General features: G+C 41.4%; 3 protein-coding genes across 3 annotated transcripts; 2 read left to right on the top strand and 1 right to left on the bottom strand.

Annotated features, from left to right (window-relative positions):
• Positions 1–292: 292 nt before the first annotated feature.
• Positions 293–61,277, top strand: LOC139464423 (uncharacterized). Its single transcript, XM_071245956.1, has 5 exons — positions 293–423; positions 43,314–43,381; positions 57,875–57,966; positions 59,511–59,663; positions 60,564–61,277. Exons 1-5 carry the CDS (start codon positions 367–369, stop codon positions 60,623–60,625), a joined length of 432 nt encoding a protein of 143 aa, XP_071102057.1. The 5' UTR covers positions 293–366; the 3' UTR covers positions 60,626–61,277.
• Positions 61,278–68,018: 6,741 nt separating this feature from the next.
• Positions 68,019–82,873, bottom strand: LOC139464424 (E3 ubiquitin-protein ligase E3D-like). The gene is made up of 8 exons (XM_071245957.1): positions 82,743–82,873; positions 80,476–80,781; positions 78,846–79,126; positions 77,330–77,438; positions 73,517–73,643; positions 71,937–72,070; positions 71,282–71,447; positions 68,019–69,015 (listed from the first exon to the last, which is right to left on the bottom strand). Exons 1-8 carry the CDS (start codon positions 82,871–82,873, stop codon positions 68,959–68,961), a joined length of 1,311 nt encoding a protein of 436 aa, XP_071102058.1. The 3' UTR covers positions 68,019–68,958.
• Positions 82,874–87,713: 4,840 nt separating this feature from the next.
• LOC139464427 (homologous-pairing protein 2 homolog) lies at positions 87,714–99,956 on the top strand. The gene is made up of 9 exons (XM_071245959.1): positions 87,714–87,777; positions 89,802–89,896; positions 90,211–90,300; positions 94,124–94,235; positions 94,944–95,014; positions 96,909–96,983; positions 97,359–97,412; positions 98,203–98,262; positions 99,662–99,956. The coding sequence occupies exons 1-9, from the start codon at positions 87,753–87,755 to the stop codon at positions 99,716–99,718; spliced, it is 639 nt and encodes a 212-aa protein (XP_071102060.1). The 5' UTR covers positions 87,714–87,752; the 3' UTR covers positions 99,719–99,956.
• Positions 99,957–112,898: the final 12,942 nt, after the last annotated feature.

The raw sequence follows: 112,898 nt of genomic DNA on the forward strand, positions 1-112,898 counted from the left end.
CTATTATTTTCCCGTGTTATGGATGCCGTTACAATCGTGCCACGACACGAAGTCCCTCGCAATGGGGCCTTTGTCACGTCTAGTAATCCCCGAGGAGTTGACGCCAATACCAAACATCAGTTACCCCCCTTGGCACATTTCCTTTATCAATAGTTTATATCGATATTACCTAGACATGGAATATTGAACACGTTACATGACCTATAGCAGTTATGTCCCCTTGACATTACGTTATTGTAGTTTGTGTAACGCGAGTGGTTCAAGCCTTTTCGGTAGGCTGTGCAGTGCTGGCACGATGTAGTGTTGTAAATGGCGTCTATCAGAGCCCTGGGTGTTTAAGCTCATGGAAAACCGCAAAATGGAATTATGGCGACAAGACTCAGTTATTTTCTTCAAATTTTAGTTCTTTGGGATTTTACACAGGTAAGTGTTTTACTGTTTCCTCGGCAACCAGCGTAGCCTGTCCCTCACAGCTGAAAGGGAACAGCTCTCCTTGTACAAGGCTGAGGCACTACAATACCTTTAGCATGCGGTCTGTTTAACAACCCAACTAACACCGTCAAGGCTATCTCGGCTATATAGTAACTGTCACTGTCTGGATTTAATTATATATACATTATTCGAAATAAATATGTTTTAGAGACATACAATGTAAACGATTAGATATTAATTCGCTGTATATATATGCATAGTTCTCGTGGCTCCCTTGCTAACGAGCCCGCATCAGTCATGATATTCAAATTGTAAAATTATCACTTATTTTTTTCTTTTCAAAATGCATACCTGTTTATGATAATGACAGGTCTTTAAAGTATGAATGAAAGCTGAAAGGCCATTGTATCAAATTCCCTTTTTTAAACGTTCGCCGACGTGATTAAATTGTATGGGGAATTATTATCGTTCGTGTAGATCTGTCTTTAGATGGATCAAAGTACCGACAAAAACTGACAACTGAATGTTTTTTTTTCTTTTTCCTTCCTCGCATATCTGTTTCGACTGATACCATTTAAGAAATTACCCATATTTGTTTTATCAAGAAATACGACATCCATTCATTCATTCTTACGAACGTCGGTATATATAAGTGCAATAATATATAACGCGACGTTATTCCCCATCCCACCTGACCCTACCTTTCTCCCGATACATATTTGTAGTTTTTTGCAAGAGAGATGCTATTATTCGGGGACTGTTTCTGTATTTATTCAATAGAATCTCTTTTCAATAAATCAGAAAACGGAACAAAACAGTTACGCAATCATGTCGATTTCAATCTATTTTTATGGACGGGCGAAAAAATATTAGAATAAGGGATTTTATCGCTGTGTCATGTATAAAATAAATTGTTTCTTAGTCCCTTCTCTCGACAATAGCGTACACGTGTTATGCGTGTTACGCGCCTTTGGGTTATGCTGAAAAGGACACAAAATGTGAATATTTCGCGAGAAAAACGTTTAATTTTCACACCAACATTGTCGCTGATATTTTTGTTATTTTCGGCGAGTGCGCCTGTGCTCCACAATGCGCTTTTCAGAGTTGCGTCCCTTAGCTGTACAAGGCTCCGCTGAACATGGGTTCGAATCATGATTCTTCCTGGTTATAATCCTTAGTCTGTTAGTACCGTACCGAAGGAGTTAAAGGACGTCTACGACATATGGAATAACCCTACGTTAAGCCGTGGAACTACTAAAGTGACGCTTAAATCGCCGCTCTATACCAAATGCTACACGAGGAGACGTGGGACACTGGTGGCCCAGCTGTCTAAGGCGCAGCGATTCGCAGTGCAGAGTTGCGTTCTTTGGGCTCGCCAGAAACCTATGATTGTGGGTTCGAATCCCGGTTCGCCCCGATTATGTTTCTAGGTTTGTCAGCACCATACACGTGCTCGTGGGTTTCACCGAAGTGGTATACGTCTGAGGCCTGCTTCACTTCGGGCTTTTCTCCCACTTTGAGCTGACACGTTGTGATATAACTGTAATACTGCTAAAAGCGGCGTTAAACCCAACTCACTCACCAGGAAACGTGTAACAGGTTGGCAAGTACGACAATCAGGGCGTTTAGTTACCCGTGAAAACCGTTTGAGTCAAATACTACACTGTCGGGGAAAAGAAAGTATACCCCTGAATTTGGATTTGACTAAAAAATACAAACGTTATCAGAATGTTACAAGCTGAAAACAGTCACTGAAACATTGCAAACTTAAGGTCCAGATTTGTTTTGTTTTGTTTGTTTGTTTGTGGTTTAACGCCGCACTCAGTAATATTCCAGTTGTATGACGGCGGTCTGTAAATAATCGAGTCTAGATCACATAATCCAGTGATTGACATCATGAGCATCGATCCACGCAATTGGAAAACGATGACTTGCATCAACAAACTCGGCGAGTCTGACCGCCTGATTCCGTTTGTCGCCTCTTATGACAAGTATAGTCGCCTTTTACGGCAAACATGGGTTGCTGAAGACCTATTCTACCCCGGATCTTCACGGGTCTAAGGTCCAGAAGACAACTATGATATCTCGTATCAAATACATCACCATCGAATAACCATTTCTTGTTTGTTTCATTACAAGTGATTACTTTCCTCTGCCCGGCAACTGATTTCCGCAAACATCCATCTCGACAGCACTCATAAAAATGACAAAGAATTCCCTGCTTAATGTCCGAAAACCAGTTTCAAAATCACGCTTGAATATTTGAAACCGTATACATGACTTAAAAGTCAAATATATGCGTCAAAGACGTGTTATATCGAGGTCTTGTGTTAATGCTGTAGCCTACAGGGACGTATATTGATGTTAAGTTGACACTGGTAGTTGTGAGGGGAATGTTAGTAGGATGCGCCATCGCGTCTATGACAACCCTTCCTGGTCGATATGTGTCCCGTCAACACTTACTAGCGCCTTTAAACATGCCTCTTTAAAACCCTTTGTTCCATTGATCGATTCTGCACTCCTCTGAACTAGTGTTCTCTTTGACGTCTTTAAAAACAAGGAGTTAGTCTCAATTTGAAATAAACTGGCTGGCTAAAAAAGTATACACATATGTGATGGTGGCTAAAACTGAAACTGAAACAAACAAGATATGGTAATTCGATGGTGATGTATTTAAAACGAGTATAGTTGTTTTTGGACCTTAAGTTTGTAGTGTTTCGACGACAGTTTTCAGCCAGTCACGTTTGTGTATTTTTGGTCAAATTCAAAAGGAATTTTCTTTTGCCCGTCCGCGTATTTAAAATTGACACAAAGTATTTATCGAGTTCATTTGCTGAATACAATTTCATACGTTAATTCTCTCTTCTTAAAATGTCCAGCTTTGTTTGAATAATTCAATGATATAAATATCGATATTTTGATTATGCTATTAAGACAACTTGGCTATCTTTGATTTGGAAGAGCTATCAGATTATTAGTTTGGCCAAATGTCGAGATTCTGATTAATAATTTATTTTTCTGAAACTTTATATACTCAATATAATTAACAACGCTATTACTTTCTTGTGTCGGAAGAATCTTTATTAGCACCATATTGTTAATTTTATTTTCGGCCCACAAGCTACAGTCAAACTGATAACTCGATATATATCGGTGGAAAGACGTTGAGATATGAAATGGCAAAAGCAGCGTTCAGTCCAATTCATTTACTGTAAGAGAGGTACACCGTCCTCTTAATGTCCACCACAGGGAGGTATACCGTTCTCTTGATCTCCACCACAGGGAGGTATACCGTCCTCTTGATGTCCACCACAGGGAGGTACACCGTCCTCTTGATCTCCCAACAGAGGGAGGTATACCGTCCTCTTGATGTCCACCACAGGGAGGTATACCGTCCTCTTGATCTCCCAACACAGGGAGGTACACCGTCCTCTTAATGTCCACCACAGGGAGGTATACCGTCCTCTTAATGTCCACCACAGGGAGGTATACCGTCCTCTTAATGTCCACCACATGGAGGTATACCGTCCTCTTGATGTCCACCACAGGGAGGTATACCGTTCTCTTGATGTCCACCACAGGGAGGTACGCCGTCCTCTTGATCTCCACCACAGGGAGGTATACCGTCCTCTTGATCTCCACCACAGGGAGGTATACCGTTCTCTTGATCTCCACCACAGGGAGGTATACCGTCCTCTTGACCTCCCACCACAGGGAGGTATAACGTCCTCTTGATCTCCACCACAGGGAGGTATACCGTCCTCTTGATCTCCACCACAGGGAGGAATACCGTTCTCTTGATCTCCACCACAAGGAGGTATACCGTTCTCTTGACCTCCCACCACAGGGAGGTATACCGTCCTCTTGACCTCCACCACAGGGAGGAATACCGTCCTCTTGATCTCCACCACAGGGAGGAATACCGTTCTCTTGATCTCCACCGCAGGGAGGTATACCGTCCTCTTGACCTCCCACCACAGGGAGGTATACCGTCCTCTTGATCTCCACCACAGGGAGGAATACCGTTCTCTTGATCTCCACCACAGGGAGGTATACCGTCCTCTTGACCTCCCACCACAGGGAGGTATACCGTCCTCTTGATCTCCACCACAGGGAGGTATACCGTCCTCTTGATGTCCACCACAGGGAGGTATACCGTCCTCTTGATCTCCACCACAGGGAGGTATACCGTTCTCTTGATCTCCACCGCAGGGAGGTATACCGTCTTCTTGACCTCCCACCACAGGGAGGTATACCATTTTCTTGACCTCCCACCACAGGGAGGTATACCGTTCTCTTGACCTCCCACCACAGGGAGGTATACCGTCCTCTTGACCTCCCACCGCAGGGAGGTATACCGTCCTATTGACCTCCCACCACAGGGAGGTATACTGTTCTCTTGATCTCCACCACAGGGAGGTATACCGACCTCTTGATGTCCACCACAGGGAGGTATACCGACCGTCCTCTTGATCTCCACCACAGGGAGGTATACCGTTCTCTTGATCTCCACCACAGGGAAGTATACCGTTCTCTTGATCTCCACCACAGGGAGGTATACCGTTCTCTTGACCTCCACCACAGGGAGGTATACCGTTCTCTTGATCTCCACCACAGGGAGGTATACCGTCCTCTTGATGTCAACCACAGGGAGGTATACCGTCCTCTTGACCTCCCACCACAGGGACGTATACCGTTCTCTTGATGTCAACCACAGGGAGGTATACCGTTCTCTTGTTCTCCACCACAGGGAGGTACACCGTCCTCTTGATCTCCACCACAGGGAGATATACCGTCCTCTTGATGTCCACCACAGGGAGGTATACCGTTCTCTTGATGTCAACCACAGGGAGGTATACCGTTCTCTTGATGTCAACCACAGGGAGGTATACCGTCCTCACAGGAGGGAGTGGTGGGGTAGCATATCGCTTGTCACGCCGAAGTCTCGGGTTCGTTCCCAATGGGCAAAGTGTGAAGTACATTTCCGGTGTCCACCGTCGTGATATTGCTGGAATATTGCTAAAACGGCGTAAAACTATATTCACTCCCTTCTACAGGAGCGGCGTGACATGCGCCGAGAGCAGTTGTGGCAAGTTGAACTGTTTGAACCCGTGGTAACTGGGACATGCAGCCATAGGGTCTTCAAATAACATTGCCTATTGTGTGGAAACTATTTAATCATAATTTGTATAAGAGCATTCTGTCACTAGGTTTATAGTTTTTCATAACACATTTGACATACGACATTTTTCAAAGTGATTTTCATCTTTGTTGAAGCCTGATTTCCTGTAATGATAACAGTTAATGGTTTTCTCAGAGCCAACCTTACCCCTGCTGCGTCATATCCGGCATTCAGCTCGGTGACGTGCATGTGGTGTTTTACAATTAACACGGCCTTTCAATTTGCAAACGACAAAATCTTATGAAAAATTATAGACGAAAAACTATTATTTCAGCTCCATGACACCACTGACCTCCGACAAAAGTTGTAACCTTGACCTTGATTTCTCTTCAAATGACATATGTGTTAATAAATAGAATATCAAACTCGTTTCAATATGATATCAAATTTGTGTCATTCTTGAAATAAGTTTCAGAAATTATGTCCCGATTGAAATCAGTTTCAGTCTGCCCTCGGTAATCCTCGGTAATCAATCTGAACATAAACTTGACATTAAATTGAAGCTCGTGTAATATATATTTCAGTTATATCCCTGAGAGTCAGCTTAATGTGGAACGAAAGCCTGAGCCGTACACAAAAATATTAAATTCAAAAGCAAGAGTATGCTAAGACAAAATTGTTATGGATGAGCAGCTTCTTTATTACGATTGGGCGACGTTTAAGAAGTTGCTCATCCATAACAATTTTGTCTTAGTTACCATTCCAACTTCTAAATGCCACTCAAAGAAGTTAAGAATATGCTGTTGCCAGACTGGGGATCATTATGTGGGGAAAATTTGGGATTCACACCCACGATCAGCGAATCATGTTAATGACAGGTTTCTTTCATCAACAAAATAACCATCGCATGCTAACTTTCGACTCATACCTACGTAGCGTTGTTCCAAGGGTGTATATGTTCCGTTACTTATTTCGATCAGTATATCAGTGTATCGAAAATCGCAAACACCTGATTTCATCACAATTTGGAAGTGATTCAAATGTTCATGATACAGTCGGAATCGTACAATCGACTCCGCTTTCGGCAGAGATTTCTTATGAAAATGGAAACGGTTTTGTCGCCAATATTTGTGACCCACTTTACAAACTCATGGAAAGCGTAATGACCTGGTTTCTTGGTTAATCCTCCCCCACAGGGAGGCATGTACACAGACATATAGGTCAGGCGTCAAATGACCAGCGTTAAGGGGATAACAGACGCACTTGTCGTGGTAGGTAGTGTTGAAACCATTCGTCACCACTCGCCCCTTTCCGTAACCTGCAAGACGTTGTCCCGGAATAACACGAGTTGGACGCATGTGTTGAAACCTCAAATGATATGGCAGATATCTGTACTGTCCGAGATTTGTTACGAGTTTTATGATACCCCTGTCTTACCGCCGTTGTTATGTTCATCACCAAGGGACCGTCTAAAGGTTAGACCCGTTATAGAACCGTGCTATAGCAAACGTCCAAATCATGTTTCGTCACGGAGTCAGTTGATACTATAAAGTTGAAATAATTTGGTTATCGCTCCACTGCTCTTTTGTATTAATGTTTGATACTTAAACCCTCAGTTACAATACCAGAAGACCATAGTTACAATACCAGAAGACCATAGTTACAATACCAGAAGACCATAGTTACAATACCAGAAGACCCTAATTACAATACCAGAAGACCATAGTTACAATACCAGAAGACCATAAAGACACACACAGAAAGAATGCTCAATATTGACTTCAACCGCACTTGCTAATCACAGGGACACAAATTTATAAGAGGCACAGCAATTTGCTGTGAAGAGTTGCGTCCCCTTGTTGTGACAGGATCCGATGATCCTGGATTTAAATTTGAAATTCGACCTGATTTTGATCCCAGGTATCTCAGTATGAATATCTGTCATCTAGATATTGAGCAAAGTTGTCTACTTCTGTAGCATTTATCAATTTGGGAGTTAAATCAAACTCATTCACTCACGCTCCGTGAGGATTCCAAGTCCCCGGCAAAGCATGCTTGTTGTGAGAGGCGACCAAATGGATCGGTGACTTGATTGAGTGCATGCCGATATCCCAATTGCATGTATCGATGCTCATGATGTCAATCACTGGATTGTGTGGTCCAGAATTTATTTTTACAGGCCGCCGTCATATAGCTACAATATTACAGAGTGCGGCGTTAAACAACAAACAGACAAGCCAACATAAGTCTTTGATAACAAACAAACATTCATGTTGTAATGCACGCATTCTTCGGCAGTGATCTTCTCACATGTAGGACATCGAGTGCAACATCACAGAATTCTCCAAGGGCTTGCTTCTTTGTACGGCGACTGAGTAACTTCTGTTCTTCATAAATATTTCACTGCATGTATGATTGGACTCACAGACCAGGAAACTACCGCAGAGCTCCAGACAACTACACAACGAGCACGGCATAAGGCCCGATTCACCCACTGACTCTCGGGTCACGATTATTCAAAGGTTTCCTTTTAGCGTTGCCCAAGGCTCGGAATGACGTGGTCATTTGAAGGGGGCGTAGATTTCCTTTTTAATGCACAGATAGTGCATATTAGTATCTCGAAATAAATATGTAGGACGTCATTCTCCGGATATTTACAATATTTAGTGAAATACCTGGAGGAGGTTTCGTGTTGTAGAAAGCCTGTCAAACAGATGATGAGAAACAGCATAAAATGTTATTAAAACCGCAATGTGATACTCTGTCTAGTAATGCCATTACAGCAATATTAGATTAGCCTTGAAAGGCTGAGCTGTTAACGAAAAGGGGCGCCTATGCTTGTTGTAAGAGGCGACAAACGGGATTGGGTGGTCATGCTTGCTGACTTGGTTGATGCATGTCATCGTATCCCAATTGCGTGGATCGATGCTCATGATGTCAATCACAGGATCTTATGGTACAGAATCGATTATTTACAGACCGCCGTCATATAGCTGGAATATTGCTGAGTGCGGCATTAAACAACCAACTACCAAATGTTAACGAAAAGCCCGACCATGTTGTAAAAGATTTGCTACATGAATAAAGGGGAGGGGAAATAGGCTTTAACGTAGCGTCCAAGATTATTGCCCTTATATAGGGACGTGCATGCACTTGAGCGTGTGGTTTTTTTTTGTGTGTGTGGCTGCTTATACTAGTTCGGACTATGGCCGATTTTGTAGTATATATTAACATGAATACCCCACTCATACGCAGTATACTGACTCCGAGCCGACCAGTCCTTGATTTAGCCCCTTCATGCCGACCTTCAAGGCAAGGTAACAACAAATACCATCTTTTAACGTCTTTTGGTATGACGCGGCCGGGGATCGAACCCTTGACCTTCCTCTGTCCGGGCGGACGTCCTACCACTAGACCACTGAGGCGGTCGCCCTCGGTGGGTACATATAGTGTCCTGTTAAAGGAAGTCATCGAACGATACCGCAAGGCTGGAAGACCTAAAGTATCATGTGACCTAAATACGTCACGGCGGAATTTTCTCTCTACACCAGACACCAGGGTTATATCTACCAGTTTGAACTTATGTGAAGAAGAAAACAGGATATAATGTCTGCATCCGGGGGTTATAAAGCAGCAATTGGAATGAACGGTCGATGACATCCTTTAATGCCCAAATGATGCTTTGAATGAAAGCCGCCAACTGTTCTGTATATAAAATGAAGAAGTTGCGCATTTTAAGGATTTTCAAGTAAATTTCAGCAGTATTTTTTTTGTCTGATCCATTTAGACGCCTCACACTGGTAATATCTTGGAGCCGAGTCTAATCTCCACGGCGACCACTGGACATCGGAGGCGGTCACAATATCAATGAATTGAAGCTGTGCGTGTAAAATGCGCCTTGAGATAAACACGGCTGTATTGGTCACCTTGTGAAGTGGCATTGAGTGAATCCTTACAAACGACACACTCGTCAAAACGGGCGGGCGTTAATGTAAACACTATTAACTCTAAGTATCGATGTTCAGCTATGCTTCCACGCTGTGTCAATCCACCCTTTGAATAGTGCTACTAAAATATACATATGTACATCCGAAGACGGCGCTGACAACATTAATGCCTTTGAGAATATCTGTTGTACGTAATTACGTGTATGAATGGTGTTTCTTTGTCTTGTAGTCGTTTGGTCGAAAGTGCTGTAGGGTTTCCGTCCATCCTTGCGTATATAGGTTTGCCTAACGCGATGCTTCCACATATATGACACACGTCCGCGTATTAATATACCCAAAAATTGACAATTTATTAAGTGCGGTGGTTTTTATGAAACAAAAAAGAGTTTGTGATATTTTAATTTATTTATGACGTCAATATTATTATTTTCGTATTGAACATAACTCCAGAATGTAAGGTCTCTGTTAGCTTAATTTCTTAATCCGATGTTTTTATTTTCGTTGTTTATATTTATCATTTTAATTAAGCTTTTATCCATGTCATAAGACCGCCTCCGTGGTCTTGTGGTAGAGCGTCCGCCCGGAAAGCGGAAGGTCCGGAGTTCGATCCCCGGCCGCGTCATACAAAAAGACGTAAAAAGATGGTCTTGTTGTTACCCGTCTGGCGCTCGACATTAAGGGGCTAAAACAAGGACTGGTCGGCTCGGAAACAGTATACTGTGCCTTAGTTGGGTATTCATTTTAACCATGGTATCTCAGTGGGCCAGCACTATGAAACTGACATTAGTCAGGACTAATACAAGCAGCCACACACACACACGTTCATGCACGTCGCTATTTAAGTGCAATATTCTTGAACACGACGTTAAACCCCATTTCACCTCAATGTGTTTATTTATATTATTTGTCACGGGATATGAATATGTATTTATCAACTGCTCTTACTCATATCCACTTGTTAACCTTCTATATTCTCGATCGCCACTCACTTCGGGTTAAACGTATTTATACACGTACCAACATACCTATAATAAATGCCCCATCTGCATGACCGAATTCAATAGTATATATAAAACTTTGATTGTGCAAAGTATTACTCCAATCAAAATTGTTTCAGCTTCTTTAGGAAATAATTCAAAAGTTCAATATACGATAAATATATAGGTCCTTAAGTTTGATGACGTATCCCAAAAATAAACGTTCTCTTCGAGCGGATCTTTCCGAGCAATAATTCATATAGCCGCTAAACACGAACTAGTTTTGACTGATTTTCACTTTAATTGTTTTTCATACTTTCAATGATATGCCGTTCGTTTTCAGAGTAAAAATATGACAGGTTGATGTGATATTTATCTACCGCCTTGAACTGTAAATCCTCAATGTAACTTTTCTACGGAAGCCTTTTAGGGTCATTTGCTTTTTTATTTTGTTTTTAAATTTGAAAAAAACAAACCGACCAATCAAAGCGTCGCTTACCAGATCATGAAAGTAGCAGTCGGAATGAGTTTTCTAATGATGCAACCTCGAAAACGTTAACACGGGGTATTCCGAACGATTCTGTCAGAATCATCGTCTATCTCTCGCTTCCATGGGATAAACATTTGAACGAAGGAAGCGTTGCACAGTACGTTGGAAGCACTGCCATACAATCTCAACCATATATTAGACATCCCGGAATGTTCGTTTGTTCAGTTTTCAAAATTTTAATCGAGAACTGTGTCAACATATTTTTCAAACGTAGTCTGAAATGGAAGTCGCCAGGTTGAAACGAGTGCCGTAAAGCTCGAGAAAGCTGCTTTCTAACTGGCTGATGTCGACTTGTTGTTAGTCGTTTCAGTGGTCGGTCAAAGTTCGCGAAAGGTCGTCCTAACGTGACCCGTAATAGGATGTCCTCAGATCTTTATTTAGCGGTAGCGAGAACTAAGATCTGATTTAAATGAGATTGAGAATGACCAGGTGTTGAAAGTACGTGGTGCGCATGCGTTGCGTGTAGTCGATGTTTATCAATGTTCCATGTCTGTATATACGCTCCCGTGTTATCACGCCTGCTAACAATACAACAATACAGTAAGTCAGCTCAGTAAAGAGGGTTATCACATATCACTGATCGGACCTCGTACGAATCACATATCACTGATCGGACCTCGTACCAACGTCGCCATTGTGTTGTCTGAGATGCCAGGCGATAGCTGGGAATACTGCTGCATGCTCACGTCATGAAAATGTAGGCAAAGAGTCATGAATCCATAGAAAAGTTAACTCCACCTTAAGAGGTAGCTGTTCCTCTCGGGTAATTTACAATATCGGCAGGGTAAATATAGTTTTTACCGATATACACAGTTGAGTGCCATTCGTGCGTTACGGAACTAAGACATTATAAGTACTACGCTGTGAGAGCCTCTAAACCCCCATTATTGAAATATTTATAATTGAATGACATTTTGGGAAGAGTTATTAATTAACTGATTTGTTTGCAATGAACATATCAACAAAACATCGTGCAATGATTCTAGTGAGGGAGTATGGTTTAACGCCGCTTTTAGCAATATTCCAGCAATATCACGGCGGGGGACACCAGAAATGGGCATCACACATTGTACCCATGTCGGGAATCGAACCCAGGTCCTCGGCGTGACGAGCGAATGCTTGAACCACAAGGCTACCCGACCGCCCCTTTAACGATTCTAACCATGGATCAGAACATCTGTTGTTTTTAGATTTTGTCCGTTATATTGCACATATTTTTTAATAGAGGGTAGCCTAGTAGTTAAAGCGTTCGCTCGTCACGCTGAAGAGTCGGGTTCGATTTCCCACGTTGGTACAATGTGTGAAGCCCATTTCTGGTGTCCCCCGTCGTGATATTGCTGGAATATTGCTAAAAGCGGCGTAAAACCATACTCGCTTACTCTTTTAGAGAAATGTTTGTTTCTCCATTTCGTTAGTTACAGTTTGATTTTTACTAAATAACTAACACGTCTTCGTTGACACGGACCCCTATTCGTAGCTTCACCATACGGAGATTATGTTATTCTCTAGGGATGCAGGTATGATGCTTCATCTTTTTGATGTGAGAGACAGAATCTCAACCTTATATAATCTTAGGAATCTTTATTTAGCCGACGCCCATGTTGGGCAATCCCTTTTATTTACGTCAGGGTTACACATGCCATATTTCTTGAGTTCTTTTCTGACAGATAAGAAAGTGAAAGATTAAACATATGAGGCCGAGGGCACTTATTTTTTGGATTCTGTATTTAAATAATTTAGAAAACAAACTATTTAAGGCATCTGCTTAAATTCACTGCCGACGGGTGTGATTAACATGAGGCATGAATGTTTGGTTGGGCTGTGTATATGATGTACTTCATCAAATAAATAAAGAAGGGAATATGCTTGGCGATTTTCGTCGTCTTTGTATGTTTGGGGACAACAAAATGATGTTAGGTGGTATGTTTGGTCGTGAGATGGACGAGGATGAATATATATTATTTATTTTATTGTTGCCTAAAAACCTCTTTAAAGTAAGCCTTCAGACACTTTGCTTCTACCTGAAAGTGAAAGTCGTTTCGTTGAGGCTTCAGTATTGTAGGCCATATCTAACATCTTAGTCCTGAACACAGATCTTCTAATGATAGGCCCCAGGCATTAATGATATACCGTCACGCGAAGTACAGCTGGCCAGTTGGAAGAACCATGTCTGTCTTTTAACACCTCGTATTGACATCCCGAGAAATGCCGAATGTTTGGCAGGTGTTATGTACGCCATAGTGATGCCAAAAGCGACAGGGGAATTGACAAGGTGAGATTTCCCAGACGGGAATTACTTGAGGGTTTGTCAGTGATGTAGCGATAGGCCACTTGTCCTGTTTTATTGGGTGTTGTTTGGTAGCTGCCTTCGTAGAAAATACGTTAATACCGATCCACCATCTTGAAACAGTCGTTAGGATCAGTTCAAACGGGGACTTGTCAATGTCATTTAACAGCCGAGGCACTCGTTCCGCAATACGGGCCCGTTCCATAAATACAATGTCTTCAGATTCAAAATTATGCATTAAAAGGTTAATATTTGTTTTCCTTCATGTTTATCCAAACGATCGACAGTCTAACGTGTTATCGATGTCACTTGCCATTGATATACTGCCATCCAGTCATGGACAATTGCAATTTAATGCACTGTTCGAGCAATCAATACTAGCTAAAATTATGCTGGACAGATCGACTGTTAGGCTAACACAGACGTGTATCTATACTCATCTAGATATAAATGCCTCTATAATACGGGGTTCGGGTGGCCCAGTCGTCTGAGGTACACTTCGCGGTGCAGAGTTGCGTCCCTTGGGCACGCCAGAAACCTATGACTGCAGGTTCGAATCCCATTTCCCTCCGATTATGTTTCTAGGTTTGTCAGCACCATACATGTGCTCCTTCGTTTCAGGAAAGCGGTAACCGTCTGAGACCTTCATCACGTTAAACTCACACGCCCTGATGTAATATAACTGGAATACTGTTCAAAGCAACGTTGAAGACCGCTCACTCACTCACCCACTCACTGATTCATTTTAATTTTCACGATTACCAGAATACAGCCGCTATAAAGACTCTGAAACGCAAAATATTCTAAGAGCATATACGTCATACATAATAAAAATAATGTGCAATTTACTCTCTGAAATAAGCCATATAGCGTTCCAATAGCGTTTTGCCTTTGGCAGGCACGTGACACATCCTTGCTATCACATTTCCACTTGAGACCTATGCCATACTTTTATTGGAGTTGGGAGGTTTTATATTAAATGCACGTTCTGTTGGGCACGTACACATATGTCTTGTGGCTTTCGATAGAAGAATGTAGTTGCATGTATTTCACACGTACGAGGTGACATTTGGTATGCATGCCCTCAGTGGAGGTGAGGTGAAATAGGGTTTACGTCTCGCACAAGATGTGTAATACACCTGCTTGTACAAGTCCGGATTAATGCTGATTTTATAGTGCTAGCCCACTGAGATACCATGGCGCAGTTTAACATGAATACCCCACTCAGACACAGTGTACTGACTCCGAGCCGACCAGTCCTTGCTTTACCCCCTTCATGCCGAGCGCCAGGCACGGTAACAACAAGTACCATCTTTGAACGAATTTTGGTATGACGCGGCCGGGATCGAACCCTGGACCTTCCGCTCTCCGGGCGGACGCTCTACCATTAGACCACGGAGGCGGTCGCCCTCAATTGATACATGTAGTGTCATGTTAAAGGAAGTCATCGAACGATACCGTAAGGCTGGAAGTCATAAAGTGACATGTGACTTAATACGTCACGGTGGAGTTCTGTTTCTGCACACGACACCAGCGTTATATCTACCAGTTAGAAATTATGTAAAAGAAGAAAACATAACGATAATGTGTATCCGGGGGTTATGAAGCAGCAATAGGAATGAACGGTCGATGACATCCATTAATGCCCTTATTTTGTGGATGAAAGCCCCCATCTGCCCTGTATATAAAATTAAGGAGTTGCGCCTTTTAAGGATTTCAAATAAATCTCAGCTGTCGTCTGATCCATTTAGATGCCTAAGACTGGTAATATCTTGGAGCCGAGTCTAATCTCCGCGTGAGGCTCATTAAAAAGAAATAGTAAAGTCTTTACTAAATGTGTTTGTTTATTACGGCTAATGTTACTGTCGATAGTCTAAAGTGGTATGGTGTTAACTATTGTTATTCCATCTAGTCATCGGGTCAAGGACAATTGCTTGCCTCGGTAGTTCAATATGTCCTATACAGTATGCACATAGGCACGAGCAGGACACCCAGTCAAGCTTCAAGTAAACATTGTGTTGTATGTGTAGCTATCAATAATCAACGTCTTCGTGTGTGTGAATACTCATTCTACCATGACTCGAAAACACCTGGTTGTGGTTGATGAACCACACATTTCCAACCACCCATGTTTCAAACACTCCGGAAGTGAAATGAAATGCGTTTTAACGCTGCTCGTGCTAGTCCTGACTAATGTCGGCTTTCAAAAGGTTTTATGGTAGACATGTGGAGGACATTTCCAAATTGGACACATCAGTGACAAAAATGATGTCCGATGCAATTCCCCACTTTGACTTGTACCATATGTTCTCGTGGGTTTTTAGGTGAATAATTGACTTGCCCTTGCATGTATTTATGACGGTAGCCACCGGTGTGGCAGGATACGTTCACTTTTTCATGGTCAGTATCCTACAATAGACTTCTGATTATAAATATGGGAAGGGTTTTGTCGCTTTTATTATAATGCTACCCTACAGAGATACTATACTGCAGTATAACAAGGATACCCGACTCAGGCAGTATATTGACTCCAAGCCGACCAGCGAGCGCCAGGCAGGGTAACAACAAGTACCATCGTTTAACTTCTTTTCGTATTGGGCGGAGAGTTTAATCAGTATTGAAGGCCTCGTGGCCAAGAGTACAATTTCTTTCATATAACATGAGTACGATAGTGGCATGTGGATGTATTACGTAATTTCTAAATATGAAAGTGTATATCTCTAAATAAAACTATATCTTTAATACAGATTAACACTTCTGCTTAATGGTACACTGGCAAATTTCTCTTTAGATAAAGAGCAAAACCTATTACATTAACATTTTTTTTAGACATCAAGGAGGCAAATTTCTGTCTTGATGGACAATGATGAAAATAACAAGGAATTAAACTATCTCTGCTTTTCTCGTAATATGGGCAAACTAGTGCAAAATGATATTCATCTTCTAATTCTAATAAATCACAAATATGACGGAAAATTAATTCAGGTTGTATTAACTGTTTGCTAAAGCGCTGTTTTTGTACTTTTAAACCATGTGCTAAACATCAAAATTTCGCCAAAATTCGTACAAGATCCTTATCAAAGCATGAAGTTATATAGAGTTCAGTTTCCAATAGTGATTTATAGTTACAGGCCGGCAAAGCCACATTTCGAAAATAGATAGCCCAAATTGATGTGGCTCTCGCGGCAATGGTTATGGTTGCGTGATTGTATAATGTGGCTCTCGCGGCTATGCTGTCAAAACATGCTTTGTGATTCTAACAGGTTACCGTATATAACGTTTATCTTGTTGTGCCACCCTTCCAGGGTATTGTTGGTACGGTTGCCTTGGTTTTCTATACCTCCTCTACTAGCAAAATCGCATAGGTACTGAAACATGTTGACATAACACTCTTTTGTTCGATTGGACAACAAACAGTAAACTAATGGAAACATATGGCCAAACACCTCAGCATGTAAACAATAAATCTGATCAAACAACTTGGGACAGGCATAAAATATACCATCACAAAATACAATGTCTGCAGTACACAAATGTTCAATGTTCTTGTCTGTCGGGAAGATGAGGATGTCGTCACTAACACGGTGTAGGATCGAACTGGTCGCCTCCCTCGGTCTGGGAGTATTAAATTAGGAGTATAATTAAAATGTGGGACAATCATATACAGGTATCGGTAATCGGATTATTTAATTACCCGCTAGAATAGGTGAAATGCACTCAGCTGAAAATATGGCTCTACCGGCAATAGCCTTTTCTGAAATGTGGCTCTCCCGGCTAGACACCGATTTATATGACGCATAAAGGTTCAAGAACACAGAATTGTTAATCTTTTGACTCCAGCTTTGTACAACAATGTCAAAACATCTTCTCATGAATAATTCCATAACACAATGTATATGCCCACAGTCCTGCGATATCCACGCATAACCAAAACCAGATTCAAACAAAAGCATTCTCACATGAGATGCCCAATTAACACTACCATTATCAGCTTGTGCTTTCAGCATTTTATAACAAGCATGTGGAAGTCGAATTGAATTCATGCGTATCAATCTACACCAATATCTTATACATCGGCTGAATATATAACACTTTGATGATAACGGCCATCTTCACCAAGAACCGCATTAGTTGATGGTTTCCTACTGATTGACAAATATCTCTTAAAAAAGAACTTTGGATTTTTTCTATACTTTCTCTAAATGTAAATCCCCAAATTTCACTTCCATCACAAGCAATCGGAGCTATTTTACTATCGAATATAGAAACTTAAAAATAGGAAAACATGCTTTCTTGGCCCGTGTGGCTAGAGTTTCACAGGCCTTAGACCATAGACGACGTGATGAAAAGACAATGACCAAGTAATTATAATATGTTACTATTTCTGTATTTTTATAGTACCATTTTTCAACTCGTTTAATAACACCACCATTTCTGAATACAATTATATTTGATTTATCCATATTGACTACCAGAACCCAAGTATCACAAAAAGATTCCAATTTATCTAATTTTCTGTGTAACTCAATTACAGAGTGCGCTACTAAGACAATGTCATCCGCAAACAGCAACAATTTGATTTCATCAATAAACCCATTCACAAAAATTCCCTTTGTTACACTATTATCTAAATCATATGCAAGTTGGTTTATAAAGAATATAAATAACAGAGGGCTTAACATACAGCCCTGTCGGACTCCACTGGAGGTCTGAAATGCGTCAGTTCTAAAATGTCCAGTACGAACAAAAGCAAAAATCTTTTCATACATATTCTTTAACACTTTAAACATTTTGCCGTGTGTGCCTTTCTTTAAAAGCAGATATAATAACTTAGTTCTATCAACGGAATCAAACGCTTTCCGGAAATAAAAAATGCGGCATAAAAACGATGCTTTGGTTTTCGAAGATATCTTTGCGCTAAAGACTATAGAACAAAGATATTGTCGCTAGTCGAATGATCGTGTCTGAAACCAGCTTGGGCTTCTGTTAAAACTTCATTTACTTGCCGTACTCTACGTTCAATAATGGAGGTAAACAATTGCCCCATTACATTTAGCAGTGAAATGCCCCTGTAATTATTAGGAGCAGACGTGTCTCCCTTCTTGAAGAGCGGCAATATTATTCCAATATTCCATGAATTGGGGAAAATTCCAGTAACCAAAATAGAATTAAACAAAAGATGTATATATGGAACAAAGTGCAAAGCATTCTTATAAAACTCCGGTGGCAAACCATCTAACTCTGGAGTTTTCCCCGGTTTTAATGATTTAATGGCCCATCTTACTTCATCTTCATTTTGCAGCCGTAAAATATGTCGGCGTCTATTCCATGTGCGCACCAATACTCTGAAATAAAGTACACAGTTTGTCAGCAGCCTCGTTTACATTTACGTGAACGCAATCAAGAACGCTGTCAATGATTACTTTTGCTGGGGGAGGAGAGATGCTGTCTATATAGGACTTGTATCCATCCTCGGATCACACATGTCTGGGAAGTTTCATTGTAATTAGTGTTTCCTGGTCACTCGGTGACGGCGGCTGACTAATAGAATGTAACAATTGACAGGAATGGGCAGGTGGTCAGACTCCGTTCTGCCGTGTACATATAAATCTTTGATAGCATTAAAACTGTTTGAAGATGCAAGATAATAATCTATCAAACGAGTCCCATTTTGGCCTATGTACGTAAAACAGCCTTCCAAGTCACCTGGTTTCCGTCCATTCACAACATGAATTCCCCACTGTTTACATATATTTAATAATGACAAACCAAACTTATTTGTTTTGTCATCTTTGGATTGTCTTCCTTCACAGAACACATCTGTTTCATACATCTCTCCTAGATCCAGCAATTCAACATCACTTTCATTCTCTAAAATGAAATCATCCTGGGATGCAGTTCGTGCATTAAGGTCCCCCTATAGAACCATATCAATGTCTGTGCCATACTCAGACTTGTGGTGCTTGTACTAGTACTAGTCCGGACCTGATGCCGAGCGCCAGAAAGGGTAACAACAAGTACGTCTTTTGGTATGACGCGGCCGGGGATCGAACTCCGTACCTTCCGCTCTCCGGGCATAGGTCTTGCGCACTTACAGAGCGACTCCCCCCTGAAAAACGACCAAAGTGCTTAACCCGTTTTGCTGGACAAGCATAACATGTATAGTCTTTAAATAAATATCTTACTTTTTCAGTATCGTGTTGCATTGTTTCAACAAGAAAGAAAATATCTGAGAGTGGGGGAAAGATAAGCTTAAATTAGAATCTAACTTCCCTTTAAGGATATAGTCATGTTGGTCACTGCCGAGTCCCTAGCTGTCATACTGCCCGTCACGTGGTGACGTTGACCGGGTGGCCCGCTCCGCCGTGTGATCCCCTCCGCCTGTGGGAGGATATCCCGGAACACTACGCCTGTTTCCCACCTGCTCCAAATTGACTCCATCCTCCGCTAAAACATAAGCTTCGTCGGAAATAACAAATTTATCGTATGACAAATACGCCTTCTTTCCTTCTGATCTTGCATCCTTGAGAAACGGGACAAGACCTTTCCTGACATTCCTTACTCTCCCTGTAAAGTCATTCGTCACATGAATAGCCTTTTCTCCCTTCAACTTTGACCTTGCAGCATCAAGAACACATGACGTGTCCTTAAAAGAGTGAGTGAGTGAGTATGGTTTTACGCCGCTTTTAGCAATATTCCAGCAATATCACGGCGGGGAACACCAGAAATGGGCTTCACACTTTTTACCCATGTCGGGAATCGAACCCGGGTCGTCGGCTTGACGAGCGAACGCTTCAACCACTAGGCTACCCGACCGCCCCTCTCCTTAAAAGAAGTGAACTTTACTATCAGGGGTTTTGATGCAGTTTTACTTCTCAAACGGTGTGCTCTTTCTATGGGATACTTGTCACAGTCTTGCAATCCTAGCCTATCTCGCATCAAGTCCCTCACTCATTTCTCAGAGTCCTCCCACGTTTGACCCGTTGCCCCGTCCAGACCATGAAATAGCAGATTATTTCTCCTGCTCTGAACTTCTACTTCTAACTTAAGTTCTAGATAATCTACTTTATCTTTAAGTTTCTTATTTTCTTCTCGTATCAGCTTCTGTTCATTCTTTATGTCTTGCGAGAAATTATCAAATTTTTGGATTAAAGATTTCATTTCACTCCTTATAATTCTGAACATACCGGCAACGTCGTGACCAACTCGTGTTATTCCGGGACAAGCCGAATAGCAATCTTCTTGCAGAATGCGGAAAGGGGCGAGTGCTGACGAATGGCAACGTCCCTGTCCGAGCACTCCGTCCACATATGGCTCAAGACCCGGGTTCGATTCCCGACATGGGTACAACGTGTGAAGCCCATTTCTGGTGTCCCCCGCCGTGATATTGCTGGAATATTGCTAAAAGCGGCGTAAAACCATACTCACTCACTATTACAATGTTCAAAGTATGTGTGGCAATAATATTTTGACTAAGAGAGTGTATTTTAATATTTGAACGATCATGGAGAAAAGGTAGCTTGAAATGTGACGCTTCACTATCTCCCACTGTCTCGTCGTTATGAGTGAGTGAGTGAGTATAGTTTTACGCCGCTTTTAGCAATATTCCAGCAATATCACGGCGGGGGACACCAGAAATGGGCTTCACACATTGCACCCAGGTCGGGAATCGAACCCGGGTCTTCGGCGTGACGAACCACTTGGCTACCCGACCGCCCCTCTCTTCGTTATGCTTGTCGACACGTTAAGTACCCATGCCTATATTGTCCGTCTGTCTACTTAATGGGTCATCTTTTAGGGCAAGTGATCATTTGCTCGATAACGGTGTTAGTAGGTGCGCCGATGTAGATACTGACTAATTATTATTATTATTTACAGATTAAAATAAAAATGCAGCAAAGAGGGTTTGATGATCCAGGACACAGTTTATATTATTTTTTTAAAAAGAATTATTATATCATATTATAAATAATAATAATAATAATAATAATAATAATAATAATATTATTATTATTATTATTATTATTATTATCATTATTTAGCACATTGAGAGTACTGATGATTGTCTCATACTCAAATGAAAGGAAAGTTGCAGTAGCCATTTCACGAGACCGACTAGGTGACAAAAAGCACGATTATATGACAAGGTACGCCCATCTTGCAATCAACCTGAATCCATTGCTCACTTATTACTGAAATTTCAAGACCACGCCCCAGCCCGGGCTCAATATGGTCTTCTGTTATTCTCTACCTGGGCTGCTCGATTACCAATCAAAGGAAACAGGTGGCTTCTTACCTGAACATCCGTCTGGGAATGTTTCTAACAAACGGCTGTCTGACAAATGGGATGTAAGTGACTATGCTTGTCGACTAATATAAGAGGCGACTAACGGGCTCGGGTTGTCAGGCTGACTGACTTGGTTGATGTATGTCATCGTATCCCACTTGCGTAGATCGATGTTCATGATGTCAGTCACTGGATTGTCTGCTCCAGTCTGTGACCACCGTCACATAAGTCGAATATTGTTGAGTGCGGCGTTAAACATGACAAAAGAAACAAATGATGCATCAACCATGTGCGAAATGTTCAAATATTTTTTAAACCATTGGTGAATTCAAAGAAAAACTCATCGCTGTCCAGGTTGTGCTTGTCATATTCAACACATCTACAAAGAGATATTTTGTGTTCGTTGTTTATCGCCGTACTCAGTTAAATTCGGGTCCTGTAAATAATCGAGTATGGACAAGATAAAGCAGTGACTGATATTACGAGCAACGATCCACCCCGTCGGGATACGATGCTACCCAATGAACCAAGTAACATAAGCTGTTCCACCCGACCCTTCATTACGACAGGGGGCACGAGTGGCCAAGTCGTCTAAGGCATCTCTTGGGCACGCCAAAAACCTTTGATTGTGGGTTCGAATCCCGGTTCGCCCCGATTATGTTTTTAGGTTTGTCAGCACCATACCCGTGGTACCGAAGTGGTAAACGTCTAAGACCTGCATCCCATCGGGCTTTCCTCCAACATTAAGCTGACACGCCACGATATAACTGGAATACTGTTAAAAGCGGCGTTAAACCCAACTCACTCACTCACTCATTACGACAGATATATGGGTAGGTGGTGGCCTAAGTTATCCCAGAATCTACTCTGGGTCACGTGCTTATTGGACACGTCTAACCTAGAAAACGTTATATTTAATCATACATGCTTACATTTACATTTCGCATTATATTAAGTGATAAATCACAGCGTAAAAATAAATGCTGCTTTAAATAATAAATTGTAAACAATTACAGCAAGCGTGTTTCTTTGCACTTGATAAGTATTGATTGACCTAGAATTAAAAGTATTGAATATTATTTCTAATATTTATTTCCGAAACAGCGACTACCACGAATCTATGTATGGTGTGGGGCAAAGGGGTAGCCTAATGGTTAATGCGTTCGCTCGTCACGCCGAAGACCCGGGTTCCATTCCCAACATAGGTATAATGTGTGAAGCCTATTTCTGGTGTCCCCCGCCGTGATATTGCTGAAATATTGTTAAAAGCGGCGTAAAACCTCACTCACTCACGCACTCACCCACTCACCCATGGTCGCACACACTCACGCACTCTGTATGGTGTAGCCATGGCAGTTCTAGACCCGTGAAGATCCGGGTTGAAATAGGTCGTAAAAGGCGACTAACGGGATCGGGTGGTAAGGCTCGCTGACTTGGTTGATGCATGTCATCGTATCCCAATTGCGTGGATCGATGCTCATGATGTCAATCACTGGATTGTCAGACCGCTGTCATATAGCTGGAGTGCAGCGTTAAACAAAAAAGAAACAAACAAATCTATGTCACCATGTTATACTCCAGCAGAGATTAAAGAATTCAAACCTGCGTCAGTTCTCGGCAATAACCCATCGCCTCGCACCAGGGACTACGAAGTCTGTAGCTGGAGAATGACGTGGCTACTGTAGATTGCGAAGCTCGTTCTTGTGTCACAATACATTATTAACAGCGAGACCTCGTTAACGTTTTCTAGAAATCAATTATTTTGATTTATCGGCTGAGCTGAGGTTACTTTCATTCCCAAAGACTCCTTACCTGCAATATTATGTGACAAAACCAATCGGCAAAAGTAGCTTAATTTTGTCTAGATTACTAATGCTTTGTGGATACGGCCCAACGATATGACGTTCCATGCATCTGACCCTCCCAGCCTCCTCGGTTGTTTCGTAAGTTAAAAGAATTGTATTTTCTTATTATAAACATGAATTACCAGGGCCGGTCAAAAAGTTCTAAGCCTAACAAAAAACAAAACAAAAAACAATAATTATTGTGAAAGTGTTTTACTTATATTTTTCAACATAATCTCCCTGCTTTTCAATACACTTCTCATATCGATTGTGAAGATTTTCAATTTCACGTCAGGAAGAAGTTTTCTGAAGACACACAGAAAAACCCATTCATCGTAGCTTGAGGTCTTCGTCCAAGCGCTTTCACGAAGGTGTTCTTTCAGTTTAGGAAACAGGTGGAAATCACCTGGTGCCTTAAACAAAGCTGCCCAACGGAATAGCTAGGGCACCTATCCCCATACACTTGTGACATGCGGTCATGAATTTCTTGGGGAGTACTTTTCTCATAAACTTGATGACTGCTCGTTCTTTTCCATTTCTGTGTCTATTTGGACCCCCATCACATTCAACTGGCTGTCACTAATATACAAACGGCCACAGCAGACCAAATACACTTAAAATGAACTACTCAAGCAATGTACTACATTGACGTGTTGACTTTGTTATGGCCCATAGCTGAAAATTAGTCAGACTTGGAACTTTTTGACCAGCCCTCGAATATATGTACTTGCGTTATTCGAACGAAACATAGATATTCTCTGAGGCCAAAGAGCAGGAAAGCACATAACAACTAAAGTAACTAACGTGATATAATCCTTGTATTCCATCCATGTTCCTTGTATTCAATCAGTTTAACGCCTATCATTATCTACATAGTTGAGCAGATAATAGGTGTATGTGTTTAAATGATCCAAGCACAGATGTGTGTTTTGGCGGTCCTTTGGGCTGACCTTGAAAAAATATATGTAAGCCACCGAAAATCCAAGATGGCCGTCAGTTTTCATTTCAAAAGTTCCTATTTTGCCTGTGACGTAATAGTTATGCAGACACGTAAAATGTCAATACATAGATAACCCGTATCCCGGGGAATATAGATCACTCGAACATATGACAAGCATTGAAAGCGGTGAGGTGAGCACCCATAAAGAAAACTAAGCAAGCCTTGCAAAGCCTTTCGTTTTACGCTGCACGTCGCCATTATGACGTCATATCGCTCATTGTGCCGCAAATGATTTGACGTCGCAGTCGTATATAGATCAGCGTCAAATTCCAAGCTCTCTTTTGTCCCAAAAACTTAAAATACATTCTCTTTGTAGATTTCTATCGTGTTTTCTGCACGAAATGTATTGCCACACGTCCTTTGATTATTGTAGTTACTGTAACTTTGCTTTTTGTAACCTATAATTGCAGATATATTTATTTAACAACGACTGAAAAAAAGAACTATTCTAAGGATATGAGCTTAGGCGGTGATACGGCCGTCAAATCGGCTGTTTCATTCAGAGGAAGTTTGTTGTGATTTGACGCCAGAAAGTTATGATTGTGGGTTCGAACCCGGTTCACCCCGATTATGTTTCTAGGTTTAACATCACCATGCCCGTGCTCATGGGTTTCACCGAAGTGGTAAACGTCCGAGACCTGCATCACTTCGGGCTTTCCTCCATCGATCCCACATTATGCTGACTCGCCGCGATATAACTGTAATACTGTTATAAGCGGCGTTAAACCTCACTCACTCACTCCTAAAGACGACATGTGTATGAATATCCTATTCAATAATCAATGTGAAATGTGAGTGTGTGCGTTAACCAATTTTAAAATCGAATATTGAGACCAATTCGTTTAATTACCACATTGATTTTTAATATTAGCATTAATGTGACGAACATGCTGATTTGGCATTTGGGTATTTATGCTCGCATTCTTATTGGCCAATAACGTGGCCTCAAGGCAATGCTGGAATGAACTCTGAAACACAATTTCGCTGGTTTGGAAAATCATGGGTGGTCATTCAAATGTGATAAACTATAAATACTATACTGCCTTATATGAGATAGCTACGCGATAAATCGCACAGAACAATGAAGAACGAATTGTGGTTTATTTCACGATAAAAGATGGTTCTATCATGACGTCATTTCTTGATGACGTATTGGACGACGTTAATTTGGAGAGGGAAGTGTCTTGTGGGTAGTTCACAATGGATGTAGCTGGGCAGCGCAGAGAAACGCGATGGCCGAACGATCGCATCAAAAAGGAGAGATATGACAATCGTCATTGGGAGAAAAGGTACAGGTAACAGACGTGACGATTGTGAGAATATGCGGGAAATACCCACCTGTGCATGAAATGGACTTGTCCGGCATTGCCGAGGTCGGATTCTTTTGAGGGGGTCATCATTGTTAAAATACGGATAAATAGTTTTAAAGCTTCCTTAAAGATGTTGAACACAATGTTGATATCTCATATAAGAAATAAACGACATGTGGGAGTTGTTTATCGTACAATATAATACTGCAGGGTGAATAAACCACTCGGGGCGCAATAAATAAGTAATGGAATGGCATTACCTGTTTGTAACTGGTATTTAATTCATCACTGTCTTTGTAATGGAACAGGTATATTGTTACTATCAACCTCACATGCATATTGACGGGTGTGTGCGTGCGTGCGTGCGTGCGTGCGTGCGCGTGTGTGTGTGTGTGTGTGTGTGTGTGTGTGTGTGTGTGTGTGTGTGTGTGTGTGTGTGAGCGTGTTTGTTTGTCCTTTCGATTGGTCTATTTAACAATTTGGTCTCTTGGTCTGACATGACGTTGTCAACCGCCTCCGTGGCCTAGTGTTAGAGCGCCACGCGGAAGGCCGCGTCATACCAAAAGACGTTAAAAGATGGTACTTGTTGTTACCATGTCTGGCCCTCGGCATTAAGGGGCTAAAACAAGGACTGGTCGGCTCGGAGTCAATATACTGTGTCTGAGTGGGGTATTCATGTTAAACTGTGGCATGGTGACTCAGTGGGCTAGCACTATAAATCGGCATTAGTCCGGACTAGTACAAGCAGCCACACACACACACACTCATGCATGCACGTCGCTATATCAGTGCAATAAGTTTGGACGCGACGTTAAACCCATTATACCTCGGCTACACATGACGTCGTCAATGAGGACTGCACTGTATTGCGGCCACAGCCAAACGGAGCTAGCGCCTACAGACATACTGTTGATATTTGATGTGTGGTATTCTTATCAAGCCACCAAGCTAACGGTAATTTGGGTTGACGTCATACAGGATATATACATGTGTGTGCACGTGCATAAATAGCGAATGTTGTCGGTAATATTCCAGCTTCCCGTCATACAATCCAGTCTCCTCACGCGAGAGGGGGTACACAAAGTACGTGATCAAGACTACCAGTTGTCGGACATTTTTGTGGAATCCTCGTTGGCTAACTCTGGCAGTGTGGGTTCGAATCCCGGACGGGACTCAACCCAAAAGAAGTACGATAATCTATGCTTTACTAAGAAAATGTTATCCCAAATATAACATTTGTTACATATAGAGAAGTATGTTTGTTAAGAAGAGATGTTTCCAATGTGTACCACTTAATGACAAAACTAACGTGACCCCAATGGGATGTCCTCAGATCTTTGTTTAGCGGTAGCGAGAACTGACATCTGAAATTAATGAGATTGCAAAGCTACCCCAACGCCAATTCAAGAAGAATCTCCACATCAAATGTACCTAATACATAGGACATCAGGGGTTCGCGAAATGGGTATTCTAACGGTAGCACACGTGCGTAACCGTCAACAATTGTCCTGAAATTGTTCTCATTGTCTCATTAGAATTACTTTATCGATGCATCTTTGGCCCTTCCGTATAAAGAATATCATTGATAACCCATATAATGATTGACAGGGTGTCACAAAGTTAGGAAGCAGTTCAGACGTCCGGTGGGGATAGTAAAAGGTGTATTACGTCTTACGTACTGAGACCCTCAAACATTAATTTGAAAATGTTCTCGTGGTCAAAGATAATTTCAGAAAGCTACACACTGAAATAGTACCTTTGTATTGCGTACATTTAACATAGTTCAATGGAAGCTGTGGTGCAAAACTAACACATCGAGAAGCTGAAAGATTTTGAACGGATCTAAAAATATGACGATTAGAGCCGTTAATAATTCAGGTCTGGTTTTGTCATATAGAAAAATTGTATAGATCTGTTAACACAGGCACGCACGCACGCACGCACGCACGCACGCACGCAATAAAAGCAACAAAACGCTTTCAATTATCACAAGAAATCTCTCTTCAAAGCAAAGTCCATTGTTCAATTCCGACCACATCCTTTGTATCTGTTCGTGAATAATGACGCGAAAAGGGGAACGTCCCATCGGTGGCACCCATCACAAACACATACAACGGCAAGTCAATTGTTCACCTAAAAATTCGGGAACAAAGTAAAATTGGATTCTCATCCGACATGTAACTCTTGAACTGCTCCGTAAACAAACACGGTAAACATTCGTCACAAACATCTTCCTGGAATCCGTGACAACAACGGTTACCAAGCAAACCAATCAATATATCGAATAAATAAGATAATATAAGGACAAAAGTATATATTTATCATAAATAGTCATTCGTTTAATGGCGGTATTCGGAAATTATAGTAATCCACGGAGCCATCTTATTAATACATGCTTTGCAGTCTGTTTTATTTTCGCAAAAACAGATCTAAATTGATTTATTTTACCATAATCGCGGGAAAACTATAGCTACGGCATATCAAGCATTTATAGCTGACGACTCGTGGTGGCGAGAACACAGGTTTGTTTGTGTGTGTGAACGGCGTGACTGTCATATAATCAATAAAGCCATGTCTACCGACAAGGCTGTTTGTACAGGTCATTGCTGTTGGTGTCCCCTAAGCTAGACGTCATTGCTGGGAGATTACGTTGAAGGAGTATAGAGAACGCCCCAAACCTAAAATAAAGAATACATTTTTAGGGAGAGGGAACAAGTTAAAAAATACAGAGTTCAAATTGCAGAGTTGTCAAAGAATAAGAAACAGTTGGTGACAGAAAAATGAAAATACGGTCAGGTTTACAGAGAAAGAAAGTAAAGGGGGTGAAATGGGGTTTAACGTCGCGTCCAAAAGTATTACACTTATATCACGTGTGTGATGTGTGTTTGTGTGCGCGCGTGGCTGCTTGTGCTGGTCCGAACTAATGCCGGGTTTTATGGTGCCAACCCATTGAGATACCATGCCGCAGTTTGACATGGATACCCCACTCAGACACAGTATTCTTACTCCGATCCGACCAGGCAGGGAAACAACAAGTACCATTTTTTAACGTCTATTGGTATGACGTGGAGGGGATCGAACCCTTGACTTTCTAAATCACGGAGAAGGTTGGTTTTGATGATGATGATGATGATGATGATGATGATGATGATGATTATTTTGATGATGTGCAAGTTGATATAAAGCTAAGGAATATTCTTGTCCAGCCTCTCGTTCACGAGGACGAGGGAGGCACATTGGTCTGAGGCGCCACAACTTGTGTGTAAAAACCATGTAACTGTCGTGTGTCATCTTCCCGAGGCAAGAGAGTTAACTGACTTTAAAACTGCAGTTAACTCCCTTGCCTCGGGAAGAAGTCGTATGTTCGAATTCAACTCAACTTGATCCGGGGTTATAAAAGGTCTTCGAAGGTATTGTAGAATAGGTCTTCAGCAACCCATTCTTGCCGTAAAAGGCGACTATGCTTGTCGTAAAAGGCGACTAACGGGATAGTCTGGTCAGGTTCGCTGACTTGGTTGATGCATGTCATCGTATCCCAATTGCGTAGGTCGATGCTCATGATGTCAACCACTGGGTTGTGTGGTCCAGACTCGATTATTTACAGACCGCCGTCATGTAGCTGGAATATTGCTGAGTGCTTCGTTAAACAACACACAAACAAACAACTTGAGTGATCACCCTAGCACAAGCTAGTGAAAGGTATTTTGTGACAGCGAAAAGCGGCGCCTTACTGGCCCGCGCCACAATCTCAGTGATTACGAGCGCCGCGTGTAGGAGCTTAGAGGAGCTTGTGCTGTATATAGACGTCGGTCAGCTGAGTGCCAGGTTGATACGTTATTGTCGTCAGCCTCAGGACCGTCCGCCTACCCGATCACTTGTGATAACAACCGTAAGGGGCTTATACATGAACGATTAGCGAACTGGGCGTCATGTGAGTCTGAACCAAGTGAAAAATGACAAAATTATTATAGGCTGAGTGTGTTTCATGAAAAAGGTGTCACATGTATGGGGGGCGGGAGAGGGTGATTTGCATTTGGTATATTACAAACAAATATATTTGAGGTGGGTGTGATGTGGTGTGTTTTGAGGGAAATTGACTCCAAATCCTGCACCCGTTGGCTAACAATCAACATACAGATTATTTGCCGAAGCCGAATTCAGAATCATTTGTATTTTTCGCTTATGCCTTTTCAAAGTCTTCATGGGGGCACGGGTGGCCCAGTCGTCTAAGGCGCCGCGATTCGATGTGCAGAGTTGCGTCCCTTGGGCACCCCAGAAACCTATGATTGTGGGTTCGAATCCCGGTTCGCCCCGATTATGTTTCTAGGTTTGTCAGCACCATACCCGTGCTCGTGGGTTTAACCGAAGTGGTAAACGTCTGAGACCTGCATCACTCCGGGCTTTCCTCCCACATTAAGCTGACACGCCGCGATATAACTTGAATACTGTTCAAAGTGGCGTTAAACCCATCTCACTCACTCTTTTTAATTTTTTTCATTTTTTTTTACAAAAATACGCAAAGTGAACACATATTAAAGTCAATGCTTATAAACAACCACGCCAACAATAATTTTACATAAATTATATACTGACTGACACACGAAAACAGGAGACAACATTATGAAATCAGAGACATCATTCCGATAAACCAACACCCGCCCCGCCCGTTCTGTTATGAGCCGATCAGTATGTTTGTATCAAAGCACAAAGCAAGACAATGCTGTGGCATAAAAGCGTGACACAGTCAACTCAAGCCATTGTATACTCACGATCCATTTAGAAACCCAAATGTGTATTCGCTTCATATTGACACTTCTCTTCCAGTAACAACCTTAGGGAATTGGTTTTGCACGCTTGCAATAACCACGAGTTGAGGAGAGAGCTTTTATTTTATGTCAATACAATCAAAACCTTTTAAAAATAATTTACAGATTGAAGCGATTTCACATGTTTTTTGTTTTTAAATTATTATAAACTATCACAAGAAAGAGTCCGGTCTCGATAATGAATACAAAAATTCACTGGGGTATTTTTACAAATTCAAATTATTTCATGTTTCTGTAATGAATACTCTTTCATGAACCGTTCAAATAAGTCACACGTGATGTTTTAAGATCAATGCATCCCAACATCGATGTTGACACTTGTTTCCAAATATAATTTGCATTGAAACTGTGACACAATCCGATCATCGACCACTATATTAGAGCTCGTTATTTGATTAAGTCAGTACAAACTTTGTCGCTAGGTGATGCGGCTTAAAGTATATATTCTACGCTGGCTCTGTTATGTTCGAGCCAAGTGTACATATTGTGTGTTCCGGGGCTAGGACTCGGAACAAAACCATAATAGGAAACAGTTATGTAAACACTGAACTAGAACGTTGGATTTTAATGGAAGCATACACTTGAAACAGTACTTTATTGAATACTTTGTTGTAGTCAAACAGTAGTATTACCAGCATGGTCGATGACGTCGTTAGTAACGTCTCAGAAATATTTTCATTATTTGGATCCTTCTTCTCGCCATCATCATTAGTATTACTATTATCCCCAATTACCAATCCTCCTCCTCCTCCTCCTCCTTCTCTTCTCCTCCTCCTCATTACTAGCATCGGTATAATTTGCGTTCTCCATCGTCACCAGCATTATCTTAAAATTAGCGTCATTACCTTCCCTTATATTCTCCTCAGCAGTTCCGACCCTCTTCCCTATAACCATCAACGATTATCGTCATTGAAGACAGTAATGTTTTATTGATTTCTACTTTATTCATTCAATACGACTTTTGTGTGTAAAATGAAATCCCATTAATATAAACGATGCCATCCCCAGTGAAATCATAAGGATTAGCGAATTCATTGTTTTGGAGAAATGCCCTTGTTTTCTCGCTGAAGTTTGACTAATTGTCTTTCCGTGTACATCACTAATTTAACTGTAACACAGTTTAAGCAAAAAAACCATGATGTGATTAACACGGCGCTAAAATCAATGATGTTGATAAGACAACATTTGTGTTGCAAATGCAGAAACTATTGATAAAAAAACCCAGAAGATCTGTTTTAATCAAGTTCACCCAAATGTTGTACGCCAGACCATTCGTCAGCACTCGCCCCTGTCCGTAATGTGCATGAAGACTCGTTCCCCCTATTGATGAATGTTATATGCGAAAATACGACAAACCAATCAGAATGCGCGTATGATTTCAAGTTCTTTGTCAAAGAATCCGTCATAAATAATTTTTGATTTTACATATGTCTTGCATCTAAAAATATACCCAAGACACAGTTAAATGTGTTTAATCATACTGTATAATTCCGCATGTCCAGTTGTGCTTTAAATTGCATCTTAAATATATATAATATATGGGTAAAGATGTGTGAACGATGACGCAACGAGTTGACAATTGTTTAAGGTATGCCCGTTTGCGCTAAGACGGAGTCCGGTCGCTGAAATGGCCATGAGAGGGGCACGAGTCGCTATTCGGCTTGTCCCAGATTAACACGAGTTGGTCACGAATGCTGGTATTGTGTCACATGATCATCTCCGGGTTCGCTAGATTTGTCGTGCACACCGATTTAGTTCTCCGAATCAAGTGCAGCCATACAAAATGTCTTTCTTTTTAATGCAGCGATATGTGTCATATACAATTTTAAAAATAATAATTCTAGAGCATTACACGGTTTTGGATGAGAATATATTCACAGAAATATTGACAGCTTGACCAAAGCTTATTACACACTCTCTGTTACAATCATTGACGGAAGTATACTTTGTTAACTAAAATTCAGTGAGCTCCTTCTGTATAAATTGGAATCTTGATGGATAGTTATGTTTTCTAAAGTTGTAAATGATTTGTTTTGACAAAATAATGATAAGGATTAAAGGATTGTTATTTTTTTTTATAAATAACCCAAAACATTTCTTTGGATAGTTTTACCGGGTTTTGTGCGATGTGTAAAAACTGGCATTCAAATATATATTCATAAAAATACACTTGAAGTCATATAAAAGTAAATAATGTAAACCAAAAGACAAAAACACAGTTTGAATAAACTAACAATGAACGCCAATCTCATTAAAATCAGATCTTAGTTCTCGCTACCGCTGAACAAAGATCTGAGGACATCCCATTACGGGTCACCTCAGACCGACCTTGCGCGAACTTTGACCGACCAGAAAGCAGCTTTCTCGTGCTTTACGGCACTAATTTCAAATTGGCGACTTCGCTTCGAAACATATTTTGACAAATTCCGTTTAAAAATTTGAAATCTGAACAAAAAACATTCTGGAATGGATAATAGATGGTCTAGATAGTAAGGAATCAGTCGATAAACCCGCAACTATCGTTCGGAATACCCCGTGTCAAAGTTTTCGAGATAGTATTATTAGAAATCACATTCCGACTGTCACTTTCATAATCTGGTAAGCGACGCACTGATTGGTCGGATGAAAGGTCGTTCTGACGTGACCCTAATGGGATGTCCTCAGATCTTTGTTTAGCGGTAGCGAGAACTAAGGTCTGATTTTAAGGCGATTGCAATGGACACCAATGACTTTTCACAAATCAATTTTTACAAATGGAGCATGACAGTACGCAGAACATGACGGTACCTGGGTGCTGATGAGAGTGGATATCGGCGTTAATATAAGAAGTCATCGATATTGAAACCAGCTGCCCCTCACCTGATTTGATTGCACGGGTTCACCCTTAAATCGATATTTCTATTATTTGATAATCCTCAGTGACACCATTGGTAAATATTATTGTCTGAAAATAAAATCTGCAGTGGTGCATTTCTATGATTTAAATTGGAAATTCTGAATTCTAGGTCAGTTGATATTTATCAAATACAAAGATACGCGGCTGTAATTGTTTTACAAATATTATTTGAAGCAGTATTTATTTTTACTCTGTTATTTATCACTTAATAAAGTGTAAGCATGTAAGATTTAATATAACTAATTTAAGATTAGAAGTGTCTTATAGGCACATGGTCCCGAGTAGTATGAGTTAAATTAGGCCTCCACCAACCACAACATGGGGTAAGAGCTGACTAAATGGGTCGGGTTGTCTGGTACTGATTTGAGGATTTACAGGACGTCGTGGTACTGCTGGAATATTGCTAAGTACGGTATTAAAAAACAAATTGAAAACAAAGGTTTCAGCAGAGAAACATTTACGTATTTAACAGAGGCATGACTCTCCCTACACTGCTAAAAATGTGTTTAGATCCGAAACACAACCTAAGCGGTTTTTTTCCCCAAAAACTTTTGACGCGTTAAGAGTCTAAACATGCTTAGGATTGTGTTAAACAGCTAAACGTGTCCAGGGTCTAAATTCCAAACAGATTTAGATTATGGGAATGTTGTGTTACTTTGTTGTTTAGGCTGTGAGAAGAAAGCTCATTCCATGTGTTTAGACCCCAAATGTGTTTAGATAGAGCATATCAAATGTGTATTCCGTTTAGGATTTACACACATTCTTAATCATGTTTAGATCTACACGTCTCGTGTGTGTTTACATTCTTAGTACATGTTTTACAGTTAATTAGCAAACGAAACGGTTAATGTAATTTGATTGACTACTGATCTGTATAACACATCTGACTGCTGTCAGCGGTATAAGAGATACATAGCTGTCACAAATATGTACATAATATCCATGCATTTATGAGTTTTTTGTTTGTTTGTTGTTTAACGCCGCACTCAGCAATGTTCCAGCTATGTGACAGCGGTGTGTAAATAATCGAGTCTGGACCAGACAATCCAGTGATTGACATCATGAGCATCGATCCACGCAATTGGGATACAATGACATGAATCAACCAAGTCAGCGAGCCTGACCACCCGATCCCATAAGTCGCCTCTTGCGACAAGCATAGTCGCCTTTTACGACAAGAATGGGTTGCTGAAGATCTATTCTATCCGGGATCTTCACGGGTCGCAAAGATGAGTCTGTATAATATGCACACATATATAAACTATTGTTTCCATGAGGTAGGAGCTATAAGTAAAATAACGACTTGTATATCAATGGGTTGAGTGGGATTTAGATTAACTCAGTGGTAGAGCGCAATTTTTTTAGAGCTTTCTTAACATTCCACCTTTATTGTGTTCGCCATTGAGTGATTTTCAGCAATAAAATACAACGTCCAAGAGATAAATTACTTTCAATAAATTTATAAGTGTTACCTTTGGAGGATTGATTCTACCAGATAACCATAATGTTGATGAATATCTATCCGTTTTGAAATTACCTATGTTTGTTTGTTTGTTGTTTAACGCCGCACTCAGCAATATTCCAGCTATACGACGGCGGTCTGTACATAATCGAGTCTGGACCAGACAATTCAGCGATTGACATCCTGGGCATCAATCCACGACATTGGGATATGATAACATGCATCAACGAAGTCAGCGAGCCTGACCACCCGATCCCGTTAGTCGCCTCGTACGACAAGCAAAGTCGCCTTTTACGGCAAGAATGGGTTGCTGAAGATCTATTCTACAATACCTTTGAGTGAGGTTGATATTTAATTAAGCAAACGACAAGCAAAGTCGCCTTTTACGGCAAGAATGGGTTGCTGAAGCCCTATTCTACAATACCTTCGAGTGAGGTTGATATTTAATTAAGCAAACGGTCCGCAAGACTAGCCACACAGGAAGAAGAAAATAACTCATTAATACTGCATATACATATATATCTCAGTGATTGACGAGGCTTGAAGGACGCCACGTCCAGTGACTGCTGATATAACGAGGACAGTGTGTCCCAGGTGACCTTCGGGGACAGATATAGCTAATTGTGCATCTTGTGTTCTGTAGTATTAGTAGAAATAACATGTTTCGGCTAACAATATCCACGTAGGCCGGCAGTTAGACTGAATCCCTTCTAATCATCGGATCTTATTTTTCCAAGACGTTAACTCGGCCCTAGTTAGTAACACTAACACACATAATGATGACGTTTATATGCTTAATATTTAGGAGATAAATATTTCCGTACATCCATTAAGTATAACATCACGCACATCTTACAAAACTAAATATTTATCGACATTGTAACATGAACGTTACTTAAAATCGATATTTAGGAGGAACTATTTTTCCCAGCGCATGACGCAGCAAAACTGTCGTTAGTATTACGTCTCCTCGTTCTAACCTTCGGCAACATGCATGATATGGGGTGCCGCGAAACCGATCTCTGGTTTCAAGGCACTCCAATAATGATGGTTCATTTTACGAAAGAGTTGGTCACATTTTTTTGAAACAGGAAACATCATAAATTCATATCCTTATCACAGATACAATTATATCTAATTCACGGAAAAATACTACACTGTAAAATATGTTTAGATCCTAATAACACACCTAAGCACGTTCCTTGTCCCATTATTTTAACGAGTTTAGAGGCCAACACGTGTTTCAAATCTAACCATGTTTAGGTTTTAAATTAATTCGGTTTTGTGTTCAGTTTGTATGCGACAATTACATTTGAAACGATTTAGAATTTATCAGTATGTGTTCTACGATGAACGTTATGATTCTAATAATAAACCCTAATTAATCTGATGATTTGGTTTTTAGTACACTGTAAATAATATGTTTAGGATGTAAACACAGACAAGACATGTTTAGATCGAAACATGATTGGGAATGTGTTTAAATCCTAAACGGAATACATTTGGCGTATATCACGGGCCTACTAGGTCCGTGGTTATATCTGAATGTATTTAGGTCTTAACACCTGAAATGAGCTATAACCTCACAGCTTAAAAACCACCTAAACACAACATCGCCACAATCAAAACATGTTCAGAATTTTAACACGTTGAAACTTGTTTAGATTTCAGACAGGCACGCACGCAACCCTAAATTGATTAAGACCTAAACATGACATCAAAACATTAAGTAGATTTATGCGAAATAATGGGAATATTGTCTTGTACACGGCTGCGACAGTATTTGCAAAGTTTTTCGGAGCCGTTTTGTTATTAACACGAGACTATGATGTCACGTGACCGGATATAACTATGCAAAAGTAGCGTAATACCATCGTGCTTCGCGATGGTAGTTGCGTATCTAATGGCTGTCAGTATTTATGATTCAGCCACTAAGGGGATCGGGTGATCATGCTTCTTGCTTGTGTGCCCCTTAACCCCGATGGAGAAGGATGATGCTCATAATATCAATCACTGGTTCGTCTGCTCCAGACTCGATTATATACATGCGGCTGGAATATTCCAAGAATATTGCTGGAATGTTGGTGACTGCGGCGTAAACAAGAAACAAAACAAGCATGGTTATTGGATTAAACATATAAATTAACGGATTCTAGCAGAGTTATGGACTTCACTTGGACACTAGCCCCTCACATCAACATCAAGGCGTCCGATAGATCCTATGAGACCCGTGAAGATCCGGGGTAGAATAGATCTTCAGCAACCCATGCTTGCCGTAAAAGGCGACTATGCTTGTCGTAAAAGGCGACTAACGGGATCGAGTGGTCAGTCTCGCTGACTTGGTTAATACATGTCTTCGATCCCAATTGCGTAGATCGATGATCATGATGTCAATCACTGGATTGTCTGGTCCAGACTCGATTTTTTTACAGACCGCCGTCATATAGCTGGAATATTGCTGAGTGCGGCGTTAAACAACAAACAAACAAACAAACAAAACAAACGATAGATCCTATGTAGTATCTGATATTTTACCAGTAAGACGACATGTTAATTTATGCCCTTTTCCCTGTTGAAAGTCTTGGTTACAGGTTACCTTCTAGTCTGTGGGGTAATACTGGCTGCTTATTAGAGAAGGGTTTGCTTGTTATTAGGTAAAGTATTGCTGGTTACTATAGAAGGTTTTTTTCTTGGTCTGCAGAACAGCCGCCCATTAAAATCAGAACTGTAAAGAATATATCGGTAATAAAAACCAACCAGACCAAATATGATCGATATGGGAAGTGGCGTATCCCATACTTCATACTCGGATCTAGTGTGTGCGTGCGTGCGTGCGTGCGTGCGTGCGTGCGTGCGTGTGTGCATGCTTGCGTGTGTGCATGTCTGTGTGTGTGTTCATCAAAGTATCACAACTACCAGACTATATAATATTTTTCCAACCATCGACATATTTTACGTTAAGTGCACCTCACAATTTTTATAATACAATATGTATCCTCTCTTGTGTTCATAGGCACATGTTGCAAGGGGTTGGGTGCACAACCTTTTGGATAAGATGTTATGTTTATTAGGCGATAACATGATTATTAGTTTGCTTTGAAAAAATGATGGTGCACTCCCCACCCACACCCCTCTTCCTTCACACTACCATTCCCACCTACCCCCCCCCCCCCCCCCCCCCCCCCCCTTTCTGCACCCCCGGATGAAGCAATCCTATTCCACAACCGCTTCTGCTATATATACATCTGTATAATGCAAGTAACGCCATTGTTACAAATCATGGCTTTACCTGGCATAACAGGGACCAGTTGATTAACGCTTGGCAGGGGTAGACCGTTGATTAATGCCTCGGATTTCACATTGAAGAATCGATTATGACACAATTTGCTGAATAAACTCCGTTACTCCCATGCATTATTTCTATGGCGAGTGAACGTCACGCGATGCCAGCTCAAGCAAATCTACCGGTGGAAATTGCAATCTAATTTATTTAAACGTTTACAGATGTAGTTCCATTCTGTTATGATAATAAATAATACAAATATTAATAGCTTTTTAAACGCTTTTTGGTAAACATGTGAAGGACATTTCAAAATTTGACGCACCAGTGTCAAAAATGATGTCCGATGCAATTCCTTCGTTTGTTTTGCAACATACGATACGTGTTTTTTGTGAACAGTTGATTTGCCTTTGCATGTGTTTGTGACGGGTGTCACCGATGGTGCAGGATACCCTCACTTTTTCGCGAACACCTGGTATCATCACTATTTGATAGTGATTCACAAACACGTGCTCATGATACAGTCGGAATCGTACAATGGACTCTGCTTCTTGCAGATATTTCTTATGATAATGGAAGGATTTTGTCGCTTTTATCTACATACTTATAACCCCTTGATTAGGGTGGACTCTAATTATATTCTCAGCTCCACAAAAGTACACAACCCAAACTTTAAGGCGTTAGAAGGTTTTGACATCACATTAACATCTCAGCCACCCCCGGCACCATGATTGTGGGTTCGAATCCAAGATCCGTCCTGATTATAACCCCATGCTTGTCAGCATCAACCTTTTGTCCGTGTGTTGATTGTGCGGAACGTGACTTCTGGCAAACATAAAGAACATGACTCATTACTTCAAGAAAAGCGTCATCAATGGTCAAAGGAGATACAATGATACCTAGTGCGTAGGTTTGCTGTGCCGATGGTCGTTAGTTCGAATCCAAGAGGGGGCACGGGTGGCCCAGTCGCCGCGATTCGATGTGCAGAGTTGCGTCCCTTGGGCACGCCAGAAACCTATGATTGTGGGTTCGAATCCCGGTTCGCCCCGATTATGTTTCTAGGTTTGTCAGCACCATACCCGTGCTCGTGGGTTTCACCGAAGAAGTAAACGTCTGAGACCTGCATCACTCCGGGCTTTCCTCCCACATTAAGCTGACACGACGTGATATAACTGGAATACTGTTAAAAGCGGCGTTAAACCCAACTCACTCACCCACTCGAATCAAAGAACCGTCTTGAATATGATCCTGCCAGCTCCAAATGCGTGCTCGTGGGTAAAAAAGAAATGGTGTGTTGGGCTTTTCCTTTCCATTCAACTGACACACCGTCGTATTCCTGAAATACTTTAAGAGCGGCGTTAGCCAGTGAGTAAGTGAGTTGGGTTTAACGCCAATTTCCAGTTATTTCAGTAATATCACGACGTGTCAGCTTGATGTGGGAGGAAAGCGCGATTAATGCAAGTCTCAGACTTTTACCACTTTGGTGAAACCCACGAGTACGGATGCTGACAAACCTAGAAAACATTATCGGGACGAACCGGGATTCGAACACACGACCAAAAGTTTCGCCTTGTGCTTGTTGGTACTGTATTGACACAGGCTTACATTAAACCACAGCATGGCATGGATATTCGCGCCAGCAACAAAGCGTTGATATATAGCCCCACATATACCCAAGGTCGTACACTAGTTTGGTTGACTTTGTTATCTGATTATGTTTGTAGCAACAATAGGATTGTCGGTGCGTGAAGGCCTATTGTTGTTTGTTTGCTGTTTAACGCCGCACTCACCAATGTTCCACCTATGTGACGGAGGTCTGTAAATAATCGATTCTGGACCAGACAATCCAGTGATTGACATCATGAGCATCGATCCACGCCATTGGGATCGATGACATGTATCAACCAAGTCAGCGAGCCTGAGCATCCGACCCCGTTCGTCGCCTCTTACGACAAGCATAGTCGCCTTTACGGCAAGCATAGGTTGCTGAAGACCTATTCTACTCCGGATCTTCGCGTGTAGGAAGGTCTATTGACCTATTGTACATCGATGTATGTGAGGCTCTCGATGCAAGACCCACACCAACAAACCACCTCGACCCCGAACCCTTTATCACAAATGTAATCAGCCGTAAGGAACGATTCAGCAAAGCTAAAATGTCCAAACAAAAGATTTATATACCTTTTACCGACCATGTGTGTTGGGTGAGTGAGTTGGGTCTAACGTCTCTTTGAGCAATATTCAAGTTATATCACGCCGTGTCAGTTTACTGTGTCAGTAAATCCCCAGCTGATGCAGGTCTCAGACGTTAACCAGTTTGGTGAAACCCACGAGCTTGGTGCAGACAAACCAACAAATATTCGAACCTAGATTATATGTTTCTGGCACGCTAAAGGGATGCAACTCTGTGAGAATTGCGTCGCCTTGTGCGACTGGGCCACCCGTGCCCTTATAAGGGCTATTATACCTGAAACAAACCTGTTTCTGTGTTTGCCTGAGATATATTTGCCGTCAGTATTCTTAGAGTGCAGTGTCGGGTAGCCTAGTGGTTAAAGCGTTCGCTCGTCACGCCGAAGACCCGGGTTCGATTCCCGACATGGGTACAATGTGTGAAGCCAATTTCTGGTGTCCCCCGCCGTGATGTTGTTGGAATATCGCTAAAAGCGGCGTAAAATCAAACTCACTCCCTCACTTCGAGAGCAGTCAGGGAATAGTGCCATCTCATTGTCTATCACAAAACAGCCAAGTCCAATTTCACATAGAAATGCGAGATGATGGTTACGATACAGTGTTCAAACAAAAGTCGGACGAATGTCTGTAACGACACACCCTATTGATTATATGGTGTCTATTCAGCCTTCGGAAACGTCATTCCGTTTCTGAAACTGACACGCCATGATTATATAACTATACAGGTGAACCCATCTCTCATGTCCAGTGGTCGCAGTATACATGATCTTCCTCGCTTCATCAAACATACGGTCTTACAAAAATGTATCCAGATTAGTGTTGTGGAAAAAGGAACGATCGGAAGCGAATTGTTGTATCAGTTATTACTAGACGTGCTGGTGTTGTCAAAAGGTGCAAAATGAATTACCTCCTTAGACCCGGTTTGCAACCTGAATCATCACATCGACTTGACGTGTAACCTAAATTGATATATAGATTCCGTGTGCAACTTAATACCCCATAGAAATGGTGTACAACTAGAATAGCCCGATATGGGGTTGGCGTGCTCCGTGCCAAATCAACTTTCCTATATAGACTCGGTGTGCAGCCTACATTCCTATTAGTTTAGTTTAAACATATTTTATTCTCATGAAAAGGATTGGGCACAAGTTATCACAACTTAGAACGCCCTCTCCCATAGATTTACATGTATGCTTATTTACAGTTAATAAATCAAATGACAGAAAGGAAAGAAAATAGATAAAGAAACGTATATACATTCACACTGCTCACTCAAACCTTTTTTGTTTTCTTTATATATGTATGTACATGTTTTCGTTTACATGATTAGGTAAAATTGCATTTCCAACTAGCATCAGGTCAATATTTACATCACAGGTATCTTTCATAATTAACAACAGTGAGTGCATCAATTCGTTTCTAGCTGATTTAAACAAAGGACATTCCTATGTAGACACGGTGTTTAACCAACATTCCTATATAGATTCGGTGTGCAACCTACATTCCTATATATACTGTGTGGATCCTGCATTCCTATATAGATTCGGTGTGCAACCTACATGCCTATATATACTGTGTGGATCCTGCATTCCTATATAGATTCGGTGTGCAACCTACATGCCTATATATACTGTGTGGAACCTACATTCCTATATATACTGTGTGGATCCTGCATTCCTATATAGACTCGGTGTGCAACCAACATTCCTATATAGACTGTGTGGATCCTGCATTCCTATATAGACTCGGTGTGCAACCTACATTCCTATATAGACTGTGTGGATCCTGCATTCCTATATAGACTAGGTGTGCAACCTGCATTCCTATGTAGACACGGTGTTCAACCAACATTCCTATATATACTGTGTGGATCCTGCATTCCTATATAGACTCGGTGTGCAACCTACATTCCTATATAGACTGTGTGGAACCTGCATTCCTATATAGACTCGGTGTGCAACCTACATGGACATATAGACTCGGTGCGCAACCTAATTCCTATATTGACTCGGTGTTTGCACATGGTTTGCAATTTGAATAATTTATATGGACTCGGTGTGCAACTCAAATCCTCCCGTGTGTCCTGGTGTGCAACTAGAATATTGGATTGGCCTGCATTACTATGAATATATGCACTGGACGGATGATCTGAATCTCCCCAATAGATTTGGTTTGCAACATAAATAGACCATATAAACTCCGAGTGCAACCTGAATTGTCATATAAACCTAGCGTGCAAATTGAATCACCATAGTGGCTTGGTGTTCTATCCGAAACACCACAAAACTTGGCGTGCAACCTGTTCGTGTTATTTTAGATCGATAAGCTTAGAAATGTTAAAATGTCATAAGTTAGTCGTAATGCGGTAGAATATACATATTATATGAAGATGAATTATATAATAATTAAATTACGAAAGAGAAACGAAATGGATACGTTCAATCCGAAAAAAAATACGAAAATATCGCCACGGTGCATTTGTGTCGTTTGTCCGCGTAACAAAATATTCCAAAACATGGCATTAAAAGTATTCTTTCTATATGGATCAGGCACCACTTCACCTGCACATCTTGACTGACATTTGACCATTAATAATTGTTTGTTTGTTGTTTAACGTCGCACTCAACAATATTCCAGCCATATAGAGCACTTATATCTGTAATAAATCGAGTCTTGACCAGACAATCCAGTGATTGACATCATGAGCATCGGTCCACGCAATTTGGATACGATGACATGCATCAACCAAGTCAGCGAGCCTGATCACCCGATCCCATTTGTCGCCTCTTACGACAAGCATAGGTTGTTGAAGATCAATTCTAACCCGGATCTTCACGTGTAGCTTATAAATGAATGTTATTTACGATGTGTTTGTCCAATGAGTGTTTTCTTCTGTATTGCAGTGTGATGGACAGTGTTCCGACACCGAGGACGGTGGCGAGAACTGCTGGTACGCTCTGTGGTACTTATGGTGAGTTGACTACGTCAGACTTCTAGATCACGTGCACTTGTAAACCACACTGACACCGCGTGAGGAAAACACGTGAAACTTCAGTTTTCATGTTGAAAAACTAAAAATGACAGCCTCCGTAACATTTTGTGAAAAGACTACGTTCTATATCTAGTAGCTATTGAAACTAAATTGAAACACAAGTCATTCTGTTGTTTAAACACACATCATTCTGTTGTTTAAACGCTCCATTATTTTTCTGGAATGGAGAGTTTCTTTGTCAACCATACATTATCTTGCAACAACATTTCAATTAATTTACACTTCAAACAGACGGAACTGTATATATATATATAACTATATATATATATATTGACAAGGAAATGGTTTTGAATTTTGTCGAAAACATGCGTCGCCAGCGGGGTTCAAGCCAGCATGCTTTGATTTGAGAACGTAAAACTGTCGACCACGGCTACGGCGACTCAAGACATTACGGGGTGAAATAAACTATCAACTATTTTCAAATAGTTGAATGGTCCTAAAGGCTAAATGAATATGAATATGATGTTGTTACAGCTGGTCACCCATAACAATGTTCATATTTAAAGCAATTAGATAAACCTTTGACAAGAAAACTGCAGGTAAACATATATATATCCTTGTTCAGGGCTCTATATTTCATATATTCCCCGCCTGTATGTATGTATGTTCAACGTGCAAGTGATTTATACAATACAAGTTTAGGGCCCCATGAAATTACAAAGAGCCGTGTCCCTCGTGCATCACGCGGGGCGGTCGGGTAGCCTAGTGGTTAAAGCGTTCGCTCGTCAGGCCGAAGACCCGGGTTCGATTCCCGACATGGGTACAATGTGTGAAGCCCATTTCTGGTGTCCCCCGCCGTGATATTGCTGGAATATTGCCATAAGCGGCGTAAAACCATACTCACTCACTCACTCACTCGAGCATCACGCAAGGGCGACTCAGCGCAGTATACATACGGTCTACAAAGAGTTCTGGTATATTTTCCAATATTTTCCACATGAGTATGTTTTGTCACAGTGTACAATTAGGAATGTGTTTTTAGTAGGGGAAAAGCCTCGTAACTCTGCATTCCATGAAATAATGGGCCTCCCAATTGCGGGGCATCTGCGCCATTATTGTTAAGGAATGGACAGTTACTCGGACATTCCCCTCGACGTGAGACTTGGGCCATCTTCCTTGACAGTCATGAAAAAACGATGTTACCAATGATATATAGATCAAGGGGGACGTAATTTGAACAACAAAAAGAACGTCAGTACATGATGACGTAACCTAAAAAGTGGATGAATTACAGTCGGTCCCTTTGACCTCTTAGGAAATTTGGATTGATTTGGGTGTGATTTGCTTTAGGGTTAAGATGTTCTTGAAAATTCTGAGTGGTGATTTGCACACAGAGTGAGTGAGCTGGGTTTAACGCAGCTTTTAACAGTATTTTAGTCATATCACGGCGTGTCAGCTTAATGTTGGAGGGAAGCCCGAAGTGACGCAGGTCTCAGACGCTTACCACTTCGGTGAAACCCACGAGCACGGGTATGGTGCTGACAAACCTAGAAACTTAATCGGGGCGAACCGGGATTCGAACCCACAATCACAGGTTTCTGGCGTGCCTAAGGGACGCAACTCTGCACAGCGAATCGCGGCGCCTTAGACGAGTGGGCCACCCGTGCCCCTCCACACAGATGGTGATGTAACTAATCGGGGAACAAGTCGAACATAAAACGGTGAAAAGTGAGGGAATGAATAATATTTCAAGTCGACGGACCCCCCTTTTGAAAACCAAATGTTGCAGGCAGTAAAACTGACCGAGGGAGGATTTTGATATTTTGCACCCTTCCCTTTTAAAAATGCTGTATCCGCTATTGCAAGAGTAGCCTAGTGGTTAAAGCGTTCGCACGCCGTGATATTGCTGGAATATTGCTAAAAGCGGCGTAAAACCATACTCACTCTTGCCCATTGCAAAAAACATAATCGGGCTGAACCGGGATTCGAACCCAAGGTTTCTGGTGTGCCCAAGGGACGCGACCCTGCGAAGCTGATTGTGGCGCCTAAGACGACAGGCCACCGGTGCACACCTTCACTGGGCAATGGCAGAATTGTTACATTTGTATCCAAGGGTTACCATGGTGGCACGTGGTCCTGTGCACAACGCAAAGGTCGCAAATCAGGTGAAGTTTAGCAACGTCGGTCGCGGAGAGTCCTTAGATGGGCGACCGCATTTTGGCAGCTTGGCTCCTGAGAGTTTCTAGGGCTTCGGTCCTGCCCCACACTGAAGCACATGTAGAACATTTGCTATCTCCTTGGGCAAGTGACTTTGTTCGAAATGTGCTTCTGTTCACCCAGCAGTGAATGGGTACCCGGTAGGATGAGCTATCAATCTGGTTGTCAACCTTCTAAGCGCCTAATAGGCAGCTTAAGCTGATACTCCCCAGGGAGCTGAAAATGATTGATGAGTGCTCACTGATCCATGGCCAGTGACCGGGATTATAATAGCGCTTTTGGCATGCCCCTGTCTGGTGTGGAAATATGCTCAATATAAATGGTCTATAATAATTATTTGGTAATCAGTGTCGACAGAACACCTCGTTTCACATGACCAGTGCTAATGTCTCCCCAAAGTAATCATCTAAAAAACAAATTACCGGGTCCAATCTAGGAAATGGTATAATAGTAATCCTTCGGGGCTACTTACTTACTTACTTATATTGGAGATTTAACGTGCGCTTTCCGACTGGAAGAGTATGTCGCACACGGGAGTCGGGGCTGACCTGGACGCCCATTTATAGGACGTAGTCAACTGTGACCTCGTACTCACTTATGTGTTAAATAAACATTACTGGATCAACAGGGCGAGTAGAAGATCACAAGCAACAGACCGTCCCTTGGGCTGATCCCAGCATTGACTCTGGTGGTATGTGCAATGACTCATTCCTGCTATATAAATCCTGCCTAGATAACATACTGTGACAGGATGTGCAGTTACCGAGTCCTGCCTAAATGACATACTCTGACAGGATGTGCTGTGACTGAGTCCTGTCTATATAACGTACTCTGGCAGGATGTGCAGTGACTGAATCCTGTCTAGATAACATACTGTGACAGGATGTGCAGTGACTGAGTCCTGCCTATATAACATACTGTGACAGGATGTGCAGTGACTGAGTCCTGTCTATATAACATACTGTGACAGGATGTGCAGTGACTGAGTCCTGCCTATATAACATACTGTGACAGGATGTGCAGTGACTGAGTCCTGCCTATATAACATACTGTGACAGGATGTGCAGTGACTGAGTCCGGCCTATATAACATACTCTGACAGGATGTACAGTGACTGTGTCCCGTGTATATAACATACTCTGACAGGATGTACAGTGACTGTGTCCTGCCTATATAACATACTCTGACAGGATGTGCAGTGACTGTGTCCTGCCTATATAACATACTCTGACAGGATGTACAGTGACTGTGTCCCGTGTATATAACATACTCTGACAGGATGTACAGTGACTGAGTCCTGCCTATATAACATACTCTGACAGGATGTACAGTGACTGAGTCCTGCCTATATAACATACTCTGACAGGATGTACAGTGACTGAGTCCTGCCTATATAACATACTCTGACAGGATGTACAGTGACTGAGTCCCGTGTATATAACATACTCTGGCAGGATGTACAGTGACTGAGTCCTGCCTATATAACATACTCTGACAGGATGTACAGTGACTGAGTCCTGCCTATATAACATACTCTGACAGGATGTACAGTGACTGAGTCCTGCCTATATAACATACTCTGACAGGATGTACAGTGACTGAGTCCCGTGTATATAACATACTCTGGCAGGATGTACAGTGACTGAGTCCTGCCTATATAACATACTCTGACAGGATGTGCAGTGACTGAGTCCTACCTATATAACATACTCTGACAGGATGTACAGTGACTGAGTCCTGCCTATATAACATACTCTGACAGGATGTGCAGTGACTGAGTCCTGCCTATATAACATACTCTGACAGGATGTACAGTGACTGAGTCCTGCCTATATAACATACTCTGACAGGATGTACAGTGACTGAGTCCTGCCTATATAACATACTCTGACAGGATGTACAGTGACTGAGTCCTGCCTATATAACATACTCTGACAGGATGTACAGTGACTGTGTCCCGTGTATATAACATACTCTGACAGGATGTACAGTGACTGAGTCCTGCCTATATAACATACTCTGACAGGATGTACAGTGACTGAGTCCTGCCTATATAACATACTCTGACAGGATGTACAGTGACTGAGTCCCGTGTATATAACATACTCTGACAGGATGTACAGTGACTGAGTCCTGTCTATATAACATACTCTGACAGGATGTGCAGTGACTGAGTCCTGCCTATATAATATACTCTGACAGGATGTACAGTGACTGAGTCCTGTCTATATAACATACTCTGACAGGATGTACAGTGACTGAGTCCTGCCTATATAATATACTCTGACAGGATGTACAGTGACTGAGTCCTGCCTATATAACATACTCTGACAGGATGTACAGTGACTGTGTCCCGTGTATATAACATACTCTGACAGGATGTACAGTGACTGAGTCCTGCCTATATAACATACTCTGACAGGATGTACAGTGACTGTGTCCTGTCTATATAACATACTCTGACAGGATGTACAGTGACTGAGTCCTGCCTATATAACATACTCTGACAGGATGTACAGTGACTGAGTCCTGCCTATATAACATACTCTGACAGGATGTGCAGTGACTGAGTCCTGCCTATATAACATACTCTGACAGGATGTACAGTGACTGAATCCTGCCTATATAACATACTCTGACAGGATGTACAGTGACTGAATCCTGCCCATATAACATACTCCGGCAGGATGTGCAGTGGAAATCATCATTCGCTGGGATCAGTCAGTTTATCCGTTCGTAATCCACTAACTTAAACGATTATCACTCGAAATTAACTGACATCAGAGCGAACAGAAACGGGCTTGAGTGCTGACGGCGACTGCCGATTGTCGTTACTTATTATATTGGCGATACAAGGGAGAGCTCCATGTGTCATCGAACTCCGATTGCTTCAATACAATTCTGTAATATCGCCAACAAAATTAAAACTATATAACTATTCACTGATACTGTCAGCTATAAATTCCTATATAATTCGCTATACTATTAATTCCTCTCAGCAATGATTTATTGCAGTATTGTACAAGCACAGGAATAATTCAGGAAATAGTCTCTAAGTCTGACATTCCGTAATGTTTAACACCGACATAGATTCCCAGAATTCTTTGATGCAATCTGCACACGCCCTCTATTCAGAGACTGCACGCTATGTTTTATATGCACTGCGTGGGGTAACATTGTGCCAGCGTGCCATGTCCCCTGCCAACGAAAGGTTATTTAATCAATGTTTATTTATATATTTATTTATTAGTTATTGGCTACATAAAAAGGAACAATACGAGTCTTGCTGAAGGGCAGTTCGCAGAATCTGGGTCAGGAGTTAGGGGGTCGGGTTAACGTATACAAACAGAGAGTAAATATGTTTGTTGCTTTTCATAGCGGGCACAGATTAGGTTACGTCCCTTAGGCGTTTCTATATAGGACTCTTTGGCCGTAGGTTCGAATCCCAGATGCGCGCTAAATATGATCCATGGATCTTCAACGCCATACCTGGACCCACTTACACAAAGTGATCATAGCGCTAAGATGATCGTAACTCTCATACTTTAACATAGGCTTACACTAGTCTTATCGCTAAGATCGCTTCGTGCATGTGGGCCCTGTGCTTGTTGGTATCCTCAAAATTGTAAATGTCTGAACATGTATCGGGTTTCATTCTGCAGTGTTATTACTGAAATACTGTTCTGTTAAGGGGCAGTCGGGTAGCCTAGTGGTTAAAGTGTTCGCTCGCCACGCCGAAGATCTGGGTTCGATTCCCGACATAGGTACACTGTGTGAAGCCCATTTGATATTGCTGGAATATTGCTAAAAGCGGCGTAAAACCAAACTCACTCACTCACTGTTCTGTTACACTCACTCGCTCTGCTGTTTATAATCGTAAGGAACACACACACACACACACACACACACACACACACACACACACACACACATCCCCTAAGCGTTCGTTGCGTAACGTCTATCCAACTATATAGTCTTATATTGCCACTTGCCACTTGCCAACAACAAACTGTAGCGATATCCCTTGCCCCTAGAGAACGGGTCGGGTCGAAGTGAGATTATCAAGGTCTGAGTGGGGGTTTGTTTCTTCAAGATGTCTTGGAGCTTTACACCAAGACATTCCTTGGCGGTTATTCCATTCCTTACAACTAACTAGGTGTGACTAAGTCAGTTTCATCTCAAACGAAACTTCAAGCGAGCAAGTTTTTCTCGCAGTGCGTCGTCCATGGGAGGATATTCAGCCTGTGTATGCCAACCCCAAGAATCTAGGTCTTCGATGAAGTGTAAATATGTCACTTGGATAAATCAATCAAAGTGTGTGATAAAGTTTGCTACTAAGATATATTCAAGACAGTTCGTGACAGGTACAAGCCAGGAGGCAGCACAAAGGCTAAAGTTACCCTGCTTGTCAGAGCTGCTCACTGACCTGACTAGCGGCCCCCACCATTTACCATACTAGTATTACATAGGCCAAATCCCTCTCAAAGACGCCCAGCAGTAGGCTACAGATCGATATCTGCTGATCGATTATTGAGGATAAATTATCAGTTTCTGGGGTTACGACAGTGGTATAAACAATAGCCATCGATGTGGTTTATGAGGGCATGTGTGTAAAGAAATGTTGCAGGTGCTCGCCAGGCCGCTCGTTATGTAACGGTAAAGTGAGACCCCGTTAATCCAGACGATACAGGGCCACTGTGAAATTGCCCGGATTATGATTATCAATTTCTAGATAAACGAATATACATTTTATATACATATGAACAGCACCGATAGAATGTGCCAGATAGCTAACTATCAATGCTCTATCACGGATGAATTAATATATACAAGCCAAATTTTACTTAGTTTAGCCATGTTACACACATGGTCGTGTGTGCGTACGTCCGTCCAAGCGTGTGTGTGTGTGTGTGTGTAAGTGTGTGTGTCTGTCTGTCTGTGTGTGTCTGTGTGTCTTTGTCTGCTTGGGGTGGGGGTATAAAAAATGCATGTTGCTGAAAAGCAGTCTGCCCCAAGATTCAAATCATGATGGTTGTACGTTAAAATAATGTGATGTGGGACCAAAACAAATTGGTTGGTTCACCCACACACGGAAAGAGTAATATACGTTTTGAAGCACTGACTGAACACATATTCTATCTCAAACCAGGCGCCAGACAAATGGTGTGATCGTAATGCCATTTACAATTTTTTTTAATTTGGAGGGATTTCTACAACAACAACAACAACAACAACAACAACAACAATTATAATTATAATACCGAAGGATATGTATAGATAAAAAGAAGCAGTAATGTGATATTAAATGCACCAGATGTATTCTTACTAAGTAAAAGCATATATTAAATGTATTGATACCAGGGATAAAACATATTGTGAATGCATTTATACTTTGTGTGTTTATATGACCAAGACGTATGCATGCCGTCAATGGATGGCATTCTAGGTGCTTTGTCTGAAACAATTACCCCTAATTTATTAACCCAAATCCTGAGGTGATAAAAGAGGCCTAATGAAGATGCGTCATGGAATATAACGTGTAGGCCAGAAAGAACTGGTCTAGTGACACACTTTCTCTGAGGGGATGAGCACCTACTGACTGATGACACCAGACACGTCAGGTCGGTGAGAATCAACAAAGGGTGGTTGAGTAGTGATTACAATTATCACCCGAGGGAGTGTGGGATAGTGGATGCATTAATGTACAACTATACAGCTATTCATCACGTATGTTTAACCGTTGTCGCCGAGTTGCGCGGGGAGTACGCCATAAAAGTTTATCATCAGCTTAATGGATGATTACACTGCCTCATCAACCAATACCATGGGATGTAATTCGACAAGCATCTCTTTCATGTCACAATCACGCACACACGTATGTAGAAACACATGTACACATGCACGCATACATAAACATACAGACACTCACATACACCCACACATAAACAGACGAACACACGTGCATACGTACACATACACCAATACATACACACACGGACACACGTATATACATACACACACACGACACACACACACCTCATACACACATACATACATACATACACACATACGCACACACACACACACACATACACGAACGGCACGCACCGCACGCACCGCACGCTACGCACGCACGTCGCTATATAAGTGCAATAATCAATAATCTTGGACCCACGAAAGCGCCGATAAAGCAGCTAAATTATCTCTCAAAATACCAGAAATAAGCCTAAACCTACCCATCTCAAAATCAGAAATTAAAAGTGTAAACAAACAAAAAAAACCCAAAAAATGGCATAATCAATGTCAAAACTCAAATCAAAAAAGTGCACAGAAAACCACTAGCCAAACCTAAAATCCTACACCCCTCTAAAAAAATTGACATTAATTACAAAACTCCAAACAGGACACACGAACCTAAATAACCACCTAAAACATCTTAAAAGACACACCACAGGCAACTGCCCCCACTGCAAACAACCCGAAACCACAGAACACGCACTCATCCACTGCACCCACTACCAAACACACCGAACCACACTACAAACCACCCTCAATCTAAATAAGGTTCCTACTCTAGATGAAATACTAAACCCTCAAAATAAACTAGAAAACATCAAGGCCCTAGGCGTATTCCTAATCAAAACAGACCTAATTAAGCGCATCTAAAAACTAATTAATCTACCAATCCAAAATCCAATAAATATACAAACACCCACCTCACCCGGCTCCCTTAGTTCCCTCCTCCACCCACCTCGGCATTTATTCCAAATTTAAAAATTTCAAAAAATCAATATAAGCAACCCCTAAAAGCTCCCTCTTGGGTTGCACACACCACTTTCACCCTTCTCGGAATACACTAAATGGTCCGGCCAGGCCCGTGTGCGAAATACGCTGCAGTCGGAAAGCGCACGTTAAATCTTCTATATCAGTCAGTCAGGACCCATTTCACCTCACCTCACCTCACTGCCTGGGAAGGACGGTCTCTGCAAGCCCAAACCCGCATGAGGTAACGGCCATTAAACACTTAATTCTAACAGCAGTCATTATGCCGACAGTAATCAGGCTGAGAGACATAGATAATTGCACGTCAGATGATCAAGGCTAATTGTCATCAAAGTGTTGGACTCAAACCTGGATGTCCTCCACAGTTAATGGCCAAAATGCTGGTTAAAGGGAAGGGTTTTCTTTTTCTGTCTAATATTGCACCTTCATCCCTCAAACTGGCTTCCTTTCACAGGAAATATGCCTAGAAAGTATTATCAGGAATCATGCAGGATTTCGGGATATAGAAGTGACGCATTGATTACTACTGTTGCCCCGGACAACGAGAATAGATCGTGGGATTTTTTTGCCGTACGAAAATAATTTGGTACTGCCCTGTGACAATTTCTCTTTGTCTAAACCTGTTATAATTCATTTCAAAAGGGGAACAGAAGTGCCAAATCAGATTACCTGGAAGGACTCGTCACTAGTCAACATAAATCACTCATCAACTCACAGAGGTTACAAACATCTGTACAGTAAATTACGTTTATGACGAACACGCTTATAACGAACTGACGGATATAACGAACTGTTTTTGGTCCCGTCCATTTGCTGTATATATGCCGTAAATATGCTTAAAACGAACTACGGTTATAACGAACTAAATTTAGTGGTCCCTTTGAGTTCTATATAACCTGGAGACACGGGTGGCCCAGTCGTCTAAGGCGCCGCGATTCGCTGTGCAGAGTTGCGTCCCTTTGGCACGCCAGAAACCTATCATTGTGGGTTCGAATGCCGGTTCGCCCTGATTATGTTTCTAGGTTTGTCAGCACCATACCCGTGCTCGTGGGTTTCACCAAAGTGGTAAACGTCTGAGACCTGCATCATTTCGGGCTTTCCTCCCACATTAAGCTGACACGCCGTGATATAACTGGAATACTGTTAAAAGCGGCGTTAAACCCACCTCACTCACTCACTCTATATAACCTTAGTTTAAAAGGATAGACTTGAAAAAGCAGTACTGAGCGTAATATCATGGAAGGCACCAGCGAATATTGGGTTCACAATCAATGACATTATAATAGATTTGTTTTCATAAATGTAAGTTAATGATTGGAGAAACTATGCCTTTATTGGTTGTGAAAAGTATTCATAAGCAGCGAATAGTTCAGTAGAGTCCCGGGCTTCGAATCTTATTTAGTCACTTTTTTTTAACCAATCAGATTTCAGCGCATACTCCCATTCATTTAACAATGTTAAATAACAACTGCGTGTACATATATTACATGAAAATACATACATACGCTTGTGATACTATAATTTCAGCCATGTCCTGTTGGATATTTTAAGTGTCATCAGGTTAACTGATTATTGTCCGTGCTGGTACTTGCTGGGGACGTTCGTAGACAGGCTAGCGAAGCGCGTTGTTGTAGCGTTCACCCAGTATGACCAACCAATCCTCATTACAATTCAGAGTTTTCTAGTCCGCAAGAACGACGGAGGGTACATTCTTGTACAAGACTTATAAGTTCCGTAACATCCCTGTGTCTAGTCAACCATTGTGACCAACCAATCCTCATTATAATTCAGTGTTTTCTAGTCCGCAAGAACCACGGAGGGTATATTCTTGTACAAGACTTATAAGTGCCGTAACATCCCTGTGTCTAGTCAACCATTGTGACCAACCAATCCTCATTATAATTCAGTGTTTTCTAGTCCGCAAGAACGATGGATGATATATTCGTGTACAAGACTTATAAGTGCCGTAACATCCCTGTGTCTAGTCACCCAGTATGACCAACCAATCCTCATTATAATTCAGAGTTTTCTAGTCCGCAAGAACGACGGAGGGTATATTCGTGTACAAGACTTATAAGTGCCGTAACATCCCTGTGTCTAGTCACCCAGTATGACCAACCAATCCTCATTATAATTCAGTGTTTTCTAGTCCGCAAGAACGATGGACGATATATTCTTGTACAAGACTTATAAGTTCCGTAACATCCCTGTGTCTAGTCAACCATTGTGACCAACCAATCCTCATTATAATTCAGTGTTTTCTAGTCCGCAAGAACGACGGAGGGTATATTCGTGTACAAGACTTATAAGTGCCGTAACATCCCTGTGTCTAGTCAACCATTGTGACCAACCAATCCTCATTATAATTCAGAGTATTCTAGTCCACAAGAACCACGGAGGGTATATTCGTGCACAAGACTTATAAATGCCGTAACATCCCTGTGTCTAGTCAACCATTGTGACCAACCAATCCTCATTAAAATTCAGTGTTTTCTAGTCCGCAAGAACGACGGAGGGTATATTCGTGTACAAGACTTATAAGTGCCGTAACATCCCTGTGTCTAGTCAACCATTGTGACCAACCAATCCTCATTATAATTCAGTGTTTTCTAGTCCGCAAGAACGACAGAGGGTATATTCGTGCACAAGACTTATAAGTGCCGTAACATCCCTGTGTCTAGTCACCCAGTATGACCAACCAATCCTCATTACAATTCAGAGTTTTCTAGTCCACAAGAACCACGGAGGGTATATTCGTGCACAAGACTTATAAATGCCGTAACATCCCTGTGTCTAGTCAACCATTGTGACCAACCAATCCTCATTAAAATTCAGTGTTTTCTAGTCCGCAAGAACGACGGAGGGTATATTCGTGTACAAGACTTATAAGTGCCGTAACATCCCTGTGTCTAGTCAACCATTGTGACCAACCAATCCTCATTATAATTCAGTGTTTTCTAGTCCGCAAGAACGACAGAGGGTATATTCGTGCACAAGACTTATAAGTGCCGTAACATCCCTGTGTCTAGTCAACCATTGTGACCAACCAATCCTCATTACAATTCAGAGTTTTCTAGTCCGCAAGAACGACGGAGGGTATATTCGTGTACAAGACTTATAAGTGCCGTAACATCCCTGTGTCTAGTCAACCATTGTGACCAACCAATCCTCATTATAATTCAGAGTATTCTAGTCCACAAGAACCACGGAGGGTATATTCGTGCACAAGACTTATAAATGCCGTAACATCCCTGTGTCTAGTCAACCATTGTGACCAACCAATCCTCATTAAAATTCAGTGTTTTCTAGTCCGCAAGAACGACGGAGGGTATATTCGTGTACAAGACTTATAAGTGCCGTAACATCCCTGTGTCTAGTCAACCATTGTGACCAACCAATCCTCATTATAATTCAGTGTTTTCTAGTCCGCAAGAACGACAGAGGGTATATTCGTGCACAAGACTTATAAGTGCCGTAACATCCCTGTGTCTAGTCACCCAGTATGACCAACCAATCCTCATTACAATTCAGAGTTTTCTAGTCCACAAGAACCACGGAGGGTATATTCGTGCACAAGACTTATAAATGCCGTAACATCCCTGTGTCTAGTCAACCATTGTGACCAACCAATCCTCATTAAAATTCAGTGTTTTCTAGTCCGCAAGAACGACGGAGGGTATATTCGTGTACAAGACTTATAAGTGCCGTAACATCCCTGTGTCTAGTCAACCATTGTGACCAACCAATCCTCATTATAATTCAGTGTTTTCTAGTCCGCAAGAACGACAGAGGGTATATTCGTGCACAAGACTTATAAGTGCCGTAACATCCCTGTGTCTAGTCAACCATTGTGACCAACCAATCCTCATTACAATTCAGAGTTTTCTAGTCCGCAAGAACGATGGATGATATATTCGTGCACAAGACTTATAAATGCCGTAACATCCCTGTGTGTAGTCAACCATTGTGACCAACCAATCCTCATTTTAATTCGTGTTGGTCTGGGCCGGATTTCCCCCAGGAACGATGGCGGAAGGTATATAGCTTTACACAAGGTAATGTGTTTCATCCGATTGGCGTCTCTTGTCCAACATAACTAGATTTGAAATGAGTCGTTTAAGTATTAATACTGATACTACTTCCCCCATGACAAAGCAGTACCCATCCACACCCATATAGTCAAGGGATGGTACTTGACACAATACACTGGTTGAAACCCGGATATAATTGCATGTATCGACTGCCCAGTAGCTCACTGACACTATAATCGTCCCCATTCGCGGAGGTTGTTTGGCTGCTCGTTGCGAAGCCAATCCTTCAGTCCATGCTCTATCGCCTCGCACTCAAAAGTTGACAATGTTAAGTGAATACTACTTGTTTACAAACGTGAAACGTTTTCGTGTGATCCCCACACTAAGTAGGTAAGCTCATTTCATGAATTGATCGACCATGACTACTGTCGATTTTTCATGGTTTTGATGTATTGTATTACTGTGTGAACGGGTACATCAGCCATAGATTCAAACACGCCATCTACAGGACTATTTGCTAAGCGACTATATTCAATAGAGGCCTGGAAAGTTCGTGAAAACATTCATTTACCCGTGGAAACCAAGAAAAAATAAATTGCATACATTATTTGATAAGTGTGTACATGAAGGATATAGTTCAGAGCAGGATATTATGATTTAAAGATCTATAAAGGTATATTTAAAAAGTCTTACAATATCTGTACATCTTGTAACCTTTATGTTGTAGAATCTTTTATGCTTGTGTGTAAACTCTATCGTCAATTAAGAAACAAGTATATTCCAAAGAAGTTTATAACTTACTCAAAAATTAATTTGTTTTGCATACACATGTCAACCTCAAATATTACTTTATTACAAAATATTGCATTGTACATACATCATGCATTGTTAGTTAGAAGAAAAACCCAAACCTTGTAAATACGTTGAACTATGGCCTTTCAGTTTGCAATGAATAAAACAATTTGGATGAAGGACGTAGAAAGTTTAAGTTTGACCCTCTAAGGGACAAGAATATTGTGGTGATGAATTAGATATACACGAATCCTACCCTCAATCATCCATGTTTATAAATAATGAAATTTTGAAAAGATGACCGCAAAATGCACATGACATTAGTGTTTAACAACATCTAACAGTTCGATTGGATACTTAAGTTGTCGTAAAAAAAAGAATGGATGCATTGGAACTTTAAGTCGCCGCAATTTATTCTGCCATGATTCTCTGGTCATGAGTTGATATCCAAGATTCGCCTCCGCATGACATGTCAATAGCATACCTGTACTTACGGGTCCCTCCGTAGAGGTCAGCGTCTACCCAAGTTACGTTGGCCCTTACGCCCACATTAAACAGATACACCGTGTTAGAAAATGTCGTTAATCCAAACTCACGCACGCACGCACTCACGCACTCACTCACTCACTCACTTTCTCACTCGTTTCAGGTTCATCCTGGTCTTGTTCTTCATCGGAGTCAGCGTGTTGGTGATGTTTTACTGTAAAGTGCGGGCCAAGAACAGAGTCACGTCTATGAGCGGTACGTATAGTGACACTACAAAGTACCGACTCCACCAAACCACATTGTCATTTAGTGACACTCCCGTGGAGACTCCGGGTTAGAATTGGTCCCCAGCAACCTTTGCTGGCTAATTTATAAGAGTAGAACTATTGGGCCGAGTAGCCAGGCTCGGTGACTTGGCATGTCTACCTATCCCGACGGCCTGAATATTGCTATAGAATAGAATAGGTCCTCAGCAACCCATGCTTGCCGTAAAAGGCGACTATGCTTGTCGTAAGAGGCGACGAACGGGGTCGGGTGGTCAGGCTCGCTGACTTGGTTGATGCATGTCATCGTATCCCAATTGCGTGGATCGATGTTAATGATGTCAATTACTGGACTGTCCCGTTCAGACTCGATTATTTATAGATCATCGTCATATAGCTGGAATATTGCCGGATACGACGTTACACAACAAACAAACACAATATTAATCACGTGATTGTTTGGTCTTGACTATGATCATTTACAGACTGCCGTCATATAGCTTGAATATTGCTGAACAACAAACAAATAAATGAATATTTAGTGATACTTCACTGTATAGAGTATCGGCTTCAAAGCTTCAGGGTTGGTCATGCCACTCATCGGCTACGTTTACGCGATGATGATGACACTGATGATAAGAACACCAATAATAACTATTAGTGAATGAGTGAGTGAGTTGGGTTTAACGCCGCTTTTAACAGTATTCCAGTTATATCACGGCGTGTCAGCTTAATGTGTTAGGAAAGCCCGAAGCACGGGTATGGTGCTGACAAACCTAGGAACATAATCGGGGCGAACCGGGATTCGAACCCACGATCATAGGTTTCTGGCGTGCCCAAGGGACGCAACTCTGCACAGCGAATCGCGGCGCCTTAGACGACTTGGCCACCCGTGCCTCCAAAAATAACTATTATGATGGTGATGATAACTTAAAGGACATGGTAGCCTTCTGGTTAAGAGTTCACTCGAAGACCCAGATTCGACTCTCCACATGGGAACAGTGTGTGAAGCCCATTTCTTCTGAAGGGCGATATTGCTGGAATATTGCTCAAAAGGGCGTAAAACCCAACTCATTCACTCACTCAGTTACATGATTGCATTGATTTGGGTTATGATAATGATAAGAATAACAACGCCGATGTAGATGAGGATAATGAGAAATATAACAATAACGATAACAACGATAATATTGCATGGAGTGAGTGAGTGAATTAGTATGGTTTTACGCCGCTCTGAGCAATTTTCCAGCCATACCGCGCTACACTGGAAATGGGCTTCACATATTGTACAAATGTGGAGAGACGGCAGGTCATCGTACACGATGTCGTTGAATGTTATTTACACGTTTACAGTCGCAGGGTTCTTTGGACTAGATTTGTTGTTTACAGCCGGCCTGGTACAGTTTGGCTTATGCTGACTGCGGCGTCAAACAAAATACAATCACTAACTCCATTGCATTTCGATCATAAGTACAGATGCGTTTGATCGCGATCTGAACTACCGGCCTCAATTTACAACGTGTTTTACATTCACAGGCGGAAGACGTAATAACGCCATGGTGGTACCCGTCCAGCCTCCGCCCTACAGCCTCAACGACCCCGGGTGTCCCCCTCCGTCCTACCATACTGCCATGGCAACGCAGTCATTACCCCCGGGATATGTAGGAGAGCCACCCAGAAATCAAACACGTATGTATATCTTGATCTTCTAACAGTAAAGTGACTGTGGCCGTCAGTAATTGTGTTCAGGCCGGGGTTGATCCACAATATCGTATGACGGAATTACGACGTAATTCCAATGCTTAGGCCCACTTAAAATGTTAGGTGAGGTGAAGTGACGTGCCTGTAAAAAGTCCAGTATCCAGCCTTGCCGAACTAGGATGCAATCATGGGCTCGATCGTAGCGCCACCAGTGGCTATTGAGAGTAATGGCCCTTCTATGCCCCTCCTATTGACCAATCAGATTCGACCTCTCATATCACCTGCAATTGCTTCAAACAACATGGCGGCGACCAGTCAAGACAATCTGATCGTTAATCATGATCTATATTGTAATAAAACGGACCTTGCCTCGCGAAGTGCATCAAATCACGTAAACACCTGGATTAAAAACATGAAAAGATTTACAAATTATCTGTCGACGCCCAGTTGTCTCTACACATCCTTTGCAAATCCTTCAGTAGACCGAAATCTCCACGTTGAAATCCATGTTGTTTACGAACCGGATGTCTAGTTCGTTTCGCGAGTTTGGATTATGCATAGACTCGTTTGTCCAGCCAAAGTATAACTGCAGCTTAGTTCGGCAAGGGTGGAAAGTGGACTTTTTTAGTCAGTTAACTCCCTAGCCTTCGGGGTGAGTGAGTGAGTGAGTATGGTTTTACGCCGCTTTTAGCAATATTCCAACAATATCACGGCGGGGGACACCAGAAATGAGCTTCACACATTGTACCCATGTCGGGAATCGAACCCGGGTCTTCGGCGTGACGAGCGAACGCTTCCCTTGCCTTTGGAAGAGGCCATTGTATGGCTGTTCTGTTGCTGACTGCAGCGTAAACACAACAATAATTCACTCATTCTGTTTTGTTACAGGTCCCCCGTCCTCCATGTCTATACTCTCCAACCCGCCCCCCTACTCACCTCCACGGAGATGACTGGTGGGAACCAGCTTTAACAGACCAACCAACAAAAGTATTACCTTCAACAATCGTCCTGGCTGGCCCTGTGTAAACCGGTACCATGTCCTAGTTGCGCAACTTTGTGTAGCGTAAGCTGGCCCCCGTCTCTCATATCACAATATAAGTTGACGACGCGTATACGGAGCCGGGAACCAGCTTATGTGTAGTGTTGCTTGCGTAGCGCAACTAGGGCATTGTACCAGTCTACCGTCAGATGGCGCCTCCACAGAGGCCTCACACTGACTAGTGTTGAGTATTTGTAAATAAACTGTTCACATGAGCTTGAAGAACTGATGAAGTGGGCTCGAACAATTTGTAATACGAGTGTTACCGGCACTAAACACAAATATGTGAATGTAACTGTGAACATTTAACTGTGATCATGTATATAAATATAGGAATGTTTATTAACGAACTTTCAGAATTCAGAGTTGAGTCTTACCCAACCTAAAATATATTTTTAAATTGTTATCTGAGCACCATATAATAACAAGAGATATGAACTGAAGCTCACCTTTTAAAAAGGTTTGATAAAAATGTTTTATTATTTTTTTAATATAACATTAATTTGGTTGAACAGTTTGCAAATTAATGAATAGATATTTTTCATGAGGTGTAAATTTTAAAGGCCAGCTATTTGATAGGGGGGGGGGGGGCTGGGATTTTGTATGGAGACTACATATTTTTTCAGCTAGTGCTGCAAACCAAAATATATAAAGATAATTAAAACTATAAACTTAAAAATTAAACAATGTATTTTTGTTTTCAGACATATTTTTCAGCAGCCTGAAGCATCATTATTTTTTTCAAACATTTTCTGGAACACTTTATTTATTTCGGTAAAATCACAGACTAAAAAATGGTCGGTCCCTACGTAAATTAGAAGTCTGCAAACAAACTGAACACTACTTACTTGAACACTGAAACACCCGTCCTCATTGTGTGTTGAGTAATGGCGTGTCTACTCTATGCCAAATACTGTCTGCACAAGGAAATACTTAGTGTGATATTTGTCAGCATACCTGTGATAAACGAATACATGAACAGCCGTGTATTATATGTTTTGTAAATAGGTTAAAACATTTTGTTTCTTTTGTTACGAGTGGTGTCTGTTTTTAATGACATATAAGCCTTTGCTAGTTTGTTGACATGCGTGTGTTATTGGGATATCACCTGGCTGGTTCAAGAAATGGTTTAGTTCAGTAAGGTTCATGTACACCTCCTTCTGTTTGGCACCGGGAGCCTATGTGGCCATGTCGTGTACTTCGTGCAGACTTACTTCCCTTGGGCGTGCCAGGAACCTGTCATCGTGGATCCCAGATTTGCCCTCATTGTGTTTCTAGGTTTATCAGCACCATACCCGTGCTCGTAACGGGGTTTCTCTATGTTGGACTGGGTCGCCATGATGATTTACATAGTTCGTTGGCTAGATGTTTCATGCATTTACACTACGCGAAGGAACAGGAGTTCACATGTATTGTTACGCAAATCCGGTCATTGCATGTCTTTCCTACCCTATTTGCGTTAATGTCAATCCGGCTTTTGGTCCTGTGTTAGTTCTTTGGAAACAGCAAACATGACTTTCAAGGAAGAAACGCTACTCATATAGCCCCGAACTGTCCTCTACGCAAAGATAGTATACATGTATGATCGTCCCTTAAAGGTAGCCATCAACCGTTCGTTCAAACCGCTGCTTAATCTAATTAACTAGTCTTACACCTTCATGCTATTTGTTCATTGGTCTTTTCAAAACAGACATCATTAGTAGTTGATATGTGCCGTGTAAAGAAAGGGAATTCCATTGTGACGCATTTAAGTCATGTGTTACTTTTGATCTTCCAGCCTTTGTGTATCGCTCGACGGGTTCCTTTAATTCATTTCAATGAGCATATTCGTTACATTCATGGCCGTCTAGCTTCACGTAAATCGATGTTGACTTATATTGTCGTGCAGCGTGTCCTAAAATGACCACAAACTAACCCAGCCATTGACCGCGCCTAGCGGAATAATGTATGATCTAGACACTAAATAAACCAGCCACTGTGATGTTAGCGGAGTAAGAGGGACGCAGCCATTATACTGAACAGCGTATTTTCTCGTCGACAATCGTGACGTACAGGCGCTTTGTCGCGGATATAACATAGCTACTACCATAGTTTATTAATACTGCTAAAATAAGGTTAACGCTGCTTGAACAGTATTCCAGTTATATCACGGCGTGTCAGCTTAATGTGGGAGGAAAGCCCGAAGTGATGCATGTCTCAGATGTTTACCACTTTGGTGAAACCCACAAGCACGGGTATGGCGCTAGTAATGTGACACAATCTGTTGGTCCTAAACTTTTTTGAGTAGTACATTGTGCATGACTATTTCATATGGCAATGTTTTTTTGTTTTTAAAAAAAATATTGTAAATGCCTGTTGTCACAGTCCATGGATATTAACAACTACTAATATGAGCTATATATTTTAACGTAGTGTAGTCACTGAATCCACACGGGGTTCAAATTTTGTAGGGGGCGGTCGGGTAGCCTAGTGGTTAAAGCGTTCGCTCGTCACGCCGAAGACCCAGGTTCGAATCCCGACATGGGTACAATGTGTGAAGCTCATCTCTGGTGCCCCCCGCCGTGATATTGCTGGAATATTGCTAAAAGCGGCGTAAAACCTCACTCACTCGAATATTGTAACCATACTGATGTCACATCAGTACTGAATTCACGGGGCGGTCGGGTAGCCTAGTGGTTAAAGCGTTCGCTCGTCACGTCGAAGACCCGGGTTCGATTCCCGACATGGGTACAATGGGTGAGCCCATTTCTGGTATCCCCCGTCGTGATATTGCTGGAATATTGCTAAAAGCGGCGTAAAACCATACTCACTCACTCACTGAATTCAAGGCCCCCTGTCGCAAAGCAATCTTAGCACTGTGTCGTTTGTGATTCCGCTCCTGTGACACAGACTTATGATAGTCGTAACACTAAGATGGCTTTGGGCAGTTGTGCCGAAATTGCCGATGTGGCCCAGTGAACACATCCCTCGAATATCCCAATCGTTTTCAGCAGTATATAAATTAGCCCTATTGGAAAAAAGTTCATGCACACTTTAGACTATACTGAGTGCGTTGTGACCGTGACCCATTAAACATGGTGTCAAGTAGCCAAAATATGACATGTAAATATGATTGTAAATAATAACAAAATACTGAACTTGTTTGCTGTGATATTGTTAGTGTGCTTGTTATTTTAACATTTATTATATATTTGTTTATCAGATATTCTCTGGGTTAATCTTCACCCCGGGATATGAATAAAACAAAATGGCATTGTGAAATAGGCAGGTTGAGGCTGGTGTGAAGTGGCAGAAATGTTCAATATCCTTGTCTAATGAAGTCATTTCAGTGATGGGGCGGTCGGGTAGCCTAGTGGTTAAAGCGTTCGCTCGTCACGCCGAAGACCCGGGTTCGACTCCCGACATGGGTACAATGTGTGAAGCCCATTTCTGGTGTCCTTCGCCGTGATATTGCTGGAATATTGCTAAAAGCGGCGTAAAAACCTAATTCACTCACTCATGTCAGTGATGACAAACGAGATCAACAGTTGAACCCTTAATTGCAGGTAAATAAAAACAATGTCTTTCGGATTTTGCCATCTCGTCAAAATATAACCATGAACATGTGTTAAAATTCTTTGAAAAGAAGTTTCTTATTAAGGTTGGCAATTTGTTCAACGTGGTCCGGAACTGTTTCCCTATACAGGTTCTGACGCCACGGTATTCAGGTTCAGGGAAAACAGCCATTGGCCCCGATTCTCAATGTTGGCTTCGCGCCACATTCGTGACCAACTCGTGTTATTCCGGGACCATCCGAATCACGGAAAAGGGCGAGTGCCGACGAATGCTTCGCACCAGTTAACGAAAACTTACGACTATAGTACCCTTTCAGTTTATCAGACTTGCCTATGATTACGTTTACTGTATTGGGAGCTCTTTTGACGTCCCTTTTCGGAATCTGTACTCCTCGGCTTTTGACAGGGATATTATTTATCTTTCCATGATACACAAAATCTATTCTAAAATATGTCGTGTTTTAAATATATCTGACATGTTTCATTATCTCCATCAAACGTTGAGTGGTATATTTTGTTCCTGCTGTTTAGAGTCTGGAAGGTAATTTAACGTACCGACGTTTACTACAATATCTGAAAAACTATCGGACTTACTCCGGTCAAAGTTGGTATGAGATTATTAAACAGTCATACATAACTGGATATTACATTTAAAGACAATCGGTGAATGAATAAAAAATCTGTCTATTTAGCTATCACTATATTTCATCAACAACCAGACCAGTTCGTCACGGGTGGAACGAGCATTCATTGTAACAGCCATCTGCATAATGCTACCCCTGCGTCACAGGGTCATATGACACAGTTGAACCAATAAACTCAACTCGAAAGGTTGCACGGGAATCACGCACGCACGAATACGGTGTTAGCGTTGGGCGTCTCAACGTGCGTGATTCCCGTGCAACCTTTCGAGTTGAGTTTATTGGTTCAACTGTGTACAGTTAAATAGACAGATTTTTTATTCACGCACCGATTGTCTTTAAATGTAATATCCAGTTATGTATGACTGTTTAATAATCTCATAACAACTTTGACTGGAGTAGGTCCGATAGTTTTTCAGATATTGTAGTAAACGTCAGTACCTTAAATTACCTTCCAGAATTATACGTTGTGACACTCCCACTGTTACCACCACTCTGTGATGGTGGTTGTCTAACCCTTGTCGGATCACCTGGTGTGGTGGTGCTCATTCTACTACTGCTGAATCAAATAAAATCCATACAAACAGTCTCTGGCTTCTTCTTGTTTGTCACACACTCGCATACTAATAACCCGTGAAGATCCGGAGTAGAATAGGACTTTAGCAACCCATGTTTGCCGTAAAAGGCGACCATGCTTGTCGTAAGAGGCGACTTACAGGATCGGGTGGTGAGGCTCGCTGACTTGGTTTGATGCATGTTTTGGTTTGGTTTGGTTTGCTGTTTAACGCCGCACTCAGCAATATTCCAGCTATATGACGGCGGTCTGTAAATAATCGAGTCTGGACCAGACAATCCAGTGATTGACAGCATGAGCATCGATCCACGCAATTGGGACCGATGACATGCATCAACCAAGTCAGCGAGACTGACCACCCGATCCAGTAAGTCGCCTTTTACGACAAGCATAGTCGCCTTTTACGGCAAGCATGGGTTGCTGAAGACCTGTTCTACCCCGGATCTTCATTGGTCTTATGCATGTCATCGTATCCTAATTGCCTGGATGGATGCTCATATCAATCACTGGATTGTCTGGTCCAGACTCGATTATTTACAGACGCCGTCTTACTGCTGAGTGCGGCGTTAAACAACAAACTAACAGAACACATAGTAATGGGGTTTTGTTGTTGTGAAACGCGGCACTCTAAAATATATGACACCAGCCTGTGAAGAATCTAGTCAATCTGGTGATTGATATTGCGACCAACGGTTCAAACGATCCATTTGGTTACCTCTTAAGACCAGCATAGTTGTGATTATGATTATGATTGGTTGGTTTGTTGTTTAACGCCGCACTCAGCAATATTCCAGCTATATGACGGTGGTCTGTAAATAATCGAGTTTGGACCAGACAATCCAGTGATTAATATCATGAGCATCAATCCACGCAATTGGGATCGATGACATGCATCAACCAAGTCAGGGAGCCTGACCACCCGATCCCGTTTGTCGCCTTTTACTACAAGCATAGTCGCCTTTTCAGCATGGGTTGCTGAAGATCTATTCTACCCCGGATCTTCATGGATCTATGATTGTGATTGTGATTATGAGTGACCGGACTAGAGGGATGAAATCCACGACCTTTGGTGTGATGCTGACAGACCAAGGATCATAGGAGGAGCAAATTTTGGAACTGAATTTGGATTAACATGGGGTTCAAGATTATTGCATTTGTGTGTACCTGTTTGAACTAGTCCGCACTAATGCTGATTATATAGCACTAGCCTAGTGAGATACCATGCCACAGTTTAACATGGATACCTTACACAGACACAGTGTTCTGACTCCAAGCCGACCAGTCTTGGTTTTATCCCCTTAATGCCAAACACAGGCAAGTTAAAAACAAGTAGCATCTTTGAATGTCTATTGGTATGACGCGACCAGGGATCAAACCCCAACCTTCTGCACTCAGGGCAGATGCACTATCCACTAGACGAAGGAGGAATTCACAGAAACATCAGGCTAAAAGGAGATGCACAGTTGAATGAGGGAGTTGTGTTTAACACCCCTTTGAGCACTATTTCAATGTTCTCTTTGTTCTCACGTTTAGAATACAAGCACTGTAACAATTACAAAAAGGCCATTATTTATTAATTATTAAACTATCATCCTCAGCACCCAAACACCATACATCATTTTTTTTCCCCATGTTACTACGGATAATGGAAATTGCTCTGTGTGTTCCATCGTTGTTTGTTGTGTAACGCAACACTCAGCAATATTCCAGCTATATGACAGCGGTCTGTAAACAATTGAGTCTAGACCAGACAATCCTGTGATTGATATCATGAGCATCGATCCACACAACTGGGATACGATGACATGCATTAACCAAGTCAGCGAGCCTGACCACTCGATCCCATTAGTCACCTCTTACGACAAGCACAGTCACCTTTTACAGCAAGCATGGGTTGCTGAAGACCCAACTTCTAACCCGGATCTTCACGGGTAACTATTTGAGGAAAGCGGATATGGTGCAGGTCCAACATTAAAAACTCACCAGGGCAGGTATGGTGTTGACAAACCAAGATTCATTTTCAGGGCAAATCTAGGATTCGAACCCACGACCATCGGATGCGACTTAGATGACCAGGCCTCTTATGCCCTAAGCCACAGTTAAGTGAGTGAGTGAGTATTGTTTTACGCCGCTTTTAGCAATATTCCAGCAATATCTCGGAAGGGGACACTAGAATGGGCTTCACACATTGTACCCATGTGGGGAATCAAACCCAGACCTTTGGCGTGATGAGCGAACGCTTTAACCACTAGGTAACCCCACCACATGTTGAACTAAAAGTCAATAAATACAGCTCTGTAGTTTATCACTTGACATACATACTATTGTAGAGAAGAATTTAAAAGACGAAGCTGAATGTTGATGCAGCAAAAAATCCATGTTCACTGACCTTCCATCAACTATGATTACTACAGTCCAAATGGGTTTAGAATCAATATTTATAAAAACACACAACAAAAAGAGGCACAAGTGAAATAAAAGTTGCTTTATAAATGCATAAATGATTAACATGTTATGCAAAACAATGCTCTTAAATTTATACAGCAAAATGCCTGACCAGATCTATATACAAATATATACAGAATACTAAACTCGCTCCCGTGTAATACCAATTTTATGAAACAAGTGAATAGTTGTAGTATCTGACGAGCGAAAGCCAGTTTAGTATTTTATTTATGACTTGCCATTTATAACGAATTATACTGTTGAGTATGAATAGGCTGACACCTACACGATCCATGGCATAGTCCAATTGAGTTAAACAGAATAATACTTCAAACGCGTCAAAAGTTGAAACGTATGAACTTAATACCATACAACAGTCTACCTTCAGAATTCACAAAATTATCGTAGGGCTAACTCACATACTTTAACTTAGACCAACGACTGTCGTTGCGCTACAATACGATTCACCTTGTGGAATGGGCCTTGAACCTCAAAGTTTACAATAACGTCACAATACACGATGACGTAATTTGTGGCATTTTGTTGCAAGATCCATCGGAGAAACAATGCCATGTGACGTCAGCCTAGCAACAAGGCTGCTGGGGTCATTGAGTGTGCATAAGCTCCACTCAGTGATCTATCGACTCCACACGCAATGTCGTTGAACAAGCCAAGGGATGTTGAGAGCTTTCAATATTTGTTCGTGAAACATGTTCCGAGAGTACATAAGCAAGCGTTTTGGTATTACACAATGTGTAATACAGCTGTATGTTTATTAAGCGGATGATCTCTTCACGTGCAAGTGATAAATATGTTTATGTTACCTCCAATCTGTGCAACTGCCCATTGTGTGCATTGGACATGCCGTTTGCCCAATGCGTGCAATGGTGAATACAGCTCGCCCAATGCACAGAATGCGCAGTTGCACAGATTGGGTGTAAACAGATTGGTAAACATATACATATATATTTGTGTATAGATCTGGAAAAATTATCAGCACAGGCAGTATGGCACAGGTCAGTGCTGGTCCCTACGTCTTCATGGGTAGTTGTTTTTCTTCTACTCGATCCTTCATAAGGAAACTCACCTGAAAAAAAAGTGACAACGTGAATCACGAAACAATTGGGTGATTTTTATCACAACTGACATTTGTAAGTAAGAACACTCTGTTTTGTGTGTTTTTGGTTGAATGAATGGGAGAATGGGTGGGTTTGAGAGTGGGTGAGTGTGAGAATGGGTGGATGTGAGAGTGGGTGGATGTGAAAGTGGGTGAGAGGATGAGTGTGAGAGTGGGTGGATGTGAAAGTGTTTGAGAGGATGAGTGTGAGAATGGGTGGATGTGAGAGTGGGTGAGTGTGAAAATGGGTGGATGTGAGAGTGTGTGGATGTGAAAGTGGGTGAGAGGATGAGTGTGAGAGTGGGTGGATGTGAAAGTGGGTGAGAGGATGAGTGTGAGAATGGGTGGATGTGAGAGTGGGTGGATGTGATAGTGTGTGGGTGTGAGAGTGGGTGAGAGGATGAGTGGGAGAATGGGTTGATGTGAGAGTGGGTGGATGTGATAGTGTGTGGGTGTGAGAGTGGGTGAGAGGATGAGTGGGAGAATGGGTGGGTGGGTGTGTGAGTGGGTGTGAGAGTGGGTGAGTGGGTGGTTGAGGTAGGGTGAGTGGGTGTGAGAGTGGGTGAGTGGGTGTGAGAGTGGGTGGTTGAGGTAGGGTGAGTGGGTGTGAGAGTGGGTGAGTGGGTGTGAGAGTGGGTGGTTGAGGTAGGGTGAGTGGGTGTGAGAGTGGGTGGTTGAGGTAGGGTGAGTGGGTGTGAGAGTGGGTGGTTGAGGTAGGGTGAGTGGGTGTGAGAGTGGGTGGTTGAGGTAGGGTGAGTGGGTGTGAGAGTGGGTGAGTGGGTGTGAGAGTGGGTGGTTGAGGTAGGGTGAGTGGGTGTGAGAGTGGGTGGTTGAGGTAGGGTGAGAGAGTGGGTGGGTGTGAGAATGTGTGGGTGGGTGTGTGGGTGTGTGAGTGGGTGTGAGAGTGGGTGTGAGAGTGGGTGAGTGGGTGTGAGAGTGGGTGGGTGGGTGTGAGAGTGGGTGTGAGAGTGGGTGTGTGAGTGGGTGGTTGAGGTAGGGTGAGTGGGTGTGAGAGTGGGTGGTTGAGGTAGGGTGAGAGAGTGGGTGTGTGAGTGGGTGTGAGAGTGGGTGGGTGGGTGTGAGAGTGGGTGGGTGGGTGTGAGAGTGGGTGTGTGGGTGTGAGAGTGGGTGGTTGAGGTAGGGTGAGTGGGTGTGAGAGTGGGTGGTTGAGGTAGGGTGAGTGGGTGTGAGAGTGGGTGGTTGAGGTAGGGTGAGTGGGTGTGAGAGTGGGTGAGTGGGTGTGAGAGTGGGTGGTTGAGGTAGGGTGAGTGGGTGTGAGAGTGGGTGGTTGAGGTAGGGTGAGAGAGTGGGTGGGTGTGAGAGTGGGTGGGTGGGTGTGAGAGTGGGTGGGTGTGAGAGTGGGTGGGTGGGTGTGAGAGTGGGTGGTTGAGGTTGGGTGAGAGAGTGAGTGGGTGGGTGAGCAGATTGGAGAACAGGTGGGAGACGGGATGAGTGGATGTGAGAGTGGGTGAGTGAGAGGATGAGTGGGAGAATGGGTGAGTGGGTGTGAGAGTAGGTGGATGGGTGGGAGCATGGGTGTGTGAGGGTGGGTGAGTGAGTGGGTGGATGAGTGGATGTGAGAGTGGGTGAGTGGATGAGAGAGTGGGTGAGTGTGAGAGAATGCATGGGTGAGTGTGAGAATGGGTGGGTGTGAGCGCGGGTTGGTGAGAGTGGGTGGGTGTGAGGGTGAGTGCGTGTGAGCGCGGGTTGGTGAGAGTGGGCTGATGTGAGAGTGGGTGGGTGAGTGCGTGTGAGAGTGGGTTGGTGTGAGAGTGGATGGGTGAGTGCGTGCGAGCGTGGGTTGGTGAAAGTGGGTGGATGCGAGAGTGGGTGTGTGAGTGGGTGGATGTGAGAGTGGGTGGGTGAATGGGTGTGAGAGTGGGTTGGTGAGAGTGGGTGGGTGTGTGCGTGGGTTGGTGAGTGGTGTGAGAGTGGGTGGGTGGGTAGATGTGAGAGTGGGTGGGTGAGTGGGTGTGAGACTTTCAAAGGGATGTAATACATCAGCACAAACAATATCACAACCATTTGTTCACTCAATATTATGTACCATGGACTGAAGATGTGACATTAATGATCTGCATGATGAAAACTGTCTTGTTCAAAAGTCTGTCGGACAAATTGCCAAATCCCTATCTGTGTTTTTCCTTTTGAAAATCTATTTGAGGATGGTAATTTAAGTTTTGAGGTGGTTAGGGTCACAAAGTGAAGTTTCTAGACAGATATAAAACTCCCTTACATGGAAGCCGTTGAGATGTCTGTGTGAGGGGGGCAGGAGGGATGTGTTGCTGACGAGCAGGGACACCAGCTGTAGAATGAGTGGGCGTGGCAGGGTCAGGCCGTGAACAGTGTTATCCTTCTCCCATGTCCGGTACAGGAACGTGTCACAGCGACTTGAAGCTGAACTGAAACAAGGATAGCTTTGTTTGTTTGTTTGTTTAACGCCGCACTCAGCAATATTCCAGCTATATGACGGGAGGTCTGTATAAATAATCGACTCTGGACCAGACAATCCAGTGATTAACATCATGAGCATCGATCCACGCAAGTGGGATCGATGACATGCATCAACCAAGTCAGCGAGCCTGACCATTCGATCCCGTTAGCCGCCTTTTACGGCAAGCATGGGTTGCTGAAGACCTATTCTACCCCGGATCTTCACGGGGCTTGTTTGCTTGTAGTCAGCACAATTACAGCTATAACATGAAAGTCTGTAAATAATCAAGTTTGGACCAGACAAACCAGCGATTCATATTATTGGCAACATTTAAGCACGACAACATGCAATGAACCAACCGATCCATGCAGTCGCTCCTTACCAATAGGTTATTGTCTCAAATGGTATTTTGTCTTTAAATCTCTCATTCATAACAGAATTTAACATAATAATTTACCTGTCCATTTTTCCAACAGTTGACCGATAAAGCACCTTGGCCACCCTGCTGCCAGTGACCTTGACATTGTGTGAGGGTTGGGTCAAGTGACCTTCTCCCATGTAGAGAGTTAGGTCCTGATCGATCAGCCATAACTGCAAACAAACATCTTAAATGTTACGGTGATAACAGATGGCTTTGGCAACAAAAGAAATGGCCATCACTCCAAAATTGTTCCAGTTGTAGTCCAAATAATTATGCTGATTGCTTGTTGCAGCAGTGTTTTGTTCTATGCCTTTTAAATGTTTCAGTGTGAAAGGTGTCTGTCTTGTTCCTGTTGATAGTTTCATAGTTGAGGAGATATAACAGGTGGGAGGACTACTGTAAACAGCTTTATTTCTGCGCCGTTAAAATATTGTGAATACCACACCAAAGACAATACTGCAACGAGATATTTTTGCGAGTTGCCGTGTTGAGATGACCCCTCGATTACCAAACAATAGACAGCTTCTCTCAGAAGCTAGTTAATCTGAGTTGGCCGGAAAGTTGACCGGAAGAGATTGCAAGGGGTAACAGTGACGCTAATTGGTCTGTTTACACTGTCAATTGTTATGTATTGTGTGACCATTCTGCATTCATTTGTGTTTTTAACTTATTGAGTAACTTGTGGTTTTGGTTGATGATTTCAACATTTGATGACGTGTTGCAATGAATAAAGTTTGTATGTATGTATGTATTATTTATACTTATTTTTGCGTTTTTAATTTTTGCGATTGAGTCTCGTTCGCAAAACTTGCAATAATAAAACGGTCGCAAAAAATTCCCTGTTTACAGTATCTAGTTTAAGCTTTTTAAACTAAGTTTTTGGGCAGGAGCATGTTTAGGGGCAGTCAGAGCACAGAGAATGTGAGTGTTGTTGCACATTGCTTTCAGCAATATTCCAACACTATCAGTGCAGGGGACACCACAAATGAAATTCACACACTACTATCTTTAACTGCTTTAACTACTGAGCTATAGTCTGGAAGGTAATTTAAGGTATGGATGCTTACTACAATATCTGAAAAACTATTGGACCTACTCCTGTCAAAGTTGGTATGAGATTCTTAAACAGTCATACATAACTGGACATACATTTAAAGACAATCAGTGAATGAATAAAAAATCTGTCTATTTAGCTATCACTATATTTCATCAACAACCAGACCTGTTCGTCACGGGTGGAACGAGCATTCATTGAAACAGCCATCTGCATAATGCTACCCCTGCGTCACAGGGTCATATGACACAGTTGAACCAATCAACTCAACTCAAAAGGGTGCATGGGAATCACACACGTTGAGACGCCCAACGCTAACACCGTATTCGTGCGTGCGTGATACTGCCCCTAGATCATGCCTGGTTTACCATAATTATGTATTTTGTCTGTTTTTGTTCTTTCACAAGAAAGTGTTTGAAATGTCAGCAAGAATATATTTGTAAAAATATCATTTCATAACATTTAGAAAATGAAATAAACCTTATTGATTGAAGCAGCATCATGATGGTTTAAGAAAAAAGAAAATTTACTTCAGTTTGTGCAAACTAGATGGTGTACATACGAGGACTTTAACAGTGTTCTCCTGTTTCACATGATTCGACTGGAGGAGGAATCGGTAGCTGGTGTATAGGCGACTCTGTTCCAGCATCAACTGACACAGGAACACTTCGACACTAGAGGCACTCCACCTAGAACACAGACACAGGTGAAAGAGGAACACTTCGACGCTAGAGGCACCTCACTTAAAACACAGATGCAGTTGAAAGAGGAACACTTCGACACTAGAGGCACTCCACCTAGAACACAAACACAGGTGAAAGAGAAACACTTCGACACTAGAGGCACTCCACCTAGAACACAAACACAGGTGAAAGAGGAACACTTCGACACAAGAGGCACTCCTCCTTAAACACAAACACAGGTGAAAGAGGAACACTTTGACACTAGAGGCACTTTACCTAAAACACAGAAACAGGTGAAAGAGGAACACTTCGACACAAGAGGCACACCACCTAAAACACAGGCACAGGTGAAAGAGGAACACTTCGACACAAGAGGCACTCCTCCTAAAACACAGGCACAGGTGAAAGAGGAACACTTCGACACAAGAGGCACACCACCTAAATCACAGAAACAGGTGAAAGAAGAACACTTCGACACAAGAGGCACTCCACCTAAAACACAGACACAGGTGAAAGAGGAACACTTTGACACAAGAGGCACTCCACCTAAAACACAGACACAGGTGAAAGAAGAACACTTCGACACAAGAGGCACTCCACCTAAAACACAGAAACAGGTGAAAGAAGAACACTTCGACACAAGAGGCACTCCACCCAAAACACAGACACAGGTGAAAGAGGAACACTTCGACACAAGAGGCACTCCACCTAAAACACAGAAACAGGTGAAAGAGGAACACTTTGACACAAGAGTCACTCCTCCTAAAACACAAACACAGGTGAAAGAGGAACACTTTGACAAAAGAGGCACCTCACTTAAAACACAGACACAGGTGAAAGAGGAACACTTCGACACAAGAGGCACTCCACCTAAAACACAGACACAGGTGAAAGAGGAACACTTCGACACAAGAGGCACACCACCTAAAACACAGACACAGGTGAAAGAGGAACTCATTGACACAAGAGGCACACCACCTAAAACACAGAAACAGGTGAAAGAGGAACACTTCGACACAAGAGGCACCTCACTTAAAACACAGACACAGGTGAAAGAGGAACACTTCTACACAAGAGGCACCTCACTTAAAACACAGACACAGGTGAAAGAGGAACACTTTGACACAAGAGGCACCTCACTTAAAACACAGACACAGGTGAAAGAGGAACACTTCGACACAAGAGGCACTCCTCCTAAAACACAGGCACAGGTGAAAGAGGAACACTTCAACACAAGAGGCACTCCTCCTAAAACACAGGCACAGGTGAAAGAGGAACACTTTGACACAAAAGGCACTCCTCCTAAAACACAGGCACAGGTGAAAGAGGAACACTTCGACACAAGAGGCACTCCACCAGAAACACAGAAACAGGTGAAAGAAGAACACTTCAACACAAGAGACACTCCATCTAAAACACAGGCACAGGTGAAAGAGGAACACTTCGACACAAGAGGCACTCCACCAGAAACACAGGCACAGGTGAAGGAGGAACACTTCAACACAAGAGGCACTCCATCTAAAACACAGACACAGGTGAAAGAGGAACACTTCGACACAAGAGGCACTCCACCTAAAACACAGACACAGGTGAAAGAGGTACACTTCGACGCTAGAGGCACCTCACTTAAACACAGACACAGGTGAAAGAGGAACACTTCGACACAAGAGGCACCTCACTTAAAACACAGACACAGGTGAAAGAGGAACACTTCGACACAAGAGGCACTCCTCCTAAAACACAGGCACAGGTGAAAGAGGAACACTTCAACACAAGAGGCACTCCTCCTAAAACACAGGCACAGGTGAAAGAGGAACACTTCGACACAAAAGGCACTCCTCCTAAAAAACAGGCACAGGTGAAAGAGGAACACTTCAACACAAGAGGCACTCCATCTAAAACACAGGCACAGGTGAAAGAGGAACACTTCGACACAAGAGGCACCTCACTTAAAACACAAACACAGGTGAAAGAGGAACACTTTGACACTAGAGGAACCTTACTTAAAACACAGACACAGGTGAAACAGGAAAACTTTGACACTAGAGGCACCTCACTTAAAACACAGACGAAGGTGAAACAGGAACACTTTGACACAAGAGGCACTCCACCTAATACACAAACAGGTGAAAGAGGAACACTTCGACACAAGAGGCACTCCACCAGAAACACAGGCACAGGTGAAGGAGGAACACTTCAACACAAGAGGCACTCCATCTAAAACACAGACACAGGTGAAAGAGGAACACTTCGACACAAGAGGCACTCCACCTAAAACACAGACACAGGTGAAAGAGGAACACTTCGACGCTAGAGGCACCTCACTTAAACACAGACACAGGTGAAAGAGGAACACTTCGACACAAGAGGCACCTCACTTAAAACACAGACACAGGTGAAAGAGGAACACTTCGACACAAGAGGCACTCCTCCTAAAACACAGGCACAGGTGAAAGAGGAACACTTCGACACAAAAGGCACTCCTCCTAAAAAACAGGCACAGGTGAAAGAGGAACACTTCAACACAAGAGGCACTCCATCTAAAACACAGGCACAGGTGAAAGAGGAACACTTCGACACAAGAGGCACCTCACTTAAAACACAAACACAGGTGAAAGAGGAACACTTTGACACTAGAGGAACCTTACTTAAAACACAGACACAGGTGAAACAGGAAAACTTTGACACTAGAGGCACCTCACTTAAAACACAGACGAAGGTGAAACAGGAACACTTTGACACAAGAGGCACTCCACCTAATACACAAACAGGTGAAAGAGGAACACTTCGACACAAGAGGCACTCCACCAGAAACACAGGCACAGGTGAAGGAGGAACACTTCAACACAAGAGGCACTCCATCTAAAACACAGACACAGGTGAAAGAGGAACACTTCGACACAAGAGGCACTCCACCTAAAACACAGACACAGGTGAAAGAGGAACACTTCGACGCTAGAGGCACCTCACTTAAACACAGACACAGGTGAAAGAGGAACACTTCGACACAAGAGGCACCTCACTTAAAACACAGACACAGGTGAAAGAGGAACACTTCGACACAAGAGGCACTCCTCCTAAAACACAGGCACAGGTGAAAGAGGAACACTTCAACACAAGAGGCACTCCTCCTAAAACACAGGCACAGGTGAAAGAGGAACACTTCGACACAAAAGGCACTCCTCCTAAAAAACAGGCACAGGTGAAAGAGGAACACTTCAACACAAGAGGCACTCCATCTAAAACACAGGCACAGGTGAAAGAGGAACACTTCGACACAAGAGGCACCTCACTTAAAACACAAACACAGGTAAAAGAGGAACACTTTGACACTAGAGGAACCTTACTTAAAACACAGACACAGGTGAAACAGGAAAACTTTGACACTAGAGGCACCTCACTTAAAACACAGACGAAGGTGAAACAGGAACACTTTGACACAAGAGGCACTCCACCTAATACACAAACAGGTGAAAGAGGAACACTTCGACACAAGAGGCACTCCACCTAATACACAAACAGTTGAAAGAGGAACACTTTGACACAAGGGGCACACCACCTAAAACGTAAACACAGGTGAAAGAGGAACACTAGAGGCATTTCACCAAAAGCAAAAAGAAAGATAATATACCAAAGAGTTGCCCCATCTTCTACAGAGACAAGCACATGGTACTAGAGAGACTTTTACTCACACAGATGGGGTTAGACCATCAGCAGGCTGGTCCTGGAATGCCACAGCATGGAGATACAGGTGACAGAGGGGCGTGGCCTTCTTGGTATCACTGCTCGCACGGGTCAACCCTGGACAAAGTGTCACCAACCTCATAACCATGATAACATAGTTATTGCAATAATTAGAGAGTGACTGGTAATTGATAAACGCCGCATCAGCAATCTTGCAGCTATTTGTGACGAGGCAATAATTAGTGATGTTACAATGATCAAAAACAATTACCGTATTCGACGTAATAAGCGCCCAGGGCGCTCTCAAAATTAGAAATAGGGGGCTCTTATTAGTATATCATTTTTGTGGAAAAAACAGAGTTGAAAGATAAATTTCGTGGTTTATGCTGAGAGCCTGAAATGTTTATGTACGACAGATATATTTTCCCAGAATTTCATTGCCCATGATTAAGGGTGCATATAACTTACGAGTGTGTATTATACGCGAATAAATAAGTCTTGTGTACATTGATCAATCGGAAGGGGTGCTAATTGGGAATGTTCACTAGTCAATATGTTAGCAATTATCGCCGCAGGGCGCTTATTACGTCGAATACGGTAGGTGATAAACACTGTTTTCAGTGTAGTTTAACAATGCTGAAATGAATCTTGAACCAAAATAGAAATAGAGAAGGACGCCAACTTTCAAGCTCACTCTTGTCCCCAAAACTTGAAATACATGGTCTCTAATGCCACACATACTTTGAATATTATATTGCAGAACCCATAATTGTACATTACTGAACAGCATTATTTCACTTGTCTACTGACAATGATTGAGAAAGAATTTCTTTTCTATTAATATTAGACTTTGCAGTGATGTGGTCATGAAAACAGATGTTTCAATCAGAGGTAGTTTACTGTGATTTGAAACCTCCGACCGAATCAAATATTTTCCTAATTCATGTACTGATGCAAGGTTGTTCATTAGTGTGGTATAAAATGTAATTGAAATGTAATCGTAGAAGTTACATGATAAACCATTCATCAAATATTTTAACATTCCACATTATTATTATCGTAGATTTCAATGCCTACCTTCTACGTCAGGGTTCTCTCAGTTATGTGGCACAATCATTCAAATAACAGGGTACACAAAGTACATGATCTAGACTACCAGTTGTCGGACTTTCATTTTTTTGGAAGCTTCGGGGGCTGAGTGGGTTAGATCGCTGACTTTGTGTGCTGGCAATAAGGTGTCTCACTCTGGCAGTCTGGGTTTAAATCCTGGACAGGAGTCACCCCTCCCCCCGAAAAAAAAACAAACAAACTTTTTTTTAAAATATATATAAAAAAAGGTAAAAAAAAGAAGTACTTTACAAAGAAAGTGTTATCCCAAATATAACATTTGTTAGAGATGTCTTTGTAAATAACTTCTAAAACAAAGTGGCATGCTGAAAAGTAGCACAAAAAATATGACTAAACACCAATCTCTTATCTGCCACCAACAAGCATCCAATGTTAAAGAAAGAAGACGATGAATACCATTTTTTTGTGGTTTAACATCATCATCCTCCAGAGTGAGTCCCAGTACATTGCCACATCGGCTGCATCTGATCAGTTCACTGTTGTCACTGCAAGTCACAGAGTTCATCTTCATGTGGGACCGAGATAAGAGAACATGAAGACTGCCCACTAAACAATCTCCAGGTTTGGGAGCCACTGTTGGAGTGTGATCTTCCTCATCACCATGGCGATGACAAAACCAGAATTCAGCTACGTCTGACCAGTTTTCAGAAGGAAGTGGCAAAACTCGTGAGAAGACACTGAAATCAGTCATTAAATTAATTAATCCTAAGTTGTTATGAGGCTGGGTTATTAAAAGAACTTTCTAAACATTTGTGTGAATCGACACAGAACAAGCATGAAATACTCATATTTCCCACCAAGATGACAAGTCCAGTTGTGTGCAAGGCAAGTGAGTGAGTGAGTGAGTGAGGTTTTACGCTGCTTTTGGCAATATTCCAACAATATCACAGCGGGGGGACACCAAAAATGGGCTTCACACATTGTACCCATGTCGGGATTTGAACTCTTGTGCAAGGCAAGAAATATCATACGGTTTTCAAGATCTGCTCCGGAAATGAGCACAACCGCCACTTTCAGTCTAAGTCGAAGTTGTTGCTATGGAAACTTGATAAATAAATTTTTAAAGATTCCAAACCTATCCAAAGGCACAAGATTACCACCAGACCTATCTATGTGCCATGTTTTTCAAAATCTGTTTCAGAAAGGAGCACTTCGACCATTTTCAGTCTAAGTCTGTCTAAGTTTAAAATAAATTTTAAAAAACTCCAAACTATCAAAAGGCAGAGTTCACCACTAGCCCTATCTATTGACGTGAATCATGTCAGGTAATAATATATGAGGCACAGACATGTAGCAGTAAATCAGGTTGGCCCTGTCAGTATCAGGCCTATTTAACACCAATTAACTAAGAACACTAATTCTTCTTGCATGAGATGTGAATCAAAAGGAACATTCTTTCCTAAAGTTTTGTTTGCTTTTAAAAGCTACAGTCAGCAATATTCCAGATATATCCAGGTCTGTTAATATTACTTATAATCGAGACTGGAGACCTGTGATAGATGATATGAGCAACATTCCATGATACTGGTATACAATGACACACAAGCAACCAACATGATCAGAACAGAACAAAACTTTATTTTCACTCTGGCCGGGATACTTGGCATATGAGGTATGGACATACACACAGTATATACATAACTTGACGGGGTGGTTTACATGGAAGATTTTACCGTTTTCATAAACATGATAAAGACATAACCGAATGTGCAGAGTCTTTTGATAACACTTATTTTTCTTACAATCATAAAGTTTTTCAAATTTGGTTTTTAGCATATGAAATTGGAACCTATATTTTCTGTTGGTGTTTTAAAAAAGGACAAAGAAAAATATAATGGAATTCATCACCAACATTCAATCCATTTAAGTAATCTCATACACATGATACAAGCATAGGTTACTTGGGACAAATTCTCAACAGAGGCCCATGTGTTGTTTTTAGGGAATAGAATCCAAAAATATTACAGGTATCATGTAAGTTGAAGGAAATCAACATAAACAGTACAAGATTTAAAATGTTGCTCACCTGTGATCTTTGAGTATTTTTTTGCCACAGCAAGCACAAAAACATTTGTTTTGATGTGTCTGAATGTTGGCGCAAACATCCTCCTGTTTTCTACAAGCAATCCCAAACTGATCCTCGTAGTCTAAACGTTGCTTCTCATCTTTTACTTGCAGAGTCATCTGAAGCTCTCCATATGGCTGCCATTGCAACCCTCTACATGACAGGGGAAGCAACTCTACATTCTCTAAATGGAACATACACTGTCCAACATCAAGTTCAGCAGTAACTGTAGTCTGGTCTGTAGAAACTGAGATGTGCTTGTGAGATCTGAAATGGAAAACCATGTATAGGGTTTTTTACTACTACAATGTCATCAACATTCTTACTGTGAAAAGCATCACAATTAATTGCCTATATCAACTGGCAAGCACCAAAATTAATTTCTTGGACACTGAATTCGATGAAAGAGGTAGGATAGAAAACTATTAGCCCTAATTCACAACCAACTGCAAGACTGCAAGATACCAGGCATGGTTTATAGCGCTAAGTGACTCTGGCTGCAGCTCTTGCTTCACTCATCTCAGAGGCATGTTCATTCCTTGGGTAGTTCGTGTTAGGGTTAGGGTAGGTTACCCCCAACTCTATCCCTAGCCTTTGGATCCTCATTGGATCTGTGGTCTCATGAAAGAGTGTTCACCCGGAAAACCCGGAAAACGGAAGGTCCTGGGTTCATCATGGTATCTCAGTGGGCTAGCATCATAAAATTGGGGCAACAATGTAGCTTACTGTTTGCAGCTTCGCTATATACCTACAGGTCAATTACCAAGCCATAGTGCTACGACTGTCTTGCTATACCGTAACCATGGCTCACGCTTGAATGCACTTGCACTCGTCTCAGGGAGCTGACAATTCTTGGCGATCCAACATCAACGCCTGTTTTCGATCTTAGGGAACTGACACGCCTTGGCGATCCAACACCACTTTACAATCCCAGGGAGCTGACACGCCTTTCACTCGTCTCAGGGAGGTGACACGCCTTTCACTCATCTCAGGGAGCTGATACGCCTTTCTTACTTACTTACTTACTTTGGAGATTTAACGTGCGCTTTCCGACTGACGCGTATTTTTCGCCTTTCTGATTCAACACCCCTTTTCTATCTCAGGGAGCTGACCATGCTGACACACCTTTCACTCGTCTCAGGGAGCTGACACACCTTTCACTCGTCTCAGGGAGCTGACACACCTTTCACTCGTCTCAGGGAGCTGACACACCTTTCACTCGTCTCAGGGAGCTGACACGCCTTTAACTCATCTCAGGGAGCTGACACACCTTTCACTCGTCTCAGGGAGCTGACACGCCTTTAACTCGTCTCAGGGAGCTGACATGCCTTTCACTCGTCTCAGGGAGCTGACACGCCTTTCACTCGTCTCAGGGATCAGACACGCCTTTAACTCGTCTCGGGGAGCTGACATGCCTTTCACTCATCTCAGGGAGCTGACACATCTTTCCGATCCAACACCCAAGTTTGATCCTAATGGTTAGCCTGGTTAGGGATAGGGTTGGCAATAAATTCGAACCTTTTTACGGTGTTTCCAATAATCCAATGAGAGTAATCCTATTAGAGTACAGTCTGTTTTAACACATTTCGTCTCTCGATTTTGATGGACTATGGCAGGTATGGCTTCTTAAAAAAGATGAATGGAGAGGGTGTGACATCGGCAACACGCATGCACAATTTATTGTTTACTTAGCTGCACATGCGTGTTAATGAGGTGCAAATGACCTGTTAAACAGGCACAATTTACACGTCATGGCACTCTTGGTCCAGTGGTACAGCGTTGGCTAATTAATGCACTAATTAGCCATGCCGGTAAGCCGCAGAGCGCAATCGAGCCCTCACAGCACTAACTGTATCGGGACTAGTACAAACAGCCATACACATAAAATATATACATGCACGTCGATATATAAGTGCAATAATCTTGAACGCGACGTTAAAACCCCACCTCACCTCAGTAGATAAAGTGGTAAGTTGTTGGCTAATTAGATAAACTCATTCGAGTTGGAGGGAAAACTATCATAACCGTAAGGATTTAAGAGGCATGGGAGATCTGTGAAGGGAGATCTGTGAAGGGAGAGGCATAGCTTGAGCCATTAGTAATGTAGCTTAAACCGGTAAACTGCAGTTTTGCCAATCGAAATTTCTCGTATTGAAATCGGCGAATTCATACATCAATAAGTGATATTTCTTCGACCATGACTGAAAATGTGAATGCAAACTACATACCTGGTTCCAAAATCTAACGTCACATTGAGAACTGATAGATGTGATTTATACTCGGCATAGATCCGGACCCTGTCGCTATTTACACCCTCCTCTCGAATTTGCAATTCTGAAAGTGTCACATTCGCCGCCATGCTTGCTTATAGGTGCGTATAAAATTAGCATATGCAACACACATACGAAATACATACATAATAATTATTTATTGCTCACAGGTTCATCGTCGGTCCGCAAACGTTGTCACACAATGTTATGTACTGTGATAATTATATCTTAACTAGTATCGAATAATGCTATAAATCATTGTATGTCTTAATTTGGATTATATTTCGTTCCGCCTAAAGGTACAGTTATTCAAAGGGTACGTAACTCTGCATCGATTGCTACTAAACTGACATTTCAAGTAATAATTCTGAATTCCAGGATCGAACCCAGCTAGCATGCGTTAATTTGGAAAATATGTTAAGTAGTAGCAGGGACCTATATAAGTCCGTGGTAATAGCTATGAAATTTATGAATTGCAACCTCTTAATTCCTGACCCAAGTCAAAGATTTAATATTATTAAATAACATGATAAATGAAAAAGTAAATAAAAATATGAATATGTGAAAAATGGGGAATAACTATTAATTGACGGTTATAAATGACCAACGCGAGTAAGGTAAATACATGGTTTAGAAATTAATAATGCGAATGGGTTCCATTGAATATAGAAATGATTTTATCGAAAATACGTATAGATACATCTTAGAGGTAAAATGCAAATAAATATGGTAGAAATTGAAATCAAAAGTTCAATGCTGAATAACATTACGGTTTTTACATCCTTCGATGACGCGAATCGAATGAAATTATCCATAAGTAAGGATAAGATATATGGATGAACAATCCATTCGGTGTAGGTTCTAACACTGTTAAAAGTCGCTCTTATTTGTAATAAAGAAGTTGTAATTCCATATATCTTATCCTTACTCTAGTACTCGAACTTCCAAATGGCGCTCAAAGAAGAAATTATCCCTGTTTTCTGTAACCTGAGACAGTCTCAAAATATGCATATATACGAGCGGAAAAAGTAATCGGCTTTATGTAAAGTGGTGTAATTGTACTGTTATTGAAGTAACAACATAATATTTGGTCATTTGTCTGATATATGTTTCATCATAGCAAATCCATTCACAAAACCCATACCTGGTAACATTGCGTCCCTTGGGCACGCAAGAAACCTATGATTGTGGGTTCGAATCCCGGTTCACCCCGATAAGGTTTCTAGGTTTGTCAGCACCATACCCGTGCTCGTGGGTTTCACCGAAGTGGTAAACGTCTGAGACCTGCATCATTCCGGGCTTTCCTCCCACATTAAGCTGACACGCCGTGATATAACTGGAATACTGTTAAAAGCGGCGTTAAACCCAAACTCACTCACTAAAAGAGGGTTGGTGTCACAAGTCAATTACTTGTCACAAGTCAATTACTTGTCACAATGTCAGCATCGGTTATGATCACCGCGTTGAAGCAGGTGAGGCAGAAGCGTCGCGTTGAAGACAGCGGGAGATTTAAAGGGACACAACTATCAGTCATCTAATTAGAGTCAAGCGACCCCACAAACTGGGCTTCGAACCACATCGTTGACAACTCTGCACAGCGAATCGCGGCGCCTTAGACGACTGGGCCACCCCTGCCCCCGATAAGTTGAGGGACGAAGACAGGTTATAATGTCTCAATACGCCACATATATTTTAATATATTAAATTGTTACAAAGACAACGTGACATCTAACATGTTTCTTTGTACAGCTCCCGCTGTATGGGATATTGGTCCTTTATGTGGATATTGACGGAAACATTCCTCTAACGAGATAACTGCCTAATATTTTCATTGAACTTTTGTTGGTTGTTTTGACGATATTGTAAGAAGGTGTAAGACAAGGTTGCGTTTTAAGCCCCTTCTTATTTCAATTATTCATAAATGAAATTGTACACACAATGGAACAGGAGCAGCTATACGGAGTACAGATACACCCTGCTATTATACAAGTTTTATTATTGCTCTTTGCAGATGATTTGATTTTAATTTTAGACACTATTGGGGGACTACAGAAGGAACTATCTATCTTAGATAAATATTGTGTGGACTGGAGTATGTCAGATAACATTGAAAAAACTAAAATTGTAGTTTTTCAGAAAGGTGAAAAAAAGTGAAAAATGGTATCTGAATGGACAACTTGTGGAAGTCACACAAGGGTATAAATATTTAGGTTTGTATTTTAGCAGCAGGCTTTCATAGACACAAGCTTTAAGCAACATAGCAGTTCAAGCTAAAATGGTACTAATCAACTTATTAAAAAACATTAATTGTTTACAACCTTATTCTCCAAAATTTCTTTTCAGATTGTTTGCATGACTCCAAGATATCATCTATGTTACTGTATGTGTCAGAAATATGGGCATTCCATAAAATGGAAGAAGTTGAGAAAGTTCATTTATATGCGTGTAAATGGTTATTGAATGTTAAACAATGTACATCAAGTAGCGCTGTATTGGGTGAATGTGGCAGATTCCCTTTACATATCAATGCAATGATGAGAGCTTTTAAATATTGGCTACGTTTACTGTGTATGCCGGGTATCCGCTTACCTAAAAAGTGTTATGAAATGATGTATCTATACGATAGTCAAGGAAAGTAGAATTGTGTTACTAATATTAGAACAACGTTATTTTCACTCGGATTCGGTCATGTTTGGTTATCACAATCATCCAGTAACGTACAGGTATTTCCTTCGATGTTATTTCAACGTTTGAAAGATAATTTTCAACAAATATGGCATAGAAGTTTATGTAATAGCTCCAAAATGTCCTTCTATTCTCATTTTAAATTAACGTTGAAGTGTGAAGAATATTTGTATTGTGTAACCGTGAGTACATTCCGGTCATGTATGTCAAGGTTTAGATGCAGCGCACACTGGCTGGAAATAGAAACTGGTAGAAAACTTAATATCCCTCGCGAAAAAAGATTTTGCAAACTATGTCAAGTTGGCCTAATAGAAAACGAGTTTCATTTCCTGCTAGTGTGCCCTGCATACACTCACCTACGCCATCTCTATATTCATTCAAAATATTATTTACACCCAAATGTCCATAAGGTTAACATTCTTTTATCTACAACCAACACAAAGCTGATTATCAATATCGCTAAATATCTGTATCACAGTAAAGAAGAGAGAACACGTATTTTATCATTGTGACTGTTGCCATAAATATGCCATACATTTTGTACAAATTGCCTGTGGCCTGTACTGTACAGAATAAAGATCTGAGATATTGCATTTCGTTTTCATTCATTTGCTGCAGCAAGAACGCGAACGGCCTTAACGGTGACTTATCAAATTGTTCCATACGTAAAACATATCCGGCAATTGAAATAAGTTGTTCATGGTTATTATTATTTAATATGTAGCAAAAGTTGAAACTAAAATAGCTCTAAATTAGATTATATTATTTCTGATAAAATAATAGTTTCAGATACAGTTCACCCGAACACTGCTCCAAAAATCTTTGAAGTTATATTTATTGGGTATTTTGTAACCGAATCACCGGTAGATTGCTTGAAAATGTGGGTACAGATGATTGCCACTTCTGGCTTAGTTTGCTAGAAAGTACACACGGTAATCATTATTTCTGCATATAAAACAATGCCTTGCAGAACAGAAATTACGATTTAAATGGTAAATCATCATGTTTAGTCATAATTTATATCAAATATCACATTTTTGTTGATCAAGTTTTTTATCACCTGTTCGTTTACCTGAATTATACCATGTAGTTTTTTATTGTACATAATATGATGTTAACGGATAGCTTCACACTTTCAAGTTGTACATACATTAATCAACGACAAAAAACACATGTCAGCTAGGCTGTATCGCTTTATTGTAGGGGTGGTCGGGTAGCCTAGTGGTTAAAGCGTTCGCTCGCCACACCGAAGTCCCGGGTTCGAATCCCGACATGGGTACAATGTGTGAAGCCCATTTCTGGTGTCCCCCGCCGTGATATTGCACGAATATTGTTAAAAGCGGCGTTAAACCATACTTATTCACTCTTTATTGTATATCTTTGTTATGATATACGGCTTCTCATTCACCGATACTCCGAAAGGTGTCGCTTCGCGCATCGCAGCGGGAAAAGCGACGAACACAAGTCGAACAAGTCCAAATTATAATCCATAATAAACATATTTTGAATCCGCGAGGATAACGCCGACCCATATTGCTTAACCTTCAAACTTAGAGTGTTGTTTCCATTTAAAACAACCCGTAGAATGTTGTTCCAAATGTCAACCCAAATAAAAATGGCACAACAGAGTTAGCGTTACACCCTGGTTCTGGCCCTGTCGCAGGCGTCGATATATCTTATCCAAGACATATTCTAATGGGGAGAGGTCTGGAGAAACAATTTAGAATTAGATCTATTTACCAATATTAGAGAGCAGGGCGATAAATCGCAAAGAACAACGAAGAACGATATGTGGTTTATTTCACGTTAAACAGAGACCATATACCGGTATATGGTCTCTGAGTTAAAAGATTCTTCTATCATGAAGTTATTTCTGGAGATTCAAACATGCGCTCGCAACTGGTTGACGCGTTCATTTCTTCAGTCATGTATGAAATTACCGTAGCTATCTTACATATGCAAATAAAACATGTTTAATGCTTGATTATGTGTTGCTGATCATTTGAATGTGAATGTTTGAGTAAATGAAATGTTGATGTCATGAATATGGATGCAATGATTGCGTGGTGATAAAATAAACTATACTAAACGAATGGTTAGAAATATTAAATAGGGTTACGAAGTTTTTAAAATTTGTATTGTTTTGAAATTTTTAGGGATACGAACTCGTTTGGGATACGATAGTATATTCATCCACCTGTCAGAAACCAAACACTAGATTTATCTCCCTTCGAGTGAACACCCGCCATTTATGAAATAAATGTAAACACCAGTTCGAACGACATGAGTAAAAATAAAGATGCTGCAGGTAAGGGTAGATGTCAGTGTCACTTCTTATATATTTTTGTAAACGTAGGCTCCGTTTCATGGTATGTTTTGTGGATCGACAAGGAACTTGAAGTATATTTCTCTCCGAGTGGAGACGGAAGCACTGCCAGTGGCACAGCAGAATATGCCGAAATGTGAAATATATGCTTTCCCTGCAAGGCTGCAGGAAATATGAAAGTCTGCTCTTAATCATTTTTATTTGAATTTTGTGTCTCTAATTATCTATGGCTATTTTAATGCAAATACCTGGTCAAGAAGCCTCTGGTAACTGTAAACAACATAACTAGCTTGTTCAGTGTGCCGAGAGCAGAAGAGCGATGTCTTGAATGTAGGAGTAGGACGCCATCGCGGCTCTCGGCTAAGTTGGGTAGAGACTAAAACGTCACCGATTTCCGAATGTCAGGCGAAAATGGCACCTTATTTTTATGATAAAGATAAAAACGATTAATGTAGGATTATGTATGCTTCATTCATTGGTAACATTGATTCTACTTTTGCCACCCAAATACACAGCACTATTAGGTTGTGCGATACGACTGGTATACACTTAACGAAATACAAATATGTACCAATATTTTCCGATACAGTCACAATAGGATTAATATATAACTATATAAATTATATCTACGATCTTCAGGCATTTGGATGGAGAAGGTTTGTATCTAACATGATCTAAACCACACGTTTCACACTTAACATACCATGTATTGATAACATAATAAGTAACTTCTTTGATAGGCATTTAGAAGTTGGAGTACTAAGTAAGGATAAAAATTTATGGATGAACAACTTCTTTATTACAATTAAGAGCGACGTTTCAGTGTAGGTTCTAACACCGACATAATAAGTAGTCTCGTTTATCCATACTACCCATCTCGCAATCTGAAATCTGGATTATTGAATAAAGTAGTATCATTTTAACTACAAATATTTCCATATTAGTTCTAACTACTAAATGGCTCTATTTTGCGTATCCAAACCATAGGCTACTTACTGCTGTAACTCAATCACCCCTGTAAATAAATCACCCCTGGGTCAGCACCCTGCACCGTGCCCAGACACAAGCCTCTTCCCTCCTTTGTTTCATCGTCTATAGTCAGCCATTCGTGCTCAGGCTCTCTTCAAGTACACACGTTTTGCCGGATCTAATCGCTGTGGCTTTGTTGGTTTTGCTTTGTTCACAATCACGTTCGTTTTGCCGATATACGCTTCGAATACCATCAGTTTCATCAGTCACTCATTGTATAGGATCTATTTCGCTCCAATCCTGGTTCTTGTGGGCTACCCTGCTAGTAACTAATTAACTTGCTTCCAAATTACTACTCGTGTTTAGGCTACCTGTTTTTCTGTGGGAACCTTTCTGGTGTTACCTTCTTCACAGTGGGAACCTTGTCTTTTCCGCTGTGGAATCGTAAAATAGCTTACGTTGGGCAACCAATTGCCGAGCACATTGGCCCGGTTGCGGTAGGCATCATGTCAGCGGTAGTTGAGATTTGGGCTGGCACGGTAGCCGCCACAATGTTTTTTTAATTGGGCCAGGCTGCGGTTGTTGCTAAGCAACGGTGGTGTTTCTTATAAGTAAATATGCTACCAGGGCTGGGCAGCGGTAGCTGCTAATCGCCATTGGCAACAGTAGCTTGTTTCAGGTACTCTACTAGCAGCTTAGTAGCCCACAAGCACCTGCACACCCTCGGCCATTTAATCCACCCTCATCCTGTGTTTTTATTATAGGCATCGGCATCCACAGTTGGGTTTCCCATGCTCACCTTTGGCATATCAGGCAACAAATATAATTGGGGCCTCAATACGTATTGCAATGTGTATGGCAATACAGTCTTCCATATTGCGATATATTGCAATACGATTTATGTGCCTATTATCATACCTCCATGTCCGAGTGATCTGACCCGGCTCGTGGTGTAAAACTAACAGGGGACACATAAAACCCCATGTACATCTCGTGATCCTGCTGCAACTTATAATTTCTCCTCATATTTCTTTCAGCAACAAAAGCTGTGGTTGACTATCTCAACCGTCAAAACAGACCCTACAGTGTAACTGACCTTCTGAACAACATGGGAAAAGAATACGGCAAAACTGTAAGAAGAGATAGACACACCATTCCTCTTGCAACAACCTTTTGAGTCACCATTTCTTTTATAACCATAACTTCAAAGTTATTTCGGACTATCTTGAAAAATCCTTACATAATCACTAAGATATGCTGAAAATGATGTTGAAACAGGTCTCATAGACACAAAAGGTTTTGGCATTGACTGTGAGGTCACTTCTGAAATAAAGCTATGATCTAGAACAATGACATTATGTATTTATCAAGAAAGAATGAAAATATGATACCTTGAATAATCAAGGATGCTACTGTATTGAATGTAGTAATTCTGCGTTGTTTCAGTCTATCACAAAAGCTTGTGAAAGTTTGGCTGCTGATGGCAAGATTCGAGAAAAGGCTTATGGTAAACAGAAAGTATATGTGGCAGATCAGGTAAAGTAGTGTCTTCTTTGTAAGTCTCATGATCATTATTCAGGTGAAAAATAATTTTTACGCTCTCTAACGTCTCAAAGTTATTGATTCATGACTGTTGTGTTCCTCCATGTCGTTCTCATATTGAGAGCTACAGAGCTACAGATAAGCTACATATTTGCGTCAGATACCCCCCAAAATATTCAAAACCCAATTACATTCGATTAACTTGCGTACAGAAACGCATGTATTAAATGGAAAACCCAAATTATAAAAACAACACGTGTAAATATCCAATGAAGCTTTGTCAGCATGCGTACAAAGGAACTAATTTCCAAAACAATTACGATTTAATTTACTTTCTGAGTCAAGCCTATATTTAGAACCCTTATATACATCTAAAAAATTATTTAATATTTTTTTAAATCCCAAAATGTGTACTCTGTTTAGGAAAACCCCAAAAGAGTGATGAAAAGATGAGTGAAAAAATATTGGTTACCCAATGAAAAATGTAATAACCCAATTAAGTTAGAAACCTTTGAGAAAAAACTCAATTGCTCAAAAAGTTATCTGGAACTCTGGAGCTATCTCTGTAATGATCTATAACCATGAAGACCTTGGGTATACAATCACAGGTTGATTGATCTATCATGGCGGCAATACATGTGGTCAGAGATGATAACTCCGTCATCCATCGTGCAAGCTGATACTATTTACTCTAACACTACTCACAATGGCAATACACCACTTGAAGCTAAGTGACATGTAAGTCACAATATATTTCTGGTATTTTAATGACATACATGTATATTGAAAAAATTGAATCCATGATCTATGGTATAATGTTTTGAAATGTTGGAGGTAAATCCAAGCTGTTTAAACTAACAGATTTTTTACTTATCATGCCCTTTGAAGATCCGGGGTGGAAAAGGTCTTCAGCAACCCATGCTCAGAGCTCCAGATAAGCTTTTGGTGTTGTGGGTATTTTACCCATGCATTTTAAATTCATTGGGTATCAGTAATTCTACCTGCGTATTCAAATTTCTGTTACCCACTAGTTTTTACACATGTGGGTATTTAAGTTAAATATTTAAAAACACTATTCATCTAGTCCCTGCAAACTGGTGTCGTGTGGGTTCGAGAGCTTTATAGGACTCAAAAGTACCACGATACTTCCACAAGAAAGTGTGATGGCAAATGATCATGATGTAACTGTCATCGAGTTTGGCAAGGTTGCCCCTTTACAATTTCAAATTAAGTTGCTGATTTGCTAATCGAATACGCAGGGTTACTTCACAATATTTTGATAATACGCTCAAGTTTTATTTTTGCAGCGTATCTGTAATGTTCGTTGCGTATTTGATACGCTTGGATTACATTTTACTGTGTATTTGTGCATTTCTGATGCGTATTTCACGCAGATACGCAGCTTATCTGGAGCTCTGCATGCTTGCTGTAAAAGGCAGCTGTGCTTGCAAGAGGCGACTAACGGGATCAGGTAGTCAGACTCGCTGACTTCGTTGATGCATGTCATTGCATCCCAATTGCGTGGATCGATGCTCACAATGTCGTCACTTGATTGTGTGGCCCAAACTTGATTAGTTACAGACTGCTGTCATATAGCTGGAATATTGCTGAGTGCAGCATTAAACAAGAAACAAACAATAGGTCTAGCAACCTCTAATTGATTGAGTCTTGGTCAGAAAATCCTTTGCAATATCCTGTGCAGTTTGGGGTATAAACTGTGTCAATGACACTATCAGCCAAGTCATACATTGTCTCTATTTTGACCACCCGATTCACATTAGGTACTATTCACATTAGGAACTCAATGATAGCGTGTATAGCATGATATATTCAAGGACCAAGATGGTGGGTGTCACTCCTTGTCTATTGGTATAGAGGGGTGTGATTTTTTTTCTTTACAAATATATTATGCAATAAACGCTATCATTGAGTTCCTGTGTGTCATACAACAAGCATGTGATGCGGGAGATATGTTCTGTATTACAATCCTCATAGAGGTAGGATAGGGTAGAGTGGGGTGCCTGGTGGGGTGCCTGGTGGGGTGCCTGGTGGGGTGCCTGGTGGGGTGCCAGGTGGGGTGCCTGGTGGGGTGCCTGGTGAGTGGGTGGGGTGCCTGGTGGGGTGCCTGGTGAGTGGGTGGGGTGCCTGGTGGGGTGCCTGGTTTGGTAGATGGGGTGCCTGGTGAGTGGGTGGGGTGCCTGGTGGGGTGCCAGGTGGGGTGCCTGGTGAGTGGGTGGGGTGCCTGGTGGGATGCCTGGTTTGGTAGATGGGGTGCCTGGTGAGTGGGTGGGGTGCCTGGTGGGGTGCCAGGTGGGGTGCCTGGTGAGTGGGTGGGGTGCCTGGTGGGGTGCGAGGTGAGTGGGTGGGGTGCCTGGTGGGGTGCCTGGTGGGGTGCCTGGTGAGTGGGTGGGGTGCCTGGTGGGGTGCCTGGTGGGGTGCCTGGTTTGGTAGATGGGGTGCCTGGTGAGTGGGTGGGGTGCCTGGTGGGGTGCCTGGTGAGTGGGTGGGGTGCCTGGTTTGGTAGATGGGGTGCCTGGTGAGTGGGTGGGGTGCCTGGTGGGGTGCCAGGTGGGGTGCCTGGTGAGTGGGTGGGGTGCCTGGTGGGGCTCCAGGTGGGGTGCCTGGTTGGGTGCCTGGTTCGGTAGGTGGGGTGCCTGGTGAGTGGGTGGGGTGCCTGGTGGGTGGGTGGGGTGCCTGGTGGGTGGGTGGGGTGCCTGGTTCGGTAGGTGGGGTGCCTGGTGAGTGGGTGGGGTGCCTGGTGGGTGGGTGGGGTGCCTGGTGGGTGGGTGGGGTGCCTGGTTGGGTGCCTGGTTCGGTAGGTGGGGTGCCTGGTGAGTGGGTGGGGTGCCTGGTGGGTGGGTGGGGTGCCTGGTGGGGTGCCTGGCCTGGTGGGTGGTAGGGGTGCCTGGTGGGTGGGTGGGTTAATGAGTCAGCTTAACCAAGGACATTAATTTATGTGCAGTGATTGTTTGTGTTTTTAGTTCTGTCCTGTGGGGACATGGGTGGCCCAGTTGTCACGAATCGCCACGATTCGCTGTGCAGAGTTGCATCCCTTGGCCATGCCAGAAACCTTTAATTGTGGGTTCGAATCCCGGTTCGCCCCGATAATGTTTCTATGGTTTCACTGAAGTGGTAAACGTCTGAGACGTGCATCACTTCGGGATTTCCTCCCACATTAAGCTGACACGCTGTGATATAACTGGAATACTGTTAAAAGCTGTGTTAATCCCAACTTACTCACTCACTCACTCACTAGTTCTGTCCTGTAGGATTTTGGACAGAATAGGAGAAGATGAAGAAAATTATTTTTTTAATGTGTCACAATGTGCACAAAAACAAGATTGGATGTAAATTTAATATAATTATCATACATATATGTAAAAATGCAAAGTCCAGCCGGTAAAAGATGATGTGACACAATAGCCCCTTATGATATACAGATAAGATATTCAAACAACAAACATATGAAATAAGATGACTGTACATTAAGTGGTATAGCTTTGAGATGGGTGTAGTGAACCTGTTACAGAAGTTTATGTTCATATATTTTGCTAAGTGCAAATTGTGATAATAGATTGTTAATCATAACATAGGAACGTTAACCTAGAGGCTGCATACACAGATAAGCTGGTTCAAACCGGGCACTTTATGTAAACCAGATCATATCTTAAGTCCAGATAAAATGGGCACATGACTTAAAAGTGACATTCAGTTCAACAGTGTTTTAAAAATTACAATGTTTACATAAACCATTGTCTAGAGTGAGTGAGTGAGTGAGTGAACAGTAGTTATTCACATCGAGTTGTACCCATTCCAGAGTAGCTTCCCTGACGTCGATGATGCAGAGTTGAAGAGAATGGATGCGAAGATAGTGGAGTTAACCGAGTCAGTCCAACACGTCCAGGATAAAGTCCGCAGGCTGGAGTCAGGTACCCTCTTCATCAGGATGTTTCACATGATGCACTTCAGTTTCTGCTGTAATTGAGTACCTAAAATGACATGTTTGAATGACTTCATAGCCTATATTCATACCATATAAGTAAATATATATACCGGTATGTAACAATTCATATTGTAGTATTCCATGTTCATATAAATATATAAATAGTATAGACGAATTTATCGGTAGTTTATTCCGTTCATTGACACTCGATTTCTCTATGTCATGTCAACTGAATCCATGAGATGTCCATGTTTTTCTGATTATATTAATCAAATGTACTATAAAATGTATGCCAAATGACTAGGACTATACGGTAGATCAGTAGACTGCAGTACTCTTTTAAATGATACATATTGCAACATTTTCCCCATGATCCAGTATATTGGTATAAATATTATAACATGTTTTGTTATTATTTGTATTGTTTATCCTAAAATCTACAAAGACATTCATTCACAAAAGATGTTTCCCTTCCAAACTGATTGATGTACAATCAGTGTTAATTTCTTTCAAACATTAATCTCACAATATATCGCAATATGAGTCGTAAGAGCCTGTATCGCCATATATTGCAATACAAATGTTCTGCCAATACGCAGCCTTACAAATGACATGGTTTTCAAATCGGGTGCATGATACATGTACTTAACAATATTCTTAATCAGAATCAATTGTAATTTATGTGTTTTTTCAGAACTTAAGACACTGAACAATGCTGTGTCAACAGAGGATGCGAAAAAGGAAACTGAATGGATTGAAAACGATGTGGGTGGTAATAGGTTTCAAGGTTTTACTCCAATAAGGTGCCTCTCTGCGTGATGATCTCACAACACCTCTGTGGGAGGTCTCATCTGGTGAACAATGAGTGAACTTTCCCCGACCAATCTAAATGAAGTATGCATTGGTTCTTGAACCAATCAGATGTTGAATTTCTAAAACAATTCGGATTGATTTCTTTGCCACCTGGATGGGAAAACCACAAAACTGAAATATTCACTTGATAGCATGGTTTTATTTTTTTTCATTCAGAACTGCCTGTTAACATTCATTTTTGAGATAAGGTCAGATATGCTGCTCTGAATGCTTTGCTGACTTGTACCTAGAATATCGAAGCCTCAACACTGGCTGAAGTTCACCTGAGTCGGCCTCCTATGGAGTGCATGCCAGATCTTCATTCAGACAGTTACTGTATCGGAGTAAAAGATCTGATCTTTTATGAGATTGTGGCAATACAGAAGCACTGTAAAGTAAATATTACATCAGTGACTGAGGGAGCTGAACTTTGGCTAGTATGTTTCTCCTTTTGATGACGTCATATATTGTTCAAATCATTAGATTTTTGCATTAATTATTAGTCCTCATTATTTATGCAGAAAATATTTGAATATCAATGGTGACAGCTATTTTGTAAGTGTCTGTCTTTGTTGACATATCCAGGAGAGCTCAAGTGTCTTGGCACTATGTTAAAGTTTATGGATTGACTCACTGGAAACAAGTGTCATGGGTCAATGACTTACAATAAGCAAACACATTTCATGGTTGCTGGCTGATAAAGTTGTGCTAAGTTGTGGAGCATCGATCCACGCAATTGTGATACAATAACTTGTCAGTGAGCCTGACCACCCAATCCTGTTAGTTGCCTCTTTTGACATGCATGGGTTGCTGAAGACCAATTGTAACCCAAAATCTTCACGGTATTATCGTGTAGAGAATTGAGTCCCTTGCTCGCACAAGGATCTGCTAGTCATGATCTTAAATCCATGATAAGCTCACTGCACCACTGTGGCACTTCCTTACTTCGAGCTATCATGATATATATAACCGTTGAGTAGCCTAGTGGTCAATCTGTGGTTCATCCAGCCCCTGATTTACATTACAGATGGGGGTCGTCTGGTAGCCTAGTGGTCAATCTGTGGTTCACCCAGCCCCTGATTTACATTACAGATGGGGTCTGTCAGGTTATCTAGTGGTCAATCTGTGGTTCATCCAGCCCCTGATTTACATTACAGATGGGGGTCGTCTGGTAGCCTAGTGGTCAATCTGTGGTTCACCCAGCCCCTGATTTACATTACAGATGGGGGTCGTCAGGTAGCCTAGTGGTCAATCTGTGGTTCATCCAGCCCCTGATTTACATTACAGATGGGGTCTGTCAGGTTATCTAGTGGTCAATCTGTGGTTCATCCAGCCCCTGATTTACATTACAGATGGGGGGTGTCGGGTAGCCTAGTGGTCAATCTGTGGTTCATCCACCCCCTGATTTACATTACAGATGGGGGCCGTCAGGTAGCCTAGTGGTCAATCTGTGGTTCATCCAGCCCCTGATTTACATTACAGATGGGGGCCGCCGGGAAGCCTAGTGGTCAATCTGTAGTTCACCCAGCCCCTGATTTACATTACAGATGGGGGTCGTCGGGTAGCCTAGTGGTCAATCTGTGGTTCATCCAGCCCCTGATTTACATTACAGATGGGGGCCGTCGGGTAGCCTAGTGGTCAATCTGTGGTTCATCCAGCCCCTGATTTACATTACAGATGGGGTCTGTCAGGTTATCTAGTGGTCAATCTGTGGTTCATCCAGCCCTTGATTTACATTACAGATGGGGGCTGTCGGGTAGCCTAGTGGTCAATCTGTAGTTCACCCAGCCCCTGATTTACATTACAGATGGTGTCACTGCAGGAGAAGTTGGGGAAGCTGAAGGAAGGACAGGTGTTGATAACGCCCCAGGAGAAAGACAAGGCAAGACCATACATATATTATGTCTGAGGGCGGTGGGGTGGCCTAATGATTGAAATATCAGTTCCTCCCCTCTCTCTTTCTCTCTCTCTCTCTCTCTCACTCACTCTCACTCTCTATCTCTCTCTCTCTCGATATCTCTCGATAAATTTACCACTTTCAATATGTTCACAGTCATTGAATAATGGGGAAATACCTAGCCTGTTCAGATTGTTGTTTGTTGACTAATGCCACAGTCATCTTTATGACGGCAGCCTTTAAGTAATTGAATGTGGACACAAACCCGTGATTAATACCATGATGAGCCTTAGACGACGTGACAACCTGAAGCTGTTCGTATCAAGGAATCCTGACTTGACACTCTCTCTTCATTGTCAGGTTTACAAGGACAGAGTCAAGTATGTGAAGGAGTGGAGGAAGAGGAAAAGAATTGTGAGTATTTGTAGACAGTGAATAGGGACAGTGAAACATCATCAGTGTCTGTATTGTAGAACTCCTGGAAGACTACATGAAATACACATCCCAGACATGTTGGGGCTGTTGCTGAGACTTGTTGGGGCTATTGCTGAGACATTTGAGGCTATTGTTCAGACACATTGTAATAATGAAACTTGTTGCTATTGCTGAGACTTGTTGGGTGTTATTACTGAGGCTTGTTGGGACTATTACTGAGTCTTGTTGGGGCTATTGCTGAGACTTGTTGGGGCTGTTGCTGAGACTTGTTGGGGCTATTGCTGAGACTTGTTGGGGCTATTGCTGAGACTTGTTGGGGCTATTGCTGAGACTTGTTGGGGCTATTGCTGAGACTTGTTGGGGCTATTGCTGAGACTTGTTGGGGCTATTGCTGAGACTTGTTGGGGCTGTTGCTGAGACTTGTTGGGGCTGTTGCTGAGACATGTTGGGGCTATTGCTGAGACGTGTTTGGGCTATTGATGAGACTTGTTGGGGCCATTGCTGAAACTTGGGGCCATTGCTGAGACTTGGGGCCATTGCTGAGACTTGGGGCCATTGCTGAGTCTTGGGGCTATTACTGAGACTAGTTGGGGCTATTGCTGGGTCTTGCTGGGGCTATTGCTTTTTCAGGCCACTGCTATCTAGCTTTACATAGTTCAAATTTCTGAGTTGCGTTACGCAAAACAGATGTTTTTAATAAATGGCCTTGGGATAAAATGCCAAGTAAAATCTGTACTTATCTTATTTCTTATTACCTCGACTTTTTTAGAGCACAGACATCATCAATGCCATTCTGGAGGGCTATCCTAAAACCAAGAAACACCTTCTGGTAAGTTTCATGTGTGTCTGCATGGTTTCATATAGGGTGTTTCATATAGGGTGTGTTTCCCTATAGGGTGTGTTTCATATGGGGTGTGTTTCATATAGGGTGTTTCATATAGGATGTGTTTCATATAGGGTATGTTTCATATGGGGAGTGTTTCTTATGGGGTGTGTTTCATATGGGGTGTGTTTCATATGGGGTGTGTTTCATATTGGGTGTGTTTCATATGGGGTGTGTTTCATATAGGGTGTGTTTCATATGGGGAGTGTTTCTTATGGGGTGTGTTTCATATGGGGATTGTTTCATATGGGGTGTGTTTCATATAGGGTGTGTTTCATATGGGGAGTGTTTCATATGGGGTGTGTTTCATATGGGGAGTGTTTCTTATGGGGTGTGTTTCATATGGGGTGTGTTTCATATGGGGTGTGTTTCATATGGTGGAGTAGACTGGTGGATGAGGTGTTACCCGATATCCAATCAAATCGCTGTTAGGCGACGACCCAGGCGATCAAATAACAAAAACATTCGTGATTTCATCCCAGACACAAAAACATAGGCAATCTTTTGGGGATTTAAAACATTAAAAAGACATATTCGTGTCAACAAAGACAGGCAGCAGTAAATCACTTTCATACGAAGGTGTACCAGTCGTGGCTATTGATTTAGCATGTCAGCTAGTGGTTGACAATACACTGATGCATCGGTGGATCACAATATTTTATTTCCCGATACAAGTATCGATCGCACAGTTGATGTATCATCCCAGCACTATTGTGAGGGGACAGCCTGCAAAGAAACACAGCTTTTAGATTTGTACGACTTTTGTGAAACCCAGAAGTACAGGTATGGTTCTGCTGCCTAATGCCAATAGATCGTACCTTGATGTTGTTTCCTTGTGCGTCACTTGGCATTAAGGGGCTAAAACAAGGGCCGGTCAATTAGTCGTCCAAGTTGGAACAATTCACTGTACAGAGTTGCATTCCTTGGACAGTAACCTATGATCAAGGGTTCAAATCACAGGTTCAGCTCGATTATGTTTCTAGGTTTGGAAGCATTATACCTGTGCTCGTGGGTTTCACCAAAGTGGTAATCATCTAAGACCTGCTTTCCCCCACATCAATCTGTAGAGCGGTAGGTTGGGTTTGATCCTCGGCTGTCATACAAGAAGACGTTAAAAGATGGTACTTGTTGTTACCCTGCCTGGTGCTGGGGTGTTGAGGGGCTAAAACAAGAACCGGTTGGCTCGGAGTTAGCACACTGCGTGTGAATGGGGTATTCATGTTAAACTGTGGCATGGTATCTTGGTGGGCTAGAACTATAAAACCATCGCTGTATAAGTGCAATAATCTTGAACACAACGTGAACCCCTTTTCAGTACCACCTGATACGTTTGTGTGTTTGCCAGGAGGAGATCGGCCTGGAGACAGATGAGGACTACAGTGTGAAACCCCCCGACATCTGATATGTGAAATCAGGTCGCACCATGTCACACCAGCTAGTGCTCAGACTGATGGACAACCCTACAGAAACAGATGCAATGGAAGAGCATGTTTACTCCATCTTTGTCTCAGGTTGTGCTAAGTAACACACCTTCATTGCAAAGCAGTTGTAAAATTGTTAAGAATCTTCATTTCAATACATACCTTTTTCAAAGTTCTTAGTATGAGGCTACTACATTATATTTTTGGTTTAAATGGAAGTCGAAGGGTATCAGTGTCCGAAATAACTGCCGGCCCGCCTATGGCTAGTAACCTTTCTGTCGGGCTGTTTGAAATTTTCCTCTACCTGCCCACCTGTCTTGCAGACAATTTTAAGACTACAATGCATTCAGTTTTATCATCTTCATGTAGATTTCAAGTAATTGTTTGCATTATTTCAACTAATAAATACACGATTTGTCTCAAGGCATCTGTGTATACTAACTGTCAATGGATATACTACTCCTACTGCTATGTCAATGGATCTGTGTGCACTTGGTTTTCATTCACAGCTCCACATCAAATATTTCATCAAATATTCTCAAATATATTTTTCCCCATGAAAAAAAGTTCCCTGAACTATCATGTATATCATATTCATTTATGTACTAATCATAAAGATTCTGCTACATGCTACAATACTTGGATCCCTGACTACATTGCTGAGGGTTTCCTCTTGTGTTTTTTGCATAGTAAAAATGGACCTGTGCAGATCCGAGGTAGAATAAGTCTTCAGCAACCCATGCTTGCCGTAAAAGGCGACTATGCTTGTCATTAAGAGGCGACTAACAGGATTGGGTGGTCAGGCTCGCTGACTTGGTTGATGCGTGTCATCGTATCCCAATTGCGTGGATCGATGCCCATGATGTCAATCACTGGATAGTCTGGTCCAGACTCGAATATTTACACACCGCTGTCATATAGCTGGAATATTGCTGAGTGCAGCGTTACACAACAAACAAACAAACAAACAAACAAACAAACAAACAAACAAAACATGTTAATTGCAAAAAAAAAGAGAAAAGGAACACACAGAGGAATTTCAATTATCTGTTGTAACATGCGAAAAAAAAAAGGTGTTTGGGTGGTGAGGATGAAAGTTCAATACTGTATTCGACGTAATAAGCGCCCACGGCGATGTTTCCTAATATATTGGCTAGTGAACAATCCTAATTAGCACCCCTTCTGATTGATCAATGTACACAAGACCTATTTATTTGTGTATAATACGCTCTCGTGTGTAATTTGCACCCTCAATTATGGGCAATTAAATTCTGGAAAAATATATCTGTCGTATATAAACATTTCAGGCTGTCAGCATAAACCATGAAATGTATCTTTCAACTCTGTTGTTTTCACCAAAATATTATTCCAATAAGAGACCCCTATTTCTAATTTTGAGAGCTCCCTGGGCGCTTATTACGTCGAATACGGTAATTAATAAATAATGGCCTTTTTGTAATTGTTACGGTGCTTGTATTCTCAATGTGTGAGATGAGAATAGCTCACCTTATCTGCATTGTTTACTGTTGTATTGTTTCTGTTTACATAGTAATCTTGCTGAATATTTGATATGTAATATTTGTATATAGCACATTGAATAAACTTACATAGACGAACTGTTTGTGAAGATTTTTATATGTACTGTGCCACGTTTGAAAGGGATGATCAGATGGTCATTCTATTTATAAATACAGTCGTGCCTTGTTTATACGGACACTTGCGTCATTTCACAATTCGTCCGTATAAACGAATTTCCGTATAACTGAGTCCAGCTTCTTACTGGAAGAGTTACTTCCTTTCAATTATGCAACTCATGACAGATGACAGAGCAAAGAGATACATCCACTCAATCTTTATTCATACACGTTTCAAAAAGTCTGTCATGGAAGTTTGAACTGTCACCCATTGTCGATTTTCCTATGGTATGTCCAAATTCAGTGCCATAATGCTTACTGATGGTTTCTAAACTTGCTGACGGCTGTTTTTCTTTAAACAGACAAATTTCCCTTTTTTCGCGTGCTGTAAGTGCGTATCGCTTACGTTTCGCTGGTTGACAGGCCATACTTACACAACTTTGACCTCGGACCTCCACAGACGCCATATTTATCGAAGGGGATTACATGTACAATAAACAAGCTCGTCTCAAACGTAACTCAGTGTCACTTGGTTAATTGACTTCTCACGAATCAAAGGATTAACACCAGCAGAAGTGTATTGTCCGGATAAGTGAGACAATTTTGTGTGCATTTCAGTGTTTTGTGTATGAAAATGACCGTCTGGTTCCGGAAACTGAATTTCCGGATATACGGGTAAATTTATGTAGTAATTATTTCGTTTTGAATGAAAATCGTCCGGGAACCGAGGTTTCCGGATATCTGAAGTCTGTATAAACGAGGCACGACTGTACAGACATGTGAGAATCAGTTTTGTGTATCATGGAAATATCCCTCTCAAAAGTGGAGTAGTATATTTAGGGGTCGAATTGTTTTGTATGAAACTGTCTCGTTTCAGTCTCAGTGTTCAAGAGGGCTACAAGTCCTGTTTATAAATGTGGACGACGTTTTGACAAGTACTCTGATCTCTCGTTTGTGTTTTGAATCCTTGCTTGTGCACTTACATGACTGGTCGGCTTGGATGGTTGGTTGGTTTGTTGTTTAACGCCGCACTCAGCAATATTCCAGCTATATGACGGGCGGTATGTAAATAATCCAGTGATTGATATCATGAGCATCGACCTACGCAATTGTGATCGATGACATGCTTCAACCAAGTCAGCAAGGCTGACCACCCGATCCCGTTGGCCGCCTCTTACGACAAGCATAGTTGCCTTTTTACAGCAAGCATGGGTTGCTGAAGACCTATTCTATCTCAGATCTTCACGGGTCAGTCGGCTCGGAGTACTGTGTCTGAGTGGGGTATCCATGTTAAACTGCGGTGTAGTATCTCAGTGGGCCTGCACTATAAAAATGGCACGTCTGGTCTAGTAAAAGCAAGGGAGCACGAACAAACACCCATGCACATGAACGCACACAAAAACGCCGCAATAATCTTTCACACTATTAGGCCTTTAAAAATAAAAGAATTGGTCCTCAGTCAATGGTTTTTGAAAATATAGTGCTGGCGGGCAGTGGATTTTTGTGCGTTTTATGTAACAAAATAAACAGTTGTGTACCATCAACCTGGGAAAGGGCCTCCCTACAAGGTTGATTGGTTGGTTGGTTGGTTTGTTGTTTAGCGCCGCACTCAGCAATATTCCAGCTATATGACGGCGGTCTGTAAATAATCGAGTCTGGACCAGACAATCCAGTGATTAATATCATGAGCATCGATCCACGCAATTGGGAGCGATGACATGCATCAACCAAGTTAGCGAGCGTGACCACCCGATCCTGTTAGTCGCCTTTTACGACAAGCATAGTCACCCTTTACGGGTTGCTGAAGACCTGTTCTACCCCGGATCTTCTCGGGTCCTCCCTACTAGGGCTGCATAGATACATTATGAGGCGAGTAAATACGAATATAGGGTATCGAATATGAATATTTATTCCTGAATACATTAACAACTTACTTACGGTGTTACATGTACACGGTAATCAGCTGGTATTGTCTTTGCGTTGGGGGGGGAGGGGGACATGGTGTCATTGTAAAACTTAAGTTTATTAAAAATGTACGTAAATGTACCTCATGTATTTTTGCTCCGGTTTGACTATTTCAGTGATATTTTTTGTGCAGCAAGACATTACAACAATGAAGCTTATACTAAAGCCTCATGTTTTGGTTGACAGTACCATTAGGGGTCTTGACAAACTGACACAAGCTACGCTACTGCATGGCTTGTTTATATTCCATTTTGCATATCTCTCTTTGATTAATAACCAACGTGAAAAAAACAACTCTCTTATCAAAACATCATAAAATTTTGATGCTAGTGATCACAAATAACGAATTCAATTCATGAAGGTATACAAGCCCTACTCTCTACATAATTTATTCTTTTATGAGTAAAATACTGGAATACAGTATTTGACTACCGTTGGACATGGAATATTTAAGGATTTTTTAATTTTTTTTTAAAATGGAAATTTAATTTATGAATGAACTTTATGATGATGCGGGCGGTGCCTGAGAACCAAGATTTATTTTTCTTAGCCTAAACCCCATTTCACCTCACACTATCAGGTCATATGGCCTGGTGTTCCGTATGTGTCTTCTGCCAATAGGATGGCTTATTGTGACCGGCTGATAATGCATGCTCTTTCTTGCCAGTCTGGAGCATTGCTCTTACTTTCAATCATTGCCTTGCCTGGATGAGAGCCGATCACAGGCGACCATGATATAGTTGGAACATCAGACTGCAAGGCCAAGCAACAATATAGTGCTCACTACAGGAGAAAAACAAAAACTGCATCTGCATGCAAAAACTTTTATTCTACATGGCAGAATCAAATGTTTTCAACAATCATTATGTGACATATTCATTGTGTTATATTGCATGTGTCTCGAAGTGACATTAATTTAGTAATTAAGTTGGTGGTACACTCAATTATTATAATGCAGGGTCAAACATGTATTGTAAACTTGTTACTTGTTCACATTCTTTGTTATTCCAACCAGCTATTCACCATACTGAACATCTACATATATGCAATCTCATTACAATAAGATCTTAGTTCTCACTACCGCTAAACAAAGATCTGAGGATATCCCATTACAGGTCATGTCAGAATGACCTCTCATCAAATTGTATCATGACCCCACCATATTTTTACACCTCAGTCTCATTTAAATCAGATCTTAGTTCTTGCTACTGCTAAAAAGATCTGAGGACATCCCATCAATCAGAACATGACAGTGAGTCAGAATGTGTTTTCTAATCATGCAACCTTGAAAAATTCCAAATGAGAGTTACAGGCTTCAGGACTGAATCCATACAATCTGGGCCATCAAATATCCATCCAAGAATGTTAGTTTGGTCAGTTTTCAAATTCTTAATCAAGAATTTATCAAAATATGTTTGAAGCGAAGTCGCCAGTTTGAGAAAGCTGCCTTCTGATTGGCTAATGTCGACTTCTTGTCAGTCAATTGGTTGGTCAAAATTCGCAAAAGATCGTAATGGGCTGCCCTCAGATCTTTGTTCAGTAGTAGCAAGAACTAAGATCTGATCTTAATGAGATAGACATATATGCAAACCATACCTGTTACAGTCACAAACCATGTCTGTCCTGTGATGACAAACCACACTCCTCTTATGACTGAGGCACAGTATCCCCATGGGCCAGCACTTTAACATGGCATCAGTCTGGACTAGTGGAAGTAGCCACAAACATGCATTCACGTCGCCATATAAGTGTATATAATATTTGATTGCGTCTTGTTTCAAGCACCCATAAGTGCAAGTCCTATATGTGTCCATATTCTTTATTGTTTGTTTTCCCCAAATATGACATTCTTTATACTTCATAATGATATATATGTGATGATATTTGACTGTAAAGAAATGCCACTTCTTGGACTGATCATAGGAACAGTCACCAGAATGTACTGTTCAGAGTAGGATCAAAGGTCTCAAACTCCAAATCCTATTCAACAAACTAAACATTTTTGACAATCAAACATTCATTCATTCATTCAGAAACTTGGCATAAAAATAAATTTGTACGTTGACAATCATATTCAGCCCTATGGCTTAATCAACAACATATAAAACTGTCTCTAGGTCTGTGAACATTGGAAGTGAGTATTGTCTTATAGCAATATGTCCGCAATATCATGGCGGGGGACACCACCAATGGGCTTCTCACATAAAACCCATGTGGAATCAAACCAGGGCGTTAGGAGTGACAAACAAATGCTTTAACCACTCGGCTACCACACCGTCCAGTGAACAATGGGGAAAATTCCGACATCAACAATCATATTGAAAAAACAATCTCATTAAAATCAGATCTTAGTTCTCGCTGCTGCTAAATAAAGATCTGAGGACATCCCATTACAGGTCACGTCAGACCCACCTTTCGCAAACTCTGACCGACCAATGGCATTACTGACAAAAAGTCAACTTTAGCCAATCAGAAGGCAGTTTTCTCATGCTTTACGGCACTAATTTCAAATTGGCGACTACGCTTCGAAACATATTTTGTCAAATTCCGATATAAAATTTGAAACCTGAACAAAAGAACATTCTCCAATGGCTATTATATGGTCTAGATTATATAGATTCAGTCGTTAAGCCCGTAACTATCATTCGGAATACCCCGTTTTAAGGTTTTTGAGGCTGCATGTTTAGAAATCACATTCCGACTGTCACTTTCATGATCTGGTAAGCGACGCTCTAATTGGTCGGATGAAAGGTCATTCTGACGTGACCCCTAATGGGATGTCCTCAGATCTTTGTTTAGCGGTAGCGAGAACTAAGATCTGATTTTAATGAGATTGATTGACAACTGTATATAGGCTTACACTGTATGCAAATAGTAAGTAACCAAACACTTATCTGTTCCCGATTTTTTATGAAATCCGAAACACTACCAACTTGATTGTTGAATGTCCAAAGAATATTCAGCACACCAGCTGACCCATATAACAAATATGAATTCTGAAGTTACTCAATTCGATTTCAATTTTGCATTGCACCACCAAGTATTGAATCATAAATCAGTACTGTGCCCTGTACATTGATACACAATTGTAAACACCATTCTAAAAGTAGGAATATGAGTATGTATGTTATATAACATGATATAATACACTGCATATATATATATACACACACTGTTCCAAAGTCAGGTTGTATTTACACTACAATATTATGTACACTTATATATTATCAAATTATGATCATAATTGGATTTTTAAAAACATTTGAGCAATGTGTAAAATGCTTTTATAAATATTGTAAATCTACTTCTAAATGGAAGAAACAAAATCGGTATACTATTATCAGATTAAACACTATTTTGAATATGAACAACAATAATAAACAGGTGAAACATTTGTGAGATTATTTCTCAAGGAACTAGCAGATCAAATAATCTTTACTTCTTTCAACTCAAATTGAAGATCAATATCGATTCTATCACCACTCATTAGTGATTGAGTATGGTTTTACGCCCCTTACAATATGTGCGCCGCTCATCATTAATATTACAGCAATATCAATATGAGGGACTTTAGAAAAGGGCTTCACTCATTCTACCCATGTCGGGAATTGAACCCGGGTTTTTGGCGTGACGAGCGAACGCTTTAACCACTAGGCTACCCGACCACCCCTCACCACTCATTAACCAGTGTGATTATTCTCAGTACACATTCTATGCCCCCCACCCCCCACCCCCCTCCCTGCCCCGCCCCGATCTGTACGAGAACACAGTCTTCTAACACCAATACCTATCATTAAAACTAAGCTAACATCCTGCACTTTAAATAACATCAGTACTCATTTTTTCAAACTAAAACCAACAGATTTCAACAACTTTTTCAGGTCAAATAACAGTATACTGAGCTACACAGACTGCTTTTATTATTTTTTATCTTAACCAACAAGGTAATTTGTCCGCCAACATCTGTATATGATAAAAAATAAAAGTGTGGAATACGTAGAGAAAAAATACAATGTTGGATAATGTGACTACTGGTAGCTGCATTGTCGTGTTGAGTGAGCTTTTGTATTCCTAATAGTAGGCTGATGTATGATAATAATGAGATTGTTTTATGTACAACTCCAATAATCCTCTGTCTGAACATTCAGGTCATACTGACATTTCCTTGCTCTCTTGCTACAACCAATTCCAATTTCAGGGATATATGGTACCAATGATTCAATTTTTATGGATATAGGCGCCAATCATTTTATTTTCAGAGATATTTTGCGCCAAATATGTTATTTTCAGGGATATATGGTACCACTGATGTTATTTTCAGGGATATATGGTACCAATGATGTTATTTTCAGGGATATATGGTACCACTGATGTTATTTTCAGGGATATATGGTACCAATGATGTTATTTTCAGGGATATATGGTACCAATGAGGTTATTTTCAGGGATATATGGTACCAATGATGTTATTTTCAGTGATATATGGTACCACTGATGTTATTTTCAGGGATATATGGTACCAATGGTGTTATTTTCAGGGATATATGGTACCAATGATGTTATTTTCAGGGATATATGGTACCAATGGTGTTATTTTCAGGGATATATGGTACCAATGATGTTATTTTCAGGGATATATGGTACCAATGATGTTATTTTCAGGGATATATGGTACCAATGGTGTTATTTTCAGTGATATATGGTACCAATGATGTTATTTTCAGGGATATATGGTACCAATGATGTTATTTTCAGGGACATATGGTACCAATGGTGTTATTTTCAGGGATATATGGTACCAATGATGTTATTTTCAGGGATATATGGTACCAATGATGTTATTTTCAGGGATATATGGTACCAATGGTGTTATTTTCAGTGATATATGGTACCAATGATGTTATTTTCAGGGATATATGGTTTTCCATATTAGATCTTATCACCTGAAAATTACTGGTTACATTTGAGGTGAGTTTGGAAGAAAAAACATCATGGTTGATAAAATGAGTTGAGTTTCGCTGTGAAGTGGGTGGGTAGAAAAATCGAATTATTTACGATGGACTAATATAGAAATAAATCAGTCAATCAATCAATCTTGACAGTCAAATGTCAATGAAACTTGACAATCAAATATGACTCATTATCTTGAGCTAATTCAAAGAACAATACTACATGTAACATGGAGGTGAAAAAATTGAAGTAGTCCTCTGTATGCAAGTATCGAAGCAAGTATCCGATCATCATCATCATCATCATCATCATCATCATCATCATCATCATCATCATCTTTCTACATGACTTAATATTCCATTTGGGATAAAACCTGGCAAAAAAAATAAAAATTAACAAATATGATTTAAAAAACCCATTATTGCCAGTTGATAACATCAAAGTTGTGATAAGTGTTCAAAATGACTCAATATAATACTATAATATTATCTAGGTAGAGTTGGTTACCTCCCTTTATTAGAGTACAAACAGTTGGTTTGGAGCGAGGGAAACAGGAGCATGTGACCAATAAACTTTGGTAGATTCTATTTACATCAGTGAGCAAAGTGTCTTGACTAAACAACATCAAACTTGGAAAATCATAATGTGTATCACAATAAGACAATCACAGTCTTGGCAAAGTATTCATACATTGTCTACTAATATTTCTTGACACTTTATTTTACGGCGTGACTTACTCATAAATTTGCAACCAACACAGTAAACTACAAGACTGGTTAACTGACACTGATCACATGGCAACATATTTAAGGACCAGTCATTTATTTGTGGGTCAGAGGTTTTTGAAGCACCACTGTACTGAAAATAATGACCCTCCCATAATGCTTGTCATATTTTTGAATGACACACCCATGTATATGTTTTTTCATGACCCTCCCCGAAAAGACAAAATGCAAAAGCACTTTCTAATTTATAATAAAATGTCTATTTTTTCATGACCCCTAGAGAGTAATATTTTTTGGTGACTCTCCCTTGAGTCCCTCGGACCCACAACTCCTATAACAAATGACCGGTCCCTTAGATACCTTTTGAAGGAACAAAAGAACCATCTCAATTGTCTTTAGTATTTTTTCTACCAACCGCTATGTTTCACCAAAAAATCTGTTCAACCAAGAAAAAAAAAAAAAAAGGGCTAACTTTATGGTATTATTTTTTCTTGTCAATAATACCAATTTAATACTGTAACGTAATGTCGTTGTAAACCTCAACTGTCTTTCTTTTCTCCCTCCTTCTTTGGCCAGACACAAGATGTTGTGGTTGGATTACAAGTAGGGCTGGGAGTCTTACTACCTGGGTACCCACCCCTCTATTACCCGACCCTACCCAGGTACCTGCTGTAGGTCCCAAGAGGTAGGTACAAACTACCCGAGTTACCCGTCCCAGCCCTAATTCCAAGGTATCTTAACAAGCCATTTGGAGAGTGGTCATTGTAAAAAAAAGTATATGAATACCAGTACTTAGCCTGAATTCAACTTCTTAATGAAGCATCTGCAGTAATCCAAACCACAGCATCTAGTTCCGGCTTCTAAACTGATGACAACATACCGGTATGTAATGAGAAATATAGGTTTCAGGATTCACTGATTTCAAGCTATGGTACTGGAAGAATAAAGAACCCAGAAACAGCTGGTTTACCCCAGGAAGAGCTGGTCTACCCCAGAAACATCTGGTCTACCCCGGAAACAGCTGGTCTAAGACAATCAGAAACAGCTGGTCTGGGACAATCAGAAACTGCTTGGACCCCAGAAACAGCTGGTCTGGGACAATCAGAAACAGCCTGGACCCCAGAAACAGCTGGTCTGGGACAATCAGAAACTGCTTGGACCCCAGAAACAGCTGGTCTGGGACAATCAGAAACTGCTGCTCTGGGACAATCAGAAACTGCCTGGACCCCAGAAACAGCTGGTCTAGGACAATCAGAAACAGCTGGTCTGGGACAATCAGAAACAGCTTGGACCCCAGAAACAGCTGGTCTGAAACAATCAGAAACAGCTTGGACCCCCTGGGGCATTATGCCATATATTCTACCACAACATTCTACAAAATACAAACACAATAGCACCAAGACTGTGTCATGCCGTCTTCTGTCAATATGACATTATGGAGATCAAACATTCAAGTATTATAGGGTAGCCACAGCTACCTCTGGCATGTTGTACTTGTGTTCTGATACAACTTCACCCCAAACCAAAATTAAGTGACTATAGTAGAGTTACAGAATCAATTGTATAATATAATGCAATACAATAATATATGTATTAGTAATAGTATTCAAATAAAACCATTTGACTTGTTGACTAGTAGAGTAGGAATAAATAAACTGGACTTTTGAAGCAAAAGGTTAATGTGGGTAAATAAACGGTATATATATAAGGCCTTATATATTTTTTAGTTGGTTTAGAGGACCGTGAACCCTCCACTCCCCCACCCCGAATATTAGAAACAAAATCAAGAGACTTTGACAATTGGGGGGGGGGGGGGGGGGGGGGGGGGGGGAGAGGAGAGAGCGACTCTGTTTTATAATAAGTGAAATGGAAAAAACAAGCACAAGATTTTGTCACCGCTATCAGTATAACATGGTGAATCATATGTACAAAAAAATGTATTCTTAAGAAATTTTTTTTTTATCTTTTGGTATCTTTTCGCAAACGTACATCCGTGATGGAATGACCTATGAGTTTGTTTCTCAGTCAACAGTAGCAGTACTGATCTGGGAGATTGCATTGTAGGATGATTGCAAACCTTTTGTAAACCAACTAATGAAATATAACAGGCCTAACTGTTTCATCAAGAGGAATATATTATATGAGAATTGTGAACATATACAATATATACACTGTGAAAATGAGTTTTCATATGCATTGACAGTGTTTTCATAAGTCTTGACATCAAACGGTCACACAAACCACTAGCTAAATGTCCAGCCTTAATTTGCCAGTATATTTAGGGAGTAAAAACAATCCAAACACAAACACTCCAGTTTGAATCAAAACAAATATTTGAAAAATAACAACCAAAGATCAAATTGAGAATATATAAAAACATCCCTTCAAGTAAAGCAAAGACAATCAAACATATCATATGTCATGGCTAACAGGCTCAAAGTACAGAACAAGCACATTCAACAACTCACAATAAACCCAAAATTGAAAACTGTACTCTAAACACATATACCAATCCACTGTCAGGCACTATAAATTTTATCAAACTTGTCCAGTTATGGAAAGAGAAAACAACTAGTCTCTCCATTTTGTTACTAGCCTGACTAGTGGATTTCTCTATCCCTTTCATCCGTATAATACCAGCTACAACAGCACTGCCTCCAACTAAGCTATCCTTAATACTAGTCTCTACATTTTGTTACTGGTCTGATGTCCTTGTTATTGGTTTAATATCAGCAACAACACCACGCCTCCAACAAAGCTACCCTTGATACTAGTCTGTTTATCAAGGGTATTATATCACATGGGCGGATCCAGAGTATGTAAAATTGACTGAGAGAGGATTTTGATATTTTGGACCTGTCCCTTTTAAATTTGTTGGATCCGCCCTTGTATCATTATTTTATAATGATATATACCCTGGACCCGTTGCCACAAAGCTAGTTTCGGAAGTGCTCGTCCGTCTCTTAGTGAAGATTTTCTCTTAGAAGAACTTGATTGGATGGGTACCTTAAGCATCAAATCGGGCTCAAACTGAAGCTATGGTAACGAAAGGATCCTGGGTATTTTTCAAACGAGAAGTGAGACAATTCCCTGGATAATTGAGGATGGTTTCTGACTCCAGATTTCTACCAAGTTTTAACCTAGCCAGTAGGATCTAATGATTGGTCATTTTAAACTAATGATCAAAGAAATCTATTTTGTGTGTGTCATACAACAGATCATTTCCTTCCAACATGTCTAAATACATGAAATGTCTTAACTGACATCCCCATACATAAACGTTTGTCTTGTTATTGCAACAAGAAGTGATAAAGAAGTTTCATAGCTGTACATCCTCTATATCTGCAAGGCTCGCGTTTTGGTATACCTACACTTATCCCTGGATCCTTTCACGTCATTCTCACGAACACAAATTACTCGCCCTTCTTTTCATTAACATTTTACCCACCTATCAAATGTTGAGTTAAGAAAAAGAGAAATGGGTAAGGGAGTTTAACATGTATTGCCTAGAAATTAAAGCCATCGTCAGTTTTTAAGGACATAAAGACGTTCTTTTTATCAAAAAGATAATTGAGGGCTTTCTTTTGTGTGTCAGTCAGTTTTTCAAAGTTGAATTTCTTGCAAACTCTATCGTAATCAGTGGGACTGGCTGCCATGTTGTTGAAATCGCCAACCCAACATTAAGGCTGATTTGTAACTCCCATTCTCATTGGTCTGTTAGACTGAGGAGCGTTGTAAATCAAATTGGCGAGCAACTCAAATTTGAGATCGCGAGAACCATAGTAACGGTTTACCGAAATGCAAGCCGTGGAGATGTAGAGGAAGAGAGCTATACTGCACATTTGGTACCTGATCACTTGCTAATGCTGTATGTAAGTTTGTTTCTT

The sequence above is a fragment of the Haliotis cracherodii genome, unplaced genomic scaffold (genome assembly GCF_022045235.1).
Source record: "Haliotis cracherodii isolate W230 unplaced genomic scaffold, xgHalCrac1.p SCAF_17, whole genome shotgun sequence".
In the NCBI taxonomy this organism is placed as follows: Eukaryota; Metazoa; Mollusca; class Gastropoda; order Lepetellida; family Haliotidae; genus Haliotis; species Haliotis cracherodii.

Bases quoted from the DNA above. Each gene is read 5' to 3' on its own strand.
- LOC139464424 (XM_071245957.1), bottom strand. From the start codon at position 82,873: ATGGCGGCGAATGTGACACTTTCAGAATTGCAAATTCGAGAGGAGGGT. The intron at 73,644-77,329 runs GTGAGTAAAAGT...TCTGTGTTCTAG, and splicing joins GATGGTCTAACCCCATCTGT to GTGGAGTGCCTCTAGTGTCG. The intron at 69,016-71,281 runs GTAAGGGAGTTT...CTTTTTTTTCAG, and splicing joins GACATCTCAACGGCTTCCAT to GTGAGTTTCCTTATGAAGGA.
- LOC139464423 (XM_071245956.1), top strand. From the start codon at position 367: ATGGCGACAAGACTCAGTTATTTTCTTCAAATTTTAGTTCTTTGGGAT. The intron at 43,382-57,874 runs GTGAGTTGACTA...CACTCGTTTCAG, and splicing joins TACGCTCTGTGGTACTTATG to GTTCATCCTGGTCTTGTTCT. The intron at 57,967-59,510 runs GTACGTATAGTG...TTACATTCACAG, and splicing joins CAGAGTCACGTCTATGAGCG to GCGGAAGACGTAATAACGCC.
- LOC139464427 (XM_071245959.1), top strand. From the start codon at position 87,753: ATGAGTAAAAATAAAGATGCTGCAG. The intron at 90,301-94,123 runs GTAAAGTAGTGT...TACCCATTCCAG, and splicing joins AAGTATATGTGGCAGATCAG to AGTAGCTTCCCTGACGTCGA. The intron at 98,263-99,661 runs GTAAGTTTCATG...TGTGTTTGCCAG, and splicing joins AAACCAAGAAACACCTTCTG to GAGGAGATCGGCCTGGAGAC.